Below are 144179 nucleotides of genomic sequence, written 5' to 3' on the forward strand. Positions count from 1 at the left end.
AAAAAAGGAAAACCTGAGGGGAAGCATAAGCTTGAGGTTAAGATACAGTCTGATATTTCTAACAGGCAGCTGGAGATGGCCAGACTTGGAGATTAGGACTGGATAAGCAGATCTGGAAATCATCAGAGATGATAACTGAATCTATGAGAAACTGATGAGATAATCAATTGAAATAGTCTAGAGGGGGAGATGGCTAGGTGGCTCAGTGGATGGAGCACCGGCCCTGGAATCAGGAGTACCTGAGTTCAAATCTGACCTCAGACACTTAATAATTACCTAGCTGTGTGGCCTTGGGCAAACCACTTAACCCCATTACCTTGCAAAAGCATAAAAAAAAGAAAAGAAATAGTTTAGAGGGAGGAGTGAAGAGGGATCATTTCAGGGTCTTAGGACTCCCACCATCAATGGGTGTGACCTGGTTGAAGATCCATCCAAAGAGACAAAGAAGGAGTGGTCAGATAGGTTGAAGGAGAGAGGACCTTAGGAAGAGAATATCAAGGAGAAGGTGATTGGCAGAGAGGCCAAGAAGGTTGCAGATTAGGAAAAGACCATTAAGCTTGGCAATTAAGATAGCTTTAGTAACTTTGGAGAGAACAGTTTTAGGTGAATGATGAGTCTGGAAGCTAGCTTGCAGAGAATTAAGAAGAGGGTTACATCAAGTCCATAAACATTGTTTAAAAGTTTTCTTTATGACTGAGACAGCAAACAACTTCAGGGGCTCTCAGTCTAATTGGGGAGACAATATGGAATTATGGTATATGGTGATCAAATTGGAAATAGACTCAGGAGGCACTGAGATCAAGAAGTGGAAAAGGTTTCTTGCGACAGTGAGAGTGAATGGAGAAGTGGAGATATCAATCATAGATGATCTTCCCGAGGAGTTTAGGCCCATAAAGGAAGAGATGGATGAGATGAAAGCTGAGGTTTCTTTGAGGATGGGGGGAGACATAACTGTGCTTGTAGGCAATAAAGAAGCAGCCAATAGATAGAAGAAGCTGAAAATTAATGAGAGAGTAGCAATAAAAGAGGGAACAGAGTTGGATAAGATGGAAGGAAGAAAAATGAACATTTAATAAATTTAATGTTTTAATTTATACTTAATACAGTATTTATTGAATTCAAAGTTATTAAATCATATCTGCCAAGATTGTGCTAATCCTTAACTTTATAAACATGACCTCATTTGAACTTTAAAACAACCCTGGGAGATAGATGCTATTATTATTATCATACCCATTTTATAGCTGAGGAGACTGAGGCAAACAGGTTAAGTGACTTGCTTAGGGGCACATAGCTAGTGAACATTTAAGACTGGATTTGAACTCACATCTTCCTGACTCCAGTCCCAGTTCTCTGTCCACTTCACCACCTTGTTGTGGGTGGATGAAAAAGCATGGGGTTTGTTTTGTAAGGAGATAGGCTACTTCTTCATGTGAAACAGAGGTCAAGGAGAAGATAGTGGGAAAAGGCTGATGATTTGAGATGAGGAGGAGGAGGGAAGAAGAGGGACTGCTCTACAAATGGCCTCAACTCTTTTTTGAGAGGATGAAGAAGAGGAAGAGAGGGTAAGGGGAGTGATGTGAAGTCTGAGGAGAGGTAGAATGATTAAGACACATTGTGAGTGGGATAATGCAACAGTTCTTAAAGTATAACCCAAGCACCCTTGGGTTCCTCAAAACTCTGTGATATTAGGGCTATTTCTATAATAATAATAAGACATTTTAATTTAAAATATTATAAGAAAGATTGGATTCAAATCTAGCCTCAATACACTTACTAGTTACGTGACTCTGGGCAGGTCCTTTAATCTCTGTTTACCTCAGCTTACTCAACTGTAAAATGCTGATGATACCTACCTCCCATAGCAGTTGTGAAGAAACAATGAGATGGTATTTGTAAAGTGTTTTTGTAAATCCTTACATGTGTTAGTTATTATTATAAGATAAGGTCCTTGATTCCACAAGTTTGTAACCTAGGGAATGATAAGACTGAGACACATATGAGTCATAGATTTTAGAGTGGGAAGGAAGCTCAAAGATCATTAAGTTCAACTCTTTCACTGACAAAGACACTGAGTCAGAGAAGTAAAGTAACCAGGAGAAATCAAGCACATAAGGGTAATGTTAGAGGCAGGATTTGAACCTGCATCTCCCTTCATTCTAAATCCAGTGCTCTTTCTCTCTCTCTTTCCCTCATTGCACAAAGCTGCCTCTCTCACATCATTAAATAATGATATATTCCAATACTTCAATGGAGTTGTGATCTCATCAATGTGAGTATTCCCCTTTACCCTGCAGATTATAGTTTATTGGATTTTCTCCTTACTCATCCTGTGCAGATCCTGTCAAACAGTTTTTGTTTTTTTTTTTACAGTTTGCCATCTAACCCATGGATTCAACTCATGACTGGGGCCCTTTCTCAATTTCTTTTGACTCCAAGAGGATGTCAGTGGAGGTCATGATCATTGTTTGTTGTATTTTGCAGCCTGCTCACCTGCTCACGGTTCCTGGAATATTATCTATCTATCTATCTATCTATCTATCTATCTATCTATCTATCTATCTATCTATCATCTATGTATCTTTTTAAGTATCTATCTATCATCTATGTATCTTTTTAAGTATCTATTTATCTATGTATCTTTTTAGGTATCTATCTATCATCTATATATCTTTTAAAGTATCTATCTATCTATCATCTATATATCTTTTTAAGTATCTATCTATCTAGCTATCATCTATATATCTTTTTAAGTATCTATCTAGCTATCATCTATGTATTTTTTAAGTATCTATTTATCTATCTATCCATCTATCATCTATATATCTTTTTAAGTATCTATCTAGCTATTATCTATGTATCTTTTTAAGTATCTATCTACCTATCCATCTATCATCTATATATCTTTTTAAGTGTCTATCTAGCTATCATCTATGTCTCTTTTTAAGTATCTATCTATCTATCATCTATGTATCTTTTTAAGTATCTATCTATCATCTATGTATCTTTTTAAGTATCTATATATCTACCAATGTATCTATCTATGTATCTATCTATCCATCTATCTATATCCATTTACTCTATTTATATTTTTAATAGATTATGTGATTATAAGAAGAAGTGACAGAGAGAATATAAGAGTGACAAAGGCATTATGTGGCACAGAATGCTGACTTATCCTCCCAGGCTAAATTTTCACATTCTACAAAAGCGATGCCCCCAAGGCAAAATAATTATCAGAAGAGTTAATGTCAGCAGATTAGAATTCTTTTCTTAGCTAACTTGGAGGATAAGTTGAACCAACAGAGAGTTGACAACAGAGGAGCAGAAAAGGAGTGGATACCTTTCAGAGATTTGTTGTAAGCATTGCATCTGGGTCAGAACACCTGCAGACATTAAGACTGGTTTGATAAAAATAGGGAAATTCAGAAGCTGCTAAATGAAAAATGAGAACTCCATAGAGTTTACCAACAGAATAGTTCATCCATCTTGAAGAAGAGAGTGTTTAATAAGGGAATCTTAGAGAGATGAAAGATTCTTGGCTCAGCAAGAGGGCAGATGAAATTCAGTTTTATGTTGATAGTAACAGTGTCCTGTTTATTTATGAGCCAAGGACATAAGATGCATCTCAACTACTCAGTGTAGATGGAGCCACATTGATTAGTGATAAGGACATGATCCTAGAGAAATGAGCTGAATACTTCCATACCATTCTCACCAGACCTTCAACAATCAGTGCTGAAGCCACTGAAATCAATCCCTCCCTAGCTGAAGTTCCAACTGAAGAAGTTTTGAATATTATTAGGCTCCTTTCATGTGGCAAAGTACCTGGTTCTATTCTATCTGAGATTTTCAAGGTGCTCATATAAAAACTGATGAAATTTTTTTTTTATGTGGCAAGAGGAGGTTATTTCCCAGGAGTTCCAGGATGCCTCCATAGTCCATCTCTTTAAAGGCAAAGGGAACAGACTGTCCTGTGACAATCACAGGGAGGGTCGGGGGGGGCCTTCTCTTAGTCTTTGCTGGCAAGATTCTTGACAGAATTCTCCTTCAACTTAACTTGGATATAGACATTGATAGTGAGGTTGACACACTCATTGCCAGAGCTAGCTCAAGTGTTTGGGAAACTCCAAAGGAAAAGTGTGGGACAGTAGAGGTATAGACTATCAAACTAAAGGTCTAAACCATTGTGCTGACCTCATTGTTGTGTGCCTGTGAAACTTGTACTGTCTACTAGTGTCGTGTCAGGAAATTGAATCACTTCCATTTAAATTGTCTTGGGAAGGTACTGAAGATCACTTGGCAGGAAAAGATACCAGCACTGAGATTCTTTCTCAAATTAAAATGGCAAGTATTCAAACATTACTACAGAGAGGGCAACTCCAATGGATTGGCCACATTATTCAATTGTACACTTGCTTAAAAAATATTTTATGAAGAACTCACACAGGGCAAGTGCTCATATGGTGGTCAGAAGAAGTGATACAAGGATACTTTCAAGGTCTCTCTCTTAAGAACTTTGGAATTGATTATGCAACATGGGTGACACTGGCAGAGGGCTGCCCAGTGTGGCATGCCCTCATCAGAGAAGGTGCTGTGCAAGGCAGAATTGAAACAACTCAAAAGAAATGTGAGATGCACAAATTTAGAGAATATACCCCAGATGTTCATATGTACTATTTGTACCTGACCTCCTGAGTTCATATTGGTTTGATCAGACAATGGATACACTGTAACTTGACTCCAGCATAGTGATGCTGTTTTGGTCTTCTTGGAGAATAAAGTGTAACAGCCAACCAACCACCTACCTATCTTTCTCTCTCTCTCTCTCCCTATCTCTTTTCCAGTCATAGTAATAATGACTAAAATTATATAATATTATAAGATTTGCAAAGCACTTTACACCTATTCTCTTACTTCATCTATCTGGCCATGTCTTTTTTGACTTTGTTGTTCTGTCTCTGAATGTCTCTGTTTCTGTCATGCTGGACTGCCATAGTCATTCTTTTCATTGCCCTTTGTGTAAGATGGGATTGAGTTTTCTTCTTTATTCTTTTTTTGTCAAATTCAATTCTATTTTATATCAGGTCAACATTATTTTCCTTCCACTTTTCTTTCTCTTCTTCTATTGAGAAAGAAAAAACCCCATCATTAATGTGCATAGTTAAACAAAACAAATTTCTATGTTGACCATGCCTATATATATATATTTAAAATTCAACATATATAATTATAAATGTTGTAAATAATGATATATATGTAAGTATATATGTATATCCATACATACACATACATGTTGTTGTTCAGCCTTTGCAATTGTGGCAAAATTTTTGAGACCCCATTTGGGATTTTCTTGGCAAGGATGCTGGAGTGGTTTGCCATTTCTTTCTCCGGATCATTTTACAGATGAGGAAACTGAGGCAAGCAATGTGAAGTGACTTAGTCAGGTTACATAGCTGTTAAGTGTCTAAGGTTGGATTTGAACTCAGGAAGATGAATGTTCTTGACCTCAGCCCATTTTTCTATCCACTATACTAATTGCTCTATCTATCTGCCTCATTCTGTCCTATAAGTCCATGACATCTCTGTCTTGAATTGATGAGCAAGTTTCGTTATGAGTCCACTGGGATGGTTGGTTATTGGTCACTGTGTTAATCAGAGCTCCGAAGGATGTGACTTTTAAAATTCTTTGGAGATGGCTGTACTTCATGAAACAGTCATACAACAATATCATTGGAGCACTGCTATTCAAAAGATGGGTCTTTGGTTCTCAGAGAAGTTTGGGGTCCATAACAGAATGTTGTCATTTTGGTTTTCCTTCTCAGAGCTAATTTGGGGTCCCGTTCACTTTGTGATGATGCTTAGTGCCAAATTTCCACCAGGGGGCGTGTGGAGACCATGGAGTTAGCAACCTACCTCTTGATGAACCCCATCATGAACCCAAACTCCTCAGCACCTTTTTTTTTTGTTTATCAGTTCTTTGGGGATCTTTGACTCCCTTTTTCTTGACAGAGGATACAACTGGAATCAAAAGGTCCAGATAACAGTGAGATTGATTCTGGTTCAATATAAACATTATGGGAGATGACTAAAAATACAAGTCATTTTATAAAGCTGTGAGCTCTTGACAATTGAAAGATAGTATTCTGGTTTTGCTTTGTATTTATTCTATAGATTTTTATAAGTATTTATTTTAATTGGTATTTATATATGTAGATAGTGTTTCCCTATTTAGAATGTAAGTTGAACTGATTCACTTTTTTTCTTTGAATCTCCAATCCTAGCATGGTGCCTGACTTTTATTTAATTATTTATTTACTTCATTTCGAGACCACCTAGATAGTGCAGTGCATAAAGCACTGGCCTTGGAGTCAGGAGGATCTGAGTGACACTTGACTTTACTAGCTATATGGCTTTAACTCTGCCTCACATCCAGGGCCATCTCCAGTTGTCCTGATTCATATCTGGTCATGGCCCTGGAGGAAAAAGTGAGGCTGGTGACTTAGCACAGCATCCCCTCACTCAAATCCAGTTCATGTGCCTGTCATAGCATCACTTCCCTGATGTTGTGGTCTTTGAAAATGAAGGGTAAATGTTCATTCATTCATTCATCTCTCCATTCATTCATTTGTTTATTCACTCATCTATTTATTTTTTCCAGTTATATGCAATGATAGTTTTCAAAAATCAATTTTTGCTAGGTTTTGAATTTTACATTTTTCTCCCTTCCACCCCCCCATAGCTGGCTTTTCTTCATAAAACAATTTCTTTATTTCTTATCTGCATAAACATGATAAACTCCTTTAATACTGAATAAAGGGTGCAGTTAAGTTTACTAAAGACCAAGTGTGATGGAGAGTGAAGAAGGTTGGATATTCTCAATATAACCAAGTTGGCTTTCTTGCTGTTTGTCAATGTGGTGTGCTGTTCTGATTTCAAAGTCCTTTCTAACCTGACCCCCTCTTACCTTTTCCATCTTTTTAAGTCTTAACTCTCTTCTTCTTCCTTCCTCTCCTCCCAGGACTCTGATTCAGTGATTCTTACTGGTCATTCCCTAAAATTGGAATTTTCTTCCTCTCCATCTCTGCCTCCCTGCTTTCCTTCAAGTACTAGCTAAAATCCCATTTTTCTACAAAACTCTTTTCCACATTCCACTTAATATTGGTCCCTTCCCCTTGTTGATTATTATCCATTTCTCATATATATATATATACATATATATATGTATATATATATATATATATATATATATAGTTTGTAAGGCTGCTTTTATGTCAGCTCTCTTATTAGACTATGAAGTTTTTTTGAGAGCAAAAGCTGTCCTTTTGGGTGGTAGGGGGAGGCTTTTTTTTGCATTCCCAGCACTCAGCAACAATTCCCAGTCAAACTATAGGCTCTTTTTTTAGGTGTTTTTTTTTCTTTTTGGGGTAAGGCAATGGGGTTAAGTGGCTTGCCCAAGGCCACATGGGTGTCTAAGTGTCTAAGGTCGGATTTGAACTCAGGTACTCCTGACTCCAGGGTTGGTGCTCTTTCCAGTGTGCCACCTAGCCACCCCTAAACTATAGACTCTTAATAAATGCTTGCTGAGGACTCTTTATTTCATCTTTGAACCTTTGCCTTTTGTTCCCCCTGCCTGGAGTATACTCTCTCCTCATCTCTGCCTTCAAGAATCTCATCCTTCAAGGCATCTCATGCACAACCTCCCACCTGAAACCACTTCCGTTTCTCTCATTTATTTGTACTCTTCCTTTCTAAAATATCTTGTACTTACATTATATTTATGCTGCATATAAATAATACATATGTATTATGTATGTATATACCTCTGTGAGCAAAGCAGAATTGAATAGTTCAAAAGAAATGGGAAATACCTCCCCCATTAGAATGTAAGATTCTTGATGGTAGGATTTGTGTCATTTCTTTGTCTCACCAGCGGCTAGCAAAATTCTTGGCACAAAATAGGTGCTTAATAAATGTTGAGGACTGGTTTATTGATTGAGCTATGTTACAATTTCAGTGTTTCCATGGATCTAAGATCTCATCGGCGGGGGCTCCATCCAGTGGGGCAGCTCAAACCCAATCATGCTTTCTCTACTTGAGAACTCTTTCCATGTTCTTCTGTACATGTCGGTGTGGGTATGGGGTGTGTCCTCCCTTGGGGTCTCTTGTCATTATTTGGTCAGTTAAGCCTCAGGGTTGACCATCTGTTATTCCTTGTTCTCTGTAGGTGACTGGCCCATCTCTATCTCTAGTCCTATATCTTTGACATCTTCTATCCTCTTTTTTTTTTTTTGCCTACAAAGGCTTTAGCTTACTCTCAAAGTCACCATCCCTTTTGGGGTAAGTAAAAATTTTGTTTAGTCAAGATTGTGAAAAAAAAGCTCTTACAGCAAATAGTTCTGATACATCTCTTATATGTAGGGAATTAATGAAATATATAAGAAAGATAGTCAATCAGTTAGAATGGTACAGTAATAAGTACCCTGAACCTGGAGTCAGGAAGAACCAAGTTCAAATCTGACCTCAGACACTTACTGGATGCATGACAAGTCATTTTACCTCTTCCTGCCTTGGTTTCCTCATTTGGAAAATGGGGATAATAATGGCACCTCCTGTTTAACCTTGTTCAAGATTAAACACCTCAGACAACAGAGTTCCAGTTTGTTGTGAGGGTCAAATGAGACGATAGGTATAAAGCATTTTGTAATTCTTAAATGTCCATATAGATATGATAGTTATTCTTAATAAAAACATAAGGTTGAGGGAGTGGATAGAGTGCTAGACATGTTCATGTATTTGAGACCAGACCCTTGTCTATCTGTCCAAGATCCACATACTGAAAGAGCATTCTGTAGGATGACCATCCAGCTGCTTGTCAGATTCTGGACAACAGGCATTCTGTAGCCACTTGCTTTGGTATTCATGTGGGTAGAGAAGAAAAGAAAATACAGGCTTTTAGGATCAGAATTTGAGCAGCTGAGATTTTGCTGCAAATTTGTACTTATGGAAGGCTGAAGAATGAATGTAGCCACATGGCAGGGTTATGGTCATCCTCTATCTTTTTGCCAAGGTTGGGATCACTTGAAAGACTCATTTCCAAATTTCCAGGGTCTATGGTCATCAGAGTTAGATTTCCATAGCTATGAGCTCTACAATTTAACTTACAGTTTAGATAATCTCACCATCATCTTCTTTTTCTTTAGTAATCAAATGAAGGACTTATGGGATGATTCTGGACCTTTTGTATTCAACCAGTTGGCACAGAGAGTTCACATGTGTTCCTTTTTATTGTCTGTGATCTGATGGTTCTAAATTATTGTGATTGAGCATGTTGGAATGAAGACAAGAAGGATGGATTGAGGATCAAAGAACCAGAGTTTCAATCTCAGGCTTGCTATTTATCACCTGGATGACCTAGGGTCTCAGATTCCTCATTTGTTAAATGAGGACGGGGTTGATATTTTCCATGGACCCTTGGAGCTCCAAATTGATGGTGCTATGGTTCACTTTGTTTACTGAAACTAACTTCATTTAAGTCTCAGCTAAAATGTCACCTTCTACAGAAAGCCTTCCCCCACCCCTCTCCATCCTAATGCTTTCCCTCTGTTAATTGTTTTCTAGTTATCTTATATATTACTTATTTGTATATATTTGTTTGAATTCTGTCTCTCCCATTAGATGAAGAATTCCTTGAGGACAGGGACTGACTTTTCCTTCTTTTTATAGCCCCAGCATTCAACACAGTGCCTGTTGAATAGTTTTTGTTGGTCAGTTATTCCATCCACGACTGACACCATTTTGGAGTTTTCTTGGCAAAGATACTGGATTCCTTCTGTTGTTCATTTTACAGATAAAGAAATTGAGGCAAACAGAGTGATTTGCCCAGGGTCACATAACTAATAAGTGTCTGAGATCAGTTTTGAACTCAGGAAGATGAGTCTTCCTGATTCTAGGTTGTGCACTATCTATCCACTGCACCACCTAGCTGTCCTATATACACATAGTAGGTATATATAAATGTTTAGTTGTGACAGCCTTCAAGAGTTTTGGTTTCTGAAGTCATAAGTCCATTACGATTCTGTCACTTACTACTTGTGTGATTTCTCTTAGTCTCAGTTTCCTTATTTGAAAAATACGAAGGCTTCCTAAGGGTTTTTTTAAATTTCTAGATGTATTATCATAAGAGTTGAATAGAAAATATTAGGTTAGATTCAAAGCAGGTTCTTTCACAGACAGAGTTGCAGTTCAGGAAGACAGAAAAGGGGGGTGGAGGAATATAAGCCAAGAGGAGGTTGGTAGAAAATCTGGAAAATTTGTTATCAAACCCAGGTGGTGATTCTAGTTTCTCCATGTCAAACTGGAAAGCCCAGTTTCAGATACATTCCTTCCCTCACCTAGTATTGTTCCAGAGGATAGGGTCCAAATTTTCCAAGTCATAGAGAGGTTGGCTTTGGCTCATTATAAGCAGGAATGAATAATAATAATGAATTATTAGAGATATCCATCAATGGAACAGGCTCTCTAACAAAGCTGTGAGCTCACTCCCATGGAAGATTATAATAAAAACCTGTATGACTACTCAGTCAAAACTCCTAGACAGTCACTCCACCATTTACTTTGCATTTATTTTGAATATTTTTGTATAATTGTATATAAATATATAATATGCATATTTGCTGTCTCCCCAGATAAAATATAAGCTCCTTGTGGGCAGGGACTGCTTTGTTTTTGTCTTTGTATCTCTGTGTCCTGGAAAAGTGCTTAGTCTATGATCAGAACTCAATAGATACTTGTATTGACTGACTGATGACCATATTTCTTTTTTTTGAAAGGCAATGGGGTTCAGCAACTTGCTCAAAGTCACATAGCTGCATGCAGATTTCCATTCAGGTCCTCCTGACTTCAGGGCCAGTGCTCTATCCACTGTGCCACCTAGCTGTTCCTTGATGACCCTAGTCCAGTATCCCCTTGGAATATTTTTAAAATATTAAATATTTAAAATATTTTTTCAATTTGAAGATTTTATGAGTTTAAGAATCAAGACTTGTCCGCTTTAGGGTAATGGGACTGTAAGATCAGTCAGTAAGTCCATAAACATTTAAGTGTTTACTATGGGGAAGACAACTGGGCTACATCTGAGAATACAAAAAATGCGGGGGGGGGGGGGAGGAAAAATAAGATGAAATAAAAGTATCACAAATAGAACCAGAAGAAGCTTTTCCTTTCCCATGGTAGCAGGGAAATGGGAGGAAGGGGAGTGGAGAAGGGGAGGGGGTGTGTAAGGCGGGATGGAGGGGGGCACTGAAAACCAGGACAGGAAAGGGGGAGAAAATCTAAGCCAGATCCAGGCGCTGAGAACTGATATATTAGAAGCCCAAGAGAATCACAAATCTTCCTAGTGCTGCCAAATTCTAGTCTTTCAACAGGTTGATAGCAGGTATTTGGTGAGCTGGGATCTGTTAATCTTTAAAGCACATTGCAACCAAAAAGCAGTCTTTGGAAACACAAGGGTACTTTCTATTGGCTGAATTCTCTTCTGTGGTTTATAACATGGAATACTGATGACTTTGTTTGGGGGGAATCTCAAGGAGGAAAAAAGCAATATAAATGATGAAGAGGTTGAAGGAGGTGATTTATGGGGAAAGATGAAAAGTCTTTAGCAATGACAACTTGGCTTAGCGGGAACATGGCAACCGTCTGCACTTCAGATCCAGAAGGATTGTTCACTGTCATGCAACAGACTGTAAATAGGAATAATGATGAGAACTGACAAAAAAAAGGGAACTATAGGTTGAGATTCGAGGAGATTTCTAGGTATTGGGCCTACTTAAGAAATGAAACCTCTTCCCCAAGGGAGAAGGAGGGACACCATTGTCCGAGACGTTGGACTTTGAATAAGGCAAAGTGATTGCAAATCAACTCTAGGGAAGAGTTGGCACACGGGCTCAGCCAGGACCTCTAACATCTTTGTTTAAGGAGCTTTATGTTGAAGTGAAATGTTGGCATGATGGACTCTGGGATAAGTAATCTCTGCTCTGCTCTGTCTGCTTGAGGCTCCCTCATAGGTCACTCTCAGAAAGGATCAGCCCTCTAATCCTATTTTCTGCTCTTTCCAGGCAGAGAATCAGGAATAAAGGATGGATGGGAGAGGCAAAGGAAGTCTTCAGCCAACAGAAGGGCTGTAGAATTAGGGAGGAATGGAGAATCCCATGGAATGCAGGGCCGGTCTCTAAGTGTTAGGGATCAGTGACAAACAGCTTTCTGGTCTTGGGTCTAGACCAGGTCAAATCCTGAATGAAACTTTCAGAAAATACCCAAGGATGTGACTTTGTCCAAGGATTCTGTACCATTTCCATTTATGTCAGAGTTGGGCAGTACCTTGATGCTTGTAATACTCTTTGTCATCACCTCTGCTTCCTAGAACCCTCAGCCTCCTTCTAGGCTCAGTCTGAGTGCCGTCTCTCTCAGTTGTTAATGCCACCCCTGTTTATGGTGTATATGCTTGAATATGAAAGACAACATGGTACAATTATGGCTAGGGTGGCTCAATGGACAGAACACTGGACCTGGAATCAGGAAGGGGGGAGTTCAAATCTGGCCTCTGACATATCCTGGCTGTGAGACCTTGGGCAAGTCACTTGTCCTCTCAGTGTTCTGGACAACTCTCTAAGAACAGAACGGAAGAGGAGGCATAGATGTCCTAGCAGAGGACGCTTCCTCATTGGGGTGACTTTATACCAATGAAATAGCATGTCTAGTGGGAAAATGAAGGTACTTTCTTCTTCTTCCCTCCCTCTTGCTCTCCCTGCCTTCCTCCCTTCCTTCCTCCTTTCCTTCCTCCCTTCCTTCCTTCCTTCCTTCCTTCCTTCCTTCCTTCCTTCCTTCCTTCCTTCCTTCCTTCCTTCCTTTTCCCTCTTTTCTCTCTCTTTCTCTCTTCCTTTCTCTTTCTTCTTTTTTTTTTTATGTTTTTGCAAGGCAAATGGGGTTAAGTAGCTTGCCCAAGGCCACACAGCTAGGTAATTATTAAGCGTTTGAGACTGGATTTGAACCCAGGTACTCCTGACTCCAGGGCCGGTGCTTTATCCACTGCACCACCTAGCCGTGCCCCCCTCATCTTCCTTCCATCCATCCTTCTTTCCTTTCTTTTTTTCTCCCACTCTTCCTTCAACTTTCTTTCCTCCCTCTCTTTCTCTTCCTTCCTCTCTCTCTCTCTCTCTCTCTCTCTCTCTCTCTCTCTCTCTGTTTCTTTCCTTCATTCTTTCTTTTTTCCCTTCCTTCCCTTCCATAGCTTCTGACTCCAGAGTCAAAGCTCAATAGAGATAGGATGTGGAACTTGGAGTTAGAAAAACATAAATTTGAAACCTACCTCAGACATTTACTATCTGTGTGATGCTAGGAAAATCACTTACCCTCTCTGTGCTTCAATTTCCTTCCTTCCTTCCTTCCTTCCTTCCTTCCTTCCTTCCTTCCTTCCTTCCTTCCTTCCTTCCTTCCTTCCTTCCTTCCTTCCTTTTTCTTGATTGTCTATTATTGATCTGGTCACATGGCAGGTACTTCATTACTTCATTATTCCAGAACCAGAAGGGACCTTAGATGTCAGCTTGGCCAAATCCCTCTTTTCCTGGAGAAGGACAATCAGGACTAGAGAGATAGGAAGTACCTTGGCCCACTGTCACCCAGAATTTGACCTGAGGGTCTCTGGTTCTACCTCCTGTGTTCCTTCTAGTTTCTGGAAGACCCATCCATTGATCTGCTCAGCTAGACCTAGTCTCAGGTTTGTAGTGGGGTTGAGGCAGAGCAGCATAAGCCCTGGAGCTCTAAAATGGGAGCCATGAAGCCCTGGGCTCTCACTGCAGGATCACACTAGACCAGAACACAGAGGTCTTCTGGTCCACTTTAAAGGAGAGAAAACTAAAACTTAGTAAGTGAAGTGACTTACCCAAGGTCACAGAGATGATAAGTGTCAAAGGCAAGATTTCAACACAGAGCTTCTGACTCTAGAGTCAAGGATCTTTCAACTGTGGCTCAATGGAGACAGGATGTGGAACTTGGAGTTGGAAAAGTCTAAATTTGAAACCTACCTCAGCTGTGTGATGCTAGGAAAATCATGTAACATCTCTGTGCCTCAATTTCCTCAACTGTAAAATGAGGATTATTATAGTACCTATCTCTAAGAGTTGTTGTGAGGATCAAAGGTATAATTTCCTCTGTAAACTTTTAAGTACTATATAAATAATTATCATTATTATTAGCCCTGCTTTGTCACTCACTGATTTTATTAAGTCTTATTTAAGTAAAAAAAAAAGTTTAAACTTTTCCCTTTGTAAAAAGAAGAGTTGGAATAGATGACCACTAACGTCTAGCTGCTGGGCAGCTGAGTGACACAGTGAATTAAGGCTCTGGGTGTGGCATCAGGAACAACGGAGTTCAATCCAGTCTCAGACCACTTCCTGTGTGACCCTGGTCATCACCTATCCCTGTTTGCCTCAGTTTCTTCATCTGAAATATGAGCTAAAGAAGGAAATGGCAAACCACTCCAGAATCTTTGCCAAGAAAGACCCCAAATAGGGATCACAGAGTCAGACAGAACTGAACAAGATCCTTTCTAAAGTTAGCTATTTAATTTTAAAATTATTGAATATGAGCTTATGTAAACAATTAAACAGAGTTGGTGGATACTCTTTTTCATTGCTGTAATTTATTTATTTGTTTTTCTGATTACATGCAAAGACAGTTTCAATATTTTTTTATGCCAAGCAGAGAGGTGTATGTTTTATTTATTTATTTATGTACTTATTTTTTTAATTTGACATTTTACTTTATTTTTCCAATTATATATTATGGAAGTTTTTTAACATTCACCCACTTTCCACATTTTTCTACCACCCTTCTTTCCCACCCCGCTTCCTCTTAGTGGCCAACAGTCTGGTAAAAACTGTGCATGTACCTTTATGTTTATCATATTTACATAATAAATAATCATTTTGTGTATGAGGAATTAGGACTAAGGGAAAATAAAATGAACCATTGATAGGAAGGAAAAATATAAGGGAAGTTTTTAAAAAAGTGAACATAATATCCATTCAGATTCTGTGGTGGGTTTTTTTTTTGTTGGTGGTGGTTTTTTTCCTCTAGATTTTGGATGGCATTGTCCATAATAGGTCTCCTAGGGTTATCCTAGATATCTGAATTTCTGAGAAGAGTTGCAGCCATTAGAGTAGATTAACTCACAATGTTGTTATCAACATTGATTTTGTAAGATTTTGAATTCCACATTTTTCTGCTTCCTCTCCTTCCTTCTCCCCTCCCCTTGACAGGGAGTAATCTGATATAGGTTTGAAGGGCATTTTTAAAAGTTTATTCAAGAATACCCACACATGCCCTTTATGCAAGGATAGATGCAGGAAAAATGGCCAGGGGGAAGCTACACACACACACACACACACACACACACACACACACACACACAACACACACACAACACACACACAGAGACACACACAGACACACATCCCTTTCAGGGGCTGATTGAGACCTTGGGGACCAGGATGGACAGGAGGCTTCAATATCGACTTTCCAGACAGCAGATCTGACAAGAAGCCAAGAATCCTGGAGAAGTCAGATGTTGGTGAAGTAAAACAGGATGTGGAAAATGGGGGAAAGAAACCAAACAGTCTGGGTACAGGAGCCACCACTGGACGCCTTCTGTTTTCAGAATTCTGCCTTTCCTTCCTAGGCTCTGGAGGAGGAAACCCCAGGAGAGATCTGAAAATCTGAAAGAAGGGTCTAAAGAAACAGTGGAATGTAAATTCTTGAGAGCAGGGATTGCTTTTTGTCTTCATAACCAAGCCCAGAACTGGCCACTTCAGAAATGCTTGTTATTGGCCACCAAGTTTAGAAGGCTTGGACTCAAGACTAGCTTTGATCAGATCCAGGCTGCGTCACCCTGGTCAAGTCAACTTCACCTCTCACAGGGACCACTCTCTGAGATGACTGTAGATTATTTACTGATCTGGGTTGGTAGAGGAACTTTTACCAATGAAACTACAGTTCTGGTCTTAAAAAATGCTGGTTGACTGATGGATTAAATGACATTGTAGGTATTGCTGGGAAATTAGATGAGAAGATCATTCCTGTTGTGTTTGGAGAAAATCTGAGTTCAAGCCCTGCTTCTTCTTCTTCCCCTACTCCTACTATTACTACTCCCCCTATTACTAACTTTTATTTATTTCCTTTAAAAAAATCAGTATCAAAAACTCTAACCTTAACACTCACCAGTAAAAAAAGAAAATAATAAAAATAAGTTAATAAATAATAAAAATAAATAAATGAAATAATAGCAGCATCTATTCTATACTAGGCAGTTAGTATTTCAAAGATTATTTATCCCATTTGATCCTTACAACTGCTTTGGGAGGTAGGTGCTGTTGTTATCCCTATTTTACAGTTGAAGAAACTGAGTCAAATGGGGATTATATGACTTGTCAAGGTCCCATAGCAAGTAAGAGTCTGAATCTGAATTTTTTAATTGATGTTTTATTTTATTTTCTCAATTACATGCTTTGGTAGTTTTTTCAACATTCATGCATTTGCAAATTTATAAGTTTCACATTTTCCTACCACCCTCTCTTCCCTCCCTCCTCCCCTTGGTGGCAAACAGTTTAGCAAAAATTGTACGTGTACCTTTGTGTTTAAGGTATTTACATATCAGTCACTTTGTGTATGAGAAATTAGGGCTAAAGGAAAAGAAAGAAAGCCATGAGATAGGAAGGTAAAATATCCCTGGAGTCAGGAGTACCTGAGTTCAAATTTGGTCTCAAATGCTTAATAATTACCTAGCTGGGTGACCTTGGGCATCACTTAACCCCATTGCCTTGTAAAAACAAGCAAAACAAACAAGCAAACAAAAAAAAATTCAAAGAAATAATGACATGACCTAGAAACAGGAGAGGAAAAATATAAGAGAAGTTTTTTAAAAATGTACATAATATCCATTCAGATTCTGTGTTGTTTTTCCCCCCTCTGGATGGCATTGTCCATAACAGATCTACCAGGGAGTCCTGGAACTCTGAATTGCTGAAAGAAGTTGCATCCATTATAGTTGTTGAAAATTCAGATTTGAACTCAAGTCTTCCCAACTTGGACCCTGGATCCCTATGAACAGTGGGGCTTCCTAGCTGTGTAAATAAAGTCACAGCCTCTTTGAATGTCAGTTTCTTTGGGTATAAAAGGAGAGAGAGAAAACTTCAAAGTTTGCTCTTAATCTACCATCCTATGATCTGTATGACATATTGGACAAGTCACTGCAGGGTCTCAGTTTCCTTTTCTGTAAAATGTGAAGAGTGGGTGGAATCTCTAAGGAATCCCTCTTTGAATGTTTGATCCTGGGACTTAGAATCCTTTCCCCCATCTCTTGACCCCCCCCATCCTCCCCTCCCCAATCCCCATCTCTATCCTCCCCTCCCCCTCCTTTTCTCCCCTCCCTAATCCCTGTCCCCCATCCCTTTCCCCCTTCCCCTCTTCCCCCCCCCCCCCCCCAGCTCTCTCACCAGTGACTCAGGTGAGAGGTTCTTTAGACAACCAGGAGCCTTTCCTACAGGAACATGACTGCAGTTCCAAGGTCCGAAACGTCCTGTCCTTCCTCGCTCCATTGCTCCTGGCATCCCTGCCAGCCCTTTACATCTTACCATAGGGCGTTTGGTTTCTTTTTTCCTTCTAGGAGGAAACACTTCATTAAAGGATGGGCCTGAAACCAAGAAGCAGGACCTTGAGCCTGGGCTGAGGGGGAGACTTTCCGACTGTTGGGGTAAAACAAAAGTGGAGAGAGTTGTGTGTGTGGGGGGGAGGTAGTGAGCTTCCCATCATCTGAGGTCTTCTAGCAGGGAGGACTAACTTGTCAATATATTGTAGTGCGGGTCCCTTGTCTAGTGGTGGTGTCAAAACTCTTTTCAACTCAGAAATTCTATGATTTTATTATTTGTATTGAAAGATGCAGGCTAGAGAACGGGGCTGTCCCTCTAGCTCTGCCTCAGTTTTCTCTATTGTGAAATGGGGATGATGGTAGCAACTACCTCACTCAGTTGTTAGGGGAACAAATGTTAGAATATTTGTAAAGCATTAAACTCACTGCTTGGAGTCTACTGAGTGCTTAATACACCTTTCCTTCCTCCTCCCACCTTCCCTCCTTCCCTATCTCTTTCCCTCCTTCCCTCTTTCTTCCCTTCATTCTTCCTCCTCTCCTTCCTTCTCTTACTACCTTCCTTCCTTCCTTCCTTCCTTCCTTCCTTCCTTCCTTCCTTCCTTCCTTTCCTTCCTTCCTTCCTTCCCATCCTTCCTTCCTTCCTTCCTTCCTTCCTTCCTTCCTTCCTTCCTTCCTTCCTTCCTTCCTTCCTTCCTTCCTTCTTTCCTTCCCATTCTTCCTTCCTTCCTTCCTTCCTTCCTTCCTTCCTTCCTTCCTTCCTTCCTTCCTTCCTTCCTTCCTGTTGAGTCCCCCAGAGAGCCACATTCCTCTCCTCAGTGTTCCAGGGGCAACCCTGATAGAGTAAGGTGCTTTTTTTCTGGCAAGGCAATGGGGTTAAGTGACTTTCCCAAGGTCACACAGCTAGATAATTATTAAGTGATTGAGGTCACCTTTGAACTCAGGTCCTCCAGTCAGTGACTCCAGGGCCAGTGCTCTATCCACTGCATCACCTAGCCACCCCCCCAGGGTACATTTCTAATACTATCAGTTCAAGCCCCCATTGTGATATGTTGCCCCCAACATCAACGATAGTGCCAGTTAATATTCCTCATCTTTCATTGAGTGACATAGGGATTAACAAATGTTTGTTGCTTTGCCTGCCTGTCAGAAGAATACTTCCAGATCACTGACCCAATGAACAACAATATGATGAGGAAGATTTGGTTTTTTAGTTTTAGGCAATGGGGTTAAGTGACTTGCCCAAGGCCACACAGCTAGGTAATTATTAAGTGTCTGAGGCCGGATTTGGACTCAGGTCCTCCTGACTCCAGGGCCGGTGCTCTATCCACTGCACCACCTAGCTGCTTTAACAAAAGACTATTTACTGAGAAGAGATATCAAGAATTGTTGCAAAGTATTTCCTACAAAAGCCATTCTTTCCTCTAGACCCCTTCAGTCTCTGAGGAAAAAGGGCTGGAACCTTAACCAGTGACTATAAAGCAAACTCTGGTATGGATTCCATTTCATGGGCTTTTGGGAGCTTGCACTTTTGACCTACTACTTTGATATACTATGACTACTACTACTCCTACTCCTACTATCACTACCACTACTATTACTACTGCTACTACTGCTTCTGGTTGGTTCTTGTCCTTTGTTATCAAAGAAGAAGGAAGTATGGTGCTGGCTGACGGAGCTCCTGTGTTTTCTTGGTGTTAATTGTTGGGTCAAATTTAGCACAGGCAGCAGAGAATCGATCCATACTTTGGTGCATCTCAGTTTCAGGGGCTTTATTGAGTGTACCATCATCTGCAAACAGAAGATCTTGCACCAACTCTCCTTTCATTTTGGTCTTGGCTTGTAGCCTTTTCAAGTTGAAGAATTCACTATCAGTGCAGTAGTTGACCTTGATGCTGTGTTCCTCTTCAGTGCAGGCATCTGGTTGGTTGGTTCTTGTCTTTGTCATTGAAGAAGACCAAAATGACATCAATTTGTTTGAGACAAAATACACTGTGTCCAACTGTGGCTGATGAGACCAAGGCATCTGATAACATGGTTGTTTTACTCCATTGGTGACTGAGAAATCTTGAGAGCATCGTCTACCATCCAGAGCCTGGACAAGCATGTCATCACGAATCTGACAAACAATACTGATGGACTTCTCCAGGCAACCAGATTTTGATATAATTTGACATAATTTTCCATAAGCTCTCATGACTGATACTATCAAAGGCCTTGGTCGGTTTTATAGAAGTTTTATATACATATATGTTGTTGGGGCAGCAAACACCATATCTATTATTCCTTGACCCTTTCTGAAGCCACATTGGTTCTCAGGAAGGTGATCATCTCTGGGTGAAGGATCAGCCTATTGAAAAGGACTCTGGCAAGAATCTTACCAGCAAAGACTAAAAGAGAACTACCCCTGTGATTGTCACAGAACAGTCTATTCCCTTTTCCTTTATATATATGGATGGTGTAGGCATCCTTGAATTCTTGGACGATAGCCTCCTTTATGCCATATAATCTGGAAAATTTCAGTCAGTGTTTGGATGAGCAATGGATGCCCCACCTTGTAGATCTCAACTGGAATAGAATCAGGACCAGGTACTTTGTTACATGAAAGGAGTCTAATGGTTTTCAAAACCTCTTCTTCAGTTGGAGCTTCAGCTAGGGTGGGATTGACTTCAACCTGAGGTCAATGATTCTGCTGCTGCCAAAATCACCACCACCACCCAACACCACCATACTGTTCTACTTATACAATTGTGAGAAATGAATATTTCCCTCTTTTTATTTAGTAATTAATTATTGTATTAGGAGCAAGCTTTTTTTTCCCTCTTTTTTTTTTGGTTTTCTCAACCAGCAACCAACCAGTGACAGAGACCTCTCTTAAAGATTTACTCAGGCCAAGATATTAACAGATAGTAAAATAAATTCTAAATTTGGCTTAAAGAGTATATATCTACTCATTATGTTTTCTCAGACAGGTCTGCAGAAGTGTGGATTCTTTGTTTCATCTTAACAAGTGATAGGAGAATTGATGTCTCTATTTGATCAAGACTTGGGAGATCTAAGTCATGTTACCCCAATACTTTCATTTTAATATATCTCACCTTCCATTGTATTATCAATCAGCTGACTGCCTCAGGAACACTTACTCTTTGAAGTGTATATGAACTGTGAGCCCCATGCCATGATTGTCTTTGGTCTGAGAGAGATGGCCAGATGACCATCCTTTTATTAATAATGAGTTGGCCTTATTAATAAAATGACTAAATTGCCAAGAAATGAAGTCTCTCGAATCTAAGCACATTACTTTCCCTACTATTCTTACTTCTACTACTAATATTACTTCTACTTCTACTACCACTATTACTTCTACTCTTACTACTACCATGACTGATGATGGTAGCTAGCATTTACATATTGCTTTACAGTTTGCAAAATATTTTACAAATATCACTGGATGCTATCATTAATCTTCATTTTAGGAAAGTGAAGTATGTATTAAGCACCGACTGTATACAGGGTAACTGTACCAAGTGTTTTACAAATATGATTTCATTTGATCCTCACAACAACCCCATGACATAGGTGCTATTATTCTTCCCATTTTATAAATGAAGAGTCTGAAGTAGAGGGAAGTTATGAGACTCCCCAGATTAGGACTTCCCGACTCCAGTGCTCTATCTTTTGAACTGTTATCTCTTATCATAGTCATCTCTAGTACTCCACTTAAGAGCAGTAATAGACACAAATATATGGAAACAACAGGTATGGAACATGGTCCAGGGGAGAAAAAGATTCAAGTCCTTTCTCTCTTCACCTGAAGTTTACATCATTTCATCTTACTCACTTGAATGCAGCTAAGGAGAGGATCCACTGGCACATTGATACCTTTAGCACGCCCTGTTTTGGGTCAGACCTCAATCAAAAAGTCCCTTTTGCCACCCAGTAAGGGGACAGGAAAACAATTATAAAAATACCTCCTTCCTTTCCTTGTTCCCATTTTCCAAGATACCCAAAGCAAAGAATGGCTAAAGTTTGACAAGGATGCTCTAAGGAGTAGTTTCACTTTTCTTGACTGATATATACTTCATCTTGGGACAAGTCCTTCTGATAAGCACCAGAGACAATAAGCGAAGGAATAAATGACAGTCTCTGACTTCAGAGAGCTTATTTAATTGGAGAAGACAGCACATAGGAAGATTGGGGCTACTCACTTTCATTCAGAAAATTCCAGGATGATGGGTAACCATTGGGTGATAGATTAACTCCTCCTTTCCAGGAGCCGTGTCAGAGTTAATCTGATCATCTTCCAGAACTGAAAGGGGAAGGAAAGGAAGGTGGGTAGCCTTCTAATTTAATTTCATTTTACAGCAATGGAAACTGAGACTCAGAGAGAGTAAATGAGTTGACTGTCTGAGTTCACATGGTAAATATAAGAGGTTAGATATGAACCCAAGTCATTTTTCTATGTATATGAAAAATGCTTGTTTTGTTTGTGTGTAAATCTTACTAAACTTTAAATTGTAACAAGATGACAACAGAGGCATGGGAAGGAAATGACAACTGTGAATCCTTTAAAATTGTTTTAAAAAAGTGGTGCTGAAATATTAGACACTCTTAAAAGTGACAAGGACACGAGCTGACTGCTGGAACTCGAGGGATCTCTTGGCATTGTAGGGCATAGCCTGGCACAACTCCCTCTTGTGGCAGGTCGCGTTTCCAAACCTTCTGCCATAAGGACAGTTCCAAAATATTGACCCTAGAAATACCTTTCCCCAAGGAATAGCCCTGACTTCCAAAACCTCTAAGCATTTCAGGGGTTGCTTGGGAAGTTGGGCCATGCCTCATTTTCCTCTTTCCTTTCGGCCAAAGGTGGTAAACATCAGATTTTAAGCAAAAATTCCAGGCATTGTTTAATGACAAAGTATTATTGGTTGAAGAAAAAAAAGGGGGGGGGGGGAATGCTGACTGTGTTTGGGTGATTTTTTTTTAAAAGGACCTAACAGAACAAGCCCCCACCAGGCGCCAAGAACATATTGTTCAGAGGAAAAGATTTGTGAATGGGTGACTGTCCAGGGCCCAGAGTCGCTGGGTGGAGGCTCCCACCAGCTGGTACCTGTTTTCTTTTCCACTAGATACAGTCGGCAGGGAATGAGAGCATCAGACTCCAGGCCCTATCCCAGTGGGAAGAGGGGTGGAGAGTTTTTTCGATCTCAGTCACCATTTGGCACTTGGAAGGGCCCCGCATGACGATACTGTGAGAGAGGCAGCATCTTGGGGAGAAGCAGTTCAAACCGGTGCTAGAGAAGGGGGAGTGGGAGCGGGGTGGGGTGGAAGGGTGAGCAAGTTCACTTGGGGCCTTGGGGAGTCCTCTCCTCCAGACCCAGAGCTTACTTCAGGCTCTCCAAAAGAAATTTTTGGGCTTCAGTATCAAGACCCAAGGGAAAGAGACCAAGCTTTCTCTCTTGGGTTTATCCCAGCCCCCGGGTGATGGACACAGGTCCAGAGATTCATAGATCTGGCAAGGACCTCCAAAGTCATCTGGTCCAGTCTCCTTACTTTACAGTCAGGGAAGTGGAGGCTCAGGGAAGTCAGAACATCATAAAAAATGAACCTCACTAAAAAAACAAAACAAAACAAAAAATGAACCTCAAAGGTCAACTTCCTCATTTAATAGATGAAAAAAAAGCCCCAGGGACATGAAAAGTCATAGAGGTAGCAAATCATCAGAAGTGGATTTTGAGTAGTCACAGATTTGAGACTTTTGGTCCCTTTAGCTGAAGGGTTAGCCTGTTGCCCATCTGGCTTGTGGACACAATGGTAAATTATGATTTTTGATGCCTCCTCCTCTCCCTTTTTTTACCCAGCTTCCCCACAACAGCCAATGTAGTATTCCTAGACTACATTGCTCCCAGTTCAGGAAGCTCCTATGACTCCCTATTGCTTCTTTTTTTTTTTTTTAAGTTTTTGCTAGGTAATGGGGTTAAGTGGCTTGCCCAAGGCCACACAGCTAGGTCATTATGAAGTGTCTGAGGCCGGATTTGAACTCAGGTACTCCTGACTCCAGGGCCGGTGCTCTATCCACTGTGCCACCTAGCCACCTCCCTATTACTTCTAACATCATTTAAAGTCAATCTTCTCCAGTCTGCCAGGCTCATTGCACATCATTTCCATTCAGGCATGAGGGCTCTTTCCAAATTGACCTGTTTCTTCTTTCTCAGACATGTCCTTGCCACAGTACAAATGTTCCCTCATCACTGGAAGGCACTCCTATCCTCATTCCTTCCTCTTAGAATTTCTCACTTCCTTCAAGGCTCAGCTCAAATGCTGCCTCCTAAGCAAGGTCTATCTAATCTCCTACCCAACAGAGTCAAGGAGTATTTTTCAAGAGTTTAGCATTGTGCTAGGTCTCTATTGAAGTCAGTGCTTCCTGAATGACTTGGACTTGGATCACAGCAAGTTTTACAGGTGAGGACACTGACTCCCAGAGAAGTCCACAGGAGTAGAGATTTAGAGCTGGAGGGAGTGTGGGCAGGTGGATGCCTCACCCAGGACCAGAGAAGTGACAAGGGCTAGAATCAGAAAAGGAACCCGGGTTAGGTTCCCATACCCCAGAACCAGTGTCTATTCTCACTCTCTCTCTCTGTCTCTGTCTCACTATTGCAGTCTTTGTTTCTGTTTCTGTTTCTCTGTCTCTGACTTTTTTCTGAGCTTTTCTCCATCTCTCTTTCAGTCTCTATCTCTGTGTCTCTTATCTGGCTCTTCCTTCAATCTGTCACTCTGAGACTCTGAATGTGTCTTTCTGTCTCAGTCTCAGTCTCTGTCTCTGATTCCATTTCTGTTTCTTTCATCCTGTGTCTCTGTCTCTCCTTTCTATCTCTGTCTCTGTCTCAGTCTCTCCCTCACCCTTCCTTCTGATTCTATGTCTGTCTCTCCTTCCCAATCTCAGTCTCTATCTCTCTTTGTTTCACTTTGTCTCTGTCTCTGTCTCTTTTTCTCTCTGTCTCTATCTTTCTTACTGTCTCTGTTTCTGGCTCAGTCTTTATCTCTCTGATTCTCTCTTCTCTGTCTCTTCCTCCTCCCCCATCTCAGTGTCTGTCTCAGTTTCTTTATTTTTTTAAAATTTTTATTTAAGGCAATGGGGTTAAATGACTTGCCCAAGGCCACACAGCTAGGTCATTATTAAGTATCTGAGGCTGAATTTGAACTCAGGTCCTCCTGGCTCCAGGGCTGGTGCCCTATCCACTGCACCACCTAGCTGCCCCTCTATCTTTCTGTCTCACTTTGTCTCAGTGTCTGTCTCTCCATCTCTTCCTCTGACTCTCTTTTTCTCTATCACTCTCACTGTCTTTCTGTCTCTGTCTGTTTGTCTCTCTCCCTCCCTGTCATTCTGTCTTTGTCTCTCCTGTCTCTGTCTCTGTCTCTGTCTCTGTCTTTGTCTCTGTCTCTAGTTCTTTGTACCTTGCTGGTTTGGTCTGAGACTATGTGTGACAGAACAACAGTCCTTCCTGTAGTCTCTGGGACCTAAGGGAGGACTTTCTGGCCTCCCCATCCTTAATGATCCTCCCCTCCCCCAGCCCCCAGAGCCAAGCTCCTTCTGTAGAGAGGCCAGGAGCTCAGCAGGAGGAGAGGCTGGGGGAGCAGAGGCAGCAGCCAGTTTCTGTATGAGCCTAAGGAAGGTCTCGCACGAGAAATGAGCTCCCCTCAGTGAATCACCATGCTGGGCCAAACACTTGCTCAATGACATAGCCCACCCAAGGGGCAAGAGTGAGTCGGGTGACCTAATGCAGCTTGTCCACTGCCTCAGAGTCCCTCCCAGCACTACCTAATGCTTCAGCCTCGCTGGTCCAGAGGGAGCTGTCCCACACCCCTCCCCAGGCTGGGCATGTTCTCCTCCCCCACCCCCATCCAGCAACCCGCCAGACAGGCAGACCCCCCTGGTCAGAGCTGCAGGGACCCTTGATTGTTCACATGGTTTCAGCCTGGGTGAGGCCAACATTTTCCACTTTAATAAGGGTTGTCGAACCATCAGCCCTGAAATCCGGGTCACACATCTGCTCTGCTAGAGGGAAGTGGAAAGGCATTCCAGGGGCTAACGCCTTACATGAGGACCTAAACCACTCACCATAAAAGAAAAGAAAAGAATCTTCAAACCATCAAGAAATAGGATCACCATTTTACAGACAGGAATACTGAGACCCAGAGAAGTTTGTGAAGCATCAACCCCCCAATGCCCCCCCCAAAAAAACTTTATATGTCAGAGACAAGATTCGGATGCTGAGATTCTCCCTAGTCAAAATTCTACTTGTCCTTCTAGGCCTGCGGTCCTTAAATGGGGCTCTGGGAACTTGGTTTAGTTTTTTTAATTTTCGGATAACTATTTCAATATAATTGACTTCATTGTAATCTTATGTATTTTATTTTACGCATTTAAAAACAGTCTACTACAAAGGATCCACAGATCTCACCAGACATTGTCAAAGGGGTCCATGACTCAAAACAGCTTAAGGACTCCTGGTCTGAACTATGTTTCTCTTCCATTCAGAGACTTATGTGGGTAGAAGAGGCAGATTCATGGAATGATCAGACAGAAAACTAGAGGAATCTCACTTTCAGGAAGACCATCTGCCTCTGACACATCCTAGCTGTGTGACTGTGGGCTGGCTGCTTTAACTCCCAGGGTCCCAGTTTCCTCTTAAAACAGCAGCAAGTGGGTAGTTTAGTGGATAGAGCACCAGGCCTGGAATCAGGAGGACTTGGGTTCAAATCTGAATTCAGATACTTAACTAGCTCTGTGGTTCTGAACAAGTCACTTGACCCAGTTTGCTTTCAAAAAACAAAAGAGGAAAACGAGGCTCAGGGAAATTATAGCTTTATAGAAAGGGACCTCAGTGGTCCACCTGGGGAAGGTAAGTATTTTGTCCAACATCACATGGGTAGTAAGTATCAGAGGCAGAATTTGAATTGTGGACCTCTCTAGACCTCAGTTTCCTCTTCTGGAAAACACCCAGGGGTTGGTTTTGCTTGCCTTTGGTTGCAGCCTCCATTACATCATAACTGGGCTGTCGAGGCCCTTCCCAGAGCATCAATCCTCGAAAACATCCTTCCCGCATCCATGCCCTTCAGCACCGTGCTCTTCCACCTGCCTTTGCTCCTTCCAGGGGAAGACTGTCATCTTGGAGCATGAGTCAACTTGGCTCCACAAAGTTTTTATGAGAGTTCTGGGAACAGTGGGCAGGGCCAGGCCAAGATCCCTGAACCTTTTGCTTGTTGATCTTACCACTGGATGCGGCAGCCAATGTTTAAGCATCTCCCCGGCAACCGCTCAACCCTCCCGGGTCCTTGGCCTCTACCCAAGATTGCACAGTGGGGATGAGGGCAGCAGAGAGTTGGGGAAGGGGGGGAGACAGAGGAAACTGAGTCAATCCTTCTCCTCCCACAACCACCTGGGAAAACAGTGACCCAAGAGGCAGTTCTGGCTTCTCCCAGGGATTGGGGTTGCCTTTTTCCCTGTGATGTCGACATACCAAACCGTTAGGCTACAAAGGGGTGAGGTTCTCTCTTGACTTCAGACCTCATACCTTTGTGTTGTTCTTGGATCCAGTAATGTTAGAGGTGGGGAGGTGAGGTGAGGAGAGGAGGGTGGGCATTGGAAAAGAAACTGGAAAAAGCCCCTTTGGTTGGTAAGTAGTACTGGGGTATCTCCCTAATAAAAGTCTGCACAAAGTTATTTCTTGTTAGTTGTGGGAAATTCATGGTCTCAACTCTTCTGAATCCAAAGACTGGGCTTTTTCCCTCCTTCCAACTAGGCAAGAAAACAACATTCATTATAGAACATCCCAAAAGTCTTAGAGCAGTTTTAAGTTTTGAAATGCTTAATAAAATGTTGCATGTTGACTCTCCTATTCAATTGTGAGCTCTCAAAAAGCAGGAATTGTTACAATGATAGCTTGACCTCAAGGTATATAAAATGCTTTCTTTATAATTATGCATTGAGGTCTTAGTATTATGATCCTCATTGACCTGAGGGGGGAACTGAGTCTCTGAGCAGTAAATTAATTTGACTATCACTCAGTAAGTGATTTGAATCATATCTTCACTATACTGAAACTCCACACCATCATCTAAATATTCCATACACATCTCAAATTCAAGAGGTCTCAAATGGAATTCATCTTCTCCCCCTTCTCCCCAGTCCTTGCCATCTTTCCCACTACCTTTTTTATCTAGAGTTACACCGTCAGTCTACAAATCACCCATGTTTACAGCCTTGGAGTCATCCTGGATTCTGACTTCTCCCTCAACCCATATATCCATTTATTTGTCTCATCTTGTTGGTTAAACCTCCATGATATTTCTCCTATTCATCCTTTTCTTTCTAACCCTAATCCTAAATTTGATGCTGCCCAAATTCGGGACCTCTCCCCTGGACTATTATATTGCCAATAGGTTTCGAGCTCATTCTCTACACAGTTGCCCAAATGAACTTTCTAAAGCTCAGGGTCTGCCACAAAATGGTGGGACTTTCCGTGACCTCAAGGAGGAAACACAAATTCCTTCATTTGGAATCTAAATTTCTTCACAACCTGGTTCCAACCTGTTTTCATTATTGCCCCTTACATACGCTGTGGTTCAAACAGGTCCAGTTCATGCCACTAACACATCTCTCTCTTTCTTATTCTCTCTCTCTCTCTCTCTCTCTCTCTCTCTCTCTCTCTCTCTCTCTCTCATGCTCTCTCTGCTTTTTTCTCTTTGTTTCTCCCTCCCTTTCTCTTTCTTTTTTCTCTCTCTCCCTTTCCATCCTTTTCTCCTTCTTCTCTCCCTTTCTCTCTCTCCTCTCCCTTCCTCACTTTCTCTCTTTTTCTTCTATCTTGTCTCTGTCTGTCTTTCTCCTTTTCCTCTCTCCTCTTTTTCCTCCTTCTCCTCTTTCTCTCCTCTCTCCCTTCTCACTTTTTCTCTCTGTTTCTCTGTCTCTCTGTGTCCTTCTCTCTCTCTCTCTCTCTCTCTCTCTCTCTCTCTCTCTCTCTCTCTCTCTCTCTCTCTCTCTCCTTCCTGTCTTTGTACAAACTGTCCCTTATACCTGGAATCCTTTTCTTCCTTTTCATTCTCTTGGAATTTCTCACTCCATTCAGGGGTCTTGATGCTGCCCCCTACAAAATGTCTATCCTTATCCAATTATTATTCTCATGCCACATCTGAAATTATTTTGTATATATTTTGTGTATGAGATAGCATGGCAGAATGGACAAAGAAGAGCCAACATTGGGCTTAGGAAGACTGCGATCAACTTTCGCCCCTGATCCTTACTGACTGCGTGACTCTGGGCAAGTCACTTACAATTTTTCATAAGGTTGTGAGTTGCAGATCAGGGATTGATATATGTGAGTGATCAGGGTTCTCTATAGTGACAAAATTACTGGTTTCTGTTCCCTGGTCTCTTCCCCAACCCCCAATTGATCATTATATTTTATTAGCTTCTTTTTTCATATATTGTTTCTCCATATAAATATGAATATAAATATAAACATAAACATAAATAAATAAATATATATATATATATATATATATATATATATATATATATATATATATATATATGTATGTGGATTATCTCTGGTCGTTCTGATTCCTATCTGGCCACAGAGATGGCTCTGGAGGAGAGATGAGGCTGGTGACTTAGCACAGCCCCTCTCACTCAAATCCAGTTCATGTGCTTGTCATGGCATCTCCTCCCTGATGTCCTGGTCTTCTTCAAAAAAATGAAAGACAAATATCATCATGTATGCATGTACATATATATATGTATATATGTATATTAGCTCCCTGAGGGCAGGAATTGTTTCATTTTTGTCCCCACCATACATTCTCCCCAAGCCAGCACTACAATGGTCTCTCCACACAGGATACTCCATCTCCTGACTCTGCATTTTCACTGACTGTCCCCCATATCTGAATAACTCCTTCCTCCACCCTGGTTTTCCTGGTTTCCCTCAAGTCCTAGCTAAAATCTCATCTTCCCCCTCACCTGTTAATGCTAGAATCTTCCCTCTATTGATTATCACCAATTTCTCCAGTCTCCATCTTTTTTTTTTGCAAGGCAATAGGGTTAAGTGACTTGGCCAAGGTCACACAGCCAGGCAATTATTAAGTGTCTGAGACTGGATTTGACCTCAGGGACTCCTGACTCCAGGGCTGGTGCTCTATCCACTGTGCCACCTAGCTGCCCATCCATCTTTTTTTTTGTTAGCTTAGTTGTTTGTCTGTTATCTCCTCCATCGGACTGGCAAGGATCTCCTTGAGAGCAGGGACAGTCTTGCCTTTCTTTGTATAATCAGAGCTTTGCAGAGGCCTTAGAATCCAGTTGGAGCTTAATAAATGCTATTGACTGCCCTGGTCTTTTTATCCCCAGCACCTGGCAGAATGTCTGCCATAGAGAAGGTGTTCAAGGAATACTTGATGAGTTTCAGGAAGTCAGAAGGAGTTGGTGAGTCTTGAGTAACTGGAGGTACAGAAATATCCTGAACCAGGGGCACTTGAATTTATGAACTGTCACTTGGCTGGCTCCTACATAAGACTTCTCGTCTCCTTCTCCTCCTCATCCTCTTGGTATCTTCTCTCTCCCCCCTTTTAATAACCCTGACTGCATATTTTCCTTAAACCAAACCATCTGTTTACTAGGTTTTATAAGCAGTAATAAAAAGACTCAAAGACCCTGAGAATCTTCTGAGACCTGATACTTTCTCCCTCAAGCTTGAATATTAGGATTAGGGCTGGTTGTGTAGCTTAGAAGAAGCAATATCTCCAGCTATAGACACTTTCATTCATTACATCCATTTTTTGACTTTTTAAAAGGCCAGGACAGCTCACTCAGGGCCCTGGGAAATGACTTGGAGCCCCTTTCCAGGCCTTCAATGACTTTCTTTTCTATACAATACAGAAAAGCATCTTTCCTCAGTATAGTGGTAGTCTTTGGATCCAGAAAGTTACATGCACTTTTGAACATAGTGTAAGGACTCTGATTGGCAAAAGATGAGAGAGAGTCATTGAGAAGACCAAGGATTCTAATGTAAAGAAAGGAGCATTAATGAAACATTTAAAAATTTTGCTTGTATGTAGTCATTTGCACAGTATCTCCTACATTAGCCCATGAGCTCCTTGAGAGCAGGGACTGTCTTTTACTTTTCTTCTATCCCCTATGCTTAGTAGAGTACCTGGTGCACAGAAGACACTTCATAACTGTTTGTTGATTTAACCAAAAAGAAAAAAATGATGCATGTATGCTATTTTTTGTTTGTTTTTGGAGGCAATTTGGGCTGTGATTTGCCTAGGGTCACACAGCTGGTAGGCATCTGAGGTCCCATTTTCACTCAGGTCCTTCCGACTTTGGATAGGTGCTCTATCCATTCTACCACCTAGTTGCCTCTTGTGCCTGATTTTTCTTTTTTTTCCTTTTTTTAGATTTTTCAAGGCAGTGGGGTTAAGTGGCTTGCCCAAGGCTACACGGCTAGGTAATTATTAAGTGTCTGAGGTTGGATTTGAACCCAGGTACTCCTGACTCCAAGGCCGGTGCTCTATTCACTGTGCCACCTAGCCGCCCCTTGTGCTAGATATTTCTGAGGCTAGGTATTTCTAGAGCTATTAGTCTATTATAGCAAGGGAGCATGGTGGTCAAGCTTGGTATTTAGCTTGGAGTCAGGATGACCTTAATTCAAATCCTGCCTCAAATACTAACTGGGTTATCCCAGAATATCTATATCTATAAATTATATATGTCTATCCACATCTACATGTATATTTATGAATATACACATACACACACAGAGGCTGTTCATAAAGTCCAAGTCCTAGTGGCCTTTTAAGTTATTGAAGTTATTGGGATATTCCGGAGGCTTCATGATTAAACTGTGAACTCTTGAGGGCAGGGACTGGCTTTATCTTTCTTTATATCCCTGGTGACTGGCATAGTGCCTGGAGGATTTTGAGCTATCAGTGCTTAACTTTGCCCTAAGATTTTGGAGATACCCTCTATCAACTCATAAAACTTCCACTTTCTTGAACTTCTTCCTGATTATTAATCATAATATTAGCTCACATTAATATAATGTTCTAGTTTGCCAAGCAAAGGCTTTCCATATGTTATCTCATTTGATCCATTCAACCCATGAGAGTTGTTTTTCACTCATATCTGACTCTTTATGACTCCATTTGGGGTTTTCTTGGCAAAGACACTGGAGTGATTTGCCATATATTTTTCCAGCTCATTTTACAGATAAGGAAACTGAGGCAAACAGTGACTTGCCCAGGTCACATGGTTAGTAAGAGTCTGGGACTGAATTTGAACTCAGTTCTTTTTGACTCTAAACCTCCAGCTGATCTACTGGGCCACTCAGCTGTCCCCCATGAGAGATAAGTGTTATTGTTATTCCCATTTTACAAATGAGAAAACTGAGGCAAACATCAATTAAGTGACATCTCAGTGCTTAGCAAATAATAGGCACTTATGAAATGCTTGTTGACTTGATCAAAAACGAAAAAAGGGGGGAAAATCCAGTATGTGTGTCTCTGAAGCTGTTTGTTAGCATGTATATGTATATCTACTAATATATGTCTGTATCTATATTCATCAGAGAATAAGCACTATCTGGCAGAAGCAAAAGAAAGATAAGGAATCTGATCAAGGAAGAGGCTTCATTTCAAGTCCATGATCGGGAGCCACACAAGAGAGAACTTGGAACACCATCTAGTTCCACCCTTTCTTCTTACTGGCAAAGGAAGTGTACTGTGGCCAAGATTTGAACTCAGACCCTCAGAGGCTGGATCCATTGCACCACACCGTTTCAAGCTTCCAAGAGGTTAGTCATTCGAACCACAATAAAAAAATGAAGTAGTGACTTGGAAAGTTATGGGAAAAAAATCCTGTAATGATGTCTTTTTAACAGCTTCCATCATCGATTTCCTCTACTCCATGAGCCCATCGGGCTGCTTAATTGTAAACAAGGAGCCTGCCACCTGGCTCCATGACATCAGCCTGGCTCCATCAATTACGCTCCATGGCAAGTCGAATATGGGAGGACAGATGCTCTAGGCAACCAAGCTTTTGATGCCAGCAGTTCTATGCTCCCAGCGCGAGGTGCTAGATTTTTATCCTTCCATAGAGAGGGAGAGTAATACTTAGGGAATCATGACAGTTTTGGAGTTAGTTGAGGCTATCTGGTCCAACCCATACTTGGAAGGAAGAAGGGATGAAGGAAGGAAAGAAAGGAAGAAAGAAGGAAGGAATGGATGAAGGGAGAAAGGAAGGAGGGAAAGAGAGGATGAAGAAAGGAAAAAAGGGAATGAAGGAAGAGAGGAAGAAAGGAGGACAGGAAAGGAGGAAGAAAAGAAGAATAAGGGAGGGAGGGAGAAGGAAGGAAGAAAGGAATGGAGAGGAAGGAAGGAAGAAAGAAAGGAGGAAAAGAAATGAAGGAAGGGTGAAAGGAAGAAGGGAAAGAAAGAATGAAGATGGAAGGAAAGAAGACAGGGATGAAGGAAGAAAGGAAAGAAGGAAGGAAGAAAACAGGCATTTTTAAGTGTTAGCTATATTGGCATAACGAAACTGGCAGCATGCCACTGTGATCCAAATAACACTTGAAAGAAACTCTCCCATGGGAGAAGACAACTAATAAAAGGAAGCTGAAAATTGGGGGGGGGGATCAGGAGAAGTAAGTTGAGGGATGATTTTGAAGTCTAGAGAAAATCAGGAATAGGGCCAGGGGCAAGAAGACCTGGGTCTCTTCACAAAAATGATAGGCAGCTCCAGAAGGAACTCACCAAAAAAAGAAGGGGGTTGGTTCTTCAGAAGGGACTCTCTAGGGTCTCTTGGTGTTTGGTATGAGAATGTAGCAGTAGAGGCATTGGTTCTGAAGTCTGGAGAGACTTAGGAACAGGTTTGGAAGGGAGAATGAAAGGGAATCTCTTCTAAAAGGAGCCCACCAAGTAGTAATACAACTTTTGCTTGAAATCCTTCAAATGGAGAACTCACTCAGCCTCTTCATTTGGGGATGGCTTTCACTGTTAGGAAATGTTTCTAATATTAAGATCAAATTTGTCTCTCCGCAGCTTCTTCCCTTGTTGCTCTTGGTTCTGTTTACTTGGCCAAATGGAACATGTCTAGGCCTTCTGCATAATGGCCCTTAAAATACTTGAAGATCCTTATGATATCCTCCCCTCTCCTCCCAACAAACAATTCCTTTTCCAGTCTGTTTTTCCCATTTCTTCAATCTATCCTCATAGGGCAAGAAATCAAATTCCTTCCCCATTCTGGCTGCTCCAGGGAATCAATGTCTGCTTTAAACTGTGGTACCCATAACTGATTCCATACTTCACTTCACCTGTGTTCTGACCAGCATAGGGTGAGGAGGATTTGCATCTCCTTATTTCTGGAATCTCTTGTAGGGCTGTGATATCCCATTAGCTTTTTTAGTTGTCATATCATACTACTGGCTCCTATTGGGCTTGAAAGTCACTGATCTTTTTGAGATAAACTGCTATCTAACCACACCTCCCCTTAGCTTGGGCTTTCAATGAATTTTTGAACCCAAGGGCAAGATTTTCCCATTGATCCTGAGAAAAGAGAGCCAGTCGAACAGTACAGAATGATGGACTTTGCCAACCTTGAGAAGAAAAGGAAGTGATGATTTTTGTGTTGGGAACTAGAGGGCCTGCACTAGGGTGTGGGGATGGGTTGAGAAGAAAGAGGTAGGAGGGAAAGATCAAACCTTTTTTTTTTTGTACATGTAAAAATTTTTTTATTTGTTATTTAAAGCAATGGGGTTAAGTGACTTGCCCAAGGTCACACAGCCAGGCAATTATTAAGTGACTGAGGCCAGATTTGAACTCAGGTTCTCCTGACTCCAGGGCCAGTGCTCTATCCACTGAACCACCTAGCTGCCCCCCCAAACCTTTGTTAAAACAAAAGAAAACAAAAACATCTTTGATTTTTCTTTGGGGGAAGAGAAGATGATCTCTAGTCAAATCAGCTTCAGGACACTTGGGTACAGTCTGGCCTGTCACTAACTAGCTGTATGGCCTTGAGTGGATCATTTAAATTTCTCTGGGCTTCATTTACAAAATGAGGGGTTGGGAGGATATAATCTTCAGTTTGGGCTAACATTCTATGATTATCCAGAACCCTGCTAATCAGAACCCTCAATTAAATGGAAATGAGTTCTGCATTTTTAGTAGAGAAAAGCAAACAACAACATAATAAACTATTCATGCAATTGATTGTATAAAGTTGGTTTCCTTCAAGGGTCCTGGTATTGATCTTCATTCAGCCCGATGTCCTTTGCCATTTATATCTAGTCATTGTGTAACAATCACTAATATTTGTTATGAATGACCTGGGGTATTGTGAAATCCTGAATCCCCAAAGAAGATAAAATCATCTTCAACATATTATACTTATTAAGACATGATCCTACATCGACATACTTTATTAAGAGTTTATCATGTGAGGGGCAGCTAGGTGGCACAGCGGATAGAGCACTTGGAGTCAGGAGGACCTGAGTTCAAATCCAGCCTCAGATACTTATAAATTGCCTGGCTGTGTGACCTTGGGCAAGTCACTTAACCCCGTTGCCTTAAATAAATTTTTTTTTAAAAAAGTTTATCATGTGGGCACTGAGTATATACAGTCAGTCAACAAATATTTATGAAGCTTCTTCTATGTGCTGGGGGGTAGCTAGGTGGTGCAGTGGATAGGACACCAATCCTGGAGTCAGAAAGGCCTGAAGTCAAAACCAGCATAAGGTATTTACTATCTGTGTGACCCTGGGCAAATCACTTCACCCTGTTTGCTTCAGTTTCCTTATTTGCCAAATGAACTAGAGAAGGAAATGGCAAACCATTCTAGTAGCTTTGCCAAGAAAACCCAAATGGAGTCACCAAAAGTAGGACAAGATGGAACTGACTGAACAACAACAAAGATGCCATATACCGTGCTGGGGGAGGGGCAGAAAGCACAAAGGGACAGTCCCTGCCCTCAAGAAGCTTACAGTCAAATGCAAAGTAAAAAATGAAATAGCCCCTCACCGCAAACAGTTTTCATTCTATCCAAGAGAGTTCAGAAAATTTTTCAGTAAATTAAAACAAAAAAGGATTTTCTGGTTAGCCTTTAGTCATCAAAAGACAAGTTACTAGGGGCAGCTAGGTGGCACAGTGGATAGAACACCAGCCCTGGAGTCAGGAGGACCTGAGTTCAAATCCAACCTCAGACACTTAATAATTACCTAGCTGTGTGATCTTGGGCACTTAACCCCATTGCCTTAAATTAAAAAAAAAAAGAATTACAAAAGACAAGTTTAATCTAAGCAGAATCTTCTAGGTCAGTAGAAAAGCCCAGAAAACCTGAGTTCACCTTCATACTGATCTCACGACCTTGGGTTACTCTGATAAATTTTCTTCCTTCTTCCTTTCATTTTTGCAAGACAATGGAGTTTAGTGACTTGTCCAAGGTCACACAGCTAGTAAGTATCAAGGTTCTGAGCTGGATTTGAACCCAGGTCCTCCTGACTTCAAGGCTGATGCTCTATCCACTGTACCATCTAGCTGCCCCTCCCCATAGGTTCTCTAAGTTTGTTTCCTTATCTCTGAAATGAAGTCACTAAAAAAGACTTGCACCAGTACTATTTCTTATTTTACAAATGAGAAAACTGGGTGTCAGAGAGCTTAAGTGACTTGGCCAGAATCACACAGAATCTGAGGCAAGATATGAAGGAAACAAACAAGCAATTATTAAGCACCTACTGGATGACAGACATTCAAAGAGAACAAAAGCAATGCTTGATCTCAACGGACTCATAATATGCAAATCCCTCTCAGACAGAGGGAAGGTGCTGGGCTTGAAGGGGACTAAGAAAGGTTTCCTTTTTTGGATGGATCTTGAAACAAGCAAGGGACACCAGGAGAGGAGGAGGGAGAATGAAATGAAAATTATTGTATAGTTAGAAATGAGAAACCTGGGAAGATTTGTTATCAATCAATGAATAAGTATTTATTAGGCAACTATTTTTTTTTTTTTTGGTTTTGTTTTTAGATTTTTGCAAGGCAAACAGGGTTAAGTGGCTTGCCCAAGGCCACACAGCTAGGTAATTATTAAGTGTCTGAGACTGGATTTGAACCCAGGTTATTAGGCAACTATTAAGGGTCAGATGCTGTGCTAAGCTCTGGAGCTACAAAGAGGCAAAAGACAGTATCTGCCCTCAGAGAGCCTACAATCTATTTTTTAAAATTCTTTTTTTATTTTATATATTATTTTTGTTTTTGCAAGGCAAAGGAGTTAAGTGACTTGCCCAAGGTCACCCAGCTAGTAATTATTAAGTGTTTGAGGTCTGATTTGAACTCAGGTCCTCCTCACTCCAGGGCTGGTGCTTTATCCACTGTGCCACCTAGCTGACCCAGGAGTTTATTATCTAATGCAGGAGACAACATATAAAAAATTACATACAATATAAACTCTATAAAAGATAAATAGGAAATAATGAACAGAGGGAGAAGGCATTGCAGTAAGGGTTGGGAAAATCTTCTTGTAGATTGTAGGGTTTTGACTGGGACTTGAAAGAGGCAAGCTAGAAGGTGGCAATGAGGAGGGAGAGCATTCCAGACAAAGAGGAGAGCCAGGGGAAACACTTAGAGCAGAGAGATGGACTGTCCTGTGCATAGAATGCCAGGAGGCCTGTATCACTGGATCAAAGAGCACATAGTGGGGAATAAGGTGGATCAAGAAGGAAGAGGTAGGGAGTGGCTAGGTGGCACAGTGGATAGAGCACCAGCCCTGGAGTCAGGAGGACCTGAGTTCAAATCTGGCCTCAGATACTTAATAATTGCCTAGCTGTGTGGCCTTGGGCAAGCCACTTAACCCCATTCCCTTGCAAAAAAAACCCCAAACAAACCCTAAACTAAAAATAAAAAAAAAAGAAGGAAGAGGTGAGAGATACTGGGTTATGAAGGACTTTGAATGTTAAATAGGATTTTGCATTGGTTCCTGGAGGCTCTAGGAAGTCATTGGAGTTGAGGAGAAAATGGTATGATCGGTTTCCTCCTTTAGGAAAATCACTTTATGGCTGAAGGGAGGATGGATTGTAGTGGGGAGGGAGGCAGACCCATCAGTAGTTGAGATGATGAGGTCTGGCACCAGGGTGGTGGCAGTGTCAGAGGAGGGAAGGGGGCATATTGGAGAGATTTTGCAGACTGGATATGAGTGGGTTGTGGAGAATCAAGGGTGACACAGCTTGCAAACCTGGGGGATTTGAAGGGTGACTTCACAGTGACAGGGAAATTAGGAAGAGGAGGAAAGATACTGCATTCAGTTTTGGACATGTTGAGATTAAGATGTCTAATAGAATCTCTTGGAATGAAGGAACTAAATTACTTTTTCAATTGGTACTGGAAGTTGTGAAGTCAAGATTGGAAGGTTTTATTTATTCTTCAGTTTCTTTCTTTCCTAAAGAGCTCTTCTATTTATATATATGCCAAACTTCTTTAAAATGTAGAGGAAAACCTGTCTGCATAATAAAACTGCTCACATTTTGCTACATTTTGCAGGTTAAAAATATTAGAAAAATTTTTAAAAAGTTGTTTTGACCACAGCAATGTAATTAAAGAGATGGCCAAAAGGAAGCCATACTGAGGAAGTCCCTGCCAACAGAGGATAAAATACAACACGTCTTCCTTCCCAGTAGAGAGGTGTCAGACTACTAGAAAGAATCGTGTGGACACTGTCATGGCAGACATTGCATGCAATGACATCGCCTATCATTGTGTAATTGCAATAGAAAACATTGTAATTTTGCTTAATTGTTTCCTTTGTCAACCAATCCTTAGTATTTATTAAAAGTCTGCTATGTACCAGGTCCTGCTCTATATATTTGTTTAGTCATATTCAATCATGTCTGACTTTTCATGACCCCTTTTTGGGGTATTCTTGGCAGAGATACTGGAGTGGTTTGCCATTTTCTTCTCCAGTTCATTTTATAGATGAGAAAACTGAGGCAAACAGGGTTAAGTGACTTGCTCAGAGTCACCCAGATGGTAGGTGTCTGAGGCTGAATTTGAACTAAGGCCAGCACTTTATTCACCTAGCTGCTTTCTTCTGGGTTTTAGGCACAGAAAACAAAAATGAAAAGTCCTACCTTCATGGAGGTATGGGAGGTGGTAAAGTGAATACGTGGTAAAGACAAAAGGTATAGATGCAGTATTAAAAATAAAACAAGAGGATAGGGTTGGACTAGGTGGACTCTGAAGAACCTTCCAGCTGCAAATCTGAACTCCTATGCTTGAGTCCCTATTGACTGCATAGACTCCTGAAAAAACAGTTGAGGCCTGGAGAAGAGTTGATAAAACACATTAAATTCCTTCAAAGAAAGAGGTGTCAGAATTCTCTGAAAACACCATTACATGAAGCCATTGAGGGCACAGGGCCCTTGTCCAGATTCCAAAGAGAAGAAAGCTCTTAATTTCCTGCCCCGATGAAACTAGAAAAATGTTTTCAAGTTTGGGTCACTGGTATTCTTATATTTCAAGAAAAAAAAACACACTAAAATTTTGAGTGTTAGGGCCAGAGAGTAATTGAAACCTTCAGGATCTTCCCATGTGGGGACTGGCAATGTTGGGGAGGGATCTTTTGAATTTCCTCCTGATGGGTCCCAGATGAGTGTTCAGATATAGCTTGGCCTCAAACAGAGCCAAACTCTTTGCAGGTGATGGACATCATGTTACCCATTGGATAAGTCTGGGCCTGTAGAGTTTGACCAATTGATCCTTTTCTTCACTTTGATGGTGGCCTGGGTCCTGACCTTTTCCTGGAATAGCAGAAAAGCTAGGAAAGTACCCATCACCTGACTAAAATGAGTGGGGGGGGGAGGAAGAAATTCCTTTCTGATCCCCAGTGCCCATCGATTGATACTTCTGGAACCTTGCTTATTGCAATCTGAGTAGTACAACGGCAGATGTTGTTAATGGAAATCAAGTCATCCATTCCGGGATAGGAAGTCTTGGTTTTAGCTCTGAAAATGTTAGGCATGTGTCTCCCGAAATGTGAAAGAATTAAAACATCAGGGCAGGCATGAATTCTGAACACAGCTCAAAAGAGAATTCTTCCTTTTTAATATTTCACACAATGATTGGCCAATGAGTAAGCATTTACATAGCTCATTAAGGCTTGCAAACCCTTTTCTACGTGTTAATTTTGAGGTTCACAACAATCTGACAAAGTAGATGCAATCATTATCCTTTTACAGATGAGATTAAGTGTCTGAGTTGGGATTTGAACTCAAGTCTTTCTAACTTCAACATTGAACCACCTCATATCTGGTGAGATCCCCTCCTGCCCCTTTAAGGAAAGTCATGACATTGGACTGTACCTACAGTATTACATTTTTTTCTTTTACCATTTTATTGGTTTGGTTCTTGCTTTTTATATGTTAGTTATTTCCAGGTCTTCCTCAAACTAGTGATCCTTTGTGCCAAAGCAAAATAGAACTTCAAAGAACTGAAATTCAAATCCCAGTTTGTTACTTACTCTCTTTGTCAGTCAGTAAGTTCCCAAGCATACATATGGTGCCCGTGATATGCCAGCACTGTACTGGAACTGGGGATACAAAAGAGAGGGAACAGACTGTGTCTGTTCTCAAGGATTTCACAGCTTAATGAAGGAGATGATAGTTCAGATTGATATAGCACCTAGTTTGCTAAGTAGTTATATTTGAGCATCATCACAATCTTGGAAGGTAGGTATTGTTGTCATTCCCAGTTTACATTTGTGGCAAACAAAGGTTAAGTGACTTGGGCAGGGTCATACAGCTGGAAGTGTCTGAGGCTGGATTTGAACTCAGGTCTTTCTGACTAAGCCCAGAGCCTTGACCATTGAGTCACCTAGTAGCCACTGAATTACACTGGCCAAGTTGCTTATCTTCTCTAGGTCTCAGATGAATACCATGGAGTCAAAACAGCTCATCTGAAAAAGGAGGAAAATGAGACAGTAGGTTCATTAAGTGACTGTCAGGTAGGCTGGTCATTAGAGGCAGGATTTGCACTTGGGTCCTCTGACACTAGAGCTATGATGCCGTCCATTATACCCCACTGCTTCCTCATCTTCAAATTGAGGGGAGATTAGCTGACCCCCCACCCCGGGGGTTTCTTTCCATCCATACAACTGCTGACACAATGACTATATCTGACAGCACATGCAACATTCCACACCCATAGTCCCCCACCCCTTCAAGGAAAAGAAAGATGTACATTTTCTCATCTCTTTCTCCTGGGCCAAGAATGGTGTAGACCACACCCTTTTGCATGTATTTAGATTTTTGGCTCTTTCTAGGGACTTTCAATGATCAGATCTGCCAAGGACTATTATTCTGTATGTTCAGAGGAGCCTGCTCCAACCCAAAGACTTCTTAACTTCTGAACAGCTCTCAACTAATTCCCCTAAGTGGAAAAACCTACAGCTGCAGCAGTGAGTGGTTTCATGGGAGCCAAGACACACTACTGGGTGGAGTGACCTCTTTAAGGCAGTCTGTGCTGAAGCTGTTAGGTTATGAGGCAGGGACCAGATGGCTTCTGAGGTCCCTTCTCTCTCCAGGTGTGGAATCCTGTGGTCTCATCAGGAGAGCAGCCTTAGTGGTATGAACTGACCTTGGTTATGCTCATCTCATGGCCACAGGTATTGCTTCCATCCTTTGGTCTTGGCCGATCTCTTCCATAATCCAAGATGTCTCGAGGTCCCACCTTTTGAAGAACTCTGGGACCCAAGACAGAGGCACCCTTCTCAAACTGAAAACAATATGGTGTCATGGATAAAAACTTGGAGTTGGGAAGAATTAAAATCTGACTTCAGAGACATTACCAGCATGACTCAAGGCAAGGGAATGGACACAGTGACCTCAAAGGTCATGATTTTGTGACTGTGCTGGGGCTTTATAAAATGTCCCTTGATATAATGAGATGGACACTGAGAAGAGGGTCCCTTCATTGATTCAATGCCAACCAAAGCCAGGCTGGGAAGGGATGTGGCTTTGAGGTCCGCTAGAGGGCACCATCCTCCTCCTCAAACATCTGAAACTGGCTTCTTCCAAATCCCCCAACATGGAGAATGTGATGGGGAGTCCAATGCAATCCAACAACCACCTATGAAGTGCCTACTGTATGCTAAGCACTAGAGATAGAAAGACATAAAGGAAACAATCCATGCTGCCCTTGAGAAGTTTCCAATCCACGGGGGAAACAACAGAGTTACAAGTAACTGGGGAAGACTCAAAGAAGGGGAAATTGGAAAAGCCCTCATGTAGGTGGTTGGCCCTTGACTAATCCTTGAAGGAAGCTTGGGTTCCAAAGGACAGAGGTGGGGAGGGGCAGTCTGGAAGAGGAGGTGGGAATGAGGTGGGAAAGGACTAGAGATGCCTGAGTCCCCAGGATATTGGTACTGAGGCAGCCTATGGTTCCCCTCCCTCAGTGAGAGGATCTCCCACTGTGTAATCCCAGGGGACCTCATTGCTACTTAAACTCCTGGCTCTGGTCAAATTCTGTAATTAAAAGTCACCTGAATTCTGTTCTCTTTTTCCTACTCCCTCTTTCCCTCTCCCTTTCTCTCCCTTTGTGTTTTTCTCTCTCTCTGTCTCTGTCTCTGTCTCTCTCTCATCTCTTTGTCTCTCTCTGCCCCATCCCCTCCTTCCTTTCTCTCCCCCTCTCAATCTAGATTCTCTCTGTCTATTTCTCTTTCTATTCCTCTCCCTCTCTCCCTTCAGCTCTGTCTCTCCCCCCTCTTTCTCCTCTTTCTCTCTCTCTGTCTCTCTGTCTTCTCTCCTCTCTCCTCATTTTCCCTTCATCTCTGTCAGTTTCTCTCTCTCTCTCTCTCTACCCCTTTCCTTCCTTCTCTCTCCATCTCCTTTCATTTCTCTGTCTCTGTTTCTTTTTCTCTTCCCTCTTTCCTTTCATTTATCTCTGTTTTCTCTCCCCCCTTTCATCTCTCTTGGTCTCTGTTTCTCTGACTCCTCTCTTCCCCCTCCTCTTTCTTGCTCCTTTCACCTCTATGTCAACCTTCTCTCCTTTCTCTCCTTTCATATTTGTCTATCTCCCCCCTCTCCTTACTTTCTCCCCTCTCTCTGTTTCTCTTTGTCTTTCTGTCCCTCTTTCTCTTCTCTCTCTGTATCTCTTCTTCCCCTCCCACCTCTTTTTCTCTCTCTCCCTTCATCTCTCTATTCTCTCACCCCTCTCTTCCTCTCTCCCTTCATCTCTGTCTCCCTTTCTCCTCTCTCTCTTCCTCCCCCTCCTCTTTTTCTCTCTCCTCTCTCTTCAGCACATTCCAAAAATCTTGTAGTTTAAAACTTAGTGTAGAATGAAACCAAACTAAGAATTTAATCTTTAGTCTTATTTCTCCTAACCTTTAGTCTTTTTTGCACTAGGCTTTAAGATTATAATGTATCATAAATGCTATACTATAATATATACAGTATATAAATGATACACATAATGTATAGACACATTTTCTTTGTTTATTCTTTTAAAAATTTATTTATATTTTTCATTTTTATATTGCCTTCATTTTCTTTTATATTTTCTTTCTTTTTATTAAAAAAAGAGACAAATGGGGTTAAGTGACTTGCTCAGGGTTACACAGCTAATAAGACTGAGGCCATATTAGGTCCTCCTGATTCCAGGGCCAGTGATCTATTCACTAAACCATCTCGCTGCCCCCATTGCCTTCATTCTCAAATATATTGTTTCCCTCTTCTTCCTCTGAGGAATAAAGTATAGATGAATATAATAATGAAGAATAATAGTATAATTCAGCTAACCCTCTGAACCCTTGAACAGAACTGGACAACCTGTGAGACATTCCAGCTCTTTTCTGCCTGTTCAATGTCTTTTCATCCCAAACTACCTTGTCATTGTGTGCATGTGTGTGTGTGTGTGTGTGTGTGTGTGTGTGTGTGTGTGTGCGCGCGTATTTGTATACATGTCTGCGCCATTAGACTGTAAGCTCTTTGAGGGCAGAAACTTTTACTTCTGTCTTTTGTGTCTCAGACTTAGAACAGAGCTTGGTATGGGGTGAAGATGATGTTTGTCCTTCCTTCTTGAAGAAGACCATGACATCAGAGAGGTGATGCCAGGACAAGCAAGGGAACTGGGGAGGTGCTGTGCTAAGGCACTTTCTCCTTCAGAGCCATCTGGGTCCAGTGGCCAGATATGGATCAGGACAACTGGAAATGGCCCTACATGCAAGTCAATCGGGGTTAAATGACTTGCCCAAGGTCACACAGCTAATAAGTGTCAAGAATCTGAGGCCAGATTTAACTCAGGTCTTCTTGACTCCATGGCTGATGCTCTATCTACTATGAGGTGTTTAATAAATGAACAAATAAATGAAAATATATGATTGGTTCAGTTAGTCAAAAATCATTAATTAGGCACCTACTATGTCCTCATTTTTGAGCTAAGCATTCAAGGATACAAAAAAAAGGCGAAACAGTCCCTGACCTCAGGAAACTGCCAATCTACTGGGCAAGATTTTGATGCAATAATCAATAATAAACAAGATATAGACAGCATAAACTGGAGACAATCATCAGAGGGAAAGTACAAGTTGTTTTGTTTTTTTTTTGGTTTTTGCAAGGCAATGGGGTTAAGTGCCTTGTTCAAGGTCACACAGCTAGGTAATTATTAAGTGCCTTAAGTAAAATTTAAACTCAGGCCCTCCTAACTCATGGGCCAGTGCTCTATCCATTGTGCCACCTAGCTGCCCCAGGAAGGTACAAGTATTAAGGAGGATTGTTATCACTTTTGAGTTCTCAACAAGTCAGATCATTTATTAAGTACCTACTGTGTGCTAGGTTCTGGTGACACAAAGATAAGCAAAAGACAATTCCTACTCTTGAGTGACTCCCAATCTAATGGGGGGGGTAGAATATATATAAAAATATAAATATGTATAAAGAAATGCAAATAAGTATGTTGGAACAAAAAGTAGGTAGGTGGTGTTCAGCTCTGGAAGATTTGAATTCAAATCCAGCTGCAGATACTTAGTAACTGTGTGACCCTGGGAAAGTTACTTTGCCCTGCTTGCCTCAGTTTCCTCATCTGAAATATGAGCTGGAGAAGAAAATGGAATGCTACTTCATTATCTTGCCAAGAAAACCCCAGATACGGTCACAAAGAGTCAGACATAACTGAAAAATGACAACAACAAAAAAACCCAAAATATAGTCAGAATAATATGGAAAAACTGCCCCCAAAATAGATTTTGATAAAAATTTTAAAATCAGAGTAACAGAAATTACCTCATTCTAGGTTTCCCAAATGACTGAAACTAGTTTGATAGTTTTTTTCCTCCAAAAATTGGTAGACAAAGGAAAACTTTGATATTTCTTTATTTAAGTTTGAAGTCAAGTCACTGGGAATCTGGAAGATGATTGTGATCCAGAGAGGAACTGCATCTGAACAGTTGACACATAACTCAGTATTATAGACTTCCTTTAAAAAAAAGTCAGTATAGCTACATGAACTCTGCCAAACACAGGAACAGCTGCTATTCCAAGAAACTCCATCGATTTTTTTTTTCTTGGTAACTGTGAGTTTCTATGAGGTCAGAATGGAGACCATTACAAATGCTTTCAGTCAGACAAGTACTGGACTCTAGTTTCCTTTGTCATGACAATTCCTGATGAACCTGGATGCTACCTAAGTGGCCTCCCCAAGGCCTGGGAGGCAAGGAAAGAAGGCAGGTTGGACTTACACTGGGGGGGATCTGATTGGAGGGTGAGATGAAAGAGCAGAAGGAGAAAAGTGAGAGGAGGGATGCCCAGAGACTCATCCTGGAGACTGGTGACAAAGAGACAGAGGCTATATTGGAATTGTAAGGGCATTGGTGGTTGTGGAGATGTAGGTAGGGAAGATCTATCAGTGAATGAAGAGAATAATAATAGTATTATCAATAATAATACCTTGGAAGACCTGGATTCAATTCCTACCATACTGGATTTCTGACCCTGGGCAATTCACTTAAACCTTTCATTTTTCCAGAAAATTCTAAGACTGGAGTAAGTTTCATATCTCCCTTGTTTGAGGAAGCTTGTCATTTGTCCTTTTCCAATGAAATCACTAGTCCATTCTCTAATTGAATCCTTCAATAATTTGTTAATAATGAATATATAATGTATAATAATTCTAAAAGTATCTACTATATGCTAAACACTGAAGATACAAAGAGAGGCAAAAGATAGTCCCTGACGACAAAAAGCTTTTAATTTAATGGGGAGACAACTACATAAAGCAATTTCCATCCATTATCTTAATTCTAGAAGCAACCTCTGAGGGAGGTATTTTATCCCTGCTTTACTAATGAAGAAACTGAGGCACAGAGGTTGAGGGACTTGCTCATGTTTACACAGTTAGTGAGTGTCTGAGGCAGGATTCAAACTCAGGTCTTTAGAGTTTCAGATCTAGCACTAATAGCCATTTGCAGAATTTTTGTTTGGAAACCTGGATTTTAAACTTTCACCGCTGAAGTTAAGCTGTCCCATGACATCTAAATGAAATTCGGAATTTGATCTCATGCCTGGATATGGTAGTTTCTTGGGTGTGTTTTGTGTTGACAAGTTTCATTAAGGTTACACGGCTCCTCTGCCTAGTGCTATTTATAATGACAACACAAATCTATGTTTACATCAGATTCATTTATTCAACTGCCATTTATTAAACACCTACCATGTAAAATGAGCTGGAGAAGGACATGGCAAATCATTCCAGTATCTTTGCCAAGAAAACCCCAAATGAGGTCACAAAGAGTTGAACCGGACTGAAATGGCTGGATAACAACAAAATGTGCCAAGCACTATTAATCTTGGATGATAAAAAAAAAAGCCAAAGTGAAAAAACCCCTGCCCTCAGGGAGTTTACATTTTATTGGGGGGCGGGGAAACAATATGTACACAGAGAAGTAAATTCCAAATATCTGAAGAGTTAATAGTAAATAATTTGAGGAAAGGGAGCATTAACCATTGTGGGAATCAGGAAGGGCCTTTTGCCAGACATGGTACTTGAACTAATCTAGAAGGGAGTTTAGGAACTCCAAGAGATGAAGATGAGGAAGGAAAGCTTTCCAGGTATGGGAGACAAGCCTGGGTAAAGGCAGGGAGGTGGTAGGTAGAATGTGGACTAAGAAGAAAACACAAAGTAGACTAGTTTGGCTCCGTTTTCTGGCTTTCTAAGATCCACATTACTTTTCTCCCAAAGTTCATTCTACTATATCAACCAGGATAGCAAGGTGGTGCAGTGGATAGAGCACCTGGTCTTCAGTCAGGAAGACTCAGCTTTGTGAGTTCAGATCTGACCTGTGTGAGTCCGAGCAAGTTACTTAACCTTGTTTGCTCATCTGTCAAATGAGCTGGAGAAAGAAACAGCAAACCTTTCCAGTATCCTTGCCAAGAAAACCTCAAATATGATGTGATCACAAAGCATCTGAAACAACTCAACAATAACACATGCTAAACAATGGGGGATAGAAAGAGAGGTAAAAGGCAGTCCCTGTCCTCAAGGAGCTTACAATCTAATGAGAGAGACAACATGTAAACAAATATATGCAAAGTAAGTTATATACAGGATAAATAGGAAATAAAAAAAAGAGGGAAGGTTCTTTTCCTGTAGAAGATGGGGTTGTAATTGGGATTGAAAGGAAATCAGGGGGAGGGGGGGAAGATGAGGAAGGAGCACATTCCAGGCTTGGGGGGCAGCCAGAGGAAATGCTTGCAGAAACCCCTAGTCATCACCTCAACCCACTCTGTAACAGGGAGATAGGAAGTAGGAGCAGGGGGAGGCCCCAGAATCCTAACAACTGACATAATTTTATGACAGAAGTTCCTGGGCTATCATGGAATGGCCACATTCCCTAGTTCTAGCAAGCCTTCCTTTTTTATTCAACAGGGGGTCCCCAATTTTACCATGTATCCTCTGGGGAGCTGTTTAGGGGCTACTTCTGCTGTAAATAGCCTTTTAAGTTAGCTAGGAGGACCTTTGCCCTCTTTGTAATCCTTCCCAAGAGAGGCTCAGAAAATAGATTTGTAGACTTGACTACATGATGTGCTATATGGAGGGGGAGTGTGAGGAGCAAGTTGGAGAAAAAAAGTCTCCAATGATCTCAAAATTTTTTTTTTGAACTGAATGGGGAGGTCACTGAATCTGACTCCCTCATTTTAAAGTGGGTAAACTGAACCATAGAGAGATTAAAGGGCTTGTCCAAGATAGTACAGAAAAATTTATCCTCTGGTGCTCTGCTCACTGGACCACCCTGCTTCTTCATCTCTTTTGACTTGGAATCCTGGGTAGGCAAAGTGGTCAGACAAGGAAGTGGCAGAACTACTTCTCCTCCTGGGTAACTTTTCTGGGCTCACCTCCAGATTTGTGTCAGACTCTATTAGACCCTGATATTTAATTTTGTGCTCATGTGGTGAGGACTACCAATGAGCCAGCAGAGTTGTCTGGACTGGGGGTGGCAGACCCTGACTCTGTCTCTTCTCTTCTCTTCTTGGAGATCTTTCCTGAATCAGGTTCAGGGATGTTTGAATAGCCTGGCTCAAGACCTGTGAAAGGTTAAACAGGGAGAGGGTACAGATGCCCCTGGACAGAAAAAAAATGAAACTGAGAGTGGAAAATCCAAGAGAAAGAAGAAAAAAAAATCTGCAGAGTCCCAAGAAGAAACCAATAGTGTTCTTCTGATACCAGGGGTAAGGGATATACTAGGCCCAGATTGCAAGTACCCTGTTCCTTTGGAGAAGCCCAGCCCAACAGGCAGATGATTCGTACATAGGCTCAGGATTAAGAGAGCTGTGCATGGGAACAGCTTTAAAGAAGAACCAAGATTGTAGCCAGCATAAAGAAGTCTTGTTAGCTTTCCTTTTGTTAGTCCTAGCTTTTTCACACGATGATTTTTTTTTTAGTTTTTATTTGTGCAAGACAATGGGGTTAAGTTACTTGCCCAAGATCATGCAGCTAAGTAGAATTAAGTAAGTATTTGAGGTCGGATTTGAACTCAGGTCCTCATGAGGCAGGGTCAGTGCTCTATCCACTGTGCTATCCCCATGATGTTTTTTTAAAATTCTAATTTACTATTTTGAAGACTTTTTCAGTGGCTCATAATTTTATCCTCTGGGGTCAAATAGGATAAATCTCATCTTACTTTCCCACACTCCCTCTGTCTTTCTCTCCTCTCCCTTTCTGCTTTTCTTTCTTTCTTTCTATCCCTACTGTATCTCTCTTGCTTCCCCCATTCCTGTCTCCATCATCCCTCAATCTCTTTTTCTCTCTCTCCTGCTGTCCCCTCTTTCTGTCTCTCTATTCCCCCTTTCTCTGCCTCTTTCTTTCTTGCTCCCCCTTTCTGTTTCTGTATTTTCTTTTCTTTTTTGTATTTCCTTTTCTTTAAGTTTCTGACTCATTCTTTCTGTTTCTGCCTCTCCTTCCCCTGCACTGACCCACTCTACCTTATCATTCAATGGTTAATGAGCTATTGGACTGCCCCCTGATTATTAGATCTTGTGCCTCACCCCCATAATACATATTTGTATATTTTTTGTTTTAAGTTTTCCGTCTACACTTTGTTCTTTCAGTTTCTAACATTCTAACATCTAATATCCAAAAAAAAGGGAAAAGACTAGCCCCATAATTTCATTGGTTCATTTATGTAGGGAAGGTACCAGAAGGGATACTACTTCACCTTTGTCTTTACATCCCTAGCATCTCCCACAGAGCTTGGGGCAGTGTAGATGTAGTAGATGCTTGAATTAAATTGAATTCAGTTGTAGGACATCTGTGAGATGTCTTGTCTCCTCAGACTCCATATTTCTGAATCAAAATTCATCCTTTTGGTCCCTGCCCCACAACCAGCTCCCCTTCCCATCATTTTCATTTCGATGGCCCCACCATTCTTCTCCACCCAGAGCTTTGGAGCCCTTTAGGACTTTTGGCCCAGTTTCTTTTTCTCTTTTAATCTCTATTTAATCGGCAGTGGATGTTTAATAATTCTTCCCTGGCCAGGTCTCTTGGCTCAGACTCTTCTCTGTTCCTATTGCTCTCCAAGCCCCAAATTACTGCTTCTTCCAATCCATATTGCACAATGACTCTAGAATGCACATCCCTTAGAAGTTGATTCCTCATTCTACCTCCTGCTTAAGGATCTGCAGTGGTTACTCTGAGCTTCCAAACTTTTTGAAAGCTAGTTTCTCCATTTTACCTAATCCCCTTAACCTTGATCAACATTATTTCTGCTTAAACATCTCTTCCTAAACATGATCTCTCTACAGATAATCCTTGCTTAGTCCCAACTCTTTGCTTGCATTCATTTTATTTCCCCATCCTATCATGACTTCTCTCTCTCTCTCTCTCTCTCTCTCTCTCTCTCTCTCTCTCTCTCTCTCTCTGTCATTCTCTGTCTCTCTCTCTCTCCCTCTTTCCCTCTCCTTCTCCCCTTCCCCTTGCCCCTTCCTCCTTTGCTCCTTTGCTCTTTCTCTTCATCCTTACCTCTCCCTCTTCCTTCTTCCTTGTCCCCTCTTCCTTCTATCCCTCTTTCCTGTTTCCCCTCTCTTCCTTTGCTCCTTTCTCTCTTTCTTTGTCTTTCATTCTTTCTGTTGAATATTCCTTCCTACCTTCATAGAGATGAAGAATATAGCATATGATTAGTGATCATTTAGTCCCATTCCTTCATTTTACACAGGAGAAAACTCATTAACTACCCGTAGTGCTATCAGATGTCATTTCATCTGTTACCTGTCCCATCTTTGCTTCTTAGAATCTGTCCTTCAAAGACCAGCACAAAGATTTGTCCCACAAGGGGCTGTTCACATTCTCCCCAATTGCTGGCATCCTCTTGAAATTATTCTGTACTTTTAATTTTTTTTTGGAGGTGGTGTTGGTGGGAAAAACCAAGCCTGGGCTTTTATTGGTTTAGGAAACCACTGGAAGGGAAAGTTCCCTCTATCAGTGTCTACCAGCATCTGCTCTCTGAATCATCTCTTAGAGAGGGGACTGGGGGGCACCAAGAAATGTCTTGCCCCAAATGAGCTGGGACTTGCCCCCAGATTATCTAAAATCAGAGGCAAATTCTCTCTCCACTACACCTCATTGATTTAGATCTGAAAGGGATCCAGAGGTCATTGAGTCCTTAATCCATGGTCATAGAGTTCCTAAGAATCTAGAATAGGGTTTGAACTCAGGTCCTCTTGATTCTAATTCTAGTACTCTATTCATTGTGCTGCCTGGCAACCTTTCTATTTTGTATATAATTTATAGTCATTTATCTACGAATTGCTTCCTTCAATAGAATATATTATTTCATTTTTTTTTGTTTTGGAATTTTGAGCACCTACTTAGGTGCCTGACTTATCAAAGGCACTTGAATAAATGTTTGTTGAATGAATGATTATAATGCATTACAAAACAAAACTCATGCAGTCATTTTGCTGCTTTTAGGACTAGGGGATGTAGTAAAGATAAAACACAGGGGTAAAGACGTCATGAAATGTCTCATTTTAGAGAGGTCACACATGCATCAAGTCAGTGGGTAGAGTCAGGGGTAAAACCCATGGATCTAATCTCTTGAGTCATATCATCACTCCTCTACATCCTGTAGCTGAAAATCAATCTTTCTATTCTCAATCAATCCACAAGCATTTATTAAACATCTACTATATACTCAGAACAAGGTTAGGTCATGGAGAAAAAGCCAAGAATGTAAAAATCCTTGCCCTCAAGGAGCTTATCTTCTCTGGATTATCTTTGAGTCCATTCCACTTCACTAGATTTAAAGTTTGTAGACATACATACATAAATTCAGCCATCCGTACGTGCATATACACGTAGCATGCTTTTTTAAGCTTGGGTTTTTCTATCTTACCTAGGCTGAAAGATAGAGGTTACTCACAGGCCCAATCCATGCACTAAACTGATATTTGTTGTTCAGGAAGTAACTTAGTTCCCAAGTATAATGTAACAACAGCAACAACAATAATATTAATAATAATAAATATTTGTTTTTAGGAAGGGTTACAAATGTCATCTCATGCTATCTCCACAATTACCTTAGTTCTTTTCTTATCCCCATTTTATAGATGAGGAAATTGAGATAGAAGTTAAAGGACTTGTCTGGGGTCACCCATCTAATAAACATCTGAGAGATAATCTGAACTCCAGTCTTCTCGCCTCCAGGTTGAGTAATCCCTCCACTGTGCCACTTGGGTCCTTGAGAGTAAGGATGATTTTTTTGCCTCTTTTTTTATCTCCAGACCCTGGCACAGTGACCGACCCAGGGTAGGCACTTAATATACACTTGTTGAATTGGGGCTAACAAAATCTTTTCCATGAGTACCTGCTGTAAAGAGAGAAGAGGAATAAGAACCACAACAAGCACCTTCCATCTTGCCAGTCTGCATTTAATTCATTCAAGAGTATAAATAGCTGTTTTTCACCATATCAGAAACCATATGCACCCATGAGCTGCTCAGTCTTGTACCAGCTCTATAAATAGACAGGCTATGTCTAGCCTATTTCTAAACGTGGTCAGAGTGCCAAGATAGCAATGGAAATCGCTGGCACCCAAAGAGGTGGGGGCAACCACAGTGAATTTAACAATGCCCAGGTCTCCCCATCTCCATGGTTTTCAGCTAGAGGCTGCCATTGCTTCTTAGTTGGGTTCAGAGCTTCCTCCCTTCCTCCCCCCCCCAAGATTCCTGAGAACTCTGGCGAGAAAGAATGTAGAGTAGCAAAGAGTCGGCCCTCTATAAATTCCTGTTGGATTAAACCAAAGAACAAATTTCATCAACTCACCGTCTGGTCCATTTCAACACCTTGTCTAGTATAAGGATCCAACACATCCCTTCCTTAGTTAAAACCAGCTTGAACCTTGATTGGAGCCAACATTCCCATATCCATGAAGATTGGAGAATGTAGTCTTTCATGGACAAGCGTTTTTTAATTGCATTATGGGAGGCATTGACTATGAAAGGACTTAAACAAAGTGTTCCCTACCCTCAAAGAGCTTCTGTTATATTGGGGGTAACATACAGAAAAATTAAAATACAAATTATATATTAAGTAAGTACAAATACTGAGAGGCCGGATGTTATGTCAGAGAAAAGCTTGGCCTTGGAGTCTGGAGACAGACAAAGTTAGTCTCTAACATAAACTGGGGGTGTGGATGGCAGTTCATCTCAGGAGAGACACTAATTAGCCATTGGGGAGAAGAAACACATGTCAATTTTCAATGGCAGAATCAATATTCAAATTGCAGTCCTCTGATGCCATGTCTGGGATTCTTTTCTTTGAACTATGTTATGTTGTTATTCAGTGGCTTTTCAGATGTGTCCTATTGTTCATGACTCCATTTGGGATTTTCTTGTCAAAGAGAGGGGAATAGTTTGCCATTTCCTTCTCTAGCTCATTTCAGAAATGAGGAAACTGAGGCAGACAGAGTAAAGTGACTTTCCTGGGATTATGTGGCAAGTATGTCTGAGGTCAGATTTGAACTCAGAGAAGACTTCCTGAGTCTAGACCCAGAACTCTATCCGCTGCACCAGCTAGCTGCCGCATGATGTTATAGGTCTATAGGAAAATTAGAATTAGAAAATTAGAAATTAGAAAATTAGAAAAAATACCCAGCAAATCATTGTTGGGGACAGAGGCTGAACTCAGGGGGAAAGGAAGGAGGGACATGGAGAAGGGTGGCAGTAATTGTGCAGGATAAAGATAGACTTAGTATGGAATATAGCCACTGAGATTAGCTTTGAAGGAAGGAGGTATTCTAAGGAGGAATCACATTTCAGGTATCAGGGAGTCTGGGCAAAGACAGAAGGGTGGGAGGTAAAAGGAATACCAAGTTCGCCATTTTGGTTGAAACATAAAATATGTTCAGAAGAATAATGTAGGGGCGGCTAGGTGGTGTAGTGGATAAAGCACAAGCCTTGGAGTCAGGAGTACCTGGATTCAAATCCAGTCTCAGGCATTTAATAATTACCTAGCTGTGTGGCCTTGGGCAAGCCACTTAACCCCATTTGCCTTGCAACCCCCCCCCCCAAAAAAAAACCAAACAGAAGAATAATGTACAAGGAGTTTGGAAAGGTCAGGGTTTTCTTTTCAGTCCCATTCAAACAAATATCCCTCCCCATTTTATCAGTGTATAATAGGAGACTAGCCATTTCCTCTGTGATGGGCCTGCCTTGAGTGTTTCACTACTTCATTCTGACCTCCATTTAACCAAGAAAGTGTTTTTCCTAAAGCATAGTACAATCACATCATCTGCTCAATAAACTCCAGGGTTGGTTCCCTATCACTTCCAGGATCAGATAGAAAATCCTCTTTTTGGCATTCAGAACCCTTCATAACCTAGCTTCCAAACACACACACACACACACACACACACACACACAGCCTTCCAGTCTCCTTATACCCTACTTCTTCCAATTTACTCTTAGCCTCCTTGCTCTTCGCCAAAGACGACCCTCCATCTCTGGCCTCTGAGTATTCTTTCCAACTTGGAATACTTCTCCTTGGCTTCTCCTTGGCTTCTTTCAAGTACAGGCTAAAACTCCATTTTTCTACAGGATGTTTTTCTCCATTTTCCTTAATTCTAGTCCTTCCCTCTGTTCATCATCTCCAACTTACTCTGTATCTAGCCTGTTTGTTTATAGTTTTTTGAGGGTTGTTTTAATATTAGATTGTGAGATTTTCGAGGGCAGACTGTCTTTTGCCTTTCTTTGTATCCTCAGAGCTTAGCACAATGCTTGAAAAAATAGAGTCTTCAGGAGGACCTGAATTCAAATGTGGCCTCAGACACTTAATAATTGCCTAGCTGTGTGACCTTGGGCAAGTCACTTAACCCCCATTGTCTTAAATAATTTTTTTTAAAAAGGTGGGGTAAGAGTAGACTCTTAAAAATAATTATTGGCTGATTCAAATTGTCTATGCTCCTTCTCATCTCACCTCACTCAGACAACTTTCCCTACAATTTCCTCCTTCCTCCTATCTCATAAGAAAGGTGTGTCCTTTCCGCCCGCTACCCTCTACATATATATAAGCGATTCCCTTCCATCCTCTCTTCTCCAGCAGATTGTCTCCTTTATCATCCCCACTCTTACTAATCTTTGGTCTTTCCTTGTCTTCTGACTGCTTTCCTTCTCCCTTCAAACAATCTCAAAAAACCCCTTCACTTGATGCATCCATCCATCCCTCCTTCCTCAAAGCCTCTTATTCAGTTAGTTAAGCAATGATCTATGAGGCTTGAGCTGCAAACCTATTGTTGACCATTCTATAAGGGTCAGAGTGATTTGGGTTTAAGGTGTAGTCCTTAAAAAGAAATCTAACCCATAAAACCCCAAAATATCTCGTGAGATTTCAGGGATCAAAAGGTATATTCCCTGGTCAGAGTACCTATAAATAAGAGTATGGTTCCCTTACACCTCTAGTCATACTGATCTGTATCTGGCCACTGGATCCAGATGGCTCCAGAGGAGAGTGAAGTTGGCGGCTTTGCAAGCCCTCCCTCCTTTAAATCTAATTCACATGTAAGTCATGACATGACTTTCCTGATGTCGTGTTCTTCTTCAGAAACAAAGGACAAACAATAACAAATGCTCCTGTTTGTGGCTAAACTCCTTGAGTAAGCAAACAACAATTGTTGCATCCATCCTACAGCTGGGCTTCTGACCTTCTATTCAAGGACACTGCTCTTTTCAAAGTTATCAATGATTTCTTAACTGCAAAAGCTAAGGAGCTTTTTTCAGTACTCATTCTTTTTTTTCTCTAATCACCCCCTCTTGGATCACCTTCTTCTCCTGGATGCACTCATCTTCATATTTTAATGACATTATTCTCTCCTACTCCTCCTTCTCCTACTTAGTTGATCACTTCTCAGTCTCCATTGCTGTCTCTTCACCCAGGTTCACCTGTTAATCACGGATGTTCCCCAAGGCGCTATCCAGGTCCGTCTTCTCTTCTTCCTTCAGATTATGTTGCTTGGTGTTTACATCAATTCTCATGGATTTAATTATCATCTCTATAAAGATGATTCTCAGTTTTTCTTATCGAAACTTGCCCTCTTTCTCCTGACCTCCATCCAAATTCCCATCTCCAACTGCCTTTTTGGATATCTCAAACTAGATGTTCTGCAGACACCTAATATACCATGTGCTCAAAATTGAACCCACTATCTTTTCCCTCAAACCCTCCCCCTTTTAAGAAAGATTTTATTTATTTTAATTTTGCAGTTTTCCCCCTAATCTTACTTCTCCCCCCCTACCCCCAGAAGGAAGTCCTTTAGTCTTTACATTGTTTCTAAGTTGAATGTGATGAGAGAGAGATCATATCCTTAAGGAAGAAAAAGAAAGTATAAGAGATAGCAAAATTACACAATAAGATAACATTTTAATTAAAGGTAATAGTCCTTGGTCTTTGTTCAAACTCCACAGTTCTTTCTCAGGATACAGATGGTATTCTCCATCGCAGATACCCCAAAATTGTGCCTGATTGTTGTACTGATGGAATGAGCAAGTCCATTAAGGTTGATCATCGCCCCCATGTTGCTGTTAGGGTGTACAATGTTCTTCTGGTTCTGCTCATCTCACTCAGCATCAGTTCATGCAAATCCTTCCAGACTTCCCTGAATTCCCATCTCTCCTGGTTTTTAACAGAGCTGTAATGTTCTATGACATACATATATCACAGTTTGTTAAGCCATTCCCCAATTGAAGGACATTTACTTAATTTCCAATTCTTTGCCACCACAAACAGGGCTTCTATGAATATTTTTGTACATGTGATGTTTTTACCCTTTTTCTTAATCTCTTCAGGGTATAGACCAGTAGTGGTATTGCTGGAGCAAAGGGTATGCACATTTTTGTTGCCTTTTGGGTGTAATTCCAAATTGCTCTCCAGAAAGATTGGATGAGTTCATAGCTCCACCAGCAATGTATTAATGTCCCAGATTTCCCACATCCCTTCCAACATTGATCATTGTCCTTTCTGGTCATATTGGACAATCTGAGATGTGTGAGGTGGTACCTCAGAGATGCTTTAATTTGCATTTCTCTAACAAGAAGTGATTTAGAGCAATTTTTCATATGACTATGGATCACTTTGATTTCCTCATCTGTAAATTGCCTTTGTATATCCTTTGACCATTTGTCAATTGGGGAATGGCTTGTTTTTTTTTTAAAATCAACTCATTCTCTGTATATCTTAGAAATGAGTCCTTTGTCAGAAATACTAGTTGTAGAAATTGTTTCCCAATTTACTACATTTCTTTTGATCTTGGTTACAGTGGCTTTCTCTGTGCAAAAGCTTTTTAATTTAATGTAATCAATGTTTGTTTTTTGTTAATATAATCTAGTTTGTTTTTAATGATATTCTCCATCTCTCCCTTGGTCATAAACTGCTTCTCTTTTCATAGCTCTGACAAGTAAACTATTCCTTGATCTTCTAGTTTGCTTACAGGTTAGAGAATCCTGTATCCATTTTGATCTTATCTTGGCATAAGGTGTGAGGTGTTGGTCTAATCCAAGCTTCTGCCATACTAACTTCCAATTTTCCCAAGAGTTTTTATCAAAGAGAGAGGCTTTATTCCAATAGTTGGACTCTTTGGGTTTATCAAACAGCAGAATATTATAATCATTTCCTGCTATTGCACCTAGTCTATTCCACTAATCCACGACTCTATTTCTTAGCCAATACCAGACAGTTTTGATGACTAGTGCTTTATAATATAATTTTAGATCTGGTAGGCTAAGCCACCTTCTTTTGCACTTGCTTTCATTAAATCCCTGGAAATTCTAGACTTTTTTATTTCTCCATATGAATTTGCTTACGTGTTTTTCTAACTCATTAGAGTAATTTTTTTGGGACTTTGATTGGTAGGGCACTAAACAGGTAGTTTAGTTTTGGCAGAATTGTCATTTTTTTATATTAGCTCTACCTATCCATGAGCAGTTGACATTTGCCCAGTTATTTAAATCTGATTTAATTTGTGTGAGAAGTGTTTTGTAATTGTTTTCAAAAAGTTTGAGTCTGCCTTGGCAGATAGTTCTTTCTGCTGCATCTCGCTAGTCATATATATATATGTTGAGGATTTATGAGGGTTTATTTTCTATCCTGTGACTTTGCTAAATTTGCTAATTATTTCTAGCAGTTTTTTAAAACCCTCCCTTTTTCCAAATTTCACTATTATTTTCAAACAAATCAACATTTTCCCAGTTGCTCAGGCTCACAATCCAAGTATCATGCTGGACTGTTCTCTCTTTCTCATATATTATTGCCAATTCTTCTCATTTCCATCTTTGTAACATTTCTCCTTTGTGCTTCTTTGTCTCCTCTGATACCACCAACAGACCCTCAATACATTTCTGGACCATTAAAATACACTGTTGGTTGGTCTTCTTGCCCATCTTTCTCCATTCACTGGCTAATCTAGTGACTAGCCTCTTGGCTCTTCTTTGTATAATACTTTGTCTCTTGAACCCATGTATTTGTGCCAACTGATTCTCTGACCTGTAATTCTCTCCCTTCTCCCCTCCTCCTCCTTCTGACTTCCTTCAATTCTCCACTAAAATTCTACCTTCTGCAAAAAAGTCTTTCCTAGTTCCCCTTAATGCTAGTGCTTCCCTTTGTAGATAATCTCCAGTTTACTATGGATATATCTTGTTTGTACAAATTATTTTCTATATTGTCTCCCCCATTAGACAGCGGACTCCTTGAGGGTAGGGATTGATCTGCAGTTTGTATTTTCAGAGCTTACCACAGTGAATAACACATAGTAGACTCTTAAGGGTACAATGTCAAGCACACAGTCATTATATTGGTTTGACTTGAAAGCAGCAGAGAATATCACATAATTCTCTGTGTAATTCAACAAGAAAGGCATACTCCCACATACTCTAAGGATGGGTAGACATCACTGACCAGTCTTCAATTTCAGACATAATTCAAGGCAACATTTTATGTCTAATAAATCAGAATTATAACTTCAAAACACTAATATACTTTAGAATTTTCTTGGGTTTATGGCAAGGAAGAGAAATTTAGCTCTTAGAAAAAGGGATGCACAAAGTATTACAATTTCACTGAAAATAACAAATAGGGACAATTAGCACCGGCCCTGGACTCAGGAAGACCTGAATTCAAATCCAGCCTCAAATGCTTGATACTTGACTGTGTGACCTAGGGTAAGTCACTTAACCCCATTGCTTTGCAACCCCCCCCCCCAAATAAATAATTCAGAAAGTACATGTCATATGTTCTGTAACCAGTTTCCAGGTAATACACCTTTTCTTCCTTACTTTAAAATCTGACTTATTTCTGGTATTACTTCACTCATTGCAGCCTTCTCTTGGTGAAAGAAAGATGGCAACCAGAATAAATCTTGGAGAGAAAAGAAGAATGAGTTGACTCCAGAATTCCCCAGGAAGAGCACTATCTCCATTGCTTCTGGGAATTGCAAAGTTCCTTTCATAACCCCCAGTTTTTGCAGAAACAAAGGCCCACAATTTTAATATCAATAGTCTGCTGGTGTTAGCTTATGGTTGTGAGCTGTAGAAGATTAGCTTCTAAAGAATTGAAAGGAAGACTCACCAGGGAGGCAGAGGGAAGGCACATGGTGCCCTATACAACCAGCAAGGAATTAGAAAGAATGGGAGAAAAGGATATATGATCTAAAAAAGTCATATAGCAAAGGTAAAGGATAACGGATGGACAATATGTATGTATGGATATATGCTCTGTTGTTATCCTTATGATATCTGAAGAAAGCATGGAAAGCACCTAGTTCAGTGAGAGGAATTTCCATGACCAAATTTATGTAAAGATCTCAATAAAAATGGCACAGAAGGGGAGGCACAGATGGGTTGCAAGTTGTATTTTTGTTTATTTTGTTTATTATTTTTTTTAGGTTTTTGCAAGACAAATGGGGTTTACATGGCTTGCCCAAGGCCACACAGCTAGATAATTATTAAGTGTCTGAGACTGGATTTGAACCCAGGTACTACTGACTCCAGGGCCAGTACTTTATCCACTACGCCACCTAGCCGCCCCTGCAAGTTGTATTTTTGGAGTAAACAACCCATGTTGGTGAGATTGAAGACTGCAGAATCATTGATTCAGATCTAGAAGGCATGTAGACCAAAGCTCTCAAGAGAAAACTGAGACCATTCTTGAACCATCATCCCCATCTCCCTCACACCTGAAACTAGGCTCTGCCTCGTGTAACCTGGGCTCTAATAGGTGAGCTTGAGCTATACCTTGCCTGGAACCAGGCCTCCAATCACTTAGCATTTCCAAATCTGCCAGCCCCTTCTAGCTCTTCTTTATATGTTATCTTCCCCTCTTTAGAATGGACCTTAAGGACACTGCCTAGAACATAGTAAACTCTTAAGAGTTTTTTCCCCTCCTTCCTTTTCTTCTTCCCTTCTCTCTCCTGCTTTCTTCCTTCCCTCCTCCTCTCACTTTTTTCTTCCTTCCCTCACTCCCTCCTTCCCTTCTCTCCCTCCCTCCCCCCCTCCCTTCGCTCCTCACTCTCATTTCCTTCTCTATCTCTCTCCCTCCCACCCCCTCCTGAAGTCATACAAGTAATGAGAGTTAGAGGCAGAATTCCAGTCTGACTCTAAAGACAGTGCTCTTTCTCATAATCCCAAACACATGACCCCAGTTTCCAGAATGGCCCATTCCTGGGAGAAGCCTCTCTGCTTAGGTGAACACAAATCACTATTTGTCTACATCAGCTTCAGTGTAAGAAGACTTTAAAGTCTTTCAAGAAACATATCCAAAGCTCTTTATCATTGGCTGTCAGTTAAAAGCAGAGCTGTTTTCTTTATTGGTCCATAAATCTTAGTGGGGAGGGGGATACCCCTCTATTGGTATTAGTCTCCACATAGTGAGCTAAACTCTCATACTTAGATGTCCTTGTTCTTGAAATTTGCTTGTGTATCCACAATCACAATATAATGCTTTATGCTGAAGAATCAATTGTTTCAGAAATTGCTTTGTGATGCAACCAGGTGGATAGAAAAGTGGATATGAGTTCAAATCTGGTCTCATTCATGTATAAGCAGTATGACCTTGGATAAGTCACTTAACCCCTATCGGCTTCAGTTTCCTCAATTGTAAAAAATGGGGATAATAAGAACACCTATCTCACAAGGTAATTGGGAAGATTAAATGAGATAATATTTGTAAAGTGTGTCCTTAACATAGTGTCTGGATTGTAACAGATATTATTGTAAATGCTTATCCCTGTCTACTTTCCTGTTCCCATGGGCAAATGTCTGAACCATCCTCAGTCTCAGTTTTCTCATCTGTAAAAAGGTGATGATAATAGCACCTGCCTCACAGTTATGTTTCAAGAATCCAATGAGATACGACATAGAGTGGTTTGCAAACCTTAAATCATTATTATAAATGCTAGGTGTTCTTAAATAAACTTTATACCTAGTATAGACCTCCATGACTTATTTTTAAAGGCTTTATTTTGCTTTTTAAATCATCAGTTTCACTTTCCATGACCCCCTTCCTCCTTCCTTGTAACAAATAAATATGATCAAGCAAAACAAATGGACACATCAATGATGTCTGCAAATGTATGTCTCTGTTCTTGAAGTCGACCATCTCTGCTGAAATGGGGGCGGCATGTTTTCCTCATCAATTAGTCTTGATTGGTTATTAGCATATCATTTGCAATGAGACTTAGAAGGAAGATCCCCCGCCCAACCCCATGATTAGACCCATGATTCTATGGACAACTCTAAAATGGAACAAAACAACTGTTTGAAATCTACATAGCGATGGTCAGACATGCCGAGACACAGTCTATATTTGAAGCACACTTCATTAGCCATTTTCCATTCTCAATCTATAAGACTTACTCATTTGATGTAACTTGATAACAGGCTTGGAATGACCAGGATCCCTAGAAGTACAAATAATCCTTTATCCTCCAAATATAGGAAAGAGAGTACTCTAGGCATTCTACAGTGAATTCTTTGAGGGTATTGTCCTCTCTTTTTTATACAGACATTTAAATATCCAAGCACACTCAAAAGGAAAGAATTTGACCTTATGTCCTGGGTCAAGGGAGAGGAAAAACAATCAGTCCCTCAAATGATAATGTAGGTAAAATTCTTCTCCTTCTCCTTCTCCTTCTCCTCCTCCTTTCTTTTTCTTCTTCTTTCTTCTTCTTTCTTCTTCTTCTTCTTCTTCTTCTTCTTCTTCTTCTTCTTCTTCTTCTTCTTTCTTTTTCTTCTTCATCTCCTCCTCCTAATTCTTTTTCCATATTTAATGTTTGTAAAGTGCTCAGTATAGAACCTGCCATATTGGCTCTTTAACACCTTTTCCCTTTTAATTTCTTTCTCCTTTTCTTAGAAATCACCTTGGGCATAGTGGATAGAGAGCTAGACCCAGAATTAGGAGGACCTGGGTTCAAGTTTTGCCTCTGAGAAACACAAGCTGGGTCTTTCAGTACCTTGAAACTGAGTATTTTCTAAATCAAGTTAACAAGCATTTAATAGACACCTACACTGCTTAAGTGATGACTATAGATTGAAGAACTACATTGGTATATATTTTTTAAAAGAATGCTTTTCACTCACTTAAAATTTTTATAAAGATGAGAAAATTGATATATGAATTGCCAGTTGCTGATATCTTCTCAGATTTCTTATTGCTGTTATTGTATCATCCATGATCTTTTCCCATTGTTTGGAAGCTTCTTCCCTTTAAGATATTTTTTTTTAATTTTTTATTTTTTTTCCCTTTAAGATATCTTGAACACCTATCAATACTTCTGAACTTGTATCACCTCCAACATGGATTTCTTCTTTGTATCTTTGGTTGGATCTTCCTGACTAAGCACAATTGTTACACTCTTGCACCTAATATTGGATACTCAAGTTACAAATACAAACATATACAAGTGTGTGTATATAATATATTAATATGTATATATTATATACACATACTCATATACATACATATATATGTATTCCAAAGGAATTCAAACTAACACTGCTAGACATGCTGGCAGATCTGTTCCACTTGACTTCTATTTGTCCTACTTTTCATGTCTACAAAGACCTTTGTGACAATTTGATTGAGCTGTGTTTAACACAATGCTCTCATCAGACCAGTTTTCCCTTTAACAACTTTTTGCTTTTGTATGAAACTGTTCAAAACCTTTTGTCCTCCTCCTTGGTAAGAGGCCATTAATGAGCTTGTACTTTAAAATCTTGTTGATGTTATATAGCAGAATAATCTCAGAAGAATCAAGTGAAAAAGTCAAAGAAGGATGAATAGATGAGGTAAATAAGTCACTGTTTAGGACTGGCAATGACTCGCGCAGGATAGGAAGCAAAAAATAATATAATGCATTACATTTGCACAATACCTACTACGCACCAGGCTACAGCCACCTACTATGTGATAAGCACTTTTTTTTAGGTTTTTTTTTTTTTTTGCAAGGCAAATAGGGTTAAGTGGCTTGCCCAAGGCCACACAGCTAGGTAATTATTAAGTGTCTGAGACCGGATTTGAACCTAGGTACTTCTGACTCCAAGGCTGGTGCTTTATCCACTATGCCACCTAGCCGCCCCTAACGCCACCTAGCTGCCCCTTGTGCTAAGCACTTAACAAATATCTAGTATGATCCTGACAACAATGTTGTGAAGTGGGTGCTGTCAGTATCCCCATTTCACAGTTGAGTAAACTGAGGCAGGAAGAGGGGAACTGACTAGCTTAGGGTCATATATCTAGTATCTGAGGCTGAATTTGAACTCAGGTCTTCCTTACTTTGGATACTACCTAGCCATTGATGATAGAATAGAAAAGAAGGTAGGATGGTCATACATTTAGTGAGTATACAATGGACAAATTTAGTATTGCATCGGCATCCAGGAAATATAAAAAGAACTAAGAAAAAGATTTCTAGTATGTTGGGTGGACATTCTACGAAGAGTTTGTGGGAAGACATGAACAAAAATTCCACTGATGGGTGGCAGTGTGTTTCACTGGGGGGACTGTTGCTGTTGATTTATAATAGCATTAAAGTCGTTGTCTCTAAGGGACAACACAACTTCCAGGCAATGTCTTGAGAAGAACATTAACTCTTTCTACTTAAAGCTAAAACATTTTTTTTTTAACAATTAGCTAAATTTCATCCATTTAATCTATGGGACTCCAACCCTTTCAAAGCTGCCTAAGTTACTGGTAGTAACTTAATGCTGTAGATAATCCATAGTCTCATATTTTTAAAAGTATTTAAAGACATGCTAAAAATATGATGACATATAAGATATAGTGGAGCAGAGTACAGCATTAGAAAAGAATTTTGGACCTTTTTTTTTGGTTCCCTTCCTGGATTTTGCTGGCTCTCATAAACCATAAGTCAGTTTTTTTCTTTTTGTCATCTGATTTGTTCATGGCAATTGGAAATAATGGTCTCTGTATTAGTAGTGTCAATTAAGCACAAAAAAATCAACCTTTATTTCTAAATTTATTATCAATGAATTATTATAGGATCAGAAAGGTGGCACAGTAGATAGAACACTGGCCCTGGAGTCGGGAGGACCTGAGTTCAAATTTAGACTCAGGAACTTAATAATTACCTAGCTGTGTGACCTTGGGTAAGTTGTTTAGCCCCATTGTCTTGCCAAAAAAAAACCCAGCCCAACAACAACAAAAGAAAAATAACAAAAAAAGGAAATTAATAAGTGCAAGGGACCTCAGAGATCAGTTAGTCCAATTCTTCATTTCATGGATGAGAACCAGGCCTAGACAGCAAAGACAGCTCACCAAGGTTACATAGAAAGTTAGGGATCCTGGACTTCAACTCTATCTTCCAAGTTGTTCTATTTTCAAAATCTGTGTTGTTTCTTTAAAGGATTCAGAGAAGTCAATAACAGCACTCACTTAGGACTTAGCACTCTTGTCTGTGAAGTCCATTTTAGTCTGAAAGCCTGCTACAGATATGTATATTTGATGTACTATACATGTAGGATATAGGTTTCATGTATTGCATGGAAATTTTGTGTGCTGTAAGTGGATGCTATAGGTGTATGCATAGTCACTTATAAATGCAAACACATGTTTTGTGTATGATATATGTATGATAGAGCATATATAACTACTCATGTATTACATGTACATTTTGTGTGGTGTATATGTATGATATGGATATATAGTAACCTATATGTTCATACATGTATAGTTTGTGTACCATGCATGCATGATGTATATATATATATATATATATATATATATATATATATATATATATATATATATATATATATATATATATATATATATAGTCACCTCTGGATGCATACATGCAAATTTTATGTGCTATATATGTATAATGTAGGTGTATATGCAGTCACCTACATATGCATGTGGTTCATGTACCACACATGCATGATAGAGACATATAAAGTCACCCATGTGTGGATGGATGTGAGTTTTGTGTGTTACATATAATATAGGCATGTATAATCACTTTTATATATGTGCATATATTTTTGTATGATATATATAGTATAAATTCACTTATATTTGTATTTACTATATATAAAATATATGATAGTATATTATATATAATATATATCATGGTATCATAGTGTTTATATATAATACAGATATGTATGTGTATTTATATAATCAGGGGGATAAGGGGGAAATGAGAGAGAGAGAGACAGACAGACAGACAGAGAAGAGAGAGAAGAATGAGGAAAGAGAGTCTTCTTGGGACTGTTTCATTTTTGTCTCTGAATCTTGAGTACCTTAAAGTTTCTGGTGCATCATAGGTGCACACACATGTATGTACAAACACACACATATCACACACACATGTAATACATATACACATGTAATGCACATGTAATCACAATACGAATATGGATACATGCCTTATATGTATATGTGCATATACTCATGTACACAATAGGTGATATTCTAGAATCTATTTTTATATGTGCATGTGCATGTGTACTCTCTGTGTCTGTTATACAAGGTATAGACACACGTGTAGATGAAGGCCCACACGATGTCTGTATCAGTACCACATACATGGATATACCACACACACACACACACACACACACACACACACACACACACACATCTTTTTTTCTCCCTCCATTTGAGAAGTATAATGGGTAATGGGAACAGAGGTAGGATGGGGAGTGGGACCAAGCGCTTCATTAAATAATGTCTTCAGGAGATTTTCCCTCCCTGGGCTTCTATCTGCTTCCAGGCAGCTGCAGGGGCTTTTTGGGCTCACCCAGAACTCGGAGAACATTGCCAGGTCAGCAGTATATACTGTCCATTTAGACACAAGGAGTATTATTTAGTCTAGAAACTCTCAAAGGAAATATCCACTTACACGTGAAAAATCTCTGGAATTTCTCTGTTTCTCTCTGTCTCATGTCCCTGTATCTATGAAACCTCCTTGAAAACCTCCCAAGCCCAACCTCTGCTTTATGTTCTGTGGATGGACTCCTGTCTTCTATTGAATCTCCCAGGGCCATCCTGAGGGCGGCTTCTCCTAGCAATATATTATATATGAAGGTGTAGGGATGGTAACCTGGTGCCTGTCAGGCTGAATGAGTAAAGTAGTCTTGTTTGGTTAGGGGGAGCAAACTTTTTCACAAGGAACTTAGCAATTAAATACCTGTCTTCCATAATAGTCTTTTGTGTCTTCTAATCTTCACCATTTCCTACTCAGTCACTATGGGAACCAAGAACAATTTTGAATGTGGACAAAGTTAGACATATGAGCTCTCTGATTACATCTTACTTTCTTACTTTCTTCTTAACATCTTTTTTTGGGGAGTGGGCTATGCACAAAGTTCCCTATTTTACCATGGTTGACCAGTTATCAGTTCAATTTGGGGATGAGAAGTCAAGGACTGGAAACACCAGGGTAACCTGGGTTATCTACTCCAGTCAGCAACAGAAGGTGCTTAGGGGGAAAACTTCCTATGGCAAGCTCAGTCTCCCCATTCTGTTCTTTTCTGCATGTTAGCCTTGGTCAGTCAGTATCTATTAATTGTCTACTGTATGCTAGGTATTGAGTTAAATGCAGGGAAGAGAGAGGGGAGAGAAGGAGAGAGAGAAAAAGAGAGAAGGAAAGAGAAAGAGGACAGAAGGAGAAAGAAAGAGAGAAACAGAGGAGAAAAGGAGAGAGATAGATGAAGAGAAAAAGGAGAGAGAGAAAGAGAGGGGAGAGAGAGAGAAGGGGAGAGAAAGAGAATGTGTGTGTGTGTGTATGTGTGTGTGTGTGTGTGTGTGAGAGAGAGAGAGAGAGAGAGAGAGAGAGAGAGAGAGAGAGACTGAAAACAAAAATGGCGAGTGATTCATATTCAATCTCTTGACTGTCCTAATTCATTGGGTGACTCTGTTCCCCTTCTTCTTTGATAAATCTCATTTACCTCAATTACATGAACATGGCATCACTGAGTTGATTGTCTGAGTAGTCTTGATTATATACAATATTTTATTCATTTCCATCAGGACTAAAGGAATAAGATATATTGAAAGTAAACTATCACTTCTTCAAGACCTCAGCAGCCCTTAATCAGTTTAGAGATAGCCTCTAAACCTGGAAGTGCTCAGAGCACAATTCAAGTGCTTAGATACAAACCTCTCTCTTTAGCCTCTCTCATGTGGAGTCAGTAGACTTCTACAATATTGAATGAGCCTCTATCACCAGAACTGGTCTACACAAGGTCTTCTGGAGGGTCGACATCCAGTCAGTTGAGAGAACCTGAGAGCTGGGGCCCAACTCCTTCCTTTGACTTCTTTTCTTCATTTACTCCTCTGTAGCTTTGGAAGAACCATAATCCTGCCCTACAACTCCTTCCTGACTTGGTAGGACAGCTTCCCAGAGACATGAGCTGTGATCCAAATCAGTCTTCACATCTTGATCAACACTAGTGGCATGTGAGATGGAGCTGAGGGCAACTCTAGCCATAGACTCCCATCACTTGCCATTTCTCCCTCTAGTTTTTCTCTCCTGGAATATCTGTCCCTCTATCCTTGCTATCATTTCTACCTCATGTGGTACATACACAGACTCCTCAGTTTTCCCTGAAGCATGTGCTCCCCTTCCCCTCTCTCTTATTTGTTCTTGTTCTTCAGTCATTTTTCTGTTGTGTCCTACTCTTCCTCACCCCATTTGGGATTGTCTTGGCAAAGAAACTGGAGAGGTTTCTCTTTCCTTTCCCAACACACACACACACACACACACACACACACAGGCAACAGGATGGAGCCAAGGTTAAGGAGAAATCACTCATATTTCTATCCTCTCTTTGTGATTTTTTAGCATTTCTTTTCCTTCTCCTGAACCCCACAGGTAGTAACAGATTCTAGCCATACCTGAATTAGGAATCCTATGCCATGGTATGGAGAATACATGGTGAGAAGTTTCTATGAATTTCATTAGATCAATCTAGGTGAACCTAATGAAGCATCCAACATCTGATGTCTTCCTCCCTTAAATAGAAATCATGGTGACGGTTGGAGGTGGGGCATGGTTTGACCATCTGTCAGCTATGTTTTAGAGGTGGGAACAGATGGTTTATAAAGTCCCTTCCAATTCTAAGATTCTCTGGCTCTCTAGAACTTGGGAAAGAAACTTGTGTTGGGCTTGTGAAGGTTTTCCCAACTTGGGCTCTTTCTCGCCATTACTTCCATCCACATATGATGATTCCACCATGTTGGTTTCTTTGCTGTTGTTCACACAGCCTATCTCTTTGTCTTTGTCTTTGTCCTTTTCCCATGCCTGGAATACTTTTCCTTTTCACTTCCACCTGTCTTCAATGCTACTTCCTGCAGGAAGTCATACTCAGGCTCTCCTCCCCAATCCCCCATTAGTGGCTTCTCTTGTAAGGTAACCTTCTAGAAGAAGGGAATAAACATTTATATAACATCAAGTAGCTTACAATTATTATCTCATTTGATCCTGACAACAATCTATGAGGTAGGTACTTTATTATCTCCATTTTACGGATGAGGAAACTGAGGCAGAGACAAAGACACATAACTAGTGTCTGAGACTGGATTTGAACCTAGGTTTTTCTGACACCAATCCTAGAGCTCTATCCACCCCACCACATAGCTGCCTCAACCTTCCACTTAGTATTTATGCATTCATATGCATATTATCTCCTTCTTTTAAATGTAAACTCCTTAAGGGCAGGAGTTGTTTATTTATTTTTCTTTGTATCTCCAGCCATTAATAGTGCCTGTCACTGGTAGATAGGAAGATAGGGACTAGAGCCAGAGAGTGCACCTGTGAGTTCTCTGGCAGAGAGAATTTCTGGTGGAGGAAACTCTTTCCCCAGGTGCAGGTTGACATTTCTACAATATAAAGTCTTAGAGTTATCAGAGCAGTGGGAGGTTAAATGATTCCCTCCGGCTCACTATCAATAAGAGTCAATAGCAAAACAGGGACCCAAGTCTTCCTGATTTCATAACTGTTTTTCTAGTCTTATAGTAAACTCTTTTTTTTAGTCTCATAGTAAACTCTTAACAAATACTTTGTTGATAGATTGATGAACCACAAACACCATTGCTCATGGTTTTTAAACTCTCCTGTCCCATGGCTCCTCTCTTGTTCTTTCCTATCTTAACCCAATAAAAGGATCTCTGGGTGGGGGAAGATTCTAACTCCAGGATCTCTGGGAGCACAAATCTCTTTTTCTTCACTACAACACCTTGCACCAAATCCTCTTCCCCCCGGCCAAGACAATGGGGTTAAGTGACTTACCCAAGGTCACACAGCTAGGCAATTATTGTCTGGGTTGGATTTGAACTCCGAGGCCAGTGCTCTATCCATTGTGTCACCCAGCTGCCCCGATCAAACCTTCTTAAAATAGGAAGAGGCACTCTAAACAGCAGCTACATATTGGTGGTCAAACAAGTCAGGGAGGCATAGAAGGTACCTTTTGAAAATGAGGAAGAAATTTTTCAAGGGCCAGGTGTGAATGTTTGAAATGGAATAAGTAGAAAAATAAATGGAGTCTATAAATATGCTTACATTGCATATAAGATATTAACAGGCCATCTGTACTAACCCACCTTTTCTAGAGGCCAGTATGTTTCTACCAGACTTCTAGAATTGTTTTAACAACAAAATGTGTTTACTGTAGGAAAACTCCCTCAAAACCGTGTAAGGAATAATTTGTCTTGATCTCTTGACTTCAGTTTTGCTTTGTGAGAGTCTTTAAGCAAGAGACTAGTTTTTTCTTTTTCATAATAAAGACTCAATGAGTTTGAGGCTTTTTTCCTTCTTATGCAGTCATACATTAACTTTTTCTCACCCCTAAAAAAAGTGGAAACTTTGGGTCTGAAATATTTATTTAATTGGGTGGTAGGGGTGGAGGATGGAAGAGAGAATAAATCTGCCCATGTGTGAGTCCTTTGGCACAGCTCAGTTCTCATTTGTGAAACTGGTAGTGACAGGTGTCGATCTGTTAAGGGACATAATTAAGCATTCATACATAGCACATGATAAAATTGCTTAAATCTCTTTTTGATCTGGAAATATTTTGAATTGAAACCACTGAGGTCACTCAAAATCTTATAAAACACCTTTTGAATAAGACTGAGAAAAGGTGGGGGAAAGGGTTCATGGTTCAATGGAAAGAACACCTAATCTGAAAAGAGGCAATCTGGGTTTGATTCACACCTCTGATGCCTGGTGACTGGGCCTCAGTTTCCTCATCTGTAAAACTGAAAATGAAAGGCAAGATGGCTTCTGAGATCCCTTCAAGCTTTAGCTCTGGGATTCATATTATCCTATCATCTGTTTGGAGGTCATTCATTTAGGTACAAGTTATTTTTCAAACCTTGTCTCCATCACATCCGATTGATACCCACCATCCCTTTTGTGGAGAAATACGGGCAGGAGAAGCTGCCACTGCTCCAGTCTCTAGCAGGGCAAGGGTTAAGGGAGTTGGGCCAGGCGGGCTGCTCGGCTTCCTCCAGGTGTCTCTTACACAAAGTTTCCAGCCGGGTTGTTGGCTGGAGGCTTTCCCTTTTCCCATGGCTTGGGCATCAGCTTTCCAGAGTTCTCTCCGGAAATCCCGAGTAATGGACACCTGCCTGCCTCTGCTGCCCCGCTGAGAAATCCCAGCAACTAACCAGTTCCATTGAAGGCCTGGCCGACAGCATTTCACATGCTTCCCTTTGGAGGCAGGGGCCTTGGAAGGAGGCAGGAGCCATTTGGCTCTGGGAGAGTAGTAAGCACCTGCATTCTTCAATCAAAGAAGGCTTTTCTTCCCCTCCACTAGTTTCCTAGAGGCAATAAAACAGCAGATTGTGCAAAACTGGAGGTTGCAAAGATTGGGAAGCAATCTTGGATATTAATTCCTGAAATTTCTCTTAGGAGTCAAATCCTCTCTGTGATGCTCCCCTTGTGGCCTTGGACAAGTGACTTAACTTTCCTGGGCCTCAGTTTCCTCACTTGCAAGATGGGAGAGTTCCAAAGTCCCTTCCAACTCCAAATCCATTAAGTCTCTAATCTATTTAATGCAATTTATATTCTACTTGGGGGTGATATTTTATTCAGAAAATTAAATACACAGCATAGACTACATACCAAGTCTTAATAAAGAGTTATTCTAGGGGAAGGAGTGAGAGCATCACCCACTGAAGGGTGGGGGATTAGAAGGAGCCTCGTGGAGACTGTGGTCAGAGACCAAGCCTTCCACGAGTGAAGAGGGAGGGCATTCCAAGCATGAGCAAAGACAGGGAGTAGCACTTTAAGCAAGAAAATAAGCACCCTATCTGATCAACAAAGGTATCCAAGGGAGGTGGATATTTGGGGAGATCTGTCCAACATCTGCTGTATATATCTCAAAGTTAAGCATTTATTAAGTGTCTACTGTGTGTGGCAAGTACTCTGTTGGGAGGAGAGAGAAAGAGGGAGAGAGAGAAGAAGGAAAGAAGGAGCGAGGGGGGGGAAGGAAGGAGAGAGAGAGGGAAAAGAGAGAGAAGAGAGGAGGAAGAGACAGAAAGAGGGAGAGAGGGAGAGAGAGAAGAGGGAGAGAGAGAAAGAAAGAGGAGAAAGAAAAAAGGAGAGAAAGGAGGAAGGAGGGAGGAAGGGAGAGAGAGAGAGACAGACAGACACAGATACAGACATAGACACAGATACAGAAACTCAGAGACATGGAGACAACAGAGACAAAGAGAGACAACACACACACACACACACACACACACACAAACACACACACATTCTAGTTTAAATAAGATTCCAAGTGACTTCATGTTTGTCTATCAGATTTTATTTCTTCATCTATGACTTCAAAGTATATCTGTTGAATATAGATGAGGGAAGGGAAATTTTCTTATCACTAGAGAAGAGAAACTTTTGAAAAATAATCCAACTTTATTTGAAAAACAATCAAAGTTAATTTGGATCACATCCTCACATACCTCTCAGAGGCACAAAGGGAGAAAATATGATTTTGTGTGTAAAAAAAACCTGATGAGATAAATTGAATGAAGAAGAGAAACCAAAACAAAGCCTGGGAAAAGACAATAGAAGGGAAGGAAATTACGCTGAGTAGGGTTTTTTTTGGTTGTTCAGTCATTTTTCAGATGTGTCCAACTCTTCGTGACCCTGTGTGGGATTTTCTTGGCAAAGATAATAGAGGGGTTTGTCATTTCCTTCTCCATTCCATTTTACAGATGAAGAACTGAGGCAAACATGGTTAAGTGACTTGCTCAGGGTCACACAGCTAGGAAGTGTCTGAGGCTGGATTTGAACTTATGAAGATGAGACTTTCTGACTCTAGACTCAGCACACCATGCACTATAGCATCACTAGGTGTCCCAAGAGTCTGTAGATAATAGTAAAGAACATCTGAGTGTGGGCTCCAGAACAGTCTTCTTTACCAGAGGGTTCTTGGAGGTGGGGTGAGGGGAAAGTCTGTTGCTGGTTTTTTGTTTTGTTTTGTTTTGTTTTGTTTTTTGAGACTGGGTCTCCCTATCTGGTCCAGGTGACCAATCCAGGGTCCAATCCTGCTGTTGATCATCAGAGAGCATTGGCCTGGGCTGGTTCAGTCCTCCTTAGGCAGCCTGTGGCCTCATACTCCTAGGGAACTCACCATATTGGTCCCAGACTAAGTGTGGCTATCCAATTGACTTTAGCCTTATTGTAACTCAAACTCCAAAGCTCAAGTCTAGTGTCACCATTCCAGTCTGCACCTGTGTTTTTGGTGATGGGAATTCATTCTTGTGGTTGTTTTCATATTTTATAGGAATGTTCATCTCAGGCAAAGAAGCCTGAAATTCTGGGTAGGAAATTTAAGTAAGAGATGGGCACTCATCATTTTGAAATAAATTCAGGTTTTCCATCCAGGGAAGTCAATGGCAGAAATCTGTCACCTGTAGCTGGCCAGGCCCATCCATGTTTGTTGGTGCCAAAGGGACATTGGTCTTATTGTTTCCCTGGTAGGAGACCGAGGTCATGGTGGCAATGCTAGGAACCTGTCCAGTACCCAAAGCCTGGAAAATTTTGTTTTGTTTTTTTAAAAATTGAGCTTACCATTGCCTCCACTTGTTGGAACCTTCCTCCTACTCTGGAAATTTTTCCTATGTCATTTTCCAGGCCTTTTTTAAAATAAACCTGTTACAGCTGAAGCTGTCTCTTTCCAAGCACAGGGAATTTTACCTATTTCTTAGTCAATCTTTTATGCTACCACTTTAAAGAAAAAAGCAAACTGAGATTAGGAACCAAGTACCAAGACTGCAATAGAGACTATTTCAACTTGTTTCAACGTAACAAGTTCTGTCTTCATCTCTGCCCCAACAAGGCTAGAGATAACAATTTGATAGATCTTTTTATGCTTAGAAAATGGAATCTTTGGGAAGATTCTATTATATTGATTTAGATTTGGAGTTCCATCTGAAATTCATAGAGATACTTTCTCAACAACCACAACAATTCTTGTTCAGTTGATTCAGTTCATCTGACTCTTTGTGACACCATTTGGGTTTTTTTTTTTGGACACAGATACTGGAGAGGTTCGTCATTTCTTTTTTCAGTTGATTTTACAGTTGAGGAAACTGAGGCAGGCAGAAGTTAAAGTGACTTGTCCAGGGTCACCCAACCAGTAAGTGTTTGAGGTCACATTTGAACTCAGATCTTCTGTACTCCAGGTCCAGTAGGCTATTCATGGAGATGACCCAAGGACTCTTTTCCTGGTGACATTGACCTCCTGAAATTGGAGTGGGGGACAGTAACTGAGGAAGTTAGTCTACAATTCTGGGACATGAGGGAGGAAAGATTGGAATAGGAAAGTGGTCCATGAGGCTTGTAGGAGTAAAAACAAGTGAGGAGGAGCATAAAGCTAGTAATCAATAGGTCTCATCATCTCCCTCAGGCCTACCTTCTGTCTTTTTCTCTCCTTGGACTTCTGGTGAGACAAATCAAAGTAATTTTAGATTAAGGGCATTATTCTCTCTTTCTTATTTTCACAGGCTCACCAGTCAAGAGCTGAAAGGGATTTTATCAGTTATTTAATCCAACCAACTCATTTTACACATGAGGAAACCAAGGCCTAGCAAGTTTAAGTGACTTTAATATATTTGGAAGCTCCTTCTAAGTTTCTTTCTTTCATTTGTTCTTTCTTTTTTCTTGCCTTCCTCTCTCCCTTCTTCTTTCATCCCTTTTTTACTTTATCTCATCTTTCTTCCTTTCTTTTTTCCTCCCTCCCTTCTTCCATTCCTTCCTTCCTCTTTCTCTTTCTTTCTTTCTTTCTTTCTTTCTTTCTTTCTTTCTTTCTTTCTTTCTTTCTCTCTCTCTCTCTCTCCCTCCCTCCCTCCCTTCCTTCCTCCCTTCTTTCTTCCCTTCCTTTCTCTTCCTTCCTTTCTTTCTTTCCCTCTCTCTTTTTCCCTTTCTTTCTTTCTTTCTTTCTTTCTTTCTTTCTTCTTTCTTCTCTCTCCCTCCCTCTCTCTCCCTTCCTTCCTTCCTCCCTTCTTTCCTCTCTTCCTTTCTCTTCTTTCTCTTCTTTCTTTCTTTCTGTCTTCTTCTCTCCTCTCTCTCTCTCTCTCTCTCTCTCTCTCTCTCTCTCTCTCTCTCTCTCTCTCTCTCTCTCTCTCTCTCTCCTCTCTCTCTCTCTCTCTTTCTCTCCTATAACTGTCCCCTACCTCTACCCCCCTCCTTTTAACAATGGATCCCCTCCAGCTCAATTAGCCCAGAAGGACTGATCAATTAAATCAATTGATCAATCAAAGGTGTAAATGAAGCCAGGTGTCAACAGTGGATAATGCCCTGTACCCTGAGTTAGGAAGTTCTAATCCAGATTTTACTATGTGTCTGACCCTCAGCCCAAGTTTTCTTTATCTATAAAGCAGGAAAATGGTAGCACATAGTTCCCAGGACTGTCATGAGGATCAAATTAGAAAATATTTGTAAAACATTTTATAAACCTAAACTATATAAAGTTGATTATTCTTATTTCATTATTAAAGGATTAATCAATTGTTTCAACGTAACAAGTTCTGTCTTCATCTCTGCCCCAACAAGGCTAGAGATAACAATTTGATAGATGTTTTTATACTTAGAAAATGGAATCTTTGGGAAGATTCTATTATATTGATTTAGATTTGGAGTTCCATCTGAAATTCATAGAGATACTTTCTCTAACAACAAATGCAATCCTTGACAATGTCACACTTCCTGAGGTCCTTCCTCCTTTCCTCCCACCATGGACCATATCACCAGGACTAGACCATTAATAAACTGTGCATCCAGCAGGAAGCTGAGAGAGAAAACAAACTACCAGAGAAAGAAAGGAAGGAAACTAGCATTTATTAAGTGATTACTCTACACCAGGGCAGTTAGGTGGGTGCAGTGGATAAAGTACCTGGCCTGGAGTCAGAAAGACCTGAGTTTGTCTTTGGTCTCGGACACTTATGAGCTGGGTGACTCTGATCAAGTCACTTTATCTATTTGCCTCATTTTCCTTATCTGACAAATGACCTGGAGAAGAAAATAGCAAACCCCTCTAGTATCCTTGCCAAGAAAAACCCCACATGGTATCATGAAGAATAGGACATAATTGAAATGTATGCTGCATAATTCTTATTTCATTTGTTCCTCCCAACAAACTTGTCAGGTGTTATTAAGATTCTAATTTTACAGATGAGGAAATCGAGACAATCAGAGGTAAAGTGACTTGCTCAGGGTCACATAGCTAGTAAGTGTATAAGGCCAGATATGAACTCAGGTCCTTCTGACTCCAGACTCCGTGCTCTTCTTCTATGGCCATCAAATAGAGGCCAAGGTAGAACTCCTTTTGTTGAAAATAAGATTCTGCAAAATTGGGAAACCAATCTAGAGAGAAATAGCTACCAGGAAAACCAATCAATTGCCAAGTCATATCTGAAAACATCTGCCTCATCCCATATCTCTATTCATAGGTGGGAGACATGCTTCACCCTCAGCTTTCCCAAGTGCCTACAAGAACTCGAGCTCTGATACCTTCAGGTCGGGTGAATGGGTTTCCTGGCTTTCTCTGCATCAGTTCAAAAAAGTCTTCATGAGTTTCTTTGAAATTCTAAGGATATGGGGTGGTTAGGTGGTACAGTGGATAGAGCACGGGCCCTGGAGTCAGGAGTACCTGAGTTCAAATCCAGCCTCAGACACTTAATAATGACCTAGTTGGGTGGCCTTGGGCAAGTCACTTAACCCCATTGCCTTGAAAAAAATTCTGATACTCCCAATCATCTCTCCATTGACACCCTTTAGCTACTGGTAAGTACTATAGAACTAGTAGCTGAAGAAATGCTGAAGGTCATTTTCCCCCTAAAAAATAAGGATTGGAATTAGCTATAGCTGTTTGTTTTTTCCCAAACAAGAACAGTGAGACATCATTACCTTTCGAGGTCATTTCCAAGGCATTTCTGAGTCACCCATGTACCACACAAGTGGTATGAGCCGTCCTGTAATTAATGAAGGAAAGAAAAAAAATATTTCCCAGCAGAGCGGAGTGTTCCAAAGAGGGTGGTGGCTGCTGTTAAGAGACCTTAGAGGGTTCTTTTTTATGCTGGGGGACTTGGGGAAGGGGGACAAATGGAAGGGTCCTCGAGGTGAACAACCTGCTCTGCCTTTGACTCTGCTGATATGGAAGTTTTGGGGGCTGGGTGCCCAGCTGTGGGAAAACTCTGGAAAGGGGATGTCCAGAGTATGCCCACCCACTGGGAGGAGTGAGGATGAAGGTCAGACCCCAGCCGGGAAGCTTGGGTCAGCTAGCACCTTTGACGGCTGCAGGAAAATCCCAACTGTGCTGGGAATTGACCTCATCTTGGAGTAAACACTGAATCAGATGCAACCAGGCCTAACCCAGGCATAGATTTATTCCTGGCCCAGACGAAATTACATGAAATGTTTTTCCATCATTACTGAGCAGCCAATTGGTCTTGGCAGGAGGGAGTCCCAAAGATGCCGATGAGAGCAAGGTTATTACTGTGTAGAAGACAGTCTATCCAGTTTCCAAATGCTTCATTTACATTAATTCAATTAAATGCATCAAATATTTATCAAGGAACTGGGGAAGGATTGAGGGAGCCAAGGCAAAAAGGAACTGGCCCCTCCCTTCAAGGAGCTCACATTACACTGGGAGAAACCAACAGATAGGTAAATGTCTACAGGATAAGAGTAAATTGGTAAACTTTGGTAGGTAAAATCTCTGCAAGGGTAAGTATAAATTGGTAAAATTTGATAAAATCTCTTCAGGTTAAGTATAAGGAAGTAAAATCTGATAGGTAAAATCTCTTGAATAAGTATGAAATGATTTGGGGGGTAAGAGAAGGCGTAAAATCTGACAAGGTCTTCTGTAGGAGGAAATACTTAAAGATGCTAGTGATTTCAAAAGACAATCAAGGAGAAAGAGTATTTCAGTTCTACCTGTACAAAGGCAAAAGGTCTTGTGTAGGCAGCAGCATATGGCCTGGTGTGAATAGAATGGAGTGTTTATGAAGCCAGAAATTAGATAAATAGTGGCCTGGTGGGACCATACAAATAGACCCGGGAGAGGTTTTCCGATATAACCTCCTCCTCCTCCTCATTATTATTATTATTTTCAAATTAGAAAACTGAAACCCAAGGAATTTAAGTGATTTTCCCCAGGTCATACTGGTATTGTCCAAATGGAATTGGAAATCTTTCCACTATTTCATGATTTCTCCTACTTGGTAAAGACCAAAAGTACAAATGATTAATGTGGAATTCCATGGTCATTTACACATTTTCACTACTTTAAGCTTTCCCAGGCTTAGATCATCCAGAATTGACAGTATGCCTCATATCAAAAATAGTAAGCCCATACACAAAGGGATTTATTCAATGTTTATTAAGCATGAAAGTAATAAAGAATTTGAAGATGAAGATTTTATGTTCTTATGACTGATCTGTGTCCTTAAGGAACCCCTTTTAACTTCTCATTTTTTTGCTTATATCAAAAATATTTCCTTTATCTGCATCACAGTGAGTGAGTCTGAAAATGTATACAATATCTACAATAGTCCATAGATTTAAGACCTCCACCTCCGCCATGAAGGGAGGGAAGTGCTCGGTCTAAACTTCAACAATTTAGGTCCCTCCTACTAGAAAGGAGGTGTGATATTCTGCAGAACAGATAAAGATGTTGAGCTATGGTTCAAGAATGGAAGACCCTTCATCATGAATAGACACTGAGCATATCAAGTATTTTAAACACTGTACTCACTGTTCTCAAAGTATGAGAACTAGGGCCCTGCCCAAGTTTAGGGAGAGTGCTTCTACTCCCTAAATATATTCCCTAGATTGAATCCTGGTTGGACTATATCAGGAGAGACACAAGAAACCCCAGTTAATAAGAGCATCCTCAGAGCACAGGGTAAGGACTCCTTGTATCATAGTACAGTGGAAAGAAACTGAATCTTGAGTCAGAGGACTTGGGTTCAAATTCAGACTTTGTCATTTAAAACTTGAGTAATTTTGGTCAAGTTACTTCACTAGGCCTCTGAGTCCTCATCTGTAGAATGGGAGGGCTGGAGGAGATGATCCCTATTATCTAAATCTTTCAGGACAAAACCCTCAAATCAGAGTAATATACTGACTTTGTCCAACAAAAGGAACTGCTGAATGGGTCAAATTATTATATCAGATTATTTTTAGGTCAATCTGCCACTTTTTTAAGTTTCCATCTCCCAGGGATAAATCTATATAAGGCCAGGTTTTAACTCTAGTTGAGCAGGAAGAGCAAAGAACAACATTCTTCCTTATTCCAAAGACACTTCAGTCTAATGGGTAACTGGGTGGTGAAGTGGATACAGTACTGGCCCTTGAGTCTGGAGGACTTGAGTTCAAATCCAGTCTCAGATACTTACTAGTTATGTGACCCTGAGTAAGCCACTTAACCATGTTTTCCTCAATTTTCTCATCTGTCTAATGAGCCGGAGAAGGAAATGGCAAACTACTCCAGTATTTCCTCCAAGCAAACCTCCAAAACAGGGTCACAGAGAGTTAGGCATAACCGAAGCAACAGTGTTTAATAATTCCTTGTGTCTACCTTCTAGTTTTTTCACTTGCCAGATTGGAGGTTCAACTTTTTTGGGGTTAATGACCCCCTGGGCAGTCTGGTAAAGCCTATAGGCCCTGCTCAAGTTATGCTTTTAAATAATTAAACGAAATGCTAAATATCAATTTGAGGTTAATGGAAATAAAAGATGCTATATTTTCCCCAAGTTCATTGACCTCCTGAAAGTTTTTTAGTCTTCAGGTTAAAAAGCCACATCCTAGATTGTAACTCACTGAAGGAAGAACCATGATTATCTAAATCACTCTCTTTGCCACTTTAGTATTCCAAGTCATTTGGGAGCTCATCATTGTGCCAAGGCTCCCTCCAACAGTGTAGACTACCTACCTATACTATCCATTATTCTTCATTTGCTTACCACAGGGCTTCATTCAATGAGCCAGAGATTGTTTTCCCTTTCTCTTGACAATTCATGGGGATCAATAAGGCCTGTTAGTTAAGTTACAGAGATAGATATGGACTATCTACCAGTTATCTCTTATTCTTGTCCCACAATCTGCCCTCTTTATCAATCACACATTTGGGAGCATCTTTTATATGAGAGCTCTTTCATAATTCCTTGTTCTTAATGGGCCACACTAGCTTAATGTTCAGCCCTCCCAGTTAACATATTTTGGGAAGTGACTGCTGTGAAGGGGCCACTCCCACCAAGTGCCAACCAACTGCCATATACAAGCCAGCCTAGCTGAGGCGAAGGGGGAGAGAGATAGATGGCATCTTGACAACTATCTCCCCCAAGACCTCAAATGAGTCACCCTACACCCAAAAACCTGGGGTAAAGCTCACATCACTGCTTCTAGCTTGGTCCCTGCCAATCACTGAAAGGCAAAAATCAAATTCACAGGAAAAGAGGCCCACAGTCCTCATCAGAACTAGCAACAACTGCTGACAACTGTTTCCAGCAGGCTGAGATAGGCACAAAAGCTCTGGGGGTGGAGAAGTTCCCCAGACCACCTGTCCTGTTGCTAAACCAGCTCCCACAGCCATCACTGGGGAAACAATTCCTGTGAAGAAGGGATCTCCCATCCCCACCAGCTGTCGGCCACCTGCTTCCAGTAGGGCAGCAAGCCAACTCGACTGAACATCGAGGCCCCCTGAGGAAGAGACAGAAGGCAGCACGGGCGAAGCAAGTCAAACCACTTTGACTGCCACTTCCTTCAGATTCCTATAGATAGAGCCCAAGATCCTGAACTCAAGTGCTTTGGGAACAATAATTCTTCCACCCCAGAGGCTGCAACCATCATCCCAAGAAGCGGCCTCTTTGGAGATGCAACCTGGTGACTAGCTGTAGGTGCTAAGATCACAGCCACTGAGGTCCCAGGAAGAAAACCCTTGTCACCATGTCCTTGGTCCTGTCACAGGGTTCAGCATCAGAAGCCTAGCTGATGTCATCAGTGGAAATTAGATTAAGGAAGAGGCATCAGCATCTGCTTTGAATAAGGCCTGGGGGATCTTTCTGTCTTGAGGTTGTCTCTCCCCTTAGAATGTGAACTTCTTGATCATTGTACACTTTCTTTTTCTTTTCTTTTCTTTTCTTTTCTTTTCTTTTCTTCTGTTCTGTTCTGCTCTGTTCTGTTCTCTTCTCTTCTCTTCTCTTCTCTTCTCTTCTCTTCTCTTCTCTTCTCTTCTCTTCTCTTCTCTTCTCTTCTCTTTTTTCTTTACAGTTTTTGCAAGGCAAACAGGGTTAAGTGGCTTGCCCAAGGCCACACAGCTAGGTAATTATTAAGTGTCTGAGACCAAATTTGAACTCAGGTACTCCTGACTCCAGGACTGGTGCTCTATCCACTGAGCCCCTGATCATTGTACACTTTAAAAGCAACATTATATGGTGATCAATTATGATAGCTCTTTTCAGCAAAGAAATGATCGAAGGCAGTTCTAAAAGACTTGTGATTGGGGCAGCTAGGTGGTGCAGTAGATAGAGCACCTGCCCTGGATTCAGGAGGACAGGAGTTCAAATATCACTTCAGATACTTTAATAATTGCCTAGCTCTGTGGCCTCGGGCAAGCCACTTAATCCAATTACCTAAAATAAAATAAAAGACTTGTGATGGAAAATGCCATCCACATCCAAAGAACAATAGAACTTGAATGCAGACCAAAACATAGTATTTTCACTTTCCAAAACTTGTGTTTTTCCTTCTTATCTTTTTCCCCTTTTGCTCTGATTCTTCTTTCACAACATGACTTACATAGAAATATGTTTACCATGATTGCACATATATACCTTATATATATAAGGAACTGAGGCAAACAGGGATAAGTAACTTATCCAAGGACATACAGCTAGTAAGAGGCTATGGGTGGATTTTAATTCAGGTCTTACTTACTGACTCAAGGTCCAGTGCTCTAAACACTGTACCACTAAACATTAATAATGATGATCATGATGATCGATGGCATGTATGTAGTATTTTAAGGTTTTCAAAATCATTTGATCCTATTTGCTATTATGGGGATGGGGAGGGAAGGAAGGTAGAAAAATCTAAAATCAAAAACAAAAAATGAATATTAATGCAAAAAATAAAATAAAAAATAATAAAAAAGAGAATGTGAGCTCCTTGAGGGCAGGGATAGTCTTCCTTTTTTATTTGTATCTCCAGCACTTTGCACATGGTAGGAACTTGACACTATTCATTTGTTCATTCATTCATGTTTTTTCAATTGCTTTTTGAGTGATTCTCATTTCCCACTCTTCAGGAAGAGAATACCAGAGGATTTTAGTCATATAGACAAGAACCAAGGATGGATGCTGGCCTAAAAAGGATAGACCTTTGTTTCAAGGAAAGCCTGGTGGTTATTGAAAGGTCTTTTCAATTTCCCAAAGGCAATTCATTCCTCTTTCCTCCACCTGTTCAATTCTAAAGGTTATTCCTAGGGGTCGCTGGGCTGGGGAGAGATCTGAACACAAATAAGACAAAATCTCTCAAGAATCTTATGGCCTGGTAGATTTGGTGTAGATTTCCCCCATACCTGGGATGAAAGTCGTCCTTAGCTCTACCTGTTGAAATCTTTTTTGCAAATGCCACCTCCTCAAGGAAGTCTCAGATTCGCCTGAGCTGAAATGAGCCCTATTCCTCATACATTCTTTGACTACTCTATCTAGAGCTCCTTTGGTCTTCATAGCATTCTATGTTATATCCTGTCTGGGTGGGAGAGACTACTTAAAGTGATGTAGTGCATGAAAGGGATGATCTTGAGGTCAAGTTCTTTGCTGTTTAATATTTTCTCTCCCAAAGACTTAAAAGAGGGGTGGCTGGGTGGCACAGTGGATAGAGCACTGGCCCTGGAGTCAGGAGTACCTGAGTTCAAATCTGGCCTCAGACACTTAATAATTACCTAGCTGTGTGGCCTTGGGCAAGCCACTTAACCCCATTGCCTTGCAAAAACCAAAAAGAATGCACATAAACATCTGCTCCTGGACTTTGGAGTCCAGACTTCTACACTATGACTTTCAATCTGATGTTGGGTTGTGAATATTGGGCTATATTCAGGAATTTTCCAAAGCATAGAACATCTGGTCCAGGTCCATGCAGTGTGTAAATGAAAATATTATAACCACAGTCTATTTGTGGAGTAAGATCAAGGATTAAAGGATCTAGAGAGGCACAGACTGGAGAGAGGACTTAAGGAGGATATGAGAGCTGCATTCAAGTATCTGAAGGGTTATCCTGTGATGAAAAACTTAACTTTGCTCTACTTTGCCTCAGGGGGCAGAAGTAGGAGTAAATATTGAGAAGTACAAAAAAGATTTTATTTCTATGACTAAAAAAATGTAAAATATTAAATGATTTAGAATTATAAGGTAGCTTAGTGATCAGCCAATCCAACCTTCTCCCCTTTGGGGTATCAAATGGTTTTGCAAACCTTAAGGTACTATATATGCTGCTTATCATCATGATCATCATTATTATAATTTTTTTTTTAGTTTTTGCAAGGCAATGGGGTTAAGTGGCTTGCCCAAGACTCCAGGGCTGGTGCTCTATTCACTGCACCACCTAGCCACCCCTATTTATGTGCATTTTTAAGGTTTTGCAAATGTTTCATATTTTAAAAGTATATTTATTTTATTTGTATTTTAATCTTTCCCTCCGACTCCCTTAAAAATGAACATAAACATGTTTATGCATAAACATGCATAGTCCAGCCAAACAAATTCCCACATTGCCCCTGCCTGAAAATGAATCAACGAATGGGCAAATTATTAAGTGCTTACAGAACCGCATTGGGGGGGGGGTTACAATTAGACAAGCAAGAGTTCCTATTGGATTCCTTCCAAAGGTCAGCTGGAAAAATCCTATGATCCTTAGAGTGGAGCAGTGAAGCAGAGTCAGATCTCTACTTTAATGTAATTTTTACGGATACAATCATATCAGTTTCTGATGCTGAACCATCTGGGTGTGTGGAGGACTTTGGAGACAAGAACTTTCCATTGTGGGTCTCCAGGAGTTGTGGCACTGCCCAGGATGATGGCTGAGGGCCCTGGATGGGAATCATTGCCTTTCCCCAGGCTCTTGGGCTCAGAGGGTCCTAGGCTGCCTCCATCTTTCTCGGGGTGAGATGCGTCTCCAATCCTTTGGAGGCCTGGGTTTTTTTTTTTTATTGCATTGACCAGAGTTCCCAAGGCTTCAGGTAGCATGATGCTTTCATTGGATCCACCCTGTGAAATAGCTGCTATTATTATATTTATTTCACAGAGAGGGGAAACTGAGGCTGAGAGGTTTAGTCCCTTGGTCAGATCCAGAATTCGAACCCACTGTTCCCATCTCCAAGCCCTGAATCCCTCTGAGCCCAAGAAAACCTAGAGAAGGGCGGGGGAAGGGGAAGAGGAGCGGTTGCCAAGGCAACAGCTATCCTCAGCACCAGCTCCGGCGATTCTTGCCCAATCCCAGCCTGGAGGGGGCGGAGCTAGAGACTCCGTCTCCATAGCAACGTCCCGCTTGGCTCTCCCTCCCAGCGCATTCACATGACGTAGCCTCTTGCGGGAATGGTCGCGCTTTTATGACGTAAGACCTACGTCAGCTCCCTCTGTGTCTGGAAAAATGAGCAGGTGGAAGGAAACCTGGGGGATGTGCGACATTGCGCATGTGCAGGACTCCAGTTGGCGCATGTGCAGTGGAAGCCTCCTAGAAGTCTTGGTCTTGCCACAAGTGGGTCTTGGGGTCCTCAAGGACTCCCTCCTCTTTTTCTATTGACTTTTAAATATTTATTCTAGAGCTAAAGGACTTGGAGAGTCCCAAAGAGAACTCCAAATAGCAACTCCTCCAGGCTTCCCCCAGTTCCCTTTCCATTGGGGAAACTGAGGTTGCTGTGTTTCTGGTGGTCATTCATTAAATTCAAGCTTAGAGCTGGGGAAGGGGCTCTGGTCCAAGGGAAACAACTTTTATTTTTGCTGTACTGGACCCCACTTTGGCAAACTGGGAAGCCTATGGACCCTTTCTCTGAAAAAAATTTTATTTTTTAATTTTATTTTTTTAGGGTTTTTTTTTTTTGCAAGCAATGGGGTTAAGTGGCTTGCCCAAGGCCACACAACTAGGCAATTATTAAGCATCTGAAGTCAGATTTTAACTCAGGTCCTCCTGATTCCAGGGCCGGTGCTCTATCCACCGTGCCACCTAGCTGCCCCTGAACAAATTTTTAAATGGACAAAATAAGATACATAGGGTGTGTGGTTGCCAATTTTTTCAAGATCATTTCACAAAAAAGGAAACTAAGGCAAACAGGGTGAAGTGACTTGTCTAAGTAACATAGCTAGCAAGGGACTGAAGCTGGATGATGAATCTGACTCCAAACTGGGTAGCAAAATTGTGCTACTTAACTGCCCTCTATTCCTGAATATTCCTTAAAAACTTAAATGCTTATTGATTGATCAATTTATTGACTGCTTCTGAGTTTCCTAGCTGTATGACTCTGAATAAGTTGCTTAAGCTGATCTTCCAGGAGGGTGTATATACCTCAAAGTTAAGTATATATACTTATGGGGTAGTTGTGAGGAAAAGTTTTTAAAGCAAAAGGTGAATGTGTATTTTAATTAAAACTGGGCAACTCATGCTCTACTGGCATTCTTATAATATCAAGAGATTATGTTAAGAATTGGATAAACCTAGGGGCGGCTGGGTGGCGCAGTAGATAGAGTACCGACCCTGGAGTCAGGAGTACCTGAGTTCAAATTCGGCCTCAGACACTTAATAATAATTACCTAGCTGTGTGGCCTTGGGCAAGCCACTTAACCCCATTTGCCTTGCAAAAGCATAAAAACAAAAGAATTGTATAAACCCCCTGTTTATGAGTACAAACAATAAGATTCCTTTAGAATGGGGTTTGCCATAATAATATTTAACACTTACATAGTAGCTTAAAGTTTGCAAAGTGCTTTTGCATACATTACTTCATTTGAGACTCTCAGGAACCTTATGAACTAAGTTGTATTATTATTCCTATTTTGCAGATGAGAAAACTGAGATCACCCAGCTTTGTTGGTATTGAGTTGGTATTGAGTTTGAACTTGGATTTTGGTGATTTCAAGTTCAGCATTCTCTCCACTGTATCACATTTCCTCTCTGATTCTAAGAAGTTTGTATATTGGAAAGCATCCCCAAGTAGAATTGATCCTGTCTGAGTTATTGAAGCACAATTTAAGACTTGGCTTCTTTGACATCATTGGAGGCAAGAACTATTTCCACATAATGGAATAAGCTGAGTCTCTGAAGCTTTCTCTTAGAAGATGTCAAAGGTCTTGTTTTTAAAAATTCTTTTAAAAGCTGTTTTAGAATGAAGTCTCTTAAAATGTCTTATATACTTTTGGGGGGGCCTTCTTCCAAAAGACAAACAAAACCTAATTTCTTTTCTTAATTTTAGCATCATCTGGGACAAAATCCATTAAACCCATCGAATTGACCTCAGTTTCCTCTTCTCTAGGATGAAAAATTTGGAATGACTCACCTCTGAGGTCCTTTCTGATTCTAGATCCTATGAGCATTTATTTTGAACCTTCACTGTGTAGGGATATTATGATGTCCTCCTGGACTAGGTAGTATTTTTTTTAAGCATATTAAATATTTGGAGAGACAGAGAGAGAGACAGAGAGAGAGAGAGAGAGAGAGAGAGAGAGAGAGAGAGAGAGAGAGACTGACAGAGTTAGTGTCAGACAGATAGAGATAGAGACACAGAGACAGAGACACACACACACAGAGGCAGAAAGACAGAGAGGGAGGGAGTAGTAAATAGAAAACTAGTCTCAGAATGAGGCAGACCCTGGGTTCAAGTCCTGCCTCTGACATACTGAATGTATGACCTTGGGTCAAACACTAAAAGCATGCAGGCAACTTTTGTAGATTGCAAATTGGAAAGAAGCTGCTGATCTGCTTTGGTGATGGGGGTTCCCTCCACCTATGACATGAGAGACCTTTAAAAAAACCTGCTGAAGTATGCAGTTATACTAAATGACATTACACTTAAATAACAGCTCTGGTTTGAGTGGTTTTTTTTTTAAATTTCTTGTGTCTGTTGTGTATGGTTTTCAACATCCCCTCTCTGTGACATTCAGCTCTCCTTGTGGTTGTCCCTGCCTTTAAATAACTCTCTGTGCCCTGCCTCCTACCTTCTAATTTGCTGGCAAGTCACTTAGTTTGCCTCAGTTTCCTCATCTTTAAAATGAGTTGGAGCAGGAAATGGCAAATCACTTCAGCATCTTTGCCAAGAAAACACCAAATGGGGATCACAGAGTCAGACTTGACTGAAAAAGACTAAACAAAGTAAAAAATAAATATAAAATATAAAAAGTTAAACCATTATTTAGCTCCATTTCTAAAATAAGAACAAATCAAATCTGAGTGGGGGCCCAAGGTTCAGAGGCTTGAGCACATAAACTTTGTCATCTTTTCTCCTCATTAATAAATATTTTGTTGACTTTTTTGTTTTTGATGTCACAATCATTCCCTAATAAATCCTTCCTTAACATCAAATCACCTCCTTTATCATGAAGGAAAACAGTTAAGCAGAATTTATAAAGAGACTGAGTGGTTGTGACACTTGGCTTTTTGGTTATTTTTGCAAGGCAAAGGGGTTAAATGACTTGCTCAAGGTCACACGCTAGGCAATTATTAAGTATCTGAGGTCAGATTTGAACTCAGGTCCTTCTGGGTCCAGGGCAGTGTTCTATCCACTGCACAACCTAGCTGCCCTGGCTTTTTTGGTTTTTTTTGTGAGGCAATAGGGTTAAGTGGCTTGCCCAAGGTCACACAGATAGTAAATATCAAGTGTCTGAGGTCACATTTGAACTCAGATCCTCCTGACTCCAGGACAAGTGTGTTATCCATGGCACCACCTAGCTGCTCCCTTTGTGATATTTGGCACCTGTAGCCCACCATCTCTCTGCTAAGAAGAGAAGACATCATCATCCATCTCCTAGGTGTTAGCTATTTTGTCTGTTCAAATGTCTTATTCATACTTCTCTCTCAATATTCTGGATAGCTGAGATTGTTGGGCATATTTCCTATGGATTAGTGAGGGTTTAATGCACTCTCTCCTTGACTGCCGGCTGATTTTTCTGGAGCCTACACTTTAAATCTCTAATGATCTTTCACCGGATTTTGAGAATTGAAACTAAAACAACAAAGCTGTTTTGTAAGCCTCCTTTCACCCACTTTTGCAAGCGGTAAACTCCATTAGGGTAACATGAGCAGCCCTCTGACCCATGGACAGCATCTCTGGTCATCCACCCAAATTGCTTTAAAAACACATCTTGGCTGGAGGCTGGTACCTTGCCCGAGGGCCTGTCCCTGGATTAAATGACAGTCCCCACAAACCCCAAAATATGAAAACCAACTGATTCTAAAAGAAGAAAGAACACCACCACAACCCTTCCTTCAATTGTGCGGAGATGGGCGAGGAAACACAGGGACCGTGCTGAAGGGTGGCCTAGGAGGGCTGGCTCAGACACCAGCGGGGCTGTCTGGGTGGTGGTTCAGACTCGGCCTTGGCCGGGGGATCTGTGGTGTCTGGGCTCCTCTGTCACCACGAGGCCCGTGGTTTCCAGCCCCGTCTGCCCCCCATGTCCCGGCGAACAACAATGGGAGAGAAAAACGCACGTCCGCAGGCAGCCTACAGAGGAAGCCGAGCCCCAGATGTGCAGGGCTTCCCGTCTGATGCTGCCACAGCTGGGGCAGCCCTGTGGTTGTGGTTAGTCTCTGTCTGGCTCGTGTGAGAGAGGCGAGAGAGGCTCTTACTGGAAACCTTCCTCCCTTCCTTCCCCACCCCCCTGGTTCTCTGATCAGTCGCATTGATACCTGCTGGGGCCGAGATTGACTGAAACCCACAGACCTTGGCTTCTCCCAGACTGCCCTCTGTTCCCAGGGCTAGTCCTGCCCCCCGCCCCAGTCCTCTTGAACTGGTCTTTGAAAAAATGGGCTAGTGTCATTTCTAGCCAGCTAGTCCATCCCTCTCAACTTAGAGATGAGGAAACTGAGACACTTTGGAAGGATAAACTAATTGCCCAAGATCACACAGGTAGTGTATGCATACATACATACTTGCAGAGGTAAGATTTGAATCCAGGTCCTCCGCCCCCTGAAGCAGTAAGTGCTCTTTTCTCTGGACCTCCTTGCCTCCAAAGGCTGATGGTTGGGTGCCACTCCTCTCTAAGGAAGAGGGTTATGTTATTCATTTCAGTAATTCAATTATTTTATGTGTAATGGAAGGACGCCTCCTGGAAGGAGAATGACTCCGTGTTTGGTGAGTTAGACATGGACAAAGTCTCCATTCTATGGGGACAGCATTGTATGGTGAAGAGAGAGCTGGCCTCAGATCCAGGGAGACCTGGGTTCAAATCCTGTCTCTGATATATAATGTCTGTAGGACCCTAGACAGGTCACTAAACCCCTCAGAGCTCTAGGCATCTCTAAAAATAGAAGTTATCCTGAGTTAGTAGAAGGCTATTTCCTTAATTGGGAGATGCTTAATTCAGTGAAATCACAGATCCAGGCTCTAATGCCTAAGGTCAAGGCACAAAAGCAAAACTAAAACAGTCCCTGCCCTTGGGGAACTCAGTCTCCAGGGGGGGTACAATGTATGCAGACAAGGACAGACTTCTACTATGTATCCATTTAAATGTCATATCCAGCAACAAAATTCTTTTCTTGAAGACAGGGGCTCTTTTCCTCCTCTCCTCTCTCTACCTCTTCCCTTTTTTCCTTTTTTCTCTCCTCTCCTTTCTCTCCTCTCTCCTCTCTCTCTCTCTCTCTCTCTCTCTCTCTCTCTCTCTCTCTCTCTCTCTGTCTGTCTGTCTCTCTCTGTCTCTCTCTCTCTTTCACTTTCTCTATTTCCAATCTCTGTCTCGCTGTCTTTCTCTTTCTGTCTCTCTTATCTCTGCCTCACCCTCTTTCTCTCTGTCTTGTTATTTAGGTATCCATTGAAATGCCCTATCCACCAATAGAACATCTGTTTTCTTTCCTTCTCTCTTCTCTCTTCTCTCTCTCTCTCTCTCTCTCTCTCTCTCTCTCTCTCTCTCTCTCTCTCTCTCCTTTCTCCCTCTTTCTTGGTCCCAGTATTTAGGTATTAATTAAAATTCCACATCCCTCAATAGAACATAATCTATTTGAAGGAAGGGTCTTTCTAATTTCTTCCTCTGTCCCTTTCTCTTCTCTCTCACCTTGTTTGTCTTCTATTTTCTTTCTTTCTCTCCTTTCTTCTCTCTCATTCCCCCTTTATCTTGCTATTTAGGTATCCATTGAAATGCCCTCTCCACCAATAGATTCCTATTTGAAGGCAGGGACTTTCTATTTTTTTCTCTCCTCTCTCACTTTCTCTCTCTTCTATTTTCTTTCCTTCTCTCATTCTGTCTCTCTTCTCTCTCTCTCCCATATCTTCTCTGTCTTTCTTTCTCCTTCTCTCTTCCTCTCAGCATTTAGATATCCATTAAAATGCCATATCTATCCATCCATCCATCCATACATGGAACATACTCTTCTTGAAGACAGGGACTGTTTTCTTTTTATCTTTAAACTCCCAGTGCCCAGCACAGTGCTGGCACATAATGGGTGCTTGTTGAATTGACTGGAATTCCTCTTCTGAAAACTGTGTAGCATTCTTTAAGATGTGCAGAAGAGAAAGACTCAAAAGTGAGCAAAACAAGACAAACAAACAGCAAAAATACAAACCGCTTGTCCCAGAATACTTGCCAACCCCAGGGAAAAAGGAGAATCAATGGAAGCTTTTGTGTGGAGGGAACAGTGCAAATAGGCAGTGTTGATCAGGGAGCTGGCAGAAGAAGGGCCTCCAGACTGGGAGGACAAGCCAGTGGGTTTTCTGGCTTCCCTTCCTCTCCATGCAGTCTGCCTATACATAACTACCTAGGTTAGGCTCTGCTTTCATGGGTGATGGGTGGCAAGCAGCTCAGGGCCAGTCCTGGCCCTCTGGAGTATGACTTCTGATCTGATCGGCTCTCCTTTCTCATCATTTTCTCATCTTGTTTTGCTATCCTCCTTCTCCCACGATGCCCAGAACCTGGCCTGAGTAGCCAGGAGCTATTACTGATGCTGTCTTTGGGCTTCCTCCCATTCACTCCATATGTATTTTGAATATTCCTGCTTATTTACATGTGCTCTCCCCCGTTAGAATGCAAGCTCCTTGAGAGCAAGGACTGACTTTGCCTTTCTTTGCATCTCCAGGGTTTGACACATAGTAGGTGTTTAATAAGTGTTTGTTGCCTAAGTGACGATACATTGGAGAATATCCAGAGGAGGGCAACTGTTCCTTGTCTTGAATTCATACCATATAAGGATCAATTGATGGACTTGGAATGGGCAGGTTTCCCAGGTCCCTGAGAATGTTTAGTCTAGACAGGAGAGGACATAGGGGGAACATGAAACCTGTCTTCAAGGATTTGAAAGGCAATCATTTGGAAGGGGGATCAGATGTCCTGCTTGTCCTCAGAGAACAAAATTGAGAGAAAAAATAATAATTGTCAATAAACACAGATAGATATACACATACAATATATGCATCTACATATAAATTAATATATAAACATTTATAGCACAATTAGGCTTTATAAATTATTTGATCCTCACAAAGCCCCTGGTAGGTAGGTATTTTTATTACCCCCCCCCCCATTTTACAGATAGAGAAATGGTGGCAAATAGCAGTGAAATGACTTGCCCAAGGTCACACAATGAGTAAGATGTTATTGATTCAACTAAGATTTTTGCCATTACATCCACTGGGTGAAGATGTGATCACAGATTCAGAGATGGAATGGACCTGAGGGTAATTCACCATATTTGCAGCATCTTTCTATCTTATTGAACTGTTATGAAGAAAATGCTTTTTAAACTTCCAAGTGCAAAATGATTTGTTTATGTTTTTTTCCTGGAACTGACTGGTGGACACTTGGATTAGTGTCCTGGGAGCATCCTGAATTGATGTTCAGGGGCAGGGAATATCTCATTTTTGTTTTCAGATCCCCAGCTAACTTCTTGCATGATTTCTAAATGTCTGTTAGTTGGTTGATTGGTGGTGATTGTGAAGAAAGATAATGAAGACTCTGAGTGCCTATATGTCATACTGATGGAATTGCCATTAGGAAGATCTGGGTTCAAATTCTACCTTTGACATTTCCAAGCTGTGTGTTCCTGGGGAAGCCTTTAACCTTAATTATCTTATCTATAAAATAAGGAAGCTGGACCCTTCTATCTCTATGATTCTATGATCCTTAGTGTGACCATGGATAAATAATTTCATTTTCTTGAGTCTCATTTTCTTCCTCTAGAAAATGGGTATAACAGTATTTGAAGCATTCATTCCACAGGATTGCTATGAGATGCAAATGAGGTAATACATTTTAAAACCCTGCAAACTTTTAAAGGACCTCATATATTTTTATTATGGCTTTTCATCAGCACTGTTCCAATACAAATTAGGACAAAAGGCATGAAAGAATGTACTGGGTGAATTTCTAGTAGCTGGCGGGGGAGGCAGCTGGTAGAGTGAGGAGCATGCTGACTTGGGAGTGAGAGGGTCTGAGTTCAAATCCCAATTCTGCTATGTATTGATTAGCAGCCCTTAGCCAAATTCTCTGATCTCTCTGAGTTTTGTTTTCTTCATCTGTAAAAGGGATATAGATTGCAACAAGGACCCTCACAGAGCCTTCCTTGTGGAGTTATTGGGAAGAAAGGACTTTGCAAAATCTAGAAAAATGACAGGTATATGAAATGCCTTCCTGTGTCATGGGATTAACTCTGGGGTCTTAGAAGTGTTACCAGTCAAACTCTGGCCTGGTTGTCAACAGGACTGTGGTGACAACTAGTGTCTGCTGTCTGAGGACCACCCTTGCTAAACTGAGAAGTTTATCACCAGAAGACTGGCTGCCATGGGATACATTTTTTTTGGCTGTGGCCACCCATAATTATTATGATTGGCCCCAAATCCCAGCTCTGAAGACTCAGAGATGGAAATCTATCAGACAGAGGAGGTTTCCTCTCTGAACAGTCTCTCTTAAGCTCTGTATATTCTAACCGATTTAAGAAAATGCCTCAGATCCCCAGTCTCCTGGGCGGAGTGGGGGCTTCTGTCTGAGGGTTTCTAAAAAATCTTTTCTTTCTCGTCCCCTCTCTGCCAAAATAGGTCATGTCCTTTGTTAAACTAGGGCAGAGTAGGCTGTGTAGACTGCCTCAGATGTTAATAACTAGCATCTAAGCTTTGCTAATCACTTTGCACATTATCCTGTTCTATGCTCACAACAACCCTGATTAATGAGGAGACTGAGGAATCCTGAGGTTAAGTAACTCACTCATAGTCACAGAGCTAGTAGGTGTCTGAGGTTGCATTTGAACTCAGGTCTTCCTGACTCCAAATCCTCTATCTACTTCACCATCTTATACTCCCAAGAAAATATCTAGCAAATATGGAGAAACAAATAGGCTCATTCATTGCTGGTGGAATTGCAAACTTATGGTTTTAGTTTTTAGAGCAGCACAGAACAAAGTAAAAACTATAGCCATATAGTCATATCCTGGAACCCAACAATTCTATTTTGGGGAATGCACCTCAAATTTATTATTGAAAAAAGATAAACCACACAAAAAAGAGTTCTCTGTAAAAAAGATTTTTGTAGCAGCATCTTTGCCTTTGTATTTTTTTCTCTCCAGTAAAATTAGAAGCTCCTTGAGGGTAGTGATTATTTCATTCTTTGTATTTGTATTCCCACCACCTTGCCCAGTGCCTGGGACACAGTAAGGAGTTAATAAATTATTCATGAAGGATTGATTGGTGGTTGGTTTTCTTGACTTCTGGAATTAATTTTTTTTGCAAGGCAATAGGGTTAAGTGACTTGTCCAAGGTCACACACCCAAGTAATTATTAAATATCTGAGGTAGGATCTGAATTCCAGGGCCAGGGCTCTATCCACTGTGCCACCTAGTTACCCCTGGTATTAACTTTTTTTTTTTTTTTTAGTTTTTGCAAGGCAATGGGGTTAAGTGGCTTGCCCAAAGCCACATGGCTAGGTAATTATTAAGTGTCTGAGGTCAGATTTGAACTCAGGTACTCCTGACTCCAAGGCCAGTGATCTATCTACTGCGGCACCTAGCCACCCCGGTATTAACTTTTAAAGAAGACAGTTTTTAATAGAAAAGAGAACACTCAACTAGAAGGGTGGGTGACAGTTGCACAGAAGATCTGCAACTCCAGACTACCATTTCCTAGAGTTAATCTTCCCAGTTGCTCCATTCATTGGCTCATGAGTTGGAAATGACCTCCAAGATTATCTGGGCCAACACCTTTATTTAACAGATGAGGAAACAGTTGAGAAAAGACCTGATTTGCTCAAGGTGACATAGGTAAGGAGGTAGCTGAGCCCATATTCCCTGGCTCCACATTCAGTGTTCTTTTCATTCTGCCATTATTCAAACAGTTGGAGAGGTTGAAGAACAACCAGAACTTCTCCCAAAATGGAGATTGTTGGAACGGAAAGTCAGCAATTTAGGGCCATGATTTCATTGGAACCCACAGCTTGGGAACTTGCCTGAAGAGACCTTTCATTCCTAGAGGGTTGGTGAGCAGTCTTCATGTATTTATTTAACCTCAAGACAAGCCATAGGTTCTTCATTTCTGAGCCACTCCAAGAGTGTTGGCTGGAATATGCTTAAAACCACGGGTCTTGGTTGCTGGAATGACCCAGACAGAATCCAGTTGTATTTAGGAAGTATTCTAGTTTTCGATAGACCATAATCAGCAATGGTGGAGAAGAGGTTGACTGTGGTCTAGTCATAAAAGTGAGGGTGCTTGGTTAGCCCTGGCTTGGCAGAGCTCCAATACTGCAGGGTTGTTGCTTGCATACATATTCCCATAGACAAAAAATTATCAATTGTTCAGCTTGGTGGTATTGAGATTCTGTATTTTAAGGAAAGCAGCACAGGACCATATTTAAAGTTTTTCTAGAGTGGTGATGATATCTGCCAGGACTTGTGTTCCATTAGCAGAATGCTAACTAAGACTGCAGGACCAGCTCCATGCCACAAGGAGGCACTAGACAAAATTTTGTAGAGTATATTCACTGTAGGACATAATTTAATACAGCCTTGCAGAGAAGCAAAAAAAAAAAAATCCCATAAAACAAAAACAAAAAAACCCCCCAAAACAGCACCAGTCCATGAACATTTTGTCTTTGTTGCTTTTATTAGCCAGTCAATCAGTCAATGAATAAACATTTATTAAGTACCGACTATCTGTAAACACGGGGGACACAAAAAAAGCCAAAGGATAATCCCTGCCCTCTAGGACCTTACAGTCTACTGAGAGAGACAGTAAGTTAACAACTATGTACAATCTTGATAGAGACAGGATGAATTGGAGTTAATTAATGGAGAGAAAACACTGGGATGAAGAATGATTGGGAAGACTTCCTGTAAAATAGGGACTGGAATGTCCAGTCTATGGGCTATATAAGGTCAGCAAGGCAACTACAAATAAGACACGAGGTTTAATAAATTTAGAAGCCTTTTAGTGGTGAATTAATTAAAGGTTTGAAAAAATTTAGCAGGCTAATTTTTAAATTGATAATTTCATATGGTTCATGAATGATATTATAAATATTCAAATGACCCTTGGCAGAAAAGAGATTCCCCATCCCTGCTGTAGAAGGTAGGATTTTACCCAGGATTTGAAGGAAGCCAGGAAAGCTAGGAGACAGAGATGGGGATGGAGGGCCTTCCAGGAATAGGAGAGAGTCAGTAAAAATAGCTGGGGTCAGGAGGTGATCTTGTTGGGTGAACAGAAGTTCAGTGTCAATAGATCTCAAAGTAGGGGATGGGGTGTGGAAGGTGTAAGAAGGCTGGATAAGTAGAAATGGGCCTGGTCATGGAGAGCTTTAAAATCCAGAGAATTTTATATTTGATCCAGGGATGAATAAAAAGCCTCCTGGCTGACTTGTCAGATCTGTGCTTCAGGAAGAACATTTTGACAACTGAATGGAGGATAAATTGGATTGGGGAGAGACGTGAGGCAGGCAGACCCACCAGTAGTTATTGCAATAATACAGATATGATCTAAAAGGGGCAGATCAAGATGGTAGCCTTGTCAGTGGAGAGGAGGGGACATATAGGTAGAAGGTGGAAATGACAAAACTTGGCAACAGATTGGCTATGGGGAATGGGAAAGGGTAAGAGAGAATGAGGAATTGAACACAGCTGATATTGTGAGTCTGAGTCATATGAGATTATGATAGAGAGAGATGATAGTACTCTTTATAAATAGAGGAAAGTTAGGAATAGTGAGTGTTGAATGGGAAGAAAGATAGGACTCAGTAAATTTAAGATGTTTATGAACATCCAGTTCAAAATATCTATGAGGCAGTTGAAGATGTTTTGTGTCCCCTCTAGTCTGTCTAGTATCTGGTATAGAGTTATCAATCCATACACATTTATTAAGTGCTTACTAAGTTCATCCTTGTGCTAAACCCTGGGAATATAGAGGCAAAAGATAGTCCCAGCCCTCCAAAAGCTTATAATCTAATATGGGAGATAATATACAAAGACATATAAAGCAAGCTATATAAGATATTTGTATGTAAATACACACACATATGTCTGAAATGAAGGCACTAGAATTCAGAAGGGTTGGGAAAGGTTTCTTGTAAAAGGTGGGACTTAATAAATGCTTGATTAATTGAATTTTCTATTGTCTCCTCCCTACTCCCTTCAAGTGCTAGGTCAATGTCAGCCACTATCATTGTTGATCTTTGGGGTTGTCTTTTCCATTTCAAATTCTTCAGATGTGTAAGAACTAACAAAACCAAAGACCCTCCAAAAGACCACATCCTCTGTCGCCCCTAGTACTTGGTACAATGCGCAATATGCAATGGGTGGCATGTTAAAAGTTCCTCAGAGACCATTTAGTCCTCATTTTACAGATCAAGAAATACAGGTTCAGGGTCATATAGTGAACATGATGGTTAAGATTTGAAATCGAGTCCTCTGATTATGAGCTGGAGAGTCCACTGAATGATTTAATCATATGATCATTAACTGAGATCTGGATATCATCAACGTCCAGCCTCTTCATTTCAGAGATGAAGAAATGGAGACACAGCCATGGAATGATTTACCCAGAATCACTCACCTAGCAAATGTCTGAGGCTGAATTGAACTCAGATTTTCCTAATTCCAAGTTAAGAAATTCATTCACTAAGTCTCATAGCTGCCCCATCTGTCTGGGTCTTACAAAATTCAATTCAATTCAAAACATTTTTTACATGCTTATCCTTTACAGATTCTGTGCTAGGCCCTGGAGATTAAAAAAAACAAATAAGTTATTAAAGTTGCTTCTCTGAAAGGAATTTGCATTCTTCTGGGTAGGAGTGAATACCACATTTAGGCAAATATTTACAAATTAATTTTGAGAGGGAGATAATGCTAATAATTGGAGAGAGGTGGATCAGGTTGGGGAACTTAGGCTATGTTTTGAAGAAAGTTAGGGAGTCTACAAACCAGAATTGAGGGAAAGGACATTCCAGACTTGAGGGAATGACAGCCATTGCAAAGGCATGAAGGTAGGAGATGGAATGTCCTATTTGGAGAACACCCAGTAAGTCATTTTGACTGGAACAGAGGGTGTATAAATAATAGTAATGGCAAATAAACCTGTAACATCAGGTGGAAGTCATGAGCAGAAGGCTTTAAAATGGCAGATCAAGGATTTGACCCTAGGGGTTCTAGGGAACCTCTGAAAATTTTTGAAAAGGGGGGGAGCAAAATGGTTTTCACTCTTTCTTAATTGCTCATTAAAAGGTTATTAAAATAGGTCCACATGAAAGATGATGAAGATATGAAACAAGCTGTGGGATATATGAGTGAAGAGAAAGGAATAGAGATACTGGAGAAATTGTGGGGGTAAAATCAACAACATGGCAGTTAAGGAATGCAAGAGAGTTAAACTTGTATCCTTGAATAACTGGGAAAAATGATGGTTCCACTGACATAACTGGGGATGTTTGGATGAAGGGTGACATATGAGATGGGAGAGTCATGTGTAGATGTCCAGGAGGCAGTTGGGGATCTCAGGAAAGAGTTGGGTTAGATATGTAGAAGGAGATCAACTACACTGAGGTACATGAACTCATTGTTGCTAATGAGTTCCACAAGGGAGTGAGTATAAAGAAACCTTAATGAAGAGCATCACTGTCTGGGAAATGGGTTGAAGCCAAATTAATTGGCAACTGTGGATCCCATTCTCTCAGGACAGCCAGATATCAGAAAATCTCTGAAACCCTTCACTATACAGGAAATACCAGGTGTGGCTGCCAGTCTCAGTGGTCTCTGGAATCTTTAAAGGAGTCCAGGATTGACAAATAGCTGCAGATACAATTACAGCTCCAGCATATGTGGCCATTTACAGATCAAACTGCAATTGGGCCTGCCCAGAGCATGGTCCATGTTAGATGATGGCCAGAAGAAAGAGATTTCGGAGTGATCCCTGAGTACAAAGGTTGGAATTACTTCCCCCTTTCCTGGATTACCCAAGAATTTAAGGGTGGAGGGGATAGAACATAGAAACAGATTTGAACCTCCTGGAAGACAGAAACAAAGAAGTTGGGCCTCCTTCCTCTGTTCATTGGGATGACACCTGTTTCTGGTTTGGAACAAGTTTTCGGAGGTTTTCCAAATCCTTTTCTTGTCTGTTCCGTTGGCTCTGCACACACGAATCTCTCACTCCCTCCCTCCCACCCACCTTACCCTGTCTGCCCAAGTGGCTCTGAGGAAATGATTCACACTGCCTGGGGCTCATTTCACCAAATTTCTTAGAAACAGGAAGTATTCCTCAGATTGGGCCTTATCCTGTGACATTGGAGAGGGTGTGTGTGTGTGTGTGTGTGTGTGTGGTGGGGAGAGAAGTAAGGAAGTACCATGAGCTGCTGCGGTCAGTCAGCATCATACAAGGGGGAGTCCCTTTCTCATATATGTATGGAAAATAGAAAGATGTGGAGGCAAAGGAGGAGAACTTTAGAGGGAAGGAGAAATGGGAAAATAGAATGGAATTATAGAATAATGAGATGGAGATAATGAATGAAAAAGCACTTATCTGTGGGGCAACTACATGCCCAGTGTATAGAGTATTAGCCCTAGAGTCAAGAGAACCTGGTTCAAATTCAACCTCCATCACTAGTGGTATGACCTTAGACAAGTCAATTAATCTTGATTGCACCCTCCTGCCCCACAAAATCACTTGTTATACACTTACTATGTAGAAAGCCCTGTGGTTGTCACTAGGAAGAGAGCCATAAAGACAATCCTGGCTTGTTCTCCAGTAGAGACAACTTCATATGAAGTTTCACCTTCCCAGCAGGTGGAAAGGTCCTATTGCCCTTAGGAAACAGCATCTTTAGTGTTATTTCTATTTGTTGGAGATGTCATTCAAGGGACTTCTGTACAGTTTTGGACTGTTCCTTGCAATCCGTTCCCTCTACAGTTCCTAGTGGTTCTGAGGGTCTGTCCAGCTCTGAGATTGTGGACCTGGGGTTACTTGGACTGGGAAAGCAGGTACTTACATCAGTTCAGGCTCTAGGAGGGGGGGAAAGTGCTTGGACTATCTTAGGGAGACACCATTGCATTCCAGACAGCTTCTTGGACCTCAGATGCCAGTGAGGGGCTCTGCCCATTTTCTAAGAACCTCTTTTAGAACATGTTTTAGTAGGGATAGGCAAGAGATCTTCCTTCTTTCCTGTACAATGGGGATTTTGCTTTTGCACAGACCCCATCAGCTTGACCAGATGGTATCTCTCATTTAAGGATTCTGGGAAAAATGGTTCCCAGACCTGAGTCATCTACAGTGACCTCTCTTTATGTCATTTACATCTGAAGGAACTCAATGACTCTTTCTGTGATGGCGTCAGGTGAGAGACTATGGCATAAGAGAAAAGTTCAGTGCCTTTGTCCATTCAAGGCCATATGAATCTCTCTTCCTCCTTCATTGAAAAATGGGATTTGGTTCTTGACCTTTTTCTTTGTTCATTTACATTCTAATTGCATGGGATGGAGTTTCAGAATTTGATGGGAGAGAGATTTATAGGAGTCTGGGAGATGAAATCCAGAGAGCACAGCATCAAAGCCTGGTGGAAGAGAGAATGATCTTGAGGACCATCAGAAGACAATCAATTAATTCTCTACCAAAGAAATCACAAATCTATTTCTCTCCTGCCACCCTCATGACCACTATAACCAAGAGCCCACACTACTAGTCAGTGGGTATACAGTTAGAAAATTGAGACAGTACCTGCTCTAAAGAAACTTATACTGCTGTGGTCAAGGACCTTTATAGGAGGGATTAAGGAAGAAAAGAAGAAAAGAGTGGTGGGGACCAGTGAATCCAAAGGGTAGGAAGAGACAAAAGAGAACAACAGAGAGTACAGGAATCAGACATGATGGTGATGATTAAAGCAAAGAAGAGAAAAGATTTAGGTGTATTTGTCCAGCCTTCCTCCAGGTTCAGAGCTGGGTGAGGCCATCATTTTGGGCAGCATGGGGCATGGCAATAGGGTATGGTCAAGGGGATTGATTGGTTTAGGGTTTGAGGGTGGCCATGCCTTTTGCAGCTTGGAAAAAGCTGTTTGGTTTACAGCAGCAAGATTCGGGCTCCTTGGGTGTTCCTAAGTCTGGTTTTGTGCCTGTCTGGCAGGAAGCCCTTTGAGGCCCCCCTGTCTGCTGGGTTGAGGCTGCCATGTCTGCAGGGACCAGAGACAGGACAGTCCTAGCTGGGTTGTCTTTGAAGAAGGCCCTCTGTAGGGGGACTGGAAGTTATTTCTGAAAGAGAGTCTTTGTTGAGGAATGGAAATGTTTAGGGAACAGAGCAGCACCAGGATTGTCAGAATCTGAGGGCATGGGAGGGTGAGACCATAGCCAACCCATCTAGTTCTCACTCCATCCTCCTGCCCCATCCTAGTGCCCTCAATAATTTCCAAGTCCAGGGGCAGCTAGGTGGCACAGTGGATAAAGCACCGGCCCTGGAATCAGGAGTACCTGGGTTCAAATCTGGCCTCAGACACTTAATTACCTAGCTGTGTGGCCTTGGGCAAGCCACTTAGCCCCATTTGCCTTGCAAAAACCTAAAAAAAAAATAATTTCCAAGTCCATGAGAGCATTTCACAACCCATAAACCTTTGCTGTGACTGTTTTTCTCCATTCTTCTCTCCTCTCATGCCCTATAATTCTGTTCCTGTGCCCAAGGAACTATAGTATATTGGTAACAGGAATATGCATTCCCTGCCCCTGAGGGATGATTGATTTTGGACTGTGCTGACCTTGTTAACATAAAAGTGTCAGCGAGGTACAAGGGGAAGAGTAGTTGATCTGGAGTTCAAGGACCTGGGTTAGGGGCAGAGTGGTAGGGAGGCAGGTGAATGGTACAGTGAACAGCACACCCTACTGGGACCAGCAGTCAGGAATCCTGAGTTCACATCTAGCTTTAGACACTTGCTAACTGTATGGCCCTGGACAAATCACTTGACCTCTGCCTCAGTTTCCTTATTTATAAAATGAGAATGATAATAATAGCACTTACCTCCCAGGGTTGTTGTAAAGATCAATAAATAATAGGTATTTAATAAATTCTTAATAATAGACTGCAGACTTGGACAAGTCAGGTGGCTTGTCTGCCTCAGTTTTCTCAGCTGTAAAATGGGGATTGTGGACTCAATGGTTTGAAGGGATCTTTCCAACTCTGAAACTTATGATTCTATGATTCATATCCCTCTTTGCCCTAACAGTAATAAGAAAGTTAGGAGAGTTTTGGGAGTGGGGCCAAGTGGAAGATAATAAGTTCGATTTTGGACATGTTGAGTTTAAGATGCCAATGGAACTTATTTATGGAACCTTCGGCATGGCAATTAACTCTGTGCCTTGGTTTCCCCATCTGTGAAACAAGAGGATTGGACTAGATACTTTTCTAGGTTTTTTCCCAGGTCTATAATTTTATGAGCAGTCTTATCATCCTTTCACCTCTCCGATTTGTTTCTTCATCTGTTCATCTTCATCTGAGGGGGTGAGATATAGATGATGTCTAAGATACCTTCCAGTTATAAGTAGAAAGTATTATTTGGGTACCTCCTTGGTTACCTGCTGCAGCTAATTTTGCCCTTAGGCCAGCCCCTTATTTCCACTTAACAAAAAGAGGAAGTGAAACTTGATGGAAGGAACCCCAGACTCAGAGCTGAAGGACATGCATTGGAGGACACATTGCTGCTTCTCCTTGCTCTAGGTCTAGGTTTCTTCTGAGACTCTTGGCTGAGGTCATCTGTAAGGCAAAGGCTCTTCTCTCCTTTTTTTTGGGGGGGGGGGTGACCTGGTTCTTTTGGACAGTCTTATGGAATCCATAAATCCCTTCTTAGAATTCATTTTTTAAATGCTTGAAATGAAAACTAAGGACTGCAAAGAAAACCAGTTAAATTGAAATTTTATATTGTTCTTCATTTGTTTCAGTCATATTTTCTTCTTTATGACCCCATTTGGGGTTTTCTTGGTAGAAATACTTGAGTGGTTTGGGTGATACCCTTTTCTAGCTCATTTTACAGATGAGGAAATTGAGGCAAACAGGATTAAGTCCTTATTAAGACTTGTCCAGAGTCTCACAGAGAGCTGGCAAAGATACTGGAGGGTTTTGCCATTTCTTTCTCCTGCTCATTTTATAGATGAGGAAACTGAGACAAAAAGGGTTAAGTGACTCTGGATTTGAGTGAGGCTAGATTTGAACTCAGGTCTTTCAGACTTCAGGTCAGATGTTCTATGCACTACACTACTGAGCTGCCAAAATTGAAATATAGCTGTGAAAACAATTCAATGAAATAATTAAAAAATGAAAACAAAAGCAAAAAAACAAAAACAAAAAACAACCCTTGAGTTCTCAGCCATTAGGTTAAGAAGGCCTGTTCTAAGCTCTAATCTTGGAGTCACAGACTCAGAGCTGAAAGGGCTCTTTGAAGTCATCTGGTCCACTCCTCTCATTTTACCAAAAAAAGAAACTGAGGCCCAGAGAATCCAGACCTCATTCCAAGTCACACAGCTAGTAAACAATAGAGGTCAGTTTTTAACCTAGGATGCTTTTCACTCCATCACGCAAGTCTCTTTCTGTTTTGTCCTCTCCTTCTTCAGATACAAGGCAGCTCTGATTAAGCCCAGGCTGCACAAGTTAGCATCTGCTATAGTGGGGCGTGTGGGTAGAGCTTACTTCTTGCTGTCTGGCTCTGGCTTCTGATGCGGAGCCAGACCAGGAGTAGCTAACCGCTGAAATGTCTGGCTACATCTCGAACAGGAAGTCATTCTGTTCCCAGTATAGACAGCATCTTTTGCCTGGCCTGGACAGGATGCTGTGGTCTCCACTAAAAATGGGGGTGAGGGAAGGGAGGAAAAGGCTCCTGGGGAGTTGAGTGCGTCTGTGTATGTGTGTGTCTGTGTCTGTGATTGTGTGTATGTGTTTGTCTGTGTATGTGTATGTGGGTGTCTCTGTGTGTGTGTGTGTGTATGTGTGTTTGTGTGTGAATAATCAATAACAAAAGGAAAAAAAATCTGATCCTAAACAAGGGAACCATCATGGAAGTCATTCAGGGACATTCCTTCAACCCAACCCCCTCATTATAACAGGTAAGAAAATGGACACTCAGTGATGAGGAGTAACGTGTACAAGGTCATCTAGTTTAAATTTTTAAAAATATATGATTATATGTTTCATTAAATATTTCACCAATTACATTTTAAAATGTTAGCATTCATCTTTTAAAAACTTTTGAGCTCCAAATTCTCTCCAAGACAAGCTATATGATATTGATTCTATATTACAGAGGTCAACTGAAGACTAGTTAGTCTTTTATATTCTTGATTTCATTGGAGGCTTGTTCAGTATGCTTGTCAGTTCCATTCTAGAGGAGAACAAACCTTCTCCCTGAGAGGGGAAGTCACTTGTCTGAGATCATTCAGGAGACAAAGCCAAGTATGGGCCCATCTGGTGCAAAGGGCTTATAATAAGTAACTTCACAGACTGTCCAAGTCCCAGAGAGAAGATCTAAGAGATGGTTCCAATTTGTTTTTTGTCTCAAGGAAGTGCTAGTTAGAAACTTCTGACAGGTGATGGCCTGGAGTGCAGTGGATGACCTTGGTCTTTCTAAATCAATATACGGACTATGCCTTCTCAAGAGCTCAACTGACCCTGGGCCATGTACAGGGGGTGCCCTCAGCTGTATTTCTCACTATTTTTATTCCCTATATTATTTTGCCTTTGTCCCATTAGTGGTCTTAACTACCTTTGGATTCAGGTTAAATACCACTTACTCCTCACCACCTGCATAACTGAGCTCTGAGAAGGTTTGTCTCTTCCCTGTCGGATAGCTATACCTTCAATCCAACGTGCATTTATTAAGCACCTACTATATACTATTTTGGGTTGGATGCTGGGATTCAAAGGCAACCCCCCCTTCAAAACACACCAGTCCCCCCTCAGGAGCTCATAACTTCTCCTGACCGTACCTTGTTCCTCCTGATCTCCCTCTCTCCTGATATCTAATTTCTATTCATCCTGCAACATAAAATTAAATCCTGCTTCATTTATTAGTAAATTAAAAACCTTTCCTCATCACTTGGGTTCACTTATAGTAAAGAGGAAGAGGAGGAGGTTATAGAAAGAGGGCAGAACTTTTTCGATGATTTTCACTGGAGTCGTGGGATCTGAGTACGAATCCCAGCTCTGCCAGTCATTCCCGTTCTCTGGACCTCGGTTTCTCTATCTGTAAAATGATGGGTTGGAACTTGATTCCTGAGGTCTCTTCTAACTCATCTAGGCTCCTAAAGTTAAACCTGGAGGGGACCTTGGAGGTCATCTTGTTCACCCTTCTTATTTGACTGAGGTGAAAACTGAGGTGTGGGGAAATAGAACTTGGCTGACTGATCTCATTGAAGAGGGGGGTCCCATCTTTCCTGCACTTTACACTTCCAAAAGGCTGAAGCTCTGAAAAAGAATCCTAAGATTCTCAATCAATGAATCAGCCAACATTTACCAACAGACATCTAAATGCTAGGCAATATGCTGGGTTTGTATCTCTAAAGCTGGAAGGGAGAAAATTTTAGTATTGAATGGACTCTGATGGCCAGTTCTTCCAACCTATGCATTAAAGGAATCCTTTCTTTAATAGAGTCAATGAGAGGATGTTCAGTCTCTGTTTAAAGACTTCCAGAAAACCAGTGCACTCCATCTTGGGGCAGCTCAAACTGTCAAGAAGTTCTTGGCATCAGGTCTGAATTTGTCTCTTTGACATGTCAATCCATTGCTCCTGGTTTAGTTTGGCTACTTCCACATGGCTGTCCATCAAAGGTTTGAACATAGCTTTCCTTCTGAGTTTCTTCAATCAGATTGATGAGAGAGAGCATGAGGCGCTGAGAATAACATCCAGGTTTCCAGTCTGTGTGACTGGGAGAGTGATGGTACCCTTAAAGTTAATAAGAAAGTTAGGAAGAAAAGAGATATGAGGCAGAGGAGTCCTAGTGGGGAAGATAATGAGTTCAATTTTGGACATGTTGAGTTTAAGATGCCTTTGGGATCTTAAATTCAAGATATCCAATAGGCATTTGGAGATGTGAGCCTGGAGGTTAGAAGAGAGATTAGGGCTGGCTAAGTACATCTGGGAATCATCAGCATAGCAATGATAATTAAATCCATGTGAGCTGATGAGATCACCAAGGGAAATAGTCTAGAGGGAGAAGAAAATAGGGCCAGATAGAGCTCTGGGGGACACCCACCGTGAGTGGGCATGACCTGGAGGAGGATCCAGCAAAGGAGGTAGAGAAGGAGAGGTCAGACATGTGGGAGGAGAACCAGGAGAGAGGGGTGTCATGGAAACCTAGAAAGAAGAAAGGACTAGTAATATGAGCAGCAATGTCAACATCAGTGGAGAGGTCAAGAAGGCTGGGAATTGAGTAAAGATCATTGGATTTGTCAGTCAAGACTCTTGATAACTGGAGAGTGGATGAGGTAGAAGGATGAGGTTCAAAGTTAGACCTAAGAGATTTAAGAAGAGAGTGAGGGGTCTTAGATTATAGACAGACTTCTCAAGAAGTATAGTCACAAAGGAAAAGAGAGATTTGGAAAAAGCCAGTTGTGATGGATAGATCAAGTGAGAGGCTTTTGAGGATAGGGTAGACAGGCAGATTTCTAGACAGCAGAGAATCAACCAGTACACAGGGAGAGATAAATGAGAGAGTGGGGATGATAGAGGGGGAAGTCTGCTAAGAGAAGATGATGGGATGGGACCATACATGTCCGTAGCAATTGGATTTTGCCTTGTCAAGGGGAAGCACCTCCTCATGAAGGCAGAGAAGGTTGAGTTGTCTGCTAAGGGTTCAGATTTGGGGAAGGGAGGAAAGCATTGCCAGCTCAGGAGTGATGTTCAGGAAAAAAATGAGTGAAGAGATTGTGAGCCAAGGGGATTTTTGTTAACCTTCCTATAGAAACATCAAATAATTCTTTTAGGTGACCTCAGAAATGGCTGATAGCATGGATCAGTGGTAAGAGTTGGTGTTGGAGGACCTTGGTTCAAGTCCTAGCTTTGCCACTTATGTTGAATTCATCCCTCTCTCCTGCTTCTGGGTGTTTGTACAGCTGACTCCTGATTCCCATGCCTGTAATACACTCTCTCCTTATTTACACATTTTGGAATCTCCAATTTCCTTCAAGGATCAGCTCATGTGTTGCCTCCTTCAAGAAGCATTCCTTGATTCTCCAATGTGTTAGGGCTTTCTCCTTCTTCAAGTGATCACATATTTATTTCACTGTGGATATATTTCATCTACCCTTCTCCCTTCAGATGAATGTAAGTTTTTTTTAGGTATTTGCAAGGCAAATGGGGTTAAGCAGCTTGCCCAAGGCCACACAGCTAGGTAATTATTAAGTGTCTGAGACCGGATTTGAACCCAGGTACTCCTGACTCCAGGGCCAGTGCTTTATCCACTGTGCCACCTAGCTGCCCCGAATGTAAGTTTTCTGAGGGACGACAACTATCTTTTTTTGGTTTTGTTTTGTCTTTTGTACCCCCAGAACATTGTAAGTAGTAGGTATTTAATAAATAGGGAAGGTAGGTGGTATAGTGGGTATAGCACCGGCCCTGGAATCAGGAGGACCTGAGTTCAAATGTGACCTCAGACACTTGACACTAGCTGTGTGATCTTGGGTAATTCACTTAACCCTGATTGCCTCACATCCAGGGCCATCTCCAGTCATCCTGATTCATATCTGATCACTGGACCCGGATGACTCCAAAGGAGAAAATGAGACTGGTGACTTAGGACAACCTCCTCTCCCCCATTCAAATTAAATTCATATGCATGTCATGGTTTCAACTCCCTGATGTCATGGTCTTCTTCAAGAATGAAGGACATACATGGAACACTATTGTTCCATTAGAAACCAGGAGGGAAGGGAATTTAGGGAAGCCTGGAGGGATTTGCATGAACTGATGCTGAGAAAGATGAGCAGAACCAGAAAAACACTGTACATCCTAACAGCAACATGGGGGTCATGATCAACCTTGATCGACTTGCTCATTCCATCAGTGCAACAATCAGGGACAATTTGGGGCTGTCTGCAATGGAGAATGCCATCTGTATCCAGAGAAAGAACCATGGAGTTTGAACAAAGTTCAAGGACTATTCCCTTTAATTTAAAATAAAAAACTGGGGTGGCTAGGTGGCCGTAGTGGATAAAGCATCAGCCTTGGAGTCAGGAGTACCTGGGTTCAAATCCAGTCTCAGACTCTTAATAATTATCTAGCTGTGTGGCCTTGGGCAAGACACTTACTCCCATTTGCCTTGGAAAAAAACCTAAAAAAAACCAAACTGATATCTTATTGTCTGATCTTGCTAACTCTTATACTTTATGCTTCTTCCTTAAGGATATGATTTCTCTCTCATCACACTCAATTTGGATCAATATATACCATGGAAACAATGTAAAGACTGGCAAATTGCCTTCTGTGGGGGGGTGGAGGGCAGTAATATTAGGGAAAATAACAAAATAAATAAAATCTTTAATTAAAAAAAATGAAGGATATACAACAGCAAGAACTTAATAAATGCTGGTTGGAATGGATTGGGCAAATCTTCTAATCTCTCTGGACCTCAGCATCCTCCTCTTTAAAATGAGGGGAATTTGTCAAACGCAAAGGTTCTATCTGCTTCCAAATTGGTGTTCTATCTCTCATTCACTCAGCTCTCCATCCTTTTTAGTAAGCAGCCTTGATACTATGGGAAGGAAATGGGGGAAGAAGATGTGACTGGGGAAGAGCTCCCCCCAGAAGGATAAGCGAGATCTTTTTGCTTTCTCCCCCACTCCTCTCTGAGTGACAGTGAAGCTCAGCCTCATTTTTGGAGAAGTCCAATGGCATGAAGGCTGTCTCACATCCTTCAAAGATGGCATCCTGAGTGTGGTCTCTGGAAACAGCCTGTAAAGCAGAAGTCAACGTATATGTATGAAACTGGGCACTTCAAACAGTAGTAAATAGAGTAACAAAATGACCAAAGCGATGGGTATCCATTAACTGGGGAATGACCAAACACATGGGGCTTAAGTGAAGTCAACCCATGATGGGATGATACTGCATTTCAAGAAATGGCAAAGAGGAAGAATGCAGACCAGCTTGGGAAGCCTTGTACAAGGCAAAAAAGCCTTGAACTATTGAGGGGGAGGAAGAGGTGATTGTTGGCAGACAGGGCAGACAAGGAGAATGTATTGGCTTTGTGAAAGGGTGGCAGATGGACATCCTCTGATCATGACTTCAGAAGACTGATTCTGAAGAGTTCCTCCCCCATCTCAGCAGACAGGTAATAATAATCCATGAGGATGATGATGATAACTTGTTGCTGTTCAGACTGACTATTCGTGACCCCATTTGGGGTTTTCTTGGCAAGGATAATGGAGCAGTTTGCCATTTCCTTCTCTAGCTCATTTTACAGATGAGGAAACTGAGGTCAATGGGGTGAAGTGACTTGCCCAGGGTCATTTAGCTAGAAAGTTTCTGAGTCTGGATTTAAACTCAGATTTTTCTGACTCCAGGCCCAACACTTTCTCCACTGGAGACTGGGGTGCAGAGGCAAAGTGAGGCATGTCTTGTCAGCCCTGCTCTATGGTCTAATTATTTTGTTTAACTGTGTTGCTTTATTAAAAGGGAAGGCTCTGCTGGGGATGAGGTGGAGGCGTGGGGAGTTATTGGGAAGGGACAACAATATTAAAAGAAATAGTAAAACAGGTTTCAAGCTGCCCCAAAGCCTCAGGGAGTGACTTGTTTTCTCCTACTATAGATGCCCTTCATTTAAGCCCACCCTGCTTTGGCATGCTGGCATCCTGACTCAGGGTAGGCTCTGGTGCCTGGGCCAGGGCAGCAAGAGAGAGGAATATGTCAGAACAGAACTAGAGACTCTTGGGAATAACAACCTGGGTGAGCAGGCCGACTCAGCACTCCACACTTGAAATCTGGCCCCAGTTTGCAAGGCCGCTTGTTCTCAGTGGAAACAAGGGCAGGCATGCCAGGGCTGGAATTGGCCAATGTACCTTTGAAGCCTGAACTTTCTCTAAGGACACCTCAACCTCCCTCCTTCTCTCTTTTCTCTCCACTCTACCCCCCCCTTGCCCTCCTGGGCCTCCGACTCTCAGTTCCTCAGCCTCTGCCCCTGAAGTCACAGGCCAAGCATCCCAGACCTTTCCAGGGACTCTGGGCACCTAATTGGCTAATTAATACCAACATTTCCAAAGTACAAAATCTCTGTAACTAGCAGGAACCTTTCTCTTTCAAGTGGTTTTGGCTGCCACTGGTTATAATTAGGGGGGTTTTCCGCTCCTATTCCTTGGCTTTTTCAAACCTGGCATATTTGTCTTCTGATGTTTAACTTGGGGACCACGGGACCTCCTGCCTCCCCACCCTTCCCAGCTCTCCTGCTGGGCTCAGCTCCTTCCCTTCAGGGCTCAGAACCTAAGAAGGACCTACTGTCTCTGATGGAGACAGGACTGAAAGGATTGACATCTCTGGACTCCAATCAGCTGACTCAGCCCAATCTGCCCAGAGTGAGACCACACCTTCTAGGAGTTGAGGCTCAAAGTCAGGATCTGCATAGGGAGAGACATGTCTTTATTCATAAGGATCTCAAGGATCAGAGAATCAGAGATTTTAGAGCCCAACCCCTTCATTTTTCAGAAGAGAAAACTGAGTCCCAGAGATGGAATATGACTTTCCTAGACATATCTTGGATTACTGAGGCATAGATTTAGAGTTGGAAGTGATACTTGAAGTCAACATCTAGTCGACTTCCTTTCCCCTCCCCCATTTTATAGGGTAGGAAACTGAGGCTCAGAAAAGTAAATCACTGTATTAAGGATAGGATGCATGGGTAGGTAGAAAGAAAACTGGATTCTAAAATCAGAGAATCTAGAGCTCTGAGACTTTCCATTTGTAGGAGCATGGGCAGTGTAGCACAATGGAAAATCATATTGACTCGGATGGCAGAGGATATGGGTTTGAATTCTGTCTCTGATACTTCTCCTTCAGGTGGTATTGGACCTCAATTTCCAAATTCATAAAATGAAAAGAATTGAACTAGGGGTTTGATGAGATCCCTTCCACCTCTAGAGCTAAGCCAGTAAATGGTAGAACTAGGCTTGAATCTAAGGTTCCTGACTCAATTTCTCTGAGAGACATTGGGACACTTGTTTGGGAAATCCCCTGTTCACCTGATGGCCAAATTAATTTAAAAAGTAAAGCATGGGGGTGGCTACGTGGTGCAGTGAGTAGAGCACTGACCCTGGAGTCAGGAGGACCTGAGTTCAAATGTGGCCTCAGACACTTAATAATTACCTAGCTGTGTGGCCTTGGGCAAGTCACTTAACCCCATTGCCTTGCAAAAACCTAAATAAAAAAGTAAAACATGGAGCTAGAAGTGACCTCAGAAGTCATCTAGCCCAACTCTCTCATTTCATAAATGAAGAAACTGAGGCAAAAAGATAAATTGTTAAATTAATTAAAATTAAAGCATGGAGGTGGAATCTACCTCAGAGGCCATCTAGTCCAATCCCCTCATTTCACAAAGGAGGAAAATGAGGCCTAAGGAGATTGACTCACTCAAGGTCATGCATGTGGTAAGTGTCAGAGGTAGGATCTGAAAGCAAGTCCTCTGGCTCTAGAGTCAGGGTTCTTTCTACTCCCCATGATACAAAGTGAATAAGATTCAGGGGTGGGATTTGAACTCAGGTCTTCCTGACTCCAAACTCAGGACTCTACAGTGAGATGGAGTCCAATTTAACAGTGTTATTACATCTATTTTGCAGATGAGTAAGTGGAAGCTCAGAGCATGGGAAGATACTCAGAACCACTAAAAATCTCAGAACTGGAAGGGACCTCAATGGCCATGGAATCTAAGCCGTACCCGAAGGGGCTGCTTCTCTATCATGTGCAACCTCTGGAAGAAGACATCCCATGATGGAGGGAGGTCTTCCCTTCTATTTTGGCAAAACTTGAGTGGTTAGAATTCTTTCCTTACACTAAACCTAAATTAGTTTCTTGGCAACTTTCTCCCATATGTCTCAATTCTAGCCTCTAGGGCATAGCAGAATAATGCCAATCCTCCTTCCCTAAGAAATGGCTTCAATATATGTCTCTGATTCCCTGTGTTCCAGTTCTTTCAACAGACCTTATGTGGCATGCTCTGTGATCTTTTTTGCCCTTATGAATCCCTTGGGAAATGCTCCCCACTCATGGCTATCCATTTGTCAGATGAGGAAACTGAGTGTCAGAGAGATTAGGTTTGCTTAAGGTCACACAGCTGTTAAGAGCCAGTTTTAGTGCTTGAACCCAACATATTTTTAGTTTAATTAAGTCACTCTAGTGCCCCCTTTCCTCTTCCTCTCTCCTCTTGTCTCCCCTGAAAATCCCAAAGGGGTGGTGATAGTAGAGTTAAGAGAGACAAATAGGCAGAGACTTAGACAAAGACAGAGAGAAACAGAGACAGAAAGACAGAGACAGAAGGAGGGAATGAGAAAAAAGGAGGGAGGGAGAGAGAGAGAGAGAGAGAGAGAGAGAGAGAGAGAGAGAGAGAGAGAGAGAGAGAGAGAGAGAGAGAGAATTAGTTCTCTCTCATCACCTCAGAATGATTCAAAGGAATTCAATTTTCACAAACCTTTTATTTAGCACCTACTACATTCAATTGGATAACTGAATGGTGCAGTAGATTGAGCGCTGGGTTTGAAATTAGGAAGACTCATTTTCATGAATTCAAATCCAGCCTTAGACACTTTGGCAAACCACTCCAATATCTTTGCCAAAAAAATTTCCAAATGAGGTCACAAACAATGAGACACAACAGAACAACAATGGGGCAAGAACTCTCTTTGGTATTAAGGACTTAGCATGTACCTGGCATAGGGTAAACTTTTTAAAAAAATATTTTATTCATTTATTTTTCCAACAACATGCAACAGTGGTTTTCAACAATCAACAATTTTGCTAGCTTTTGAGTTTTACATTTTTCTCCCTCCCCCATCCCCCTGACAGAAAGCAATTTAATATAGGCTATATTTGTATAACCCCCCCCAACACAGATCCATATTAATGAAGCTGTGAAAGAAAAATCTAATTGAAATGGGAAAAAAATTATACCTCAGGCAACGTTTAAAAATTGAAGATAATCAGTTTTGGTCTGAATTTAAACTCCACAGTTCCTTCTCTGGATATGGATGGCATTTTCAATCACAAGACTTTAAGAATTATCTTTATTATGCTGCTGAAATGAAGAAATCCATCATAGCTGATCATCACCTAATGTTACTGTTAGTATGTGTAATGTTCTTCTGTTTCTGCTCACTTGACTCAGCATCAGTTCTTACAAGTCTTTCCAGGCTATTCTGAAGTCATAGGGCAAACTCTTAATAAATGCTTTCTATTATTGTTCACATAAAGCTATACTTAGGGCAGGATGACAGATACTTTGTCCTTATGGGATGTATTTAAAGGGCAACAAAATTACTACTTCTCTATGTATGCCCATATAGATGATACACATGATGTAACACCTGGGGCATCCCCTGCTCACTTTAAAAAATAACTTCTTAAAATTGAGTATTAGTTTATTTTCTCTTCCAAATTTTCTTCCTCCTTTTTCCTCTTACCCGACCATTGAGAAATCAGGAAAAACAAACCCATTACAACTATGTTTAGTCTTGCAAAATAAATTTCTGCATCAATCATGTCTAAAAATAAAGAAGAAAAGAAAATATGCTCCAATTTGCATTCTGAATTAATGTCTCTGGAGATGTATAGCATTTTGCATTATGAGTCCTTTGGAAATGTGATTGATCATTGTGTTAATCAGAGTTCCCAAGTCTTTCAAAGTTGTTTATCTCTGCACTTCTGTTGTTACTCTTTAAATTATTCTCTTGGTTCTGTTCACTTCATTTTGCATCAATTTATGCAAATCTTCCCAGGTTTTTCAGAAGATTTCTCCTTCATAATTTCTTGTACCACATTAATATTCCATCACATTCAAATGCTATAACATGACCAGTCATTTTCCAATTGACTGGCATCCTTTCAATTTCCAATTCTTTGTCAACACAAAAAAGGACTGCTGTAAATTTTTTTGTATGTGAGTCTTTTCCCTCATTTCTTTGATCTCTTTGATTGTCAAAGCAATATCTTTGGGTCAAAAGATTAGATACAGTTAATAGCTTTGTGAGCATAGTTCCAAGTTGCTTTCCCGAATGGCTGGACCAACAGTGAATTAGTGAACATGTTTTCCCACCACCCCTCCAGCATCCTTTTTGTCATCTTAGCCAATATGCTCATTATGAAGTGCTGCCTCAGAGTTGCTTTAATTTATATTTCTCTAATTATTAGTGATTTAGAGGCTTTTTCATATGGCTATTGATAGCTTGATTCCTTGGAATTTCGTTCTCTCAACTAGTCTCCTCAAAGATGGCAACTCCAAATTCACAGTACTTTGTATCTCTACAATCCAAATGTCATAATCCATGAGCCCCAACCAATGTGCTTATCCTTAACAGTAAACTTAAACTTAACTTAAAACAAGTATTTACTGAAATTCCATTTTAAGAAAAGTATCAGCTGAACACTATACCTAACATCAGCGAGAAGAGTGGCATCACATAAGCCGTCAAAAATGTTGTTCTAGCTCTCCTTCAGTAGCTAGAGACAAGAGAACTTAGCACCCAGTTTGTAAATATGATTTATTCTAATCATCAGCTACCAGATGGTAGGCTAGTTCCTGGATCTGACTCTCCCTGCTACACCCACAGGGCCATCTTCCTCAGCAACAGCCTCATGTCAATGTTTTGGAGTCTATCTCCTTACCCTGGACATGGCTAGCATTAACTGTACCAGTCAAATCACTGCTCAGACAGCACACCCCTTTCCCACCAAGAAAATCTTTGTAGACTCCTGTTAGACTTCAGCTAGATGGTTCAGTAGATAGAAAGTCAGACCTGGAAGTCAGAAATGTCTGAACTCAGATGTAGTTTCAGATACTTCTTAGCTGGACAAGTCATTTCACTTCTGTAAGTCTCAGTTTCTTCATCTGTAAAATGGGAGTGATAACAGCACCCACCTCCCAGGATAAAAGTGAGATGACATATAGCAAACACTTTGTAAACTTTAAAGTCATGTTGTATATTCCCTAAGAGTTCTCCAAGGAGGCCACTCTAGATTGGTCCCCAGCAGATATGGTACCTGGGGATAGGTATTATGGATAAATTTATTTTCTTGGTCACAATCAATCAATCAATCAATCAGCCTGTCTGAAAGCAAAACCATGCCAGGCAGTAAGCTAGTGTTGTAGATTCAAAGACAAAAGGGAGATAGTCCCTGCCCTCAAGGAGCTTATGTGCCACTATGAGGAGGGAAGACTCTTCTTTAAAGTGGAACAGAAAAGTTATTTCCAAAAATGACCATAATATAAAAAAGCAAAGTAGATTAGTAAAACTTATTAAAAACAAAAGCAAACCTAACCATCAAGGTCAGAGAAATGTAATTCAAATGCTCTTCAAATCCAGATTTTTTTTTTCCTATTTGCCCTAAATTTCTTTTTTTTGGGGGGGATAGCCCAAGGGACTATTACTTTCTTTCACTGAATTTTCCAACATCTGCCTTTCAATAACCTTATATTCTAACAAAATAATGCACGTGTGTGCACACACACACACGCGCACACACACACACACACACACACACACACAGAGAGAGAGAGAGAGAGAGAGAGAAACTCACTCATTCACTTACATATACAATTATTTTCAATTGAAGGCTCCAGTGTGTGTGTGAGTCTCTGGCTGTTGCATCATCAGAGAGATGAGGGGGTGGTCTCCTATCTCTTGTTATGGTCTGGTGTTCTGGGTCATGTGCCCTTCTGTCTCCAACTTATCTTCTTCTGAAGGTCTTTCTGAGAGATTTTCCTGGCCCTAGCAGAATATCCATTCCTTCTGTGGAAAATCTTTCCCAATTCCTTTTAATTCTAGTACCTCCCTTCTTTAATTATTTCTTATTTATCCTGAACATAACTTCTTTGTATATATTTGTTTGCCTATTTTCTCCTCAATAGACCATGATCTCTGAGGGTAGGATCTGTTTTATACTCTTTTTTGTATCTTCCAACACTTAGCAAGGTCCCTGGAAAATAGTAGGTGTTTAATAAATGCTTAATGATTGACTGGCTGTCTGATCCTTCCAGATTGTGAAGTAGGAGAGAAGGGGGCGGATTCCATTGATGTTTCCAGGTGAAGACTACCAGATGAATAGCAAACTTTTAAGTAAAGTTTGCCTGGCTGCTCATCTGTGATATTTTAGAGAAGTCTGGTTTGAAATAGGATGGCCTCAGAGAACCTTCCTCAGGACCATAGATTTAGAATTGGAAGGGACCTTAATGACCATCTAAATGAAGAAGTGAAGACTTAGAGATTGATCTCACAGCAAATAGGTTCCATCTTTGAGATTCTTTGACTCTTGGGCCTTAATTGTCTACTGCCCAATACAGTATTCTCAACTGAAGGGCTCTCTCCAAAGTTACCAATGATCTCTTATTTGCCAAACCCAGTGGCCTTTTCCTCTATCCTCATTCTCCTTGACCTCTCAGCAGCCTTTGATCCATTAATCACCTTCTCTTTGACACTCTCTTTTCTCTTGGTTTTTAGGATACCACTCTCTCCTACTTCTTCTCATACCTGACCACTCCATCTCAATCTCCTTTGATAAAGCCCCCTCATCATAGGAGTCTTTCAAGGCTCTGCCCTGGGCCCTCATCTCTTCTATACTGATCTCATCAGCTCCCATAGATTTAATTATCATCTCCATGCTGATGATTCTGCCCCAACCTCTCTGCTGCCCTCCAATCTCACATCTCCAACTGCCTTTCAGGCAGCTCTAACTGGATAGCCAGTAAACATCATAAATTCAATATCTCCAAACACAGAACTCATTATCTTTCTCTCTAAACCATCCTATCTTCCTTGTTATAATAGAGGATGATGCCATCCTCCCTGTCCCTCAGGCTCACAAACTAGAAATCATCCCAATCTCCTCACTTTTTTTCACCCCCAAATCCAATTTGTTGCTGAGGTCTGTTGATTTAACATTTGTAACATCTTCCTGATGCACTTCCTTTTTCTCCCCTACCCTGCCCCCATCCTGATGCAGGCCTACTTGGATTATTGTAAAAGCCTGTTGGTGGATTTGCCTGCTTCAGGTCTCTTCCCTTCCAATTCATCTTCCACTCAGCCATGAAAGTGATTTTCCTAAAGCACAGGTCCACCCTTGTCACCCCTTTAGTCAGTAAACTCCAGTGGCTCCTTGTTGCCACCAACATCAAATACAAAATGCTGTTTGGTGTTCAAAACCTTTCCTAACATAGCCTTTTCCTACCTTTCCAGTCTTCTTATACCTTACTGTCTTCTATAATCTCTGATCCAGTGAAACTGGCCTCCGGGACACACTTTCAATAAAGACTCTCAGTCCCTCAGCTCTGGCTATGTCCTGGTTGAAACTGTCTTTTCCACTCTGCATACTGACTTCCCTGACTTCCGTCAAATTCCAACTAAAATTCCATCTTTTATAGAAAACCCTTCCCAACGTTTCTTAATTCTCATGTTTTTCCTCTGTTAATTACAGCATTTCTTACTGAGCCTGTTTACAGTTTGTTCATATATATTTGCTTGCATTTTGTCCCCTTCATTAGATTGTAAGTTCCTTGAGGGCAGGGCCTGTCTTTTGCTTCTTTTTGTATTTCAGAACTTAGCACATAGTGGGCTCTTAATAATTGCTAACTGATTGATTGATAGTTTATCATAATGGGAAGAACCCTAGACCTGAAGACATAGTAAGTGGTCCTGCCACTCTATGACTAGTCAGAACTTCCCCTCTCAGGACCTTGATCTTCCCATTTACAAAAACAATTCTGATTAGACAACTTCTCAAGTTCCATCTATTTCATAGTATATAATCAGCGGTCCTTTTATCCTGTAACCAATCTGTCAACTACATCTATCAAACATCTACCAAGTTTATGTATCACATTATATCACACAGGTATCACACAGGTATTCGACCCTCACAACAACCTGTAAGCAAGGTACTAGTTACCAGTAGTCCTAGCTTTCTTATTTTATGAATGAGAAAACCGAGCCCAGACAGGTGCAGTAACTTGGTCAAAGGTAGGATTTGAACTCAAGCCTTCCTTATTCTAGGTCAGTCCACGGTTGTCTCCATTACAAATAGATGATATAGTGGCAAGAGCCTTGGACTTTTATAAACTTTTACTTCAAATTTGACTTCACATGCTTTTTGGCTGTGTCGCCCTGTCAGTCACTTAACCTCTCTCTGCCTCAGTTTTCTCATTTATAACATGGGGATGTTAATAGCATCTATCTCTCAAGGATCAAGTGAGACACTTAGCAAACCCTGAGGCATCATACAAACACTAATAATTATCATTCCATTCTGTCTCCATTAAGAAAAATAACTTTGGATGAAAGGAATTGCAAAATTTCAAAGCATCGGTTGCAACTAACTATTAAATTCTCTTAAGATAGTTTGTATATTGGAAGATACTGGAAAATCTACTTTTCAATTCTGATTTACATAAGTAAAGTAGATAATAAAAATCAATGGGGTCCTAATTCCTTTTTACTATAAATAGTGGGGCTTTTTATATGAACCTCTCAAAATACTTGTAGTTTATTTCCTCTGTAGGAACATTACAATTTGTTTCATAGTTCTCTGAGAACCCTTAGCTCCTCTGCAAGCACTCAGGCTAACAAGATATAAAATAAAGGATAAGTCTTAGTTAATCTGAAAAAAAGTAAAGGAGATTTGAACATGAACTCTTCACATTTAGAAAAATTATAATTTCTTTTTTTGGAGGAAATCATTTTTTCCCCACTTTGCCTCTGGACCCTATGTAGTCTATTTGACTCAGAGTAACAGTGAAGGGATAGGTCCAGGTTGCTTCTCTGGGAATATGTTTTTCTGCTGTTTCAATTCTTCTTCCCTTTTGAGGCTTCAAAAGGAATGCAGCCTGGGGACCTTTCTTCAAGTCACAATGTGATTGAAGACCTCTTCTCTCCTATTATTTCCGGTCAAAACTAGAAACATTTTGGGGCAGCTAGGTGGATAGAGCACCGGCCCTGGAGTCAGGAGTCCCCGAGTTCAAATCTGGCCTCAGACACTTAATAATGACCTAGCTGTGTGGCCTTGGGCAAGCTACTTAACCCCATTGCCTTGAAAGAAAAAAAAGACTAGAAACATTTCTTCTGTGTCTCTCATTGACATTGATGGTTCTGTTCAGGCCTCTCTCCACATCCAGGTGCTACCTAACATCTCTGTATCTGTCTTTATGTCTCTTGTCTTGCTGCCCTCTCCTGTGCAAGGACTTCTCTGGAATTTTAAATGTTCTTTCCCATAAGATCACCTCTTCTTTCTAATGGTCTAGTCAATGAGGCAAATTAAAACTTGATATAAGGAAAATAATGATTTACTCATCAAGTGGAGAGAATCAGTGGCCAAAGGCCAGACTGATTTAGAAGATCAATTAAAATTTAAAAGATGGACAACTTTGATGGGTGCATTCTCACATCTTAAAGAAGAGAAATAGTAGAAGGCATTACCTTTTAAAGAAAACTTGGGCATAACATGGTGGCGTGTAACTCTTATTAGAGGGAAATTAGGCTAGTGGGTCTACTAAGTTCTGGATGTCTGAGTTAGGACTTAGTAGAGCTAAAGTAGGTTGGGAATCTGCACCAAGTTCAGCACAAATATGGGGAAGTTTCAGGAGAGGAGAGTGTCTGGGCTACCTAAGGAGGGGCAAATCATCCCACGTTAGAAAAAAAAAGGAACGCATTAAAACTTCCATAAAAATCAGAATTGGGATCAATGATTATTGCACTTGCAATTTTGGTGTGATAGTGAGATCCAGTCTAAGAAAAAAAAGAAAGAGGAAGAAAAGACAGAGAAACAGAGAGAGATAGCAAAAGAGAAAGAGTGAAGAAGAAAGAGAAAAAGAAAGTAAAAAAAGGAGAGAGGAAGACATGAAGGGAGAGAGGAAAAAAAAGGAGGAAAAGGGTGGAAGAGAGAAAGAAAAAAGAAAAAAGGAGAGAGAGGAAGAGAGAAAGAGATGAAGGAATATGTTATCTCCTCAACAAATGTTAATAGTACTAACTGAGAGCTAATTCATGTTATTTGTTTTAAGTCTGTAACAAGACCCAGAAGAATCCTTAGCTCTATTTGTTGGCATTGAATTCTTCAATCAATCAATGAATCAATGTTTTATTTATTTTAGTAACTACCATGTGTTAGCACTATGCTAAGGGCTACGGATACAAAAAAGAGGAAAAAAGACAATCTGCCCTGAAGGAGCTTATAGTCTAATGGAAGGGACATCATACAAATAAATATATACAAAGTTTTGTAAGAAGACTGAAAAGGTAGGAGAGGGCTAGGTTATGAAGGGTTTTGAATGGAGGATGGTGTGATTGGACTTGAACTTTAGGAAAATTGTGCCCATCAAAAACATCCTTGACTAGGTTCCTAAAAGGAAAGAGGCTGCTTTCTAACTAGGGCTATTCTTAGTAGAATGCATCTTCACATCATATAATTGATAGAGAGGCAGAGAATGCACTACCCCACTGCAACTATGTCATATCCAAAACATTTATCATGTGCTAGGAACTGTGATAAGTTCTGGGACAACAAAAATGAATTTTGTTATTTTTTTTTTCTAGTTCTATAGTTCTTTGGTGGTTTGATGTGACATTGACTAAATTTGAGTAGTATTTCCATGTCTATCACATTGCCTCTGCTTGCCCATGAGTAATTAATATTCCTCTAATTATTTAGGCCTATTTTTATTTTGGTAATTAGTGATTTGGAGTTGTATTTACAATTTTTGTGTGTATTTTAGTAGGTAGTTTTCCACATGAATCCCATTTAGATAAATCCATGTAAATTTTCATATAAACCATTTGGACAACACGTACACACCCCTGTATATCTTTCCAGGAATCTTGAATAATTTTGATTTATGGAACCCCCTTGTTGGAAGACAGTGTTTAAAGGCCTGGTTTTGCTCCACTAACTGAATTATAATTAACAACCATAACCAACTCATCAGAGATGTCTTTCTCTTCAGGCTCTACCTATGACTCTCTGGACCTTCTTTACCACACCATAGAAACTTCCTCACCCTACTTGGAATATTTTGCTCCTTTGGCCCTTTTCCTCTGTCTGGCTCTACCTCCCAGAACCTCCATTTTAAAGGAAAATGCCCTGGCCAGTCATGTTTTTGTGCTCACCAAATGTCCTCTTGACACCCTGGTCCTCTAGGAGAGATGTTGTGAAGGAAAACTGAAAGGAATTGGCAAGAAATAAGATTTAGCAGGTGAATTTGGAGGAAGAATTGAGGATGACAGTGTTATGGATGACTGGGAGGTTGGTGATGCCACCTATAGAAAAAGTAAATTCAGAAGAAGAGAGGTAGGGAAGACAATAATGTATGTTTCTTACACATTAAGTTTGAGATCTTTGTAGGACATCAGTTTGAGATGTTCAAAAAGCAATTGGAGGTATGAAAGAGTTCTAAGGGAAACTTAGGAGGTAGAGAACAGTCAGCCAGTGGACACTAAAAAGGATTAATCGGGGGCAGCCAGGTGGTGCAGTGGATAGAGCACCAGCCCTGGAATCAGGAGGAGCTGAGTTCAAATCCTGTCTCAGACACTTAATAATTGCTTAGCTGTGTGACCTTGGGCAAGTCATTCAAAACCCCATTGCCTTAAATAAATAAAAAAATTTTAAAAAGGATTGATCAAACAGAGTGGAGACCCAGGAGAGAATAGTAGCACCTAAGTCAAGGAAGGACACAGTATCCAGAAGGAAGGACAACAGATAACAGCACCCAGTCCTGAGAGGAAACAGAGAACGATGAAGACTGAGAAGAGGCATTGAGTTCTTTATCCAGGTGCTTGTTATGTAGCATGGGCAAGTCCAGTGATCGATCATCTGGGAACCATCATGGTCATAAAAGCACAACTGGCTCAGTAGATGGTGGGGATTTTTTGTTTTTGTTTTTGTTCTTATTATGAAAGTAAAAACATCTCAGGAAACTTCTTTTTTTTTCTTGTAAATGGTATTTTATTTTTTTCCAGTGACATATAAAGACCATTTTTAACATTCATTTCTTAAAATCAGATTTTGAGTTTCAGATTCTTCTCTTTCCTTACCCCTCTTCCTAAAATGGTAAGCAATTTGATATAGGTTATATATGTACAATCATGTAAAACATATTTCCCTCTTAGTTATGTTGTGAAAGAAGAAACAGAACAAAAGAAAAAACTACAAAAAATAAAGTGAAAAAAATTGTATGTTTCGTTCTACATTCAGATTCCCACGGTTCTTTCTCTGGAAGTACAACCTGCTACCTAGATAACATTTCTCCTCAGGAGTCCTTCGGAATTGTCCTAGATTGTTGTATTGATGAGAAGAGTGATCAGTCATAGTTGATCATTACACAATTATTATTTCTATGGTACGGTGCTGTCCTGTCAGTTCATGTCAGTTTTTTTCAGAAAACTTCTAGAGAAACAAGTTGATATACCTGGTCTTCCTCTAAAAAGGCATGGGAAGGACATATCCAACAATGTGCTAATAGACATTTAGCAACAAGCCCTGTAAAAAGAGAATTTATATAAAACACATTTTTTCTGTTTAATCTGATTTAAATTTCCCCCACTTTATTACATCTAGATAACCAGTAAAACAATCAAATCTTGATTTTTAATATCTGCTATTTTCTGAGGTATAAACTCTCACAATAAAAACTAAACAACCTTTTCCTTTAAGCCTGTTAGTGCGGTCTCTAGCACATCCTTGCCCTCATTATTTCTTATTTCTAAGTTACATCTTCTGCACTACAAAACCAGGGATGCTTCCTGACAAGGCCAAGAGTATCAGGTTACCTTGGGACAACATAAGGGTATTTGATGGTATCTCCTTCCTTAGAATAAGCAGAAGCACATGGTCTTCCTAGTTGCCCTCCAGGTAATCCTCCTGAAGTCAACTGGCAAGTTTGCCTATTTGGAGGGTCTGGCATGATGCTGGCTAGTGGTATCAGACTGTGACTTCTCTCCTGGAAGAGCAAACAGAAGGAAGGAGAGGTCCAAGACATACCATAGGAAGAAGAAACTTCTAAACCTCAACAAGGAAGCCAAGAAGAACGTAGAAAGCAAAATTCACAAATACATAGAGATGCCAAAGAAACTTGGAGTGCTGATGTTAGACCAATCAAGTCCATATTCTCCAGAGGAGGGAAAACAAAGACTTGGGGTTTATAGTTACTAGATGACTGATGGCCTTTGACGGTGGACTGAAACCAGACCTGGAGGGTTTGAACCCTGACTAGGTGGTGAGTAAACAGAGACTTTGATAATAACCGGGTAATCATAACAGTTCACATTTTTACGTGCTTCCTCCTCCCAAAAACCCGGTGAGGGATCATGCCAGTGGGATTATTCCCATTTCCCTTATGCCCTAAGCACTCCCAGGAGATGGAGAGTTCATTCACTCCTCAAATATTTATTGACTCTTCCCCATTACTGTCTCCATGGAGATGATCAAATTCAATCAGTTGGTTAGTAAATCAGAGGGAGTGCTGGGATTAAAGTCTCCAACACCTGGCTGCCAAGGTTTTGTTGTCCCCTCTGGACCGAGTTGTTCTCTCCTTACTCCTTCCCCACTCCAGAAGACGAATAAAATATTTAGGAAGTATCAGCATTCATTAGTTTTCACCCAAAAAATAAGAGACTGAAAACTCCCCCCCAAAAAAAACAGTTTTTGCCAGACCTTAGTAATAAATATGTCCCCAGTCCTCCTAGACTACACACTCTGAAAGAACTTTAGACATCATCCCCCTCATTTTGCAGATGAGTAAACTGAGGCACTGAAGTGGAATAATTTGCCTAAGGTTACCCAGTAAAAGTTTGAGGTAGGATTTGAACCAGATCTCTTTAATTCCAGCCAAGTGTCTCATATATTAGGAGGATACAATTGTTTTTTTCATTCAAAAGATACTTATGAAGCATTTCTTTCCCCTCCCCTCTCCCTACCCCTAATAGTCTGACCTTCAAGGAACTCTCTAGTTTGGAGAAACAAAGTAAATTCTTGTGGAGGGGGGCACTAACATAGATTTACAGCTGTGGTTCATGCTATCTCTGACAGATGAGAAGGCTGACAGCCAGAGAGGATTTGAACTCAGATCCCCTGACTCTAAAGACCAGTCTGATTTCTGTGCTTCTTTTTCCTCAACTCAGATATACCTTGTCCTTGTGTCTCTGTAAACTCGTCTTCAGGAGGAGGAGGAAGTTTTGGAAGGAGAATAAAACTAGAACGAAAAGATCCTTCTGATTTAAACTCATTTAGTAAATCCATCTGCAAAATGAGTTTAAGTAAGGTCATTTTCAATTCTAGTCCAACCCTTTTCATTTTACAGATGGGGAAACTGAGGCTTAGGGAGATGAAGCCACCTCCCAGGGTCATAGGGCTTAGAGATTTCATGGATTTAGAGCTGAAATGTCAGCTTAGAATGTCATTTAGTCCAATATGTCTTCATTTGACAGATGAGAAAACCGAAGCTCAGTGAGATGACTATGTCTTGCCTGAGGTCACCCAGGTGGCAAGCCTCAGGTTTTCCCTCCGAACCCCCCTGCCTCAGAGCAGGCCAGGGCCTGGGGGTTGGTGCCAGCTGAGTGAGTTCAGAGGAGGGGAGAAGGCAGGGAAGGAATCCATCACTTCTCACACTTGCTGGCGGAGAAAATGCAAAGCTCTATTGGAAGAGGTCCCTGCTGGCTCATGAGGACAGTAATGTGTGTTCGCTGCTAGGAGACCAGTCCCAAACACACTCGCCCCTCAAACTTCCCAACCTGTGCCTCAAGGGTTCAAGGGGAGGGTTTGAGTCTGCATTAGGGTCTCTGGTTTGGGGACAACACCTGGGAAACTGGGGGGAGGGGAAGAAAGAAGCCCCCATCCCTTCCTTCCACTCCTATTTGGGGGTTCCATTTCAGTAAAACTGTAAACTCCTTTCTTCTTTCTAGCCCTTTGGCTGGCCAGAGTTCAGGTGGGAGCTGGCTTAGGAGTCTCTCCCCACACCCACCCTTCTACCCTGGGCCTGGATCTAGTAGGTATCCCACAAATGGGGGCAGGGGATAGAGAATTACCCCAGAGTCCCAGAAACACAGTAGAAAGCAGGGCCAGGACATGGATTAGGAATATGTGGGCATAGGAAGAATTTCTTATCTGTGAAATGGGGAATAATAATTCCTCTATTGTTATTATCTATTAGTCTAAGTCTAGTGGACAGAATTAGGACCTTAGAGCCAGGACACTATATTGCATATTGATTTAGAGTCAGAGAGAGCTGAGTTTGAATCCTATCACTCATATTTATGATCTAGTGATTAAAGTGCTTGGCATGGACTCCAGAAGCCCAGATACCAACTCTGCAACTAATGGCTGTTTGACCATGGGAGATTGCTTAGACTCTTTTTGACTCTCATTGTTCTCATCTGTAAAATGGGGTGGGGGGGGAGTCATGACTATACTATTTTTATTACGCACAAAATTATATTTTATACATTATATGGAGGCAGGAAGACATGAATTCAAATCCAGATCCTTATGCTTACTGGTTGTGTATCAATGAGCAAGTCATTGGTCAGCCTCTCTTAGTTTCAATTTTTTTCATCAGCAAATGAGGGCAATAATGATATCTGTAGCTATAAGTAGATGTCTGTAGACTTCACAGGATTGTTGTGAGGGTCAAATGATATTACGTATGCAAAAAACTTTCCAAATTTTGAGGCCAGATAGAGATAAGAGTTGTTAGTATTTATTATTGAATCCCTAGCCCCCAACCCAGTGCCAGACATGTGAGTTTAATAAAAGATTGCTAAAAATGAATGAAAGATGGAACATTGAGAAAAAGAGATGAAAAAGGACTGATGACTGTGATTTATTTTCCCCTGTTTCTCCATCCCTTCTATCTTTATTCCTTTTCTCCATCTATGGTTGGGACAACTGATTTGTCCTCAGCTTGGTCAAGGCCCTTTATCTCATTTCCTGCCAGGCCAGTCCCTGGACCCTTCCTAAGGGTTAGTGGGGTTTTTTTTTTTTTAAATTATCTGTGTCCAACTCTTTATGACTCCATTTGGGATTTTCTGGGCAGAGGTGCTGGAAGGGTTTGCCACTTTCCTTCCCCAGCTCACTTTACAGATGAGGAAACTGAGGTAAATACACTGAAGTGATTTGTCTAGAATCACACAGCTGGGAAGCGGTCTGAGGTCAGAACTGAACTCAAGAAGGAGTCTTCCTGACTTCATGCTCTTCCCAAGCCTAGGCTACCTTTTTATCTGGCCATGATGTGTATCCTTAGGAATCCTATGCTCAGGCTGCTAATAATTTATGTGAAAAGGAGGTCCCCTTCTCCTAGACCTCTGCTCAGTTCCCATCAAGAATGGTTCCCAGGTCAACAGGAACCATCTAGTGGATCCATACGTCTAATGGATCAGTGGGGGCCTTGCTTTCTCTCATCAGGGTGAGGTTTCTCTTTCCACCTCAGCAGGAGAACCAAACCTAGGTTTACAATGGAAACTTCATTCATTAGCAAATATTTGAGTCACCTACTATTGGTGAGGCCTGTACTGTATTATATAGACTAATCAATTTGTTGAACATTTACTGTACCAGCATTAGGTTGGTGTTGGAGAATCATATATAAATATTGAAATAATTCCTATCCATTCCATTCTAAGGGATTATGGATTTAGAGTTAGAAGTTTCCTTAGAGGTCAATCAGCTCAACTTTCTCATATTACTGAGGAAGCATCTTACAAATGAGGAAGGGAAGACCCAGGGAGATAAAGGGACTGACTGACTGGCCATTGGACTGTGGGTATTTCTCAAAGCTTTGTCCTGGACTATTTTTCTCTTTTTCCCCCTATTATTTGGTGACCTCATCAGCTGAGGGATCCTTGATTACCTCTTCATTTATTACTCCTAGTTTCTCTCCTGAGCTCCAGGCTCACCTCACTAGTTACCTTTTGGACATTTCTCATGGAAGGTCTCATAGGTGTCCAACACAGAATTCATTATCTTACCTCTAAACCCAATAACTGTCCAGGGTACCACTCTCTTTCTTATCATTCAGATTCACGACCTTGGATTTATTCTTGACTTCTCATTCCCCTATATTCCACATATCTTATTGATTTTTAAGGCTTGTTAAATCTACTTATGTATTATCTCCAGTTTCCATCCTTCCTCTGCTCACAGAGATACTTGGATCCCTCTATTACCTTTTACTGGGATTTCTGCAATAGCTTTTTAATTAATCTCCCTGCCTGAAATGTCTCCCTTCTCCAAACTTTTGTTTCCACATGACCGCTAAAGTGATATGACTAAAACACATGTCTGATTTTATCTAACTCCTTTATTTGAGAAGCTTCCATGACACCCTCTTGCCTCCAGGATCAAATACAACTCCCCTTCCCAAGTTTGTTACATGTTACGTCACTCCTCACACTCTATGATCCAACTGACCTGTTTTCTGTCCTTCCCACGTACCACCCCATCTCTATCTGCTGGGACTTGTGCCTAGATAACTCTCCCTCCTCACCTCTGTCTTCCTCCAAAGCTCAACTCAGATATCATCTTCTTACATGAGACTTCTGATCTTTCCTTATCCTAACTACTAGTGGCTCCCCTCACCAAATTATCTTGAATTTGCTGGGTATATATTTTATATTTAATTCACAGAATTACAGAATTTGGGAGATGGAAGGAACCTTGGAGGCTCTTTGGCTGCCCCATACAAGAAAGGAATTCTCCCTTCTATGTATATGTATACACATCATTTTTTCAACTATTGGAATGTAAGCTTTTTGAGGACAGGGACTCATGTCCCTGTTTTGTCCCAGCTTATAGTAGCCACCTAACAATGCTTTTTGATTAGATGAATGACTATTCAAGGGCAAAGATGAGATTTAAATTCAGAACCTTGGTTCTGGCTCTCAAGCTCTACCCACTAAAGGCTCTACCCCTCTCAGAAGAGTGTTCTAGGGTCTTCCTTCAAAGTTGAACTCTGTCTGAACTTGAGCTAAGGTTACTAGTATATAAGATGAACAAACAAGCCTTTATTAGGCACCTAATTCACCAGAGAAACTTCCCTACTTATTTTTGGGCCCAATGTGAAGCTTTGAGATCTAAATCTTGGAACCATCCCAGTCCTCTATGACACAGTAGAGTCAGATTCAGGCAGAGGACCTGGACTTGAGTCTTGAGTTCATGTCCATGGGCAAGTCACTCTCTTTCTTTCTCTCTCATTGTCTTCATCAGTAAAATGAGAGTATTGGTTTGGAGGATCTCAAAAGTTCTTTCCAAATATATTCCTAATATTCTTTGTGGCCCAAACTCATTTCCCTGGACACTAAGAATACCTGTGTTTGTGTGTGTACATGGGGCTGATCATGTGTGTGTGTGTGTGTGTGTGTGTGTGTGTGTGTGTAGTGTGACCAGGACCTATACCTGGTTTCCCACGCCCTGTAATTTCTTCTGCCTTCACACCTTTGCTTCAGGGGAGGCACCAGCTTGCCCAGAACAATACCCGCTGATGCCCCAAGGACTTCCTGGAGTGGGGCATGGGTGAGTAGGGTTGGGTTGGGTTTTTCCTGAGAAGCTTGCTACACATTCCTTCCAGCTCTGTGGGGGCTTGTCTGTGCACAGGAGAGAGGGTGGGCCCAGCACATCTCAGGCCCCAGGATGCCCCTGGGAGGAGAGCAGGCAGCTGTGCCAAGGCTCCCTGGATTGGAAACCAGCTGCAGGAGGTGAAGTGGTGCCAGAATGGGCAGCTGGCTAAACAATGCTCCCCTCACTCTTTCTCCAAAGCAGGGAGCAAGGAAAACTTCCAGATGGCTCCACACTTGCTTGGGGGAGACAGCTGGGATTCCCCGGAGGTTTTTTGGAGGGGGAAAGGGTGAAAGAGCAGTCTTCTCTAAGAAGTCAGGAAGGACATTAGACTCTGATTCTCTTTGGGGATGACTAGGGTAGAGGGAATACTTTACAATGGGCAAGGGTCAACCTGTGTGACCTTGGACAACAATCTGAACCCCAGTTTCCTCATTTTCAAAATAAAGGGGATTGGACAAGATCAGGGGCTCTTGACCTTAGCCAGACTTATAAATACTCCTCAGCTTTCATTAAAATTGGCCCATGTTTTCTAATTGGAATAAAAAGGAATAAATTTGAGAATTTAGCTTGCATATCCATATAAGAAATAAAATAGGTTCTTTAATTTTTTTCATAAAGAAGATTTTATTTAGGACTTGGAAACTTATTGTAGTTTCTTAAGATGTTTGATGTACTTCCTGTCACCCCCAACACTACTGCTTTGGGGGTATTTCAAGGAGGACAATAACAGAGCGGTTTGCCAAATATTCTCCAATACCTATAATAAACTTTGCCTGGTTCCAGGGGTACATACACTTCACACAGGGAACCCTTGGAAGACGTGATCTTTGTTGTCCCTTCCAGAACTAGCTCCTATGACTTGAAGAGATTTGAGGTGACTTTTGTTAGTGACTCCTATGCTGGAAGAGGGTCCCCACTGTGTCCCTATGTCAACACTCCCCAGTTATTCAGGTTAAAAACTCAAATCAATCAGACCACAAATTTTTTAAAAGGAATTTACTCTGTGCCAAATATGAACATTCTGGGAATAAAAGGACAAAAGAGAAGCAATTCCTCACCCAAAGGAGCTTAGAATTTATTAAAGAAGAGAATATTTATATAAATAGTCTACCATTTCAATTTATTATTTATTTTGAACATTCTTTTCTTCCTAAATTTTGAGTTCCAAATTTTCTTCCTCCTTCCCACCTCTCCTCCACTCATTGAGAAGGCAAATAATATGCTATGGATTATACATGTGAAATTGTGCAAAATATATTAGCCTTATTTCTTTTTATTTTTTCCCCAGTTGCATGTTAAAAGCTTTGACATTCATTTTAAAAACCAAATAGCCATATTTTTTTAAAAGCAAGAAAAATAAAAAACAGTGAGAAAACTATACTTCACTTTGCATCTAGAGTTCATGATTTCTTTCTCTGGAAGTGAACACTATTATTTCATCATGAGTCTTCTGGAATTTGAGCAGAGTAGCCAAGTCTTTCTTTCACAGTTGACCATCATTACAACATTGTTATTATTGTGCACCATGATCTCCCAGCTTTTCTCACTTCACTTTGCATCATTTCATATAGGCCTTGCCAAGTTTTTCTGAAACCACCCCAGCTCATCATTTCTTATAGCACAATAGAATTTCATCACAATCATATACCACAACTTATTCAGTCATTCTCCAAATGATGGCTATCCACTCAGTTTCCAATTCTTTGCCACCACAAAAACAGCCGATAAATATTTTTATACATATTGGTCATTTTCCTTTTCTTTGATCTCTTTGGAGTACCAACCTAGCAGTGGTGTTGCTAGGTCAAAGGATATGCATAGTTTTATAGCCTTTTGGGCCTAGACTCAAATTGGACAGAATGACTGGACCAGTTCACTATTTCATCAGCAGTTCATTAGTGAACCTATTTTTTTCCTTCAATCCATCCAACTGTTGTGATTTCTGATAAGTGTGAGGTGGCATATCAGAACTGTTTTAATTTGCTTTGATCAATAGTGATTAGGGCATTTTTATATGATTATTATATAATTTTGATTTCTTCTTCAGAAAACTTCCTATTTATATCCTTTGACCATTTATCAATTGGAAAATGACTCTTATTTTTAGAGATTTGACTCAGTTCCAAATTTTAAAAAAAAGCTATTCCCCAATTGACAAATGGTCAAAGGATATGAAAAGGCAATTTACAGATGAGGAGATTAAAGCAATCCATGGTCATATGAAAAATTGCTCTAAATCATTACTTATTAGAGAAATGCAAATTAAAGCTTCTCTGAGGTACCACCTCACACCTCTCAGACTGGCCAATATGACCAGAAAGTCTAATGATCATTGTTGGAAGGGTTTTGGGAAATCTATTGTTATTGTTATTTTATCTATCTATCTATCTAACTATCTATCTATCTATCTATCTATCTATCTATCTATCTATCTATCTATCTATTGTTGGTGGAGCTGTAAACTCATCCAACCTTTCTGGAGAGCAATTTGGAACTATGCCCAAAGGGCACCAAAAATGTGCCTACCCTTTGATCCAGCAATACCACTACTGGGTCTATACCCTGAAGAGATGATGAAAAAGGGTAAAAACATCACTTGTACGAAAATATTTATAGCAGCCCTGTTTGTGGTGACAAAGAATTGGAAATCAAGTAAATGTCCTTCAATTGGGGAATGTCTTAGCAAACTGTGGTATATGTATGTCATGGAACACTATTGTTCTATTAGAAACCAGGAGAGATGGGAATTCAGGGAAGCCTGGAGGGATTTGCACTGCACATACTAACAGCAACATGGAGGTGCAACAATCAGGGACAATTTGGGGCTGTCTGCAATGGAGAATACCATCTGTATCCAGAGAAAGAACTGGAGTTTGAACAAAAACCAAGAACTATTACCTTAAATTTAGGGGAAAAAAACCTGATATCTTACTGTCTGATCTTGCTAGCTCTTATACTTTATGTTTCTTCCTTAAGGATATTATTTCTCTCTCATCACACTCAATTTGGATCAATGTATACTGTGGAAACAATGTAAAGACTGGAAAATTGCCTTCTGTGGGGGGGGGGTGGGGGGAGGGAAGTAAGATTAGTGGAAAAATTGTAAAACTCAAAATAAATAAAATCTTTAAGATAAAAAAAAGAAATTTGACTCAGTTCTATACTGTTTTTGAGAAATGAAATCTTTTTTTTTAGGTTTTTGCAAGGCAAATGGGGTTAAGTGGCTTGCACAAGACCACACAGCTAGGTAATTATTAAGTGTCTGAGACTGGATTTGAACCCAGGTACTCTTAACTCCAAGGCTGGTGCTTTATCCACTACGCCACCTAGCTGCCCCTGAGAAATGAAATCTTTGCCAGAGAAATTTGCCATAAATTTTTTTGATATTACTTCATTTTTTGGGTGCTTTTCAGTATAGTGTAGTCTCCCTGACCATTTCTTTTAGCTAGCTCTATTTTTGCTTTTGCTTTGCCTGAGATAATGATTGTTATGTAGGTCTTTTTAAAAAAATTTCAGCTATACCATGCTAGATTGTTGTTTTAGCCCTTAATTTTAACTCTGTGTATGTGTTTCTGTTTTTTAATAGCAACATATTGTTGGATTCTGGTTTCTAATTCATTCTGTAATCTGCTTCCATTTTATGGGTGAGCTCATACCATTCATATTCATAATTAGGATTACTGTGTATTTGCCTCTATCACTTTTTTTCTATCAATCTCTCTCTCTCTCTCTCTCTCTCTCTCTCTCTCTCTCTCTCTTTCTCATTCTTGTTCAAAAGTTGACTTTATGCATAACTACTATCTCCCTTAATCTATCTTCCTATTGACTTTCCTGCCCCCATTCTCTTATCCTTTTCTTCTCCTATTTTCTTATTGGTTAAATTACATTTCTATACACAACTGAGAGTGTATGTATGTACGTATTTGTATCCTTCCCTCTTTGAATGAATTATGAAACTGAGGTTCAAGCATTGCCCACTACCCCTGTCCCCAATTTACTCTCCATTTGTAAAAGCTTTTTCTCATGCCCCTATTTTATGTGAGAATGTTTTCAGTATTTTTGTCTTTCCCTTCCTTCTTCTCCTAGTTCATACCTCTTTCTCACCCCTTCATTTCTTTTGGAACTTATTCCTACTTAAATTGACTCAAATTCTTTCCTTCCTTTTAATTGCCTTAATAATAATAATAATAATAATAATAAAGTTCTTTGGAGTTACTTATATCATCTTCTCATATAGGAAAACAGTTTATTTGTCTTGACTTTCTTATGATTGATCCTTCATTTTTACCTTTTTAATGCTTCTCTTGAGTCTTGTCTTTGAATTTCAGATTTTCAATTTAGCTCCAATCTTTTCCTCTGGAAGACTTGAAAGTCCTCTATTTCATTAAATATCCATTTTATCCCTGAATGATTACACTCAGTTTTGTTGGTTAGTTAACTCTTGATTATAATCCTAATTCCTTGGCCTTACAAAATATTATATTCCAAACCCTGTGCTCTTTTAATGAGGAAGCCACTAAATCTTATGTGATCCTGACTGTGGCTCCATGGTATTTGAACTGTTTCTTTATGGCTGTTTAAAGTATTTTTCTCTTTTGACCTGGGAGTTCTGAAATTTGGCTCTAATATTCCTGGAAATGTTCATTTGGAGATCACTTTCAGGTGGTGGTCTCTGCATCTTTTCAATTCTCTTTTACACTCTTTCTTTGATAATAGCTTTTAGGTAGTTCAAAATTCCTAAATTATCTCTTCTTAGTCTATTTTCCAGGACAGTTATTTTTCCAATGAGATATTTCACATTTTCTTCATTACTTTGACTTTATTGTTTCTTCATGTCTAGTAGTCATTATTTTCCATTTGCTCTATCTTAATTTTAAGGAATTATTTTCTTTAATGAGATTTTTTCCCCTTTTCCATTGGGCCAGTAGTGGTTTTCAGGGAATGTGTCTTTTCAGCGAATTTTTATGTCTCTTTCATCATTTGGCCAATTCTGCTTTTTTAAGATGTTATTTCCTTCAGTACTTTTTTTGCCTCTTTTTATGAAGCTGTTAATGCTCTTTTCATAATTTTCTTGTATCATTCTCATTTCTTTTCCAATTTTTTCCTCTACCACTCATCTCTCTTCCAGTTAGCATTTTTATTTGAGGCATTTTTTCCCAGGTAGTTATGATCAAATACTTTTTTAATTATTGCTCATTTTTCCAGCTTTCTCTTTTTAACTTTAAACTTTTTTGTTAAAGATAGCTTCTACTCACAGGGTGGTGGGGACACATTATCCCAAGCTTTAGGGGTTTTTTTGTGCTACTGTTTTCAGAGCTAGTTATTCTTCCAAAGTGGAGTTAATCTGAGAGAGGTATGATCACTACTCTTCTGGTTTGCACTCTGATCTTTACCCAGAGAGCTCCTCTGGTCACCTGTAGCTGCAAATACTCTTCTTCTTCTTCTTCTTCTTCTTCTTCTTCTTCTTCTTCTTCTTCTTCTTCTTCTTCTTCCAAGGCAAATGGGGTTAAGTGGTTTGCCCAGGGCTAGGTACTTATTAAGTGTCTGAGGCCGGATTTAAACTCAGGTACTCCTGACTCCAGGGCTGGTGCTCTATCTACTGCGCCACCTAGACGCCCCTTAGCATTCTTCTTGGTACTGGAACTGTGACCAGGTCCCCTGCTCCCATCAACACTTCTCTCTACCCCAAAACTTAGGCCCAGAACTACCTATAGACAATAGAGTTGTCAATCAGTGTCGACAAAGGATTCCTGATAATCTATTTCTGACCAGTTGTTGGATCCCCTTATCATCTCTGGACTGAAAATTCTCAAAGTTGTGGCTAGAAGTAGCTATTGACACTGCCACTTGTGTTGTGGGTCCAGATAGGTCTTCACCCAGGTGTCATAGACTTCTCCTCTGACTTCTTAAGTTTTCTTAGGCCAGAAAATGTCTCGCCCTGACCTTTTTTTGTCTTTGCCACTCCAGAATTTGATTTGAGGCATTATTGTAAAGTTATTTGGAGGAGAATGTTGGGAGAATTCAGCTGGGTGGCTGCTCCTCATCTTCCAACTTGGATCCACTTTTACACTACGACTTTTGGGACATCCTATTACAAATATATTCAGAATACATGCAAGATAAAAAAAATAGGAAGAAAGAAGGATATTAGCATTGGAGGAGGGAAATTGGGAGAGGTTTGGTGTTTGAGCAGAGTTTTGAAGTACTGCCAATCAATTAATAAGCATCTGTTGTGTGCTATGAACTACTTTAGGCTTTGGGGATAAAATGATGAATATGAAACAATTCTTGCCCTCAGGGCAATTATGTTCTAATGGGAAGAGGGGGAAACCACTTCACACTGGGTTGTTTTGATCTGAGAAGTCGTTAGGATGGGGAGTGGATGGTGCCAAATGGTGAAGAATTATGATGTTTTTTCCTAGGAACAAAGGTCATCTTGGTTTGTTTATTGTCCTCAGATGAAGAAGTAGAAAGTCTGGGTAGAACAGGGAGAGATATAGGTGTGCAGCAGCAGGTCAGAGGGCAAGATGCACTAACTGCGTATTCCCTGGTAGCCACATGGAGAACTGGGTGAGATATGGAAAGGTAGAAAACAAATTTAAATGCCAAACAGAGAAGGTGGTGGCTCTATGAGTGGAGGGAAATTGTGAGGAAGAAAGAATTAAGGAGGCATGGCAGCTGATTAGATAGAAGGGATGAGGGAGAGTGGTGGAAAGGGATGGGGGTATTATCCTTGCCTTTACAGACAAAATGCTGCTAAGTGGTCAGCCTGGGAGTATGAAAGCTTAGCCATGGAGGGCAGAGAGGGTGAAGGAGAGTGGTGGTAAAGTCCAGCTCACTGATGGTTGCCCAGAGAGCTCACAGTCAGTGGTGGGATGGGGAATGAGTCTGGCATCTACATTATTCAGGGCTCCTTTGGCATTCCCACCCTTTGATAGATTTCACAATTGCTTCATGGTGTCACTGGATGCCCCATCTCCACTTGGGTGCCAGGTGACTCAGAGAGGCCCTCCATGCACATATTAATCACAGAACCTGAATTACCAGAGAGATTAGGGGCAGGGTGTGACCACAGGCCAGGAGGGCACCAGGCCCCTTGGGGAGCATTGGAGGAGACTGGAGCTGCAGAAACAGAAGGGAGGTGGGTGGGGCAATATCCCTGGAAGAAGCTGACTAGGTCAGTCTCCTGGGTACTAGCCTGGAGCCTGGGTGGTGACTTGGAAAGAGTGCTTGATCTGGAGTCCCCAAGGGCCTTGGGTTCCAGGTCTGCCTCTGACTTGTGGAAAGAGTTCCTAGCCTATGTAATCTCTCTGAGCCCACCTAACCCTACAAGGTCTGCCCTAACTCTAAATCTATGTACCCCATATTCCTTTTATCTTTCCATGTCCTTATCTACAAAATGAAGGGGCAGACCAGCTGACTTCCAACTATGATCCGTTGTCCTTATGTCTCAAGTCTCTATTGCCCCATCAGTCAATAGAGGAATTGAATGACTTCTAAGATCTTTTCCAACCCTACATCTATCTTCTTTTTATTTTTCTAGCCTCTGTTTCCTTGGGTTCAAATCCTGTCCCAGGTACTTGTAATCTTGAGCAATCTTAAGCAATCTCATTTAACTTCTCTCGAATTTAGTTTCTTTATCTTTAAAATGGAGATCATAATATCCCCTATCTGTTAGTGTCATTTAGAAGTCCAAATGAGGTGACATATATACAGTGTTTTGCAAAATATATAAATACAGATTATGAGAATGAACCCATTATCCTTTTGCTTTTCTAGCCTCAGTTTCCCCACTTGTAAAATGCAGAGAGTTGGTTTCAAGAATTCTTGAGAACCTCTAACTCCAGCTCTAACTCAAAGACACATGGGTGGCCACCTGCTCAGCTCTCTGGGAGTCCAGCAGGACAGATAGAGGGCTGCGGAGGCAGATACTGTGTCCATGAACAAAGGCTGTCCAAAGCAGTCTACAGAGCAAGGAGAGGCCATGGGGCCTCAGTCTTGGTGGGCGGCACCCTATCAAGGCTTCCCGAGGACATGGTCTTCTGCCCAGGAGGGATCCCTGGGAGAGATGAAGGGAAAGAGGAAGCTGTGTCTGGTGTAGAGGATGCAGCTGCATCCTCCATCCCAGACTTCTCGTTCCAACTTTCCTCGGCCGGCTTTACGGCCATCCCTCCTCCTTCTTCCCTGTAATCTGAGCCCAGGCTGGGAACTGGCCCCCACCTCTGGCTGCTTCCTCTCAACACCTGCCTCCTGTTCTCAGAGTTCCCATGGGATTGCCACTGACTCAGGAGGTCTGGGGGGGCTGGCCAGGGCCTCTTGACTGCCTTTCTCTCTCACTTTGGAGTGGCTGTCCAGAGCTCTGAGTGAACTTTGGAATTAGAAAGATCTGCAGTGTAAGGGATCTGAACCCAGGCCTCTCATAGAGAAGAAAAGAAAGTCTGGTGAAAATGATGACTGAATTTGGAATCTTAAAACCTGTGTGATCTTGGATAAGTCACTGGGTCTCCATTGACTAGTTTCCCGGGTCTAGAATGGTAGAGGATCTCAGAGGCCATCTAGTCTAAGATTTTCATTTTATAGATAAGGAAACAGGCTAGAGAGAAAAAAAAGATTTATAGATTTATCTAAATTTCTATGTAGACATTTAGATGCCTTCATTTTACATAAGAGGAAACTGAGACAAGAGGGGAAAAATCCTAATGCCAAAGAATTCAGAGCTAGGGAGAGACATTAAAGACCATTTAATCCAAGTCCTTCTTTCTACAGTTGGAGAAACTGAGGCTCAAGGAGGTTGTCACTTGTCCAAGATCACATTTGTAGGAAGAAGGCAATAGAAGCTGGATTTGAATCGAGGTCCCTCAGACTCCAGAGAGTCTGGCTCCTTTGTACCATTAAATTTCCTCATCTGTAAAATGAGGGCATTGGATAAGATGTCTCCTGAAGACTCTTCAGCTCTCTGTAAACCTGTGATGAAGTTGTTATTTTTGTGGTCATTGTTTTGTCTTTTGAGAAGTGTCCTGGAGTCATGGAACTTATTCTCAAGGAAGTCTTGCCTCAGTCACTTTCCAGCTGTATGACTCTATGTAAATCATGCCACCTTTTTTTGCCTCATTTTCTTCATCCGTAAAATGGGGATAACAAAATCAGCCTCTTCACACTGTTGTCATGAGGCTCCAGTGAGATACTATCTGACAATGACTTGAAAATCTCAATCAGTTTGAACTGTTCCTACTATCTACTATTTGGGTGGGCTTAGCCAGTAACAGTAACAATTGTCACTTCCATGGGACCTTCTAGTTGGCAAAGTATTGCTAAGAAATTATTTTAAAACGTTCTGTTTTCTCTTTACATTCTCAGAGACCTATTCAGTGGAATTAATAAGTGTGACCCACTTTATGATGAGGAAACTAAGACTCCAGAGAGGTGACGGATCTCATAGACCCATTGTCTGAAAAAAGGATTCAAACCTGAGTCGTCCTGTCTTCCAGAACAATTCTCCATGCCTTCTGTTCCTCCACTTGGAGGAGATGGTTTCCAAGATCCCTTCTCACTAGAACTCTTGTGACCCTCATAAAAAGCCTAAGCTATGTCTAGGGTGTGAGCTCACACCCAGGGTGCAGGGTGGGAGGCCTGCCCGCAGGCCTGGAGCCTTTTAAAACCCAGGCCAGGATTTCTTCTAAACCTTCATCCTTTAATTGAAAAGTATTTTGAAACACCCTCTGTGGATGGAGGGTGGAAGCTAAAGATCAAAGATTCTGGGTTCTGGAATTTGGAGGGGGGGAGGAATGAGGAGAGAGGCAGCCCTGAGCTAATTAGGAGGCTTGTTATGCTCCCAGCTAACTACCACTGGCTTGAGATGCTCTTCACCTGGGGAGAACTGGAACATGAACAACCCTGCCCCACCCTCTCTCATAGCTTAGCTCAGACTAGTAATTACCTGAGAGGCAGATCCCTTGCCCTCCCAAATGTCAGCATGAAGCTTATAAAATGAGACCCCAAGCTTCCAGGACTGTCCAGGAAAGACAGAACTGACTGGAGGGGCTTTCAGGATTCAGGGACTAGATCCAACAGGAAGGGAACATCTTCCTTTCTTTTCTCCAGTCTTACTTGTCTTTTTTTTTTTAAAAAAAAATAATATTTCAGTTTTTCCCAATTACATGTAAAAAAGAATTTTAAACATTCTTTATTTTTAAAATATTGAGTTCCAAATTCTTTCCCTCCCTTCCTGAGACAGTAAGGAATTTTATATAGGTTACACATGTGCATTGCAAAACTTATTTCCAGAAACTCAAGTCTAATGGTAAGGAATTAGGAAGACTTTTCTTTTCTTTCTTTCTTGGAGGCAATGGGGGCAACGTGACTTTTCCAGGGTCACATAGTTAGTATGGGTCTGAATCTGGATTTGAACTCAGCTCCACCACACTCTAGGATTAGTGCTCTATCCACTGTGCCACTTAACTGCCCCCCAAATATATATATATATTTAACGAGGCAATGGGATTAAACAACTGCCCAAGGTCACACAGCTAAGCAAATATCCATCTGAGGGCACATTTGAACTTGGGCTCTTCTGACTCCAGGGCCAGTGCTCTATCTACTGTGCCATCTAGCTGCACTAACATTATTTTTCAATATAATTTGGACTGTCTGATCCTGGAGAATATTTGGGAAAACATACCAAAAGGAGTGTTAAAAACGTTGTTTTGCATGTAATTAGGAAATAGTTAACAAAATAAAAACAGTTTTTAGAAAGAAAGAAAATGCACCTCCCACCTTTTATTCCTGTAAAAACAGGTGTCAATTTGTCAGTTGATTTTCCTGAATTGATAGGATTTTTTTATTTTCTTTGGTATGAGGAAACTGTTAGGGTATAGACAAGGAGGGGGCGATATATTTGGAAATGAATGTGATATAAAAATTAAAAGGACCCATTAAAAAGAAATTTAAGGGGCGGCTAGGTGGCGCAATAGATAGAGCACTGGCCCTGGAGTCAGGAGTACCTGAGTTCAAATCCGACCTCAGACACTTAATAATTACCTAGCTGTGTGGCCTTGGGCACTTAACCCCATTGCCTTGCAAAAACTAAAAAAAGAAAAAAAAGAAATTTAAGAGACAACTGAGTGATGTGGTGAATAATAGAGTCAGGAGGACCTGAATTCAAATTCAGCTTCATTAGCTGTGTGACCCTTGGATAAATCACTTAACCCCAATTGCACCACAAAAATAAAATATAGCAAAAAACTACCATCTTGCTGCAACTTCGAACTCAGTTTCCCATTATCCCTCCCCTTCACACACTCTATGTTATACCCTAGCCTTCTGGCTACTCCTAATGTATGGCTTCTCCTTAATGCCTATCAAAATTCTCTCCCTTTACAGTTTAGTTTAGGCAACTTCTCCTTCCAGGATCTGATCCAGGTTTAAAATGATCATTTCTCCCTCTTACTCATCCGGATCACTACTGGCTTTGAGCAGCTAGGTGACAAAGTAAGTGGATAGAGCACTGCATTTGGAGGCAGGATGATGGGAGTTTGAATCCATCTCAGACATTTGACCCTTACTGGCTGTGTGACCTTGGGCAAGTCACTTAATCCTGATTGCCTCACATCCATGGTCATCTCCAGTCATCCTTATTCACATTTGGTCAATGGACTCAGATGACTCTGGAGGAGAAAGTGAGGCTGGTGATTTTGCACAGCTCCTCACTCAAATCCAATTTGTGTGCACATCATGGCACCACCTCCCTGTTGTTGGAGTCTTTTTCGATAATGAAGGGCAAACATTATTGCTATTGCCTTCTCTCTTTTGCTCCCTTTATACACTATCAGTTTCTTACTCATTATGGCCAATACTATCTCCCTTGAGTAGACTGTAAACATGCTGAGGGGGAAGACCTTGGGTTTCACTTTTGTGTTCTTCACATATAGATAGTCTCTGACAATCTTTTCCCCTCCTCCTCCTCCTCCTCCTCTCCTCCTTCTCCCTCTCCTTCTCTGTCTCCTCCTCCTTCTCCTCCTCCTCCTCCCCTTCTTCCTCCCCTCCCCATCTCCTCCTCCTCCTCTTCCCCCTTCTTCATCTCTTCCTTCTTCTTGTCTTTGTTTTATTCTTGTGAATTCTTTGGTGTAGGAAAATCAGTGAGAAAACTCTATCAAAGCTGGTTCACACCTCCTCTGAAACTTAGAATCTTAGAAAGTGATCTAGGGCACAGAGGTCTTGCCCTTTTTCTAACTGAAGGAGAAATGGAAATAGTCCTGGCATAGGAGTCTGCCATTATCTGTATAGTCTTCCCTGAGCCTCAGTTTCCTCACCAATAAAAAGGAGGGGGCCGGACTGAAAGGGCCCCTTTCAGCTTTAGATCTGAAGAGGCTGAGCATCCCTGGCTTGCCTCTCCATCTCCTCTCTGCAGCTGCACCCCACCCCAGAACATCCCCCTCCTTTTTCCTGGCCTCTGGAATCCCCGTTCCTGGGCAGGTTTACATCCAGACGAGGAGCTGGGTCAGCGTCTTGTGACTTTCCCACTTTCCAGCAGTCAGATTTCCCAGGCTCTCTAGGTTGACATTCTCTAGTCCTTAGAGTTTTCCTCATTTTTTCCCAAGCAGCCTTTCCCAAGATCAAATTGCTGCTATACTCTTTCCTTCCCACCCTGGGGGAGCAGGTGTGGATGAGGGTAGGACAACTCATCTGCAATAATGTGGGTGAGCAGAGAATCCGACTCTGGCCCTGCTTCATGTTCCCTCACCTCTTCCTAGACAAGTCCCAGATGCATGTTTCTGCCAACAAAGTACTCTCAATCTCCCATTCCCAGTTCATTGGCCAGACTCTCCCCCCCCCACAAACCCCATTTTGCAGACAAAATTGTGCCAGTCTGAAATGGCTGTTGTGGAGGATGGGGGAAAAGACAGAAAGGAGAAGAGTAAGAGGAAAGGGGAGGCCCAGTTCGGGGGAGGGCCCTGAATGACCAGAAGCTCAGGGGGTGAATGAAATCTCCTCCCAGCCCTGACCCAGGCAGAAGCACAAAGAGGTCATAAAGAATTTTCAAAGTCAATTCAACTTATTTAGATGAATGAATAATTAAAACACTTAAATATTTACTATGGAATACAAATAGAAAAGAAAGATAGTCTTTGCTCTCAAGGAGCTCACAGTCTAATGAGAATGTACACAGGGTGGGGGGGGGGTGTCAGATGGGAAAGTCCCATAGTCCTTTGGATGAAGTCAAAACAGACCTGAATTTCTTTGTTTTTTAATTTTTATTTAAGGCAGTGGGGTTAAGTGGCTTGCCCAAGGTCCCACAGCTAGGCAATTATTAAGTGTCTGAGGCCACATTTGAACTTGGGTCCTCCTGACTCCAGGACTGGTGCTGTATCCACTCCGCCACCTAGCTGCCCCCTGAATTTCTTTTTGATGCCATTTCCCCTGAAGACCCAGTTCTAGCCATTGAGCTTATTTGGTTTCTAAAGCTGAATCAAGGATCAAGGACCTCCATGGAAAGAACCTTTTCTTCTGAGTTCAATAGTTGGGGCTGGAGGACCCCCAGGAGCAGTGTCCAGGGTGTACCTTCCCAGGATGCTGGCTGTGGGCAACTGGGATGGAGGCATGGCTATTCCCAAGACTCTTGGGCTTGGGGTCCTGGGCAGTAACTTATCAAGGTCTGAGACGAAATGGTCATCTCCAAGCTGCTTCCTGTCTCTCCTCCATGGTGAGACATCATCCGATCTAAATGGGGATGGAATAGTTGTCTTCAGGTATTTGAAAGGCTGCTATGTGAATGACAGATTCCACCTCAGTTAGCTGCATGACCCTTCGTAAGTCATTTAATCTCTGTTTACCTCAGTTTTCCCATCTGTAAAATGAGGATAGTAAAAATAGCATCCACTTCACAGAGCTGATGTGAGGATCAAATGAAATAAAAATTATAAAGTGCTTGGCATGGTACCTGGTAAATAATAGGTGATAAATAAATATTAGCTATTATTATTATTATCATTTTCATCTATAAAATGAGTAGATAAAGTGGATCCAACAAGGGATAGAATGGCAGGCCTGGAGGCAGGTCAACATGAGTTCAAATCTGGCCTCAGAAACTTCATAGTTGTGTGATTTGGGGCACGTCACTTCACCCTGTTTGCCTCAGTTTCCTTATCTGTAAAATGAGCTAGAAAAGGAAAGACACAAACCATTCCTAGTATCTTTGCCAAGAAAACCCCAAATGGGGTCATGAAGAGTTGGGTACATTTGAACAACAACAACGATTACTATTATTAATCAATTAATAAGCACTCGTTAAGCTCCTGATGATGTCTGTCCTTCGTTCTCGAAGAAGACCGTGCCATCAGGGAGGTGATGCCATGACAAGCACGGGAATTGGATGTGAGTGAGGGGGTGCTGGGCTAAGTCACCAGCCTCACTTTCTCCTCTAGTCATCTGAGTCCAGTGGCCAGATAGGATTCAGGATGAATGGAGATGACCCTGGAAGTGAGGCAGTCAGGGTGAAGTGACTTGTCCAAGGTCACACAATAAGCATCAAGTGTGAGGCTAGATTTGAACTTGGGTCCTCCTTATTTCAGGGCTTGTGCTTTCCTTACTGAATCATCTAGCTGCCCATGGATCCCTTCCTACAAGAGCTTCCTGACCTCTGAGAGCCCTTTAGCTTGTGTCTGCATCCTCCATTGAATGTTGGGGTTTGGAGGACTTCCTCTCTTTTCTCTTCTTTTGACTTTCTGTCTCCTATCTTCCTCCAGGGTGGCCAAGTCTGGTTGGACCAATTACCTTGTGTTCCTCCTCTCAGATCTCCAAACTTGTCAGACCTCTGCAGGGAGGGAGAGGAACAAACCACTTTAGCCTGAGTTTTAACCATTTGGGATAGAGGTATGAATGGAAAATGGAATAAGAGGAATAACCAAATGGAAAGGATTTACGTCAAACATGTAGCCCCCTCCTAGATTAGCTGACCCATTTAGACCAGATGAATCATGGGATCATAAGAATTGCAAGTTGAAATCTAGACTTCAGATTTCATCCAGTCCAATGATCTCATTGTATGGATGAAGAAACTGAGGGTCAGAGAAGGGTAGAGAGTTGTTCCAATGCAAGAAGAAAATAAGCACAAAACCAGATTCTGGGACTTTAACACCAGCAACCCTTCCTGAATACCCTTTGGCTGGTGGTTGTTGAATATCATTAACCTCTGTGCTGCAAATGGACTCCAAGACTAGGATTTAAGGAAGACTCTAACTTGAGGAAGATGAGCAAGAAATCCTATTGCCCCAAGGAAGGCAGGAAAGGTCATTAGATGCCAGGAAAGACACCAGCAGAGGCCTCTAAATATTGAAGAAAAAAATATTTTCAAAAGGCCAGAGGAATATGACTCAAAGATCAGAGAGAGTTGTAATATTGTCAGAAGGAACACAGTATCCTCCGGAGGAAGCCTCCCTGGGCAAATCAGAGAAAAGCTAGACCTCTGACCTTAGAGAAATGAGAATTTGGAGGGTGGGTGAATTTTCCTAAGGAAGGGATTTAGGAAGAAGGAAATGAGATGGCTCAGCAGCTAGAAACAATCTTGTTTAGACACAGGGAAGTACGACTCAGGCTATGAAGAATCCTGTACTTTTATGTGTTGGATGAAGAAGAAACCACAAACAGCCGTCATGTGGCATGATGAAATGTGGTTCCCACAGACTTGTTGAAATCTTATGATGGAGCAGCTCATCTTTGAAAGCTTTGTTGTACCTTCAAGCTCTCCCTCCTCCATCCCACCACTCAAGGCAGGTTCTTTCCATTCACTCCCCATCACAGCATAGGAATTCCCCCTCCTTAGATCAGTTTTGTGTTATTCTTTAATCGGTTTTAGATCTGCTAATGTTTTTCTTCAACCAGTCAAATTGATTTGTTGGTGGGTGCTGAGCAAACAAAGACATAAATGAAAGGGCAGGGATGTGTAGAGAAAAGCTGCTGGTTAGGGAGGAAAGTTTTGATCCAGACAGTCATAGAGTCCACAGAACTCATATCCTTCCCAGTAGGAATGATTGTATTGATTCCATGACTGTTCTCAACC

Source organism: Macrotis lagotis, chromosome 1 (genome assembly GCF_037893015.1).
Source record: "Macrotis lagotis isolate mMagLag1 chromosome 1, bilby.v1.9.chrom.fasta, whole genome shotgun sequence".
In the NCBI taxonomy this organism is placed as follows: domain Eukaryota; kingdom Metazoa; phylum Chordata; class Mammalia; order Peramelemorphia; family Peramelidae; genus Macrotis; species Macrotis lagotis.